This window comes from Mauremys mutica, chromosome 3, assembly GCF_020497125.1.
Source record: "Mauremys mutica isolate MM-2020 ecotype Southern chromosome 3, ASM2049712v1, whole genome shotgun sequence".
NCBI lineage: Eukaryota > Metazoa > Chordata > Testudines > Geoemydidae > Mauremys > Mauremys mutica.
In genome coordinates, this window is record NC_059074.1 from 183,299,357 (window position 1) to 183,442,751 (window position 143,395).

Genomic DNA, 143,395 nt, shown 5'->3' on the forward strand with positions numbered 1-143,395 from the left:
TTTTATCTTGAGGAAGTGAAAGATTCCACATACCTCAGATCACTTTAAGTCATCCAGATCAAAATGGGAAAAGTGACAAATGGAAACCCTTAGTCCCAAACCAAGCATTAGGATGAGCCTGACAATGAGTATAGTACTGAGAAGGTGATGCTGTTCAGGTGACACTATGTCAAGGTCTGTTCAACCCATCTCTGACTAATGTTCTGGTGGAAGTTAAAGAGCTTATGGCAGTTTTCATAGAATAAATTGGTGTAATGATTAATATCCTCTCTCTATAAAATAGATCAAAACAGCATCCACTTGAAAATCATACTTTCTGACAATTTTTTATTATACCATGCCAAGTAACACCTATTATTGGTATAACAGAGAAGTTAGCCAAAAAAGACTTTTTTCAGTTTACTTTGTTCTTTTTGAAAGCACTTTGTGTATTCACTTTTGTTGGTTTGTTGATTATTTGCACTTTCACGATGACATCACTCTCACTCTTTGTTCTGGGATAGAATCATAGAATATCAGCTGCAAGAGGGTTAACCACAGGCTGACCCAGGGGCTGCACATCAGAGCCCTCTTTCCTGAGCAAGGCATCTACCACCATATTTTCTTTCCCCCTTAAAAAGAAACAACCTGTTTCGTTACTTTTGTCACAGTATCAGACAGCATCCAAAATTTCTCTTAGCAACTTGTTACACACTTTTCACAGTGACATTATTGACCAGTGTATTATTAGATTTCAAACAATATAGTACATGTCACCTTTTAAATAAATATTATGACACCTGTGTGTGAGATGTAGTGAGTATGTCAGGCCTGATAAGATATGCTGACAGAGAGGGAACCACAAATGGGCTGTTGTGTCACACCTTCACTCCAGTTCCCATTGCTCCCTGGTCCATGAAAGGATCTAGTGAAGAAAGTACCAAACTCCCTAATCCCCAGCTGTGATATTATATGATTAAAATATGACCATGTATATCATTGTTGTTACCACTGTTATACAATTGCAACAAATTGTTGCAAGGTATGTCATGTAAGGTGTCAATGGAAAAGTTATGATTTGCTGAATATGATTATCTGTTAGTGTGCATGTATCATTTTCATATCAGAAGTTATGAATATTGACTGTATACCTATATTTCAAATGTGTTTGCTCCTGGGTAACACCCGCAGGGTAGTTTACATCCAGTCTAGCCAGAACGTTGTGAATCGACAATTCAAGTTGATGACCCATCAACAAACACAGTGGGTCATGGAAGAAGCTTATTCCCACCTGATGGACTTTACTGTGGATAGGCGGCAGGTTCGTATAATTTTTGGTGGGGCCCAAAATGGTCCCCCCCCCGCGCTCTCACCCTGTAAACTGATATAAAATGAAGCTACAATGCATCAGCACCACAAGATTACAAGGGTCAATTAAAAGTGGAAAGTCAGAAGCAGCACTTGTCTATTAATACCTAATATACGGTATTAAATTTTGATGCACCTGTTGTGACAAAGTGGGAATGTTCTTAATGTTTTCTCTGAATACTGTGTGGGTGCCTCAGTTTCCCCTGCAAAGTGCCAACTGACGGTGTTGGGGACAAAGAGATCAGGTGGCCTCCTTGTCCGGAAGAGACACAAAGGCCAGATGAGGGAGTGTCAGTTTGGAGCTGGCTGGGGAAATCGGGAGAGGCCCAGAACTTGGGTCTGGGCTCCCCACCCCCCAAGATGGACCTGACTGAGGGGTCCTGTTTTCTGTACATACAAGCTCTGTTTTAGACTGTATCCCTGTCATCTAATAAACCTTCTGTTTTACTGTCTGGCTGAGAGTCACATCTGACTGTGGAGTTGGGGTGCAGGGACCTCTGGTTGCCCCAGGACCTGCCTGGGCAGACTCGCTGCGGAAAGTGCACAGTGTGGAAGGGCATGCTGAATGCTCCGAGGTCAGACCCAGGAAGGTGTAAGCTTCTTGCCCTGGAGACAGTATGCTCAGAGAGGAGGCTCCCCCAGAGTCCTGACTGGCTTTGTATGGAGTTGTTCCAAAGCATCCCAGCATCCCCTTCCACACCATGCGCTTCCCAGAAGTCTGCACAGGCACTGACACTCCCTCCTCTGGCCTTTGTCTCTTTTCCAAGCATTAGGAGGCCACCTGATCTCCTTGTTCTCCAACACCTTCAGCTGGCACCTTGCAGGAGAGTGGCCCAGGCCATCAGTTGCCTGGAGACAGGGTGTCAGCCATTCTCTGTGCAGACAGCATCACACTGGCCCTCTAGGGCTTTACAACAATCACACCCCCTTATCCCACCATCTAGAGCCTTAAGAAATGCATTGGGGAAACTGAGGCACACAGACAGTATTCAGAGAAAACACCTGCATACGACCAGTTACATACTTTGAAGGGTGTAAAATAATCAAATATTGTGCTAAATACAATGATACTCCAAACTGACCACCAAATTTAAGTTGCATGTTTTTCCCCTCAGGTGAGGGTTCTGGGGTGGGGCTGGGGATGAGGGGTTCACAGTGCAGGAGCGTGCTCGGTGCTGGGGGTGCAGGCTTTGGGGTGAGGCAGGGCTGAGGATGAGGAACTTGGGGTGCAGACAGGCTGCCCCAGGGCTAGGGCCAGAGAGGACTCCCCATCACCACCACTGGCAGAAGCAAGCTCCAGGGGAGAGACCCCTCTTCTCCCCCCTGCCCCCCACAGCACACTCACTCTGCACCACAGTCACTGCATATGTTCCTTCCTAGGGCCCCTCAGGTCCAGAAAGCCCACTCACCTCCCCTGTGATGGGTACTAGGGGGTGGGGGTTGCCATCACAGGTGGCCTTCCATGTTGCTGCCCCTCACCATAACTTCACTGTGGATGGGGCTGCCCCTTGCCCAGCATGGGGCAGAAGTGAGGTCTGCATGGTGATGGCTATGGGGCAGGGGAGCAGGGTGTCATAAAATTCACCCAAGCCCCAGCTGCTCAGGTAGGTCTATGAATCCCCCTCCCCCATCTGCCCTGTGGTGGGTGGATGCTGGAGGGGAGGGGCACTGCCTTCACATATGGCTTCCTGCCTCCCTGACCCCTGCTGCAGCCTGCAGCCCCTCACCGTAGCTTCAGTGGGGGGGGGGGGACGGTGGGAGGGGATGGCATGGGGCTGCCCCTTCCCCAGCGTTGGGCAGGAGTGGGGGCTAGGGGGGAATCATAGGGTCAAACACTCACGGAAGCCCAGGACCTGTTCAGGTGGGTGAGGTCAGTCTCCAAGTCCTGGCCGGAAGTGCCCTTTGCATCTCCTCCAGGTAGGGGGAGGGGAGGGATGCCAAACATGGCATAGCCCCCTCCCCTCCCCTCCCCCGGCTGGTACTCCAGCAAGCAACAGCAGCCGGCAGCAGCAGAGGCAACAGGCAAGGCAAGGGAGAGAGACATGCCTGCGTTTAAGCCTCCAGCCTCCGGGGTGGGGCAGAGGAGAGGGCTGCCACCAGCACGGCGGGCCCCCCTCCCCCTCCACTCGGAGATGGTACAGTCAGCAATAGTCAGCAGCAGCTTGCACTCACTGCTGACTGCTGTTGCTGTTATGCTAGGCAGCTGAGCGGCAAGGAAGAGACTAAGACACGCAGACGCAGCTGCCTGCGTTCAGGCAGTTAAGCTCTCTGGGGCGGGGAGGGGAGGGGGGAAGCTCTCCAGCCCTGGCGGCGGCGGCGGCGGCGGCAGCGGGGGGGCGCTCCAAGCAGGGGAGAAAAAACATTGGTGGGGCAGAGCCCCTGCTTGGGATTTATTCCTGGGGCTAAAGCCCCAGAGCCCCATATAAGTCGGCGCCTATGTGCAGCTGTTACAGGAGGCACTATAGACAGCTGCAATCCACAGGGCCCTGGGCTGGAACCCAGAGTAGAGAGTGGGCCCAGGTTCCCCCCAAACCTCCCAACTCCTGATCAGACACAGGAGGAGTTGATCCACACTGTGGGTTCCACTAGAGGGGAAGATCACTGAGGTGAGCAAATCTGCCAATAAGCGCAGGACCCACCAAGGTAGAGGAGGAACTTTGTCACAATGGAAAGAAGGAAGTGAGGGCATGGCAGGTGCCTATATATCATGCCATGAGGGCGCCATTCCAGGGGGCACCACAGTCGATTCGATGGGTACCACTAGCGAAAAAACTTCTGGTGATGGTGCATGCAATGTGTGCCCATCTACATTGGAATGGATATGAGCAAGCACTTGAAGAAGAAAGAAGTTGAACATTACAGGAACATGATTTCAATGGAAGTGGATATGGTGGCAATAGTATATCCTCTTGCATGCTGAAAGGACTGGGTAAGTTGGTCAGAAAAAAGGAACATAGAAAAATAGGAATGACTGTAGTGAATTAGACAAGTGCTTCTGTGACACCCTGGCACCCTCTTATTCACCACTGTCATATAATTAGGATATGTTTTGCACAAAGTATGCTTTCTGAGGTATCATTCCAAAAATCTTGATCTGCTAGACATTAATATCTCATTGGATTGTATGTGCTATCATTGTATGTGAAGTTATGAAGTTTGGCTATGTATGTGTTACTAAAACATGTTGTGAGGTTCATAGAATCTCAGGGTTGGAAGGGACCTCAGGAGGTCATCTAGTCCAACCCCCTGCTCAAAGCAGGACCAAACCCAACTAGGTTGAAAACACCCACAAGCAGCCTTTCAGGTACAACCGTAAAAAGGACAAACAATGTTAATTGCTTATTGAGGAAATGCACACAAGCACAAGGACTACCCCAGGAACTGTGTACAATAGAAACCTCTCAGCGATAGATCTACACAATGGGAACTGTTTGACCCAGTCACAGCGAAAGAGCTTTCCAGCAAGTGAGAAGAAGATATAAAAGGGGGAAATGACATCATGATACCTCACTCTCCCTACAACACACGTGGAAACACCTGAGGAACAAAGACTGAACTGGGGGAAGTGATGGTCCCAGGCTCCAGGGATTTCTAGCCTATGTATGAAAACCCGGGAAACCCAAGCTGCAAAGCAAAGGCAGCTTGTGACTTAAGAATCTGCCAGCCTGTTTATTACTCAGGGTGAGAATTTGCTAATTCATATCCTACCTATCTAGTATATTAAGCTCAGTTTGCTTATTTACTAGGTAATATGCTTTGATCTGTTTGCTATCACTTATAATCACTTAAAATCTACCATTTTGTAGTTAATACACTTATTTTATGTTTTAATCCAAACCAGTGTGCGTTTGACTAAGGAGAAAATCTCAGCTTGGTTACCACACGTATACATGGTTTTCTTCACATTGAGGGAGAAGCGGACCAGGTGTTAAACCCATATATTGGCCAGATTTGACCAGGGCAGGACAGTACTGCTCTGGGTCCTAGGCTGGGAGGCTCGTGGTTAGAGAGCATCTAACTGCAGCTGGGTGTGTCCCTACCTGTGTGAATGCTGATGAAAGTACAAGGTTGGAGGACTTTGCAGCTTGTCACAGCAGCACAGTGTGAGAGGGAACCCTAGCGGTTGGGTCAGGGTGGCTCAGTGGTACTCCATTTCCAGGTGACACCCATCACAGCTCCATCTAGTTCAGTGACCAGCTGAATAGTGACCAATATTAGATGTTTCAGAGAAACGTACAAGATATTCTAATATGGTCAACATGCCCACAGGAGAAGTTTCTTCCTCGCTCCCATTAGTGAGGAACTACCTTATGCACTGAAGTTTGAAGGTGTATAAGTCATACAAATTGTTTTTTAATCCTAATGTAAGTGTGGATGTTTTTTATTATTCATATAAATGTCAAATCCTCTTTTGAATTCTGCTAAGCTCTTGGTCTCAGTAATATCTTATAGCAATGAGTTCCATAGTTGATTGTGAAAAGTGTAAAAAAATAAAAAAAAATTGTCTATATTTGCCACCTTTAGTTTCATTCAGCAGCCTCTTTCTCCTTGTATTTTAAGAAAAGTAAAAAAGTGGTTTACAAACTGGATGCTCCGACAGGTCCTTGCCTATTCATCTCCTCAGTAAACTAAACAATCACAGTCTTCAATGTCCCTTCATCTGGATGATTTTCCAGGCCTCTAATCAATTTTCTCAGCAGTCCTGAACCTCCTCTTCTTCTGCCATAGTGATGAGACGGTGTTCAGTCCAGGTTACCCTAAAGGGCAAACTTCTTTGCTGGTATAATTCCATTGTAGCCACTGGAGGAGCACTAGCAGCAAATTTAGTCCAATATGCCAGGTGATCTGTCTAATGGCATTATGTTTACTATTATGTATCCTAACATTTGTATATAGATATAATAGAATGAAATCTCACTTAACAACAATCAGGGGTTTTCTCATTATTGATGTCTGTTTTTTGTTGGGTTTTTTTTTGAGTAGTCACAGTTCATTTAGAACTGAGTAAGTGTGATACAGCATGGCCAGAGGGCAGCAGGAGAGGGTTAGAAGGGACCCTTATTCCCTGTAAGGGGAAGAAAGTTTGCTATAGATTAACTAGAGCACCTGACACCAATTAGAGCACCTGAAGCCAATTAGAGCAACTGCAGTCAGTCACATGATAAAAACCCATGCTTCAATCAGACAGTGTGGGAGTAGGAGCAGAAAGGATTGGTGTTGGAGCAGAGAACAGTTTGGATAAGTGCTGCGGTGGGCTAAGAAGTCCTAGACCCTAGGTAAGGAGCACCTGGCTTGTGCAGAGGGAGGGCAGGAAGCCCCCCACAAGCTGAAGGGCAGGAGAGGGAAGTAGCTCAGGGGAAGGAACCGTCAGTTCAAGTGGTTCACCACTATCCTCAGGGCCCCTGGTCTGGGACCTGGAGTAGAGGGCGGGCCCAGGTCCCTTCCTCTCCACTCCCCTCCTCTAGGACACTAGTGGGACAATTAATATTCCAATTTAGGGGCAAGAAATGGCACCCTGAACCCCCCCCTCCCCCAAAGAAGAGAAAGTGCGAGACCCATCATAATAGTGCTGGCAATTTGCCACATGTGGTGTCAGGGGTGGGATTTGCATGCTGGGGAGTTAAACCAGGGTTAGCCAAAACCCTCCCATCCTTAAGATGGACGATGTGGTCAAGGCCCTAATACAAGCCACCGCGGCCCAGCAGGAGGCTACCCGGGTCCAAGCAACCGCCCAACAGGAGGCGACTCGGATGCAGCAGGAGACTAATCGTCTGTTGATGAGTCAGGCTGCCCAGGACCGGGCCCTGCTGAAAGACCTGGTGAACCAGATGAAGGCCTTTATGGAACTGAACCGCAACTGTGAAGGGACCCAGACCATACGGGCCAGCCATTGCCTACAGAAAATGACATGGGAGGATGATGTGGAGGCATACCTCCTGGCTTTTGAAAGAGCAGCCCTGCGGGAGGCCTGGCCCCGAGATCAGTGGTCTGGTATCCTCGCCCCATTCCTGTGTGGGGAGGCCCAGAAGGTCTACTATGATATGGCCGCAGAGACTGCAGCAGATTACCCCCAGCTGAAGGCAGAGATCCTGGCCAGATCCGGAGTAACGATGGCATTGCGAGCCCAGAGGTTCCATGAGTGGCAGTATACAGAGAACAAGATACCCCGATCACAATTGTTTGACCTGATCCACCTGACCCGGAAATGGCTGCGCCCTGAGGCCCTCAGCTCTGAGAAGATGATGGAGGTCCTGGTACTGGACCGGTATATGAGGGGGCTACCACCAGGCCTCCGGCCTTGGGTTGGCCAGAATGACCCCTCCACCTATGATGAGTTGGTCTCCCTCGTGGAAAGACAGCTAGCAGCCCATGAACTGTTCCAGACCCCAGGCGAGGAAGCATGGCAATCCAGGAAGCCAACCCCAAACCCAAGGCCCCGGACTGTCGAGAACTACAGGAGAACTGTAACAGGGAGGAAAGACACCGAGGAATGGCCCTAGGCCAAGAAGGGACCTAGGGGTTTGGGAAGAGAGGTGGGGGGCCGGCCAAATAGCCCCAGGTAGAGGGTGACAACCGGAATAAGGGGGCGGTGTTATGAGTGTGGGGAATTGGGGTATATAGCAGCCCAATGCCCCAATAGGGAAGAACCTATGCAGTGTAATCTGGGGAATTACGGGGAGCAATGTGGCCTAATCGGCCTGGTAGGGGTCAAAATGACCTCACATGGGTATACAAGATCAGTACAAATGAATGTTATTAAGACCATAGCATTAATAGATTCTGGGAGTGCTGTCACGCTGGTCTCGGGGAAGTTGGTGGGGTGAGACCAATTAACCCGGGCCAAAAACACAGGGGTAACGTGCGTTCATGGCACCGTGAATTTCTACCCCACAATCCCGGTACGGATTGAGATCCAGGGGAATACTACCAGGGTGACTGCAGGGGTGGTCCCCAAGCTCCCTTAACCTGTCTTAATCGGTAGGGACTTCCCTGGGTTTGAGAGCTTACTTACCCCAATAGAGCCAGGGGAGGGTAGCAACCCCCAGGCTGAGACGGCGGCACCTACAGATAGCCTCACCCCAATGTTTGCCGAATTTGCTCTAGAGTTATTCTCATCCCCTGGGAAACCCCGAAAGTCTAGGCGGGAAAGGAGGGCAGATAAAAGATTAGGGACCAGGATTCTAGCAGAGAATCAAAAAACTTCCCTTGTGGGTAGGCGAACCCGTTCAGGAGGCCAGGAGATAATTCAGGCCAGGGAGGACTCGGAGGCGGTTCCTAGCCCAAGTAGGAGCAATCCAGGGGGAAGAGTAGAAATAGGCCCCCTAGAATTAGGTCAGATCAGTACCGCACGTGAGAATTTCGGGCAGGACCAGGCCAATGATCCGCTATATGCGAATGTGAGGGAGGAGGTAGTGGAAGTAAATGGCGTACCTGTGGAAGGAAAGATCAAAGGCCCAAGGCCATATTATGTGCTCAAACGCGATCTCTTGTACAGAATAGAGCAAATACGAGGGGAAGAAGTAGAGCAACTCTTAGTCCCACGGAAACACACAAGGGCAGTATTAGAGTTAGCTCACAACTCATCTATTTGGGGGACATCTAGGAGTAGACAAGACACTGGATAGAGTCCTAAGAAGGTTTTATTGACCAGGGATACGTGCAGAAGTCCAGCGCTATTGTGCCTCCTGCCCTGAATGCCAGTTGCATAGCCCCCAACCTTACTTGCGGGCCCCATTAGTACCTTTGCCTATTATTGAAGTACCTTTTGAGAGGATAGCCATGGACATAGTGGGCCCACTGGAAAGATCGGCACGGGGCCACCGAAACGTACTAGTCATCTTTGACTACGCCACGCGATATCCAGAAGCCATTCCTTTAAGAAACCCCACATCCAAGGCAATAGCAAAAGAACTACTACAGGTTTTTGCCAGAGTGGGCATCCCTAAGGAGATCCTGACAGACCAAGGAACCCCTTTCATGTCAAAATTAATGAAGGACTTATGTGCCCTACTCCGCATCCAGGCCATACGGACCTCAGTCTACCATCCACAAACAGATGGACTGGTCGAGCGGTTTAATTGTACCCTTAAAAGTATGATCCAGAAGGTGGTGGCACAGGATGGAAAAGACTGGGATACCCTTCTACCGTATCTAATGTTTGCTATACGGGAATTCCCCCAGGCGTCCACTGGTTTCTCTCCCTTTGAACTACTATACGGACGCCACCCACGCAGGATATTAGATATTGCCAAGGAAGATTGGGAAGAACAAGCCAACTCAGGAAAGAATGTCATTGAGCACGTGACACAGATGAGAGAGCGAATAACTCGAGTAACCCCTATAGTACGAGAACATTTGGAAAAGGCACAAGAGGCCCAGCGGACATATTACAACCGTCAGGTGAAAGTACGGACATTTCAGCTGGGGGAACGGGTGATGGTGCTAGTGCCAACAGTAGAAAGCAAACTGCTAGCCAGCTGGCATAGACCATATGAGATAGTGGAAGCCATTGGGGAGGTGGACTATAAGGTCAGACAACCAGACCGCCGAAAGTCAGAGCAAATCTACCACGTCAACTTACTGAAGCCCTGGCGTGACCGAGAGACGTGTCTGGTCATTCGAGAAGCTCCACCCCAGACAGACGACCCACAGGGGCAGGTAAAGATATCTCCTGAATTAACCCCAGAACAACGAACAGAGGTCATTGAGATGATCCACTGGAACCAGGACGTGTTCTGTACACAACCGGGCCGTACGACACTGGTCCAACATCATATTGTCACCAGCCCCGGAGTAAGGGTGACGATAAGACAGTACCGAATACTGGAAGCTAAAAGGGAAGAAATTAGGATGGAAGTGAAGAAGATGCTGGAACTCGGGGTTATTGAAGAATCCCACAGTCAGTGGTCCAGACCTATCGTCCTAGTCCCCAAGCCTGATGGAACCCGGAGGTTTTGCAATGACTTCCGGAAATTGAATGAAGTATCCCAATTCGATGCCTAGCCAATACCATGCATTGACGAGCTAGTTGATCAGTTAGGCAAGGCCCGATACCTAACCACTCTGGATCTGACCAAAGGATATTGGCAAATTCCCCTGGCCAAGAATGCCAAGGAAAAGACTGCTTTCTCTACACCCGATGGCCTGTTTCAATACACTGTCCTCCCTTTCGGACTCCATGGGGCCCCTGCAACATTCCAATGACTTATGGATAAGTTACTGCGACCCCATGCCAAGTATGCCGCCGCCTATCTAGACGACAGTCACCCATAGCCCTGACTGCGAAACGCACCTAGGAAAAGTAGAAGCAGTGCTAGACGCCCTGCGGAAGGCCGGCCTCACTGCAAACCCTCTCAAGTGCGTGATAGGACTAGCTGAGGCCAGGTACCTCGGGTATGTAGTAGGGAGAGGTTTGGTGAAACCCCAATGGAACAAAGTGGAGGCAATACAATGTTGGCCTCGACCAGTCCACAAAAAGCAAGTCAGAGCATTTCTAGGGATAGTAGGATACTATCAGAGATTCATCCCTCATTTCGCTACAAGAGCAGGGCCATTGACGGATCTGATAAAAGCTCGGGGCCCCGAGATAATAAAGTGGACTGATAAGACAGAAGAAGCATTTGCAGATTTAAGGACAGCCCTATGCTACCATCCAGTACTTATAGCCCCAGACTTCGAGAAGGAATTCATCCTACAAACAGACGCCTCGGAGGTAGGGCTAGGAGCCATCCTTTCACAGATGGTCGGGGAGGAGGAACACCCAATCTTGTACCTCAGCCGGAAACTCCTCCCCAGGGAACAAAAGTATGCTGTCGTTGAAAAGGAATGTCTAGCGGTAAAATGGGCTATGGAGACTCTCCGCTACTATCTGCTGGGGCGGCGGTTTACCCTCGTGACAGACCACGCCCCGCTCCAGTGGATGCACAGAAACAAGGAGAAGAACGCAAGAGTGACTAGGTGGTTCCTATCCCTGCAGCCCTTCCATTTCCGGGTACAGCATAGGGCTGGAAGCCAACATGGCAATGCTGATGGCCTATCACGACAACACTGCCTCTCGTCCCAAGTAGCCCAACCCCATGGTGTTGAGCGGGGGGGTAGGGGGAGGGATATGTGATACAGTATGGCCAGAGGGCAGCAGGAGAGGGTTAGAAGGGACCCTTATTCCCTGTAAGGGGAAGAAAGTTTGCTATAGATTAACTAGAGCACCTGACACCAATTAGAGCACCTGAAGCCAATTAGAGCAACTGCAGTCAGTCACATGATAAAAACCCATGCTTCAATCAGACAGTGTGGGAGTAGGAGCAGAAAGGATTGGTGCTGGAGCAGAGAACAGTTTGGAGGAGTTGGAGCAGAAAGAATTGGTGTTGGAGCAGAGAACAGTTTGGAGAAGTGCTGCGGTGGGCTAAGAAGTCCTAGACCCTAGGTAAGGGGCACCTGGCTTGTGCAAAGGGAAGGCAGGAAGCCCCCCACAAGCTGAAGCACAGGAGAGGGAAGTAGCTCAGGGGAAGGAACCGTCAGTTCAAGTGGTTCACCACTATCCTCAGGGCCCCTGGTCTGGGACCTGGAGTAGAGGGCGGGCCCAGGTCCCTTCCTCTCCACTCCCTTCCTCTAGGACACTAGTGGGGCAATTAATATTCCAATTTAGGGGCAAGAAATGGTGCCCTGACACCCCTCCCCCCCCCCCAAAGAAGAGAGAGCGCGAGACCCATCATAACAGTGCTGGCAATTTGCCACAGTAAGATATATTAGTTCAAATTATTTCTCTTGCTTTGCAATACTTTATTTTTCAAGCACTGAATTACACCTGCTAGTCTGTTGCCCATTTACATAGCTCCAATAGGCTTCTCACATTCCTTACAAATGTCTGTCTTAACTCATCTTAATAACTGTGCCTGCAACTTTTGCTACCTTACTGCTCACCCTTTTTCCATATCGTTAATGTATAACAATCATCTGAAGAAATGGGTTTTACCCACGAAAGCCCAAATAAATCTGTTAGTCTTTAAAGGTGCCACCAGACTCCTTGTTGTTTTAATGTATAACAAAGACATTGTTTCAAAGAGCTAAGGCTTTGGCTTTAATTGACAGATTTCTGCTCAGCTCTCATGTTCACTACTCCTAAGCCTTGATTTTATTTAAGAGCACTGGGTTTTGTGTCAGTCATAGCCTTGCTACAAACGAATTCTAAATGATACTGACAACATCCTGTTCCACAAATGTAAAGTGAACATTTCCAATGAAAAAGGACAATTTTTCCCACCCTGTGCCAGATCTCTTAAAGCTCACTGTATCTAGATTAATTTCAGTGGCAAGGATAATGCATGATATAATTAACTGAATTTGCAATGTTTCTAAAGGCATACTTTTAAGATTATGCTTTTTTTCCCTAGGAATTAAATTTCAATATAGACATTAGTATACAGGCTTGGGCATAACTGCAAAAGATAATGAGAAGAAAAAAGTTTACAATCATGCACATACTTCAACTTTCATTTTTTCCTGAAAAGGCTAGAAGTTTTTCCTCAAAATCTGACTTCTAATTTTGCAAAGTAGAAAATGCTTTTGATTGTTTCCCATTTCAAATTATTTTGTCTGTAGAAAATGTACCTGCTGCCAATCCTAGGGCTCCAGACTCAGGCCATGAAACAGCAAAATTGGTAAGAGAACATCCTTATTGTGCCATCCACTCAAATCACATAATAGTGAAGGTGCCAGCATTTGTCCCTAACTGCAGTGGCAGTTAGAAGAAGCCCCTGTGCCCCAACCCCGCTCCCCAGCAGAAGCTATGGGATGGGGGAAGCCCCAGGGCCCCCAACCCCATTCCTGGCAGAAGCTGTTGGGTGGCAGGAAAAGCCTCCGCACCCGGCCCTGCTCTCCAGCAGAAGGGCTGGGTGGGCACGGCAGGAGAAGCCCTGGTGCCCCAACCCTGGTCCCCCACAAGTGTGGGGTGGGGGGAAGCCCCAGCACCCAGATCCCTGGGACTGGAGGAGCTCTCACTCCCCGCTGTGGCCCCAGGCCCATGCAGCGAGAACAGAGCTTCTCTGATCTTGGGGCTGCCGTGGGGCCATGGAAAGGGGGGACTCTGGGTGGAACAGAGATGGGCCTGGAGAAGTGGCAGAAAGGGGTGGGGCCATGGGCGGAAGGGGCAGAATGGGAGTGGGAACACAGGCGGAAGGGGCGGGACTGCATGTGGAAGGGGCTCTGAATGCTGATTCATGGTGACAAACATCAGAAAGGAAGGAGATGAGAACAGGGACAAACTAATGGTGTTGCAAACCACTCGTTGTGGGTAAGCTGCTACTAAGTTCTTTGGTTTCCATTTGATGCATCAGTAATAGAGAGTATGATTATCAAATAAGCGGTGAAAAGTAAGCAGATTTCTCCAAAACAGTAATATTGCAAGCAGAATGCAGGAACTCCAGTGAAACTGCATACTGTCCTTGCCTCCTCTGACCCAATAAGATTCTGTTATTCCTTACCACTCCCCCAAATATTTCTGCATAGTTACAGCATGCTGTTTAACAACTAGAGACCCAAACAGAAAAAACCCAAAAATTATTTAGAGTTCTTCAAAAGAAAATCTCAATTTATTTTAATGAACAGTGTACGCAGAACAGTTAAAGATCAAATAAAATAAGTTTATCTCTATAATAGATTTTGAGCACCATTTAACTAAATGCACTGAATGATACTTGGGGATCTATAGCGCATAATTATATTATAGGCAGTTAAAATTGTTCTCTAAAGATTTAGCTATGTTAAAATTACATCAATTTATATTGCCACTTTCACTCATTAATCTTAAAATGTTTTGCAGTGTATTAAGCACCATTTTCATAAAATGGCAAACAAAAAAAATAGCAAAGCTCATCACTTAGCATACAGTTAGAACTATGAAGAGTTTAAAACACAACTGTTTTGCACATAATTTCCTCAACTGAGAGCAAACACTGATTCCTCGGTATACATTTAACTGTTTCCCCGCTTCTTTTCCCTTTTATTTTAATGTTCTCAAATACTCTAATTGGGGCAAATTTCCAAAGAGAGAGAGAACATCTGTCTTAACTGTGAACTCAGATCAAAGTAAAGATAAGAAACGAAACAAAACAAACAGGTTCAACACTTCTCTCTCATCCCAAGATCTAATGAACTCGGTTTTCATTTATAGATATTACACTAAACTTGGGATTTTAATTGTATTCAGTGTACATCTGAGAGTCAGACAGTATAAACTGCATACAGAAAGCAAGCATGATAGGAGAGAAATGCATTCATTGTGCTCCCCTTGTTAGAGATTCAGAGTTGTTGATACAGCTGAATGTTGATCTTCATAGCTTGGGCTGTAATAAAAAGGGAATTTGTTCTTTTTGCATTTACTTGCACTGAAAAAAAATTCGGACTTCTCAAGCTGAAAAAACCCAACAACCTATTTTGGTGAAATTACTGTATTTTTATGGTTGAATACTTGTTAAATTACAGATATCAAATCTAATATAGGGTACTACACATACAGTATACAATGTGAGAGTTTCTGAACAAAAGAGAAGGATGGGTTTTAGGTTCAGCAAATACTTCAAAATTGTAGCTATTGGTTGTAGAGAAAGCTGCAGTTAAAGTTACATTGAAGTTCCCATTTCTCGTCTACATTTATCACATGCTTATAACTTTTCCAAAAGTTCTTTTCTGGCTGAAATCTTCTGTCCCTGCTCTCCAAACGAAGATGGAGACCTTTTGGGGAGAGGGGAGCTTAGGCAAATTCCAGTGCATTTCTTTACTTTTGTGGGGGGAATTGGGGAAGGATGTCTTTGTACAGCAGGAGTACATGTCTCTTTTTTTTTTTTTTTTTTATGTACACATTTCTGTAGCAGATGAACTTTACAAGGAAAACTTTACATGTGGCTGGTTATTGTGGTTTCCAAATCAATTTGTAAAAGAAATTCCACAGTGCTGTGAAGTAATTTATACTAATTCTGGGGCTATGGAATAACATATACACATAGCATTGATATAAGATCTGGTTTTGCATTGCTGTTTCACTGTAGAGCTCCTTCATTTGGCAAGCTTTTGGCCCTACAATTGTGAATTAGAGGGAAAGCAGTAGAGAGAGAAAATAGTAGACTTCTTAACAATCTGGGAAATAAAATATTAAATCTTAACTTTAAGTGACATTAAGATCAGAGTTCTAAACACAAGGAATTGCAAAAGAGAAAGTTACTCACCCTGTGCAGTAACAGAGTCTTGGAGATGTGTCCCCCTATGGGTGCTCTACCTCATGTGTTGGTGTGTCCCTGCACCCTTGATCGGAGAATTTCAGCAGCAGTAGCCATCTGGGTCATGCATGTGTTGTCCCTAGTTTCGCAGCACCTTTGGTACCTCATCCAGGGCACAAGACCTGACACACGGCTGCCCCCAGTTCCTTCTGTTCTGTAGAGTCCATAAATTGAACTCTAAAATAGAGAGAAAGAGGGTGGGAAGTGGAGCACCCACAGGAACACACATCTCAAAGAACCTCAGTTACTGCACAGGGTGAGTAACCTTTTCTTCTTCGAGTGATGTCCTGGGAGTGCTCCACTTCAGGTGATTGTAGAGCAGTGCCCTCCTGAGGATGGAAGGAGCTTTGGATTTGTTTGAGTGATTGAAGAAAACATTGCGAGACCCAGTGATGCATCTTATCCCAAGCTGTGGACAATTGCATAATATTTTGTGAACATATGTTCAGAGGCCCAGGTGGCAGCTCTACATAGGTCTATGAGTGGGCCATTGTTCAGAAAGGCTACTGATGATGCTATTGATCTGGTAGAATGAGTTCTGATCCTCAATGGGGATTGCACGTTCTTTTGTTGGTAACAGAGGTGTATGCACCCTGAGATCCATTTTGATAATCACTGCTTGGAGATAGTGGAGCCTTTGGAACACTCGGTGCTGGAAAGAATAAGCTTCAGAGACATCTTGAAGAACTTGGTTCTGATGAGGTAGAATGCTATTGTGCATCTAATGTCCAGTATATGTAATATAGTATCTTATGCGCTCCCATGAGGTTTTGGAAAGAATGCAGAAAGATGGATCGGCTGGTTTATCTGGAAGGAAGAGGATATTTTAGGTACAAATTTTGGTTGAGTTCTCAAGGTGACTGTAGTGAGGCAGTGTGGCCTCCTGCCAACCCAGAGGAGGGACCACCCTCTGTGCCCAAATGCGCAGAGCCAGACCTACCTCGCCCCTCCCACCAGAAGTGGGTAAATGGAACAGGAAGTATAAAGGACAGAGCCTCCAGCTCAGTTGGAGTTGAGACACCAAGGGAGGTAGATGTATCTCACTCACTCCAGGCTGCTGACAAGCATAGCAATGCCCTGCTCACCAGGGAACCTGTGTCTGCCATGGAACTATCAGTATTGCCCAGAGACAGAGGATGCCTTAGTCCAGATACACCCCAAGGGAAGGAGAGGAAGTGGCCCAGGGACAGCAAACTTTAGTCTGGCTGTAGCACTGCCAGAAGGACAGTCGGTGTGTTGTGTCTGGATACTCCCCCACTGTTAAGGTCCTAGTTCAGTGCCCTCCCTGCCACCCCAGGGGTCAGGTGGCAGCTTCCCCTCTCCAGGTCAAAAAGCCTGCATTTGTCAACTGTCTGCCGAACTTAGGACATCCAACTACTGTGCCTGCTCTGCCCCTGATTAAGGGCTCAGAACTACTTGGCTCCTGGGTTTGCCCTGGCCTGGCTTAAGGGCTCAGAACTACTTAACTACGGTGTTTGCTCTTGTGATGGGTTGTCACCTGGGTACAGTCTGGGAGCTGTAGGAACCACTGTGCATCTCTAAGACACATACTAGGGTTGGGACCCAGCCAGCCTCACCCAGGCCCTGTTTTCACCCAACATGACAGCAGGTGGCACCACACACTCACACTGGGCTACTTGACTGTAAACAGCAGCTCCCCAGGCACAAACCCCCATCTGGAGTATAAACCCAAAATTATATCATCTGATACTGCACAGGGATCTGTACAGTGTAAGCTCATTAATATGTCCACTCCTCCCTTAATGGGGAGAGGAATATGTACACTTGTGGTAACCAAACAGATTTTCCCCCAGACATTTCACTTACAGGCACAGCAGTTTAGGTTAAAATATAAAACAAGTTTATTAACTCCAAGAGATTTTAAGTGATTATAAGTAATAGCAAACAGATCAAAGCAGATTACCTAGCAAATAAACAAAACTGCAAACGAAGCCTAAAATACAGAAAGATTAAATCTTAATTAGCATTTTCTTACCCTGATGATGCAAGCAGGCTTGTAATTTCTCAAGGCACAAGCTGCATTTACTTTGAAGCTTGTGATCCCCACCCCTGTTCCCAGTCCTTTTATTTCAGAACTCCTCTAAGGTGTTGAGATGTGGGGGAGTAAAGAACAGATGTCACTCCTTGCCTTATATAGCTTTAGCATAGGGCAGAAACCCTTTGTTTCAAAAACAGTTCCCATCCCAGTTTATGGAAAAATACAGGCCCCCAAAATGGAGTCCAGACTCATGTGGGCTGGTCACATGCCCTTGCAGTGTCAGAGCAGCCATTACTTACAAGCTGGTTGAAACATCCACAGGAAGGGTCACCAAAGGGGATAAGCTTCTCCTAAGATCTACTGTTTTCCCTAATGGCCCATTACCCTGAAGGGGCCTTCCCAACCAGCTATTTAGACTGGAAGCATCTTGCCTAATGGGTGTCACCCAGGTGCGACTACATGTGAAATACAGATACATAGTCAATATTCATAACTTCAGATACAAAAATGATACATGCACACAAATAGGATAATTATATTCAGCAAAGTATAACGTTTCCAATGACACCTTACATGACCCATCTTGTACAAAATGCATCATAACTATGCCGTAATCATATCATCTCTCTGAAGAATATGGGATGCAATGTCACAGCTCTGTCCCTGCCTATGGGCTCAGAGTTATTTGAGTACTGGGGTTGCTCTGCTCTTAGCTGATTGAATACTGTGGGTGCTCCGCCCCGCCTGAGTGCTCGGAGCTAAGTGACTACAGGGTTTGCTCTGCGCCCCTGCCTAAAGGGGCCATGGCTGACAAACTAGCATGTCTGCTCTGTGTCTGCCTAAGGGCCGGAGCCTGTTAACTATTTGGGGTTCAGCCCCATTAGACTGGTCAGGACACTAATGCCTTTTCGCTAATTCTCCCTCACACTAGGTAGTGATCCCGATGGCACAGTGAGGCAGTGGGGCCTCCTGCCAACCCAGAGGGGGAGGGACAACCGCCACACCACTACACTGACCTTATCCTTAAAAAAAATATGGTATTCAGTGGATGGGTTATGAGAGACCCTAGCTCACCTACACATTGGCCCAGCATAATAGCTACTAGGAATGCCACTTCCAGTGATAGGTCGCTAAAGGTTTAAATTGGGTCCTGGGGAGGCCTCAGAATACCAGATTTAAGTAGAGTACCCCATGAGTATAATTTCTAGGGCCCCCGGCAGCACACTTACCTCGCACCACTGTCACTGCACATGCTCCTAGGGCCCCTCTTAGATCCAGGAAGCCCACTTGCCTCCTCTGTGGTGGGTGCTGGGGGGGGGGTTCCATCACATGTGCGCCTCCTCCCCTGCTGCTGCCCCTCACCATAGCTTCACTGGGGGTAGAGGATGGGATTGCCCCTTGCCCTGCGTCGGGCAGGAGTGGTGACTGTGGGTGCGGGGAAGCCCCTGTGCTGGTGGAGGGTCCCACCAGAAAAGGGCAGGGTCAGCCTGCCCTGGCACTAGTGGATGTGGGGCGCTAGGATTCTGCATCTGCAGTTGATGCTGGGAGCCAGCAGACATTCCGAGGCCTGGGAGAGGTGCAGGAGGGAAGCAAGTGGGGACCGGGGGACACTCAGTGGAGGCAGGCAGGGCCAGGGGAGATACCCAGCCCCAAACATTGGTGGAGCTGGGCCCTGAATATTGCTGGAGCCCAGGCACCATCGACCCATATAACTTGCTGCCCCTGTGCCTCTCTGGTTGGCAGCATTGACAAGAAATAAATTTGGTGTCAGATGTGAGAAAAGGAATTCTGTACCTTTTAAGGGGACAGAATATTTTTGTCAGCCCTCTTACAGTGGGTGGTATGGTGGCTGGGGTTTGCCAGACTGTCTTAGCTGATTCCATTAGTGCATCATTAATTGAGTGCGCTATTTTGGAAACTGCTGATGGTTGTAGTATACCCAGCAGTTCACGTTAGGCCTCTGGTACCTTTTCAAGAGGTATTGTTAGTCCATCAGCCACACATTTAACCAGTTCTTGAAATTCTTTAAAATCATTGGTGGCTGTTGGTGGCAGAGGCATTATAGCCTCGTCCAGGGAAGAGGAGGAGTTGTTGGTGTTTGGTGTGGTGTCCTACTCTGTACTCTTCTCCTGGTCCTCGACAGTTCCCTCATGGGGTTCTGACGTTACAGTCACTGACGGTGGTGGAGGCAATCTAATTCCCTTCCTATAGCGACTGGGGGGCCTGCTATAATGCCTTCTGTAAGAGTGCCAAGGGTCACAGTAGGGCCATTGTGTAGGAAACGGCATGGGTGGGGCCATCTATGGATGCCCATATCAGGGCAGGACATCAACATGACCTCGACTGCAGAGGTTGGCACCGGTCAGATGGGAGAGGAATTGTGTGAGGGAAAAAACACCCTCTTCCTCTTCACTTGAGCATGGATTCAAAATATTTTGAATGTTTTTCTACATTTTTATATATATTGTATAGTGTACTAGTGAGATGGGGTACCCCAGCACCATGCACACAAGGGAAGCGTCAGTGCCAAAGAGTGGCGAATCCAGTGTTGGGGACACTAATAAATCCTTCTGAGGAAGGAAGTGGTGTAGTTTTGGCACTGAGGAGGTCGGTGCTGATGGCTTTATTGGCATACAGTAGAACCTCAGAGTTACAAGCACCTTGGGACTGGAGGTTGTTTGTAACTTGGAACAAAATGTTATATTTCTTTCAAAAGTTTACAACTGAACATTAAGTTAATACAGCTTTGAAACTTTACTATGCAGAAGAAAAATGCTGCTTTCCCTTTATTTTTTTAGTAGTTTAACACAGTACTGTACTGTATTTGGGTTTCTTTTTTTGTTTTGTTTTTTGGGGGTCTCTGCTGCTGCCTGATTGCATACTTCCGGTTCTTAAAATTGTAACTTCAGCATTACAGTGATAGCACTGCAGGGTAGATACTTTCCCTTACTGTCTGTTTGAAGAGTGCTTTGTACAATGGGGCCTCTTATTGCTACTGAAATAAATGAGACAACGTGGTTGTAAAATCACTTGCTCCCTGACTACCCTATGGTTTCCAGCACTAATGCATTACAGCTATGAAGTTCACTAGTATAAAAAAGGTAGAAACTCTCCACTATTTTACTGAACATTTTTCCATTCCCTTTTCTATATAAACCAATGCATTTAATCAGGTTACAAATAAATATTTCAGACTTAGTACAGATTATCTCTGGTTGAGTTCTGCTGTACTGGATGTTTTAATACCAGCCCCGTTACCAGCTACAGAACTATCTCAATTTGGAACCATTGGGATTATGAAAGATTTTGAGGAATTAGCAAAAATTAGGGCTGTCTATTAATCGCAGTTAACTCACACAATTTACTAAAAAAAGTTAATCGTGATTAAAAAAATTAATTGCAATTAATCACAGATTTAATCACTGTTAGACAATAGAATACCAATTGAAATTTATTAAATATTTTGAATGTTTTTCTACATTTTTATATATATTGTATAGTGTTGTAACTGAAACCAAAGTATTTTATTTTTATGACAAATATTTGCACTGCAAAAATGATAAACAAAATAAATAGTATTTTTCAATTCACCTCATTCAAGCACTTTGTTGTGAAAGTGCAATTTACAAATGTAGATTTTTTTGTTACATAACTGCACTCAAAAACAAAACAATGTAAAACTTTAGCGCCTACAAGTCCACTCAGTCCTACTTCTTGTTCAGCCAACTGCTAAGACAAACAAGTGTATGTACATTTACAGGAGATAATGTTGCCCTCTTCTTATCTACAATGTCACCAGAAAGTGAGAACTGGCATTTGCATGGCACTTTTGTAGCTGGCGTTGCAAAGTACTTACGTGCCAGATATGTTAAACATTTGTATGCCCCTTCATGCTTTGGCCACCATCCCAGAGGACATGCTTCCATGCTGGTGAGGCTCATTTAAAAAAAAAAAAGTTAATTAAATTTGTGACTGAACTCCTTGGAGGAGAATTGTATGTCCCCTGCTCTGTTTTACCCCCATTCTGCCATATATTTCATGTTATAGCAGTCTTGGATGATGACCCAGCACATCTTCCTTTTAAGAACACTTTCACTGCAGATTTCACAAAACGCAAAAAAGTACTAATGTGAGATTTTTAAAGATAGCTACAGTACTCAACCCAAGGTTTAAGAATCTGAAGTGCAACTACAGAACCTGAACCACCAAAAAAAAGAAAAACAACCTTCTGCTGGTGGCATCTGATTCAGATGAACATGCGTCGGTCTGTACTGCTTTGGACTGTTATCGAATCTTTAGCGCATCTGGCACGTAAATATCTTGCGATGTCGGCTACAACAGTGCCACAAGAACGCCTGTTCTCACTTTCAGGTGACCTTGTAAACAAGAAGTAGGACTGAGTGGACTTGCAGACTCTAAAATTTCACATTGTTTAATGTTTTTAATGCAGTTTTTTGGTACATAATTCTATATTTGAAAGTTCAACTTTCATTATAAAGTGAGTACTTACACTTTGTACTCTGTGTTGTAATTGAAATAAAAATATTTGAAAATGTAGAAAACATCCAAAACATTTAAATAAATGTTAGGCGATTAGGTTTTTTTTTTTAAATTGTGCGACTAGATTATTTTTAATTGTGCAACAGCCCTAGCAAAAATTATTATAAACACAAGTTAGGCAATAGGTTTAAGGTTTATACTTTGATTTAAATCAAGTAGTCAGATGGCATTTTATTTAATTTTTTTAAAGTAAATGCTGGACTATAGCCACTCAACTGGAAAATATTTGTATTGAAAACATGAAATAGTGACTGTATCTGCTGTTTTCCAAATGCAAGTACACCGTTATAGAACTGTCCCAAAATACTATAACGGTGCTCCTAACACAAAAACAATCTCTTGCAAACTTGCAGTACTTTTAAAGCACAAAACCAGTCTTTTGCAACATTCCATTATGTTAAGTGCACTTGTGTCAAGACCTGACATGGCCAATTTTAGATTTGTGATTTCAACTAACTATAAAAACACTTATATGTAAGGCAGGACTTGTACTATATACCCCTAACTAAATCTTGGGTGCTCTGGGGCAGGAGGCAGCCCAGGGCACTGTGGGTGCTCTGGGAGGGGGCCTGCCCAGAGGCATCGTGGGTGTCTGGGGGGATGGCAACAGTCCAGGACCCCCACTGCTGCTGGGGTGGGTGTGGGGGTGTGGCATGTGGTCTGGGACTTCCGCTGCTGGGGGGCAAGGAAGGGGTAGAGGTGGTGGCATGCAGCCCAGGAGCCCCACTGCTCCTGGGGGAAGCACACAGCCCGGGACTCCTCTCTGCTGCTGGAGAGAGGGAGTGTGGTGGTGGCCGAAGACTGCCGCTGCTGTTGGGGAGGGCAGGGGGGCGTAGCCACCCAAGACTTCTGCTGCTGCTGCTCGGGGGTGGGGTGCAGTGGCCAGAGACTGCCCCAGCAACAGCTAGTACAGCTGGTCCAGGGGCTGCCCAAGCTGCTGGGGCGGTCCGGGCTGTGAGCCAGCTGCACGGACCACTGCAGAAGTCATGGAAGTCCCAGAAAGTCACGGAAGCAGTGTCTTCTATGACAAACTCGCAGCCTTACTTATATGTAATACACTGTGGAAGAAGGATTTTTTTAAAAGCCTGTCAAACCATAAAGTGCTCCCAGGACTTCTCCTACTGATCGTAAACTGATAGTCTAGCAATAGATTTTATTTAACTTTGAATAGTTGAGAACTGCATTCACCTTTTCTGAACATTAATAATGGCTCAAACAGTGGTCCCCAAACTGTGGGGCACGCCCCCCAGTCCCGCTCTGCCCCCAGCTCCACTCCAGCCCCACTCCCAGCCTGGGCCTGGCCTCAGCACTCGTTCCCTACCATGGCTGTGCTCCCAGCTCTAGCCCTGCTCCTGACCACTGTTCTCAGGAGTGTGGTGGGGTTGGACAGATTCCATTACAGTTATGGGGCATGCGATGGAAAAAGTTTGGGACCACTGTTCTGAAATAAATTAATGTAAAAACTATTTCTGTTCCCTAATCATTTCTTTCCCAATACTATGCACAGACTGACTGTGCTTTGTTTGCCCAGTAATTTTCCAGAAGTATACCAGGATTTTAAACCCTCTGCTGCAAGACTGTTCAAAGATTGAGATTCCCTTCAACCATGTATTAGCATAGCACTGTGGAAATACAAGTGTTGAATTACAAGTTAGACAGTTATTTTACTTTTTGAAGTCCACTGTTTGAGATGTTCAAATGGTGAGTGAGGGCTGGTAAATACGGATGCACGTGTTAGTATAATTCAGATCTTTTATTCTGTGCAGCTATCTCCACTGGTTACCCACAGCTTCTCAATCCCAAATTCAATCAATACTTGGCTTTGTCTCCATGTAGTCACCAGAAGCAGTACTCGGTGCATTTTAAAACATCATTGAGACAACTGCTAGCATTTCCTGCTTTATTGTAATCAATTCTCAAACACAGTACCCCTTGCTCTGCTTTATGGCTCTATTACACCTCCCAGAACTTTACATCTGGCTTACATAACTTCTTTATCATATCAAACCCCAGCCCTGGACCTAGTTCTTGGAATACCACTCCCCAAAACGTTTTTGCTATTCTTATATTGTGGAGACTAGCTCACTCATGACTCTGTTGCCAGTTTATGGCAATCTGGGAATCACGTGGAATATTTTCCTGAAAATATGCAAGGCTTGAGTGCTCAAAATTTACCTGCCCATCTGAAAACATTTCTTCAGAAGGTTATTTTCCATCTTAGAGTTTGTCTGCACTGAAGCGTAAGTGCTACAATCTCATTCATAGTTCCATTCTACCATCCAGCTATTCCTTTGTGCAACACTCAGACCACTCCTGGTTTTGATTGTATGCTTAGCATTTAATTCACTCAACCAGATTCCTTTGCCAGGCTGCATATTAATAGAGTTGGAGGCAGCCCGATACAATAAAGACAATAGTTTTCTTAAGAGGCAGCGTCAGGGCTTCTTATAATCTAAGTCCAGACATCACCTGGTATGTGGGGAGACCTGTATCTTAGCTTTGCCATGATTTTAAGGGTTTGAGGGAATGGGATATATGATGCAGATCCATTGCTTCTCAGAAAAACACCTTCCAGAACATAACTAAGCAGGTAACCATACCATTTCAGCTTGTATGATGGAGTGTTACTGCATACAAACCTAAAATTTGTGGAGCAGAGATGAGCCAAAACCCCAATCTCATATCTCAACACTGCCAAAGCTTGAGATGTTCAAAATCCAGAGCTGATTTTTGCAGCTTAGGCCCATTACTAATGAAATATAACTGCTGTGTAAGCTCCTACTTGAACAGTATCAGCAATGGAGTGGATTTCTTTCCAAAAAAGTAAAAAATCATGTACCTTTTATTGCCTCTCCCAACTCCTTGCTTTATGAAAATGACTGAACACTCCTTTCCAACAGAATAGGAATCAAAAAGTAATTGAAATCCCATCAGAAGGAGATGATTTTTTAAAGACACTTCATCTCTCCCCTAGCTCTTCTTGCAGTTAAATGTTCACCAGCATGAATACACACATTAAATACCCACCCCTACCCCTTATCCCTTCCCCACACCATGAGATGGGCTTGTAGCATATCTAGCAGGATAATAAATCCAACTCTGACAGATTGATAGGAGCAGCATTCCAATGTTAAGGAAACTTGGTAGAAAGACCATGCCAGCAGCTCCCTCCTATAGAGAGAGAGAGGCAATTTCAGCCCAAGCACCTCAAGAGACAGCTAATAGACTATGGCACAGGAGGCTGGCTCTCAGGTAAGTAGGTCCCAAACCACTGGAAGACAGCAAAGATCCTGGACAGATAAAATACTTACCTTTTGTAACTGTTGTTCTTTGAGATGTGTTGCTCATTTCCATTCCATTGTAGGCAGGGGTGAAAGTAACTTAAAGGACTTACTGGTACACCGGAGTCCTGAGCAGGGGCAGGGCCTTTTCAGATTTAAAGGCCCTGTGGCTGGGAGCCCCAGGGCCTTTAAAGCACCCCAGAGCTACCAGCTGCAGAGGCGGCTGGGAGCCCCAGAGCATAGGGGCAGCAGGGCTCGGGTGGGGATTTAAAGGGCCCAGAGCTCCGGCTGTTGTGGGGAGCCTTCATAGAATCTCAGGGTTGGAAGGGACCTCAGGAGGTCATCTAGTCCAACCCCCTGCTCAAAGCAGAACCAAACCCAACTAAATCATCCCAGCCAGGGCTTTGTCAAGCCTGACCTTAAAAACCTCTAAGGAAGGAGATTCCACTACCTCCCTAGGTAACCCATTCCAGTGCTTCACCACCCTACTAGTGAAAAAGTTTTTCCTAATGTCCAACCTAAACCTCCCCCTCTGCAACTTGAGACCATTACTCCTTGTTCTGTCATCTTCTACCACTGAGAACAGTCTAGATCTATCTTTGGAACCCCCTTTCAGGTAGTTGAAAGCAGCTATCAAATCCCCCCTCATTCTTCTCTTCTGCAGACTAAACAATCCCAGTTCCCTCAGCCTCTCCTCATAAGTCATGTGCTCTGGCCCCCTAATCATTTTTGTTGCCCTCCGCTGGACTCTCTCCAATTTATCCACATCTTTCTTGTAGTGTGGGGCCCAAAACTAGACACAGTACTCCAAATGAGGCCTCACCAGTGCTGAGTAGAGGGGAATGATCACATCCCTTGATCTGCTGGAAATGCCCCTACTTATACAACCCAAAATGCCATTAGCCTTCTTGGCAACAAGGGCACACTGTTGACTCATATTCAGCTTTTCGTCCACCGTAACCCCTAGGTCCTTTTCTGCAGAACTGCTGCCCAGCCATTCGGTCCCTAGTCTGTAACAGTGCATGGGATTCTTCCGTCCTAAGTGCAGGACTCTGCACTTGTCCTTGTTGAACCTCATCATATTTCTTTTGGCCCAATCCTCTAATTTGTCTAGGTCCCTCTGTATCCTATCCCTACGCTCCAGTGTATCAACCACTCCTCCCAGTTTAGTGTCATCTGCAAACTTGCTAAGGGTGCAGTCCAAACCATCCTCCAGATCGTTAATGAAGATATTGAATAAAACCGGCCCCAGCACCGACCCTTGGGGCACTCCACTTGATACCAGCTGCCAACTAGACATGGAACCATTGATCACTACCCGTTGAGCCCGACCATCTAGCCAGTTTTCTATCCACCTTACCGTCCATTCATCCAGCCCAGACTTCTTTAACTTGCTGGCAAGAATACTGTGGGAGACTGTATCAAAAGCTTTGCTAAAGTCCAGAAATAGCACATCCACTGCTTTCCCCTCATCCACAGAGCCGGTTATCTCATCATAGAAGGCAATTAGGTTAGTCAGGCATGACTTGCCCTTGGTGAATCCATTCTGACTGTTCCTGATCACTTTCCCCTCCTTTAAGTGGTTCAGGATTGATTCCTTGAGGATCTGTTCCATGATTTTTCCAGGGACTGAGGTGAGACTGACTGGCCTGTAGTTCCCTGGATCTTCCTTCTTCCCCTTTTTAAAGATGGGCACTACATTAGCTTTTTTCCAGTCGTCCGGGACCTCCCCCGATCGCCATGATTTTTCAAAGATAATGGCCAATGGCTCTGCAATCTCATCGGCCAACTCCTTTAGCACCCTCGGATGCAGCGCATCTGGCCCCATGGACTTGTGCTCGTCCAGCTTTCCTAAATAGTCCCGAACTACTTCTTTCTCCACAGAGAGCTGGTCACCTCCTCCCCATACCGTGCTGCAGAGTGCAGCTGTCTGGGAGCTGACCTTGTCTGTGAAGACAGAGGCAAAAAAAGCATTGAGTACACTAGCTTTCTCCACATCCTCCGTCACTAGGTTCCCTCCCTCATTCAGCAAGGGGCCCACACTTTCCTTGACTTTCTTCCTGTTGCTAACATACCTAAAGAAACCCTTCTTGTTACTCCTAACATCTCTGGCTAGCTGCAACTCCAAGTGTGATTTGGCCTTCCTAATTTCACACCTGCATGCCTGAGCAATACTTTTATACTCCTCCCTGGTTATTTGTCCAATCTTCCACTTCTTGTAAGCTGTTTTTTTGTGTTTAAGACGAGCAAGGATTTCACTGTTAAGCCAAGCTGGTCGCCTGCCATATTTACTTTTCTTCCTACACATCGGGATGGTTTGTTCCTGCAACCTCAATAAGGTTTCTTTAAAATACAGCCAGCTTTCCTCGACTCCTTTCCCCGTCATGTTATTCTCCCAGGGGACCTTGCCCATCAGTTCCCTGAGGGAGTCAAAGTCTGCTTTTCTGAAGTCCAGGGTCTCTGTTCTACTGCTTTCCTTTTTTCCTTGTGTCAGGATCCTGAACTCGACCATCGCATGGTCACTGCCTCCCAGGTTCCCATCCACTATTGCTTCCTCTACTATTTCTTCCCTGTTCGTGAGCAGCAGGTCAAGAAGAGCTTTTCCCCTAGTTGGTTCCTCCAGCACTTGCACCAGGAAATTGTCCCCTATACTTTCCAGAAACTTCCTGGATTGTCTGTGCACCGCTGTATTGCTCTCCCAGCAGATATCAGGGTGATTAAAGTTACCCATGAGAACCAGGGCCTGTGATCTAGCAACTTCTGTTAGTTGCTGGAAGAAAGCCTCGTCCACCTCATCCCCCTGGTCTGGTGGTCTGTAGCAGACTCCCACCACGACATTACCCTTGTTGTTCATACTTCTAAATTTAATCCAGAGACTCTCAGGTTTTTCTGCAGTTTCATACTGGAGCTCTGAGCAGTCATACTGCTCTCTTACGTACAACGCAACTCCCCCACCTTTTCTGCCCTGCCTGTCCTTCCTGAACAGTTTATATCCATCCATGACAGTACTCCAATCATGTGAGTTATCCCACCAAGTCTCTGTTATTCCAATTACATCATAATTCCCTGACTGTGCCAGGACTTCTAGTTCTCCCTGCTTGTTCCCCAGGCTTCTTGCATTTGTGTATAGGCACTTAAGATAACTCGCTGATTGTCCCTTGCCCTTTAAAACGCAGCTGCAGCTCTGGCAGTGGGGCTCAGGCGGTGCTTTAAAGGGCCTGGGGCTCCCCGCAGGGGCCAGAGCTCCAGGCCCTTTAAATCTCCGCCCAAGCCTGGCTGCCAGAGCTCTGGCAGTAATTTAAAGGGCCCGGGGCTCCCCGCAGCAGCTGGAGCCCTGGGCCCTTTTATATCACTGCCAGATAAGCCGGTCCAGTCCAGCATGGTGTACTGGCTTAGTTTCACTCTGATTGTAGGTGTGTGTGTTCGCCACATGCACTGGTGCCAGAAATTTTTCCCTCAGTGGTATCCATAGGGGACCAGCTTTGGTGCCCTCTGGTGTGGTGTGCATATGTGCCAGTATAAGAGATGCTGCCGGCTCCCCCGTCCCTCAGTTCCTTCTTGCCAGAACTCCAACAGATGGGAAGGAGGATGGGTCATGGAATGGACATGAGCAACAACACATCTTGAAGAACAACAGTTATGAAAGGTAACCATCTTTTCTTCTTCAAGTGCTTGCTCATGTCCATTCCATTGTAGATGTTTCCAAAGCAGTACCACTGGAGGCGGGTGGGAGTTCATTGATGTGTCGATTGCAACACAGCTGTGCCAAAGCCAGCATCGTCTCTGACTTGCTGGGTGATGGCATAATGCGTCAAGAACGTGTGTACTGGAGACCACGTTGCCTCCCTGAGATAGTGCTTGGGGTGTGCTATAGACTGCTGGGATCTGTTTTTAATAAGTAAATACTAATGGGAATTGTGTGATCATGGGAGACTAACTTCCCAGATATAGACTGGAGGACAAGTGCTAGTAATAATAATAGGGCTCAGATTTTCCTAGATGCAATAGCTGATGGATTCCTTCACCAAGTAGTTGCTGAACCAACAAGAGGGGATGCCATTTTAGATTTGGTTTTGGTGAGTAGTGAGGACCTCATAGAAGATATGGTTGTAGGGGAAAACCTTGGTTCGAGCGATCATGAGCTAATTCAGTTTAAACTAAATGGAACGATAAACAAAAATATATCTGTGACTAGGGTTTATTTCAAAAGGTCTAACTTTAAAAAATTAAGGAAATTAGTTAGGGAAGTGGATTGGACTGAAGAACTTGGGGATCTAAAAGTGGAGGAAGCCTGGAATTACTTCAAGTGAAAGTTGCAGAAACTATCAGAAGCCTGCATCCCAAGAAAGGGGGAAAAATTCGTAGGCAGGAATTGTAGACCAAACTGGATGAGCAAACATCTCAGAGAGGTGATTAAGAAAAAGCAGAAAGCCTACAAAGAATGGAAGATAGGAGTGATCAGCAAGGAAAGCTACCTTATTGAGGTCAGAACATGTAGGGATAAAGTTAGAAAGGCCAAAAGCCATGTAGAGTTTTCCCTTGCAAAGGGAATTAAAACCAACAGTAAAAGGTTCTATAGCCATATAAATAAGAAAACAAAGAAAGAAGTGGGACTGCTAAACACTGAGGATGGAGTGGAGGTTAAGGATAATCTAGGCATGGCCCAATATCTAACCAAATACTTTGCCTCAGTCTTTAATGAGGCTAATGAGGAGCTTAGGGATAATGGTAGGATGAAAATAGGAATGAGGATAAGGAGATAGATATTACCACATCCGAGTTAGAAGCCAAACTCGAACAGCTTAATGAGACGAAATCAGGGGGCCCAGATAATCATAGAATCTCAGGGTTGGAAGGGACCTCAGGAGGTCATCTAGTCCAACCCCCATCCAATCTTCATCCAAGAATATTAAAGGAACTAGCACATGAAATTGCAAGCCCATTAGCAAGAATTTTTAATCAATCTGGAAACTCAGGGTTGTACCGTATGACTGGAGAATTGCTAACATAGTTCCTATCTTTAAGAAAGGGGGAAAAAGGTGATCCAGACAACTACAGGCCTGTAGGTTTGGCATCTGTAGTATGCAAGGTCTTGGAAAAAATTTTGAAGGAAAAAGTAGTCAAGGACATTGAGGTCAATGGTAATTGGGACAAAATACAACATGGTTTTACAAAAGGTAGATCGTGCCAAACCAACCTGATCTCATTCTTTGAGAAGGTAACAGATTTTTTAGACAAGGAAATGCAGTGGATCTAATTTACCTCGATTTCAGTAAGGCATTTGATATGGTTCCACACGGGGAATTATTAGCTAAATTGGAAAAGATGGGGATCAATATGAAAACTGAAAGGTGGATAAGGAACTGGTTAAAGGGGAGACTACAATAGGTCGTACTGAAAGGTGAACTGTCAGGCTGGAAGGAGGTTACTAGTGGAGTTCCTCAGGGATCAGTTTTGGGACCAATCTTTTTATTACTGATCTTGGCACAAAAAGTGGGAATGTGCTAATAAAGTTTGTGGATGACACAAAGCTGGGAGATATTGCCAATACAGAGAAGGACCAGGATATCATACAGGAAGATCTGGATGACCTTGTAAACTGTAGTAATAGTAATAGGATGAAATTTAATAGTGAAAAGTTCAAGGTCATGCATTTAGGGATTAATAACAAAAACTATTGTTATAAGCTGGGGAGGCATCAGTTGGAAGTAACAGAGGAGAACAACCTCGGAGTACTGGTTGATCTCAGGATGACTATGAGCCGCCAACGTGATATGGCTGTGAAAAAAGCTAATGTGGTCTTGGGATGCATCAGGCGAGGTATTGCCAGTAGAGATAAGGAGGTGTTAGTACCATTATACAAGGCACTGGTGAGACCTCATCTGGAATACTGTTTGCAGTTCTGGTCTCCCATGTTTAAGAAGGATGAGTTCAAACTGGAACAGGTTCAGAGAAGAGCTACTAGGATGATCCGAGGAATGGAAAACCTGTCTTATGAAAGGAGACTCAGAGCTTGGCTTGTTTAGCCTAACCAAAAGAAGGCTGAGGGGAGATAGGATTGCTCTCTATAAATATATCAGAGGAATAAATACCAGAGAGGGAGAGGAATTATTTAAGCTCAGTACCAATGTGGACACAAGAACAAATGGATATAAACTGGACACTAGGAAGTTTAGACTTGAAATTAGATGAAGGTTTCTAACCATCAGAGGAGTGAAGTTCTGGAACAGCCTTCCAAGGGGAGTAGTGGGGGCAAAAGACATATCTGGCTTCAAGACTAAGCTTGATAAGTTTATGGAAGGGATGATATAATGGGATAGCCTAGTTTTGGCAATTAATTGGTCTTTGACTATTAGCGATAAATATGCCCAATGGCTTGTGATGGGATGTTAGATGGGGTGGGATCTGAGTTACTACAGAGAATTATTTCCTGTGTGTCTGGCTGGTGAGTCTTGCCCACGTGCTCAGGGTTTTGCTGATCGCCATATTTGGGGTCGGGAAGGAATTTTCCTCCAGGGCAGATTGGCAGAAGCCCCTGGGGATTTTTCGCCTTCCTCTGCAGAGTGGGGCACAGGTCACTTGCTGGAACGTTCTCTGCACCTTGAAGTCTTTAAACCATGATTTGAGGACTTCAATGGCTCAGACACAGGTTTGATACAGGAGTGAGTGGCTGGGATTCTGTGGTCTGCATTGTGCAGGAGGTCAGACTAGATGATCATAATGGTCCCTTCTGATCTTAAAGTCTATGATTCTATGTCCTGGATAGGGACATGCCCCAGGAAGGCAGCCAAAGATGCCTGAGCCCTAGTCGAGTGGGCCTTCGCTATACGTGGAGGCACATCCTGTGCTAACTCATAACAAGTATGGATGAAGGTGGTTATCCAATTCGAAATCCTCTGAGGGGACACCAGAAGGCTCTTCATCCTGTCAGCTATTGTGATAAAGAGCTGGGCCGATCTGCGAAAGGGCTTGGTGTGCTCCAGGTAGAAAGCCAGGGCACACCTGACATCTAGAGTGTGCAGCCACCTCTCTTCATTGGTCGTGTGAGGCTTTGGACAGAACACCGTGAGCAAGATATCCTAGTTGTCAAGGAAGGGTGACACCACCTTTGGCAAGAAGGCCTGATGGGGCCACAGCTGGACCTTGTCCTTGTAGAATATTGTGTATGGGGGCGGGGGCTCCAAAGTGAGGTCTTTAATCTTGGAGACATGTCTTGCAAGGTAATAGCTACAAGGAATGCAATCTTCCACGAAGGTGGGAAATGGAACAAGAAGCCATAGGCCTGGAGAGGACCAGGTTGAGCTCCCATTGGGGAACTGGGTCCCGGATCAATGGAAAGAGTCTTTCAAGGACTTTCAGGAACCTGATCATCACCTCATGCGAGGATACCGATCTACCCTGGATGCGAGGATGGAAGGCCGATATGGCTGCCAGGTGCACCTTGATCGAAGAGAAGGTGAGGCCCTGGAGCTTTAAGTGAAGCAGGTAATCCAGGATGGACTACAGAGACGACTGGGTCAGGGACACTCCACTCCGACGCCCAGCTGGGAAGTGACCACAGTGCTGCTATGGCCAGGTCCATGAGCATGCCAAACCAATGCTGGGGTGATCATAATGAGCCGTGCCTTGTCCTTCTTGATTTTTTAGAGGACTTTGCTGATGAGTGGAATTGGTAGGAAGGCGTACATCAGGTCTCTTGACAACGACAGAGAAAGCCACTGGAAAGTGAGCCTCTGTCGAGGTCTTGCAGAGAGCAGAACTGATGCCACTTTCTGTTCTGTCTGGTGGAGAACAGGTCCACTCGGGGAGCACCCCACTTTTGGAAGAGCATTCTGACAACCTCCAAGTGAAGAGACCACACGTGGTGAGAGAAGAAGGACCTGCTGAGGCGATCCGCCAGCGTGTTCCAGACACTGGGGAGGTGAGAGGCTTCCAAGTGGATTGCATGCTGAATGCAGAAGCCCCATAGATGGAAGGCCTCCTTGCACAGAGCCAACAAAAGAGCTCCCTCCTCCTGTTGAACATGGAGGTCGTGTTGTGCGTCAACACCTGCACCACCCAACTGGACAGGTAGGGAAAGGAAGACACTGCAAGCCAGATAGATGACTCTGAGCTCCCTGATGTTTATATGTAACGTGAGCTCCTCTCAAGACCATAACCCCTGGGTCCACAGCATATCGAGATGCGCTCCCCAACTAAGGTCGGCCCACATCTGAAATCAGGGAGACCGTGGGTCGCAGGCTCATGAACGGCACACCTTCCAACACCAGAATCGGGTTGGACTACCACTGTAGGGAAGCAAGTATGCACGGTGGGATTGTGATGACCTTGTCTAGGTGATGTCTGGCCGGGGAGTAGACTGACGCCAGCTACATCTGGAGAGGACGCAGCCTGAGTCTCACATGTCAGACAACATACGTGCATGCTGCCATATGCTCCAGTAGTCTGAGAAAGACCTGGGCAGTGGTGAGCAGATGGGCAGTGATGCTGGCAATCAGATCTGACATTGCCCTGAACCTGGCCTCTAGCAGGAATGCTCTGTTTCAGGTAGAGTCAAGTACCACTCTGATAAACTCTATCCTTTGGACCGGGATAAACATTGATTTTTGTTCATTTATCAACGGGCCCAGAATTTGACAAGACACTGCACTGACTGGAGCAGCCTTTGATGAGCCAGTCGTTGAGGTACGGTAGATCTGGATACCCCGCCCGATGTCTAAGTAAGCTGCCACCACTGACATGCACTTCATAAACACCCTTTGCACTGTTGCTAGGGCAAAAGAGAGCACTGCAAATTGGTAGTGGGCAGTCTCAACTACGAAATGCAGGAAATGTCTGTGTTCATGAAACATTGATATGTGAAAGTAAGCATCTTTCAGGTCGCAGGCAGTGTACCAGGCTCCCGGATCCAGGGAAGGAATGATGGAGGCCAGGAAGACCATCTGGAACTTCAACTTCTTGAGATACTTGCTGAGGCTCAGCAGGTTGAGGATGGGGCGTAGAACAAAAAATAGCAGGAGTAAAACCCTGTCCCCTTCAAGGGCAGAGGGACTTCCTCCATGGCTCCCATCCACAGAAGGCCCTGCACCTCCTGAGTGAGCAGATGCTCATGAGAAGGGTCCCTGAAAAGGGATGGGGAGGGAGAAGGGACAGAAATAAACTGGAGGGTATACCCCTCTGCTACTGTGCTGAGGACTCACTGGTCCGATGTTATAGAGGCCCAGGCAGGGAGGAAGGGAGACAAGCAATTGGAAAAAAGCAGGGGCGCTTGATCCAAGACACACGTTGGAAGGTCACCCTCAAGCGCACCCTCAAAATGCCTGCTTATTACCCGGTTGGTTGAGGGTAGAGCTTGAGTGAGCTGAGGGGACCAGTTGTTGGCCTTGCCAGTGCTCGAGCCCTTGCCCTTTCTGCGGAAGGGCTCTATTCGGGAATGGCCCCCAAACCTGTGGGACTGCTGCGGCTTGAACCACTTTCTCATGGGTGCTGGCGTGTAAAGGTCCAGCAAGCGCAAAGTAGCCCTAGAGTCTTTCAGGCCATGCAACTTGCTTTGTCTATTCTGTGAACAGTACCAGGCCATCAAAGGGCAGGTCCTGGCTGGACTGCTGAACCTCCACCAACAGGCCAGACTGCAACCAGGTTCCTCATAGAAATGGCTGAGGCTATGGTCCAGGCCACAGAGTCTGCCACATCTGAGGCTGCTTGGAGGGCTGCCCTGGCCATATCTCTGCCCTCATCCAGAATAGCCAGGAACTCCTTCCTGGGTTCCTCTGGTAGTGAGTCCGCAACCTTGACCATGGACTGCCAAATGTTAAAATCGTAACAGCCAAGTAGGGCCTGGTGGTTGGCCACTCTTAACTGGAGGCTTGCCATAAAATAAATTTTTCTGACAAAGAGATTGAGCCTCTTCGCCTCCTGTGACCTGTACCGGGAAGACTGCTCTCGCTGCTGCACCTCCCGGGACCGGCAGCAGTGTTCAGTGGATTGGCGGCGGTATCCTAGCAATCGACGTCTCATGCTTTGAGAGTGGTGCTGCTCTGTGGACCAGGAGCAAGAGAATTGAAGTCTTGGCTCAAGAGAATATCAACATGCCCGTGGGGATCCATAGGGGCAAACTGGAAACCGGCATCTTTACCATCTAGAGCGGTACCCCAAATTTGGGGATCGACTCAAACGCTCCGGGGACCAGTGACAGGATTCTGGGGACTGGTGACGCGCCTCCACAGGTCTGCACCAGACAGCTGGCAATCAGCACTGGGATCCCGGGGAATGCTGCCTAGGGTGTGGAGAACAACGCCAGGCACTGACAGGTAAGCCAACCTGTATCTGGGATCTGGTGGCCCTGCTCAGGCGAGTGCTGGTGGGACATCCCCTGCATTGGAGAGTGGTGCCTTACTGATGGGGACTGCTGGAAAGGTCCCAGGGCGGGTTTATCCCTCAAATGGGGCACCTCGCTAGCCAGCATGGGGGGCAACAGAAGGGACAATATGTCCTTAGCAGCCTGAAAGGCCTCTAGTGTGGATGGCACCGCCAGGTGCCACGTGCCTCTGCTGCTTTCTGGGCGGATGTTGAATGGGGCTTGACAGCTCAACGGGTGCTGGAGCCTGGCTACTGTCCGGAGGGGAGGAGCTGCCCCATGTGGGTCTGTGCTCTCCTCTGGCTCTCTCCTTCCCTTTACGGGACATAGGATAATGCCCTCTCCCAGCCTTTCTTTGCTTTTTAGCTGGTACCAGGGATGGGATGGGGATCGGCGCCAGTCGGAGGCCAGTGCCGGCAGCGTGCCGTGGACCGATGCCTCAGTGCTTGGAGCAGAGTCTGATCTAGCCAGCTCTGAGGCCGGTGTGAGGGCCAACTCCACAAGGAACACTAAGTTGAATGCCCCGCTCCTTTATGGTTTGTGGCTTGAAACTTTTACAAATGCGAGACTTATTGCTCACATGGGTCTCCCCCAAACACTTCAGGCAGCTTTGATGGAGATCACTGACTGGCATACGTTTTTTGCAGTGTCACAAGGCTTGAAGCCCGGGGATTGGAGCATACTCCATCCCTAGGCTAAGTTCCATAGGGGACTAAATATTTCTAACTTATGCACTAAGGGAACTAAAACTATACAAAACTTTCTAAGAACGACATACAGAGAATTACAACTAGACAGTTGAGAAGGAAAGCTTGCCAAGGCAAGGAGACATTCCAGCACCATCACTGGCGGTAAGAAGGAACTAAGGGAGGGAAGAGCCGGTGGAAAAACTTCCGGCACCAATGCATGTGGCAAGCACACACACCTACAATGCAATGGACATGAGAAAGCACTCGAAGAACAATGGAACATGCTCCTGGCATGTTTATTGCTTATTGCACTGGCTGCCACATCCAGCACTCCAGTTTCAAAGTTGTCACCCCAGAGAGTGTATTACAGCAATTAAAGAGAGGTGACAAGAATATGCCTTTGTCACTAAGATTATTAGATCACAAATAAAAAGTTTGGGTGGCTTTTTAATAATGTGAAAGCAGTTTTTTATTAACTTCAATCTTCAATGCACTTTTTGATTAAACTTTCCAAAATCACCACCTTCTGGCAGAGATTAAGCTTAGGAAAGTTCAAAGGATCTTTTCACAAAGTTTTAAGAAAGTAGAAAGGATGTTTGAGTGTGACTATGCATGCAACATCCATTAAACATATGAGTGATAGTAAACACCATAAAACATAAATTTAATAATTTGATTTGGAGACCCAAAACAGGACAACTAAGGTGTCTCACTGCAAGACAGAAGCCTCCTGTACTGGTCACTTCAAGGGAGGAGAAGAGAAGCATACATTGCCTCTCAGTTCTACTCTATTTACAACATAAAAGGAGGAACAATTCAGAGCCAAGACAACATTGTATTTTTAGAAGTAATCTTGATGGAACATAGCTCTTCCTATGTGCTTGTCCCTGAGGGCTTTGCTATCCTTAAAACAGCTGCTAGTAAGAGGCAGTACACAGTCTAGACAGGTACACTCAAAAAAGGCACCTCAGCAATATTAAATTTGTGACTTGGATTTTTTTATTATTATTATTATGGACTCAGAATACACATTGACTTGGCTAACATTACAGAGTGAATCTTGCATTTAGGACAGATAAGTGCCATATTATCCATTATGGAATAGAAGTTCAATGTAAAACATTTAGCAACACTGATTTTTGTCAGACACTATGCTGTGGAAACCTGTGGTTAGAACTGGTCGGGAATTTGACAATGTTTTTTCACTGGGAAATGCCAATTCATCAAAACAGTTCATTGCTATTCTGGGTTTTGAGGTCTCAATCTTTCCTGCTCCACTTGGCATAAATAAATATTCATTAGAGCAGGGACTTGAACCCGATTCTCCCACTTGCCAAGTGGGAGCCATAATCACTGAGCTAGAGAGTCAGTGTCACTTTCTCTGGCCCAATGTTAATTCAAACTGGAAAAGCTCCAACAGGATAGAGATCAACCACATTCCAAAATAGCCAACTGCCTGGTGGGTTGGGAACTCATCTGGGATGTGGGAGACCCAGGTCCAAATCCTTGCTGTGCCTGATTTGGAGCAGAAACTTGAACCAGGTCTTCCCCTGCCCACATGAATGCACTAACAACTGGGTTGTTCTAGGATGTGGCTGGCCTCTCATTTATCAAAAGGTCTCAGCTTCATTTCAATGCTAACTCATGAAAATAGTTAAGGGATGGGAAAATCATTTCATGCCCACCTCTACCTATGGTATTAGACTGTGCTGAAAATCTTATGAGAGAGAAAGAGACTTACAGGCTTCCTAAATAAATTATAATGATGAGTAAACAAGTATTAAACAGGTATTTTTTTAAAAGTCAGTCCATTAGGGAAACTTCTTCATAATACCATAAAATGTTTTAACTGCTTTACAAATTCAGTGTTTAAGTCATCTATGAATTAATAACTTCTAGAGAGTAGTAGATCAACCTACCCTGTGTGCTGTTACATTGCTGAGACACAGGACTTCACAAAAAATATCTTTGTTCCTTTTCAACATTTTATGCTCACTTTTTGCTCTAGATTTTATGAGCAAATTTTTATATCAGCACATTTTAAAATACAAACAAAATTCCCCAACAAGTCTTTAATGTAGTTTCATGAGCATTTCTTGATTGAGCTACTTGTCCTCGAGTTCAAAACCCAAGCCCCCAAGTACGAGAAACTGAAGTTTCCAATATTGCATATACCCCAAACAAGACTGAGCCAGTTCACTTTAAATTTGATTTTATTAACATCAGCTTCCCTAAGCAACCATCCCTACTAATTCAGAAGATCTGAGAGCAGGAGGAAACAATAAATGTACACAAAATGCACGGCTTGCATGGCCAAAAACGTTACATTTTCAAATGAATCTGGAGACACTTTTTTTTAAGAACAGCAAAGAATGGAATGTATGAATGTTGGCTGTTTAAACATTTTATCCAGAAACACACTACCACACAGATACCAAGTTTAACCCATACTTGAATTTGAAAATGTACATAATCTTAGATTACATTAAAATCTAATTTCAAAAAGTGTACAGTAAAAACAACCTAAGGGAATTCCGATGAAAGTTAACCATGGAGTGAAAATTCTTTGTTTTAACTGCCAACATTAAATTGTGTCTGTTTTACTGGTTACAAGTTCTATATGTGTCAAATTCATATACAGCACCAAATGACTTATTACTAGGCCAAACCCACCTCTGTTTCCTTTTAAGAACTAGCCAAGAGGGTGACATTGAATTTTCAGCATCTGCAATTCTGTGTAGCAGGAGCAACATCTGAAAGACAGTTGATTGGCTGTAAACTATCGACTTTTGTTCTTTCTGGAATTTCCCTGTAGTGAAAAATAAACAATGCACGGGAGAACATAATTCATATGAAAATAACTTGTACGAACCACAAACAAGAGCAAATCTGATGCCTATACAGAAAAAAACATTACAAAAGAAAATGCAGCATAGGAGGAAAAAAGTCATTAAATTTCAAAATAAGAAAAAAAGAAAGCTTCTGTATTTACAACCTTGTGTATACTGTATAAATTCCCATTACACTTGTTATAACTGAGAGAAGAATGGATTACAGCTTTCATAGTCATCAAAACCACAAATATTTCATTCTAATTAAAAGCTAGAAGAAAGGCACTGGAATTGTGTCCACGTTCTCTGGATTACACCATCATTCAAATGCTGTGAAGGCAAGTGAGACTTTACCAGTAAATGGTACTTGTTTCTAATAAAACCATTACAAGATAATTGCCCAAAGGAATAATACTGGGAATTATTTTGTACCAATCTTTCTTAAGAAAACAGCCACCTTATCATATTTTAGCTTGTTTTAAACAGGATATTTACAGCACAGTCTGGAGAAGAGTTCTAAATTTATCATTTTCCATTAATAGGATGTCAGTAATTCAAAAATGCATGTCTATTTGCAGGAGTTCATTGTTTAATTGTTTTAAGCAGAACTGGTTAAATGTTGTCAGTGTTTGATGCTTTGTTATTTCTTGCTGCTTTGACTTCGCAAATTTGCAACTTTCACTTTGTCATGCTTCCATATTTAAAAGGGCCTCATTTTAAGTGAAATTGTGAAGTTGCTGCCTGAGGACCTAAGGTTATGGGGGGTGGGGGAGGGTATCCTTTACTTTTTAAATGTTTCAGACATTATTTCAATAAGCAATTTACACCATTTGTGCGGTGACTATTTTCCAGAGGGATTTTTTAACATTATGATATGGCACAAATAGTCTCCATCACAGGAGAGAGAACCAAAAGAGCATCCTTGCGCTTCTGTATTATGATGGTATCATGATTTCAGATCCTGATAAAGTTGTTAAAGGGACACTATTGTTACAATTTATATTTAAAACAGATTTACCTGTATCAACAGTGAGATCTTAGATAAATTAAAATAGCTTAAGTCCATTTTAGATCTGTTTTGTACTTTTTGCTCAGCAGACTATTTTTGTTTTAGATTGAAACTGATTAAATTTCACTTTCTGGTATTTAGACTACAGACCGGTCAGCCTCACCTCAGTCCCTGGAAAAATCATGGAGCAGGTCCTCAAGGAATCCATTTTGAAGCACTTGGAGGAGAGGAAGGTAATCAGAAACAGTCTACATGTATTCATCAAGGGCAAGTCATGCCTGACCAACCTGATTGCCTCCTATGATAATTGGCTCTGTGAATATGGGGAAAGCAGTGGACATGATATACCTTGACTTTAGCAAAGCTTTTGATAAGTCTCCCACAGTATTCTTGCCAGCAAGTTAAAGTAGTATGGATTGGATGAATGGACTATAAGGTGGATCGAAAATTGGCTAGATTGTCGGACTCTCTGGGCAGTGATCAATGGCTCAATGTCTACCTGGCAGCCAGTATCATGCAGAGTACCCCAGGGGTCGGTCCTAGGGCCAGTTTTGTTCAACATCTTCATTAATGATCTGGATGATAGGATGAATTGCACCCTCAGCAAGTTCACAGATGACACTAAGATGGGGGGAGAGGTAGATATGCTGGAGGGTAGGGATAGAGTCCAGAGTGACCTAGACAAATTGGAGGATTGGGCCAAAAAAAATCTGATGAGGTTCAACAAGGACAAATGCAGAATCCTGCACTTAGGACAGAAGAATCCCATGCACTGCTACAGGCTGTGGACTGACTGGCTAAGCGGCAGTTCTGCAGAAAAGGACCTGGGGATTACAGTGGACGAGAAGCTGAATGAGTCAACAGTGTTTCCTTGTTGGCAAGACCGCTAACTGCATATTGGGTTGCATTAGTAGGAGCATTGCCAGCAGATCGAGGGAAGTGATTATTCCCCTCTTGTCATAAACAGATAGTTAAGGGTTAAGGGCTCTTTTACCTGTAAAGGGTTAACATACAGTACCTGATGACCACCTGACCGAAGGACCAATCAGAGATAAGATTTTTTCAAATCTCTGTGGAGGGAAGCTTTTGTCTGTGTTTTCTTTGTTTGTCTCAGGTACTCTTTTGAATCTAAAAGAGACCAGTCATGTCTCCAAGTTCTCCTGGAGTAGTTTCTACTATGTAATAGTGAGTATTAATTAGAAAGGCGAATTAGTCTTTTGAGTTGCTTTCTCCATTTGCAATTGTGTGTTTGCTAAAGGAAATTCTTTATTCCTGTTTGCTGTTACTTTGCTTTCACTGAGAAAGAAAGGGGGAGAGGGGATTCTCTCCAGAGATTGATAAGGTTATACCCTATGAGTGTCCAGCTTGGGCTCATAGAGATTCTGTATTTTCTTTTTGTTCTCTTAATAAATTCTTTTCTTTTCTTTGGACTTGGTTAATTCCTTCTTCTGTGGAAATTCAGGGGAAGGTGAGGGGGGAAGAGACAGTTCCTCCTGGGTTTGATTCAAGCAGTTTAAATCAGGTATCTCTCTCCTAGGAAAAGGGAGGGGGGAGGAAGCAGGGGGAATGGTTTGTTTCTCCTGGGTGTAAGAACTCCATGGATTTGGGGCTCTTGGAATCCCCTAGGATTTTGGGGAAGGACTGTGTCTCAATCCACATTTCCTGATTGAGTGGTGGCAGCTTACTAGATCTAAACTAGGATTTTAGTTTAGAGGGAAACCAAGTCAGGTCCCCACATTGGAGCCCAACAGTTCCAAGTGGGGGTGAGACCTTTGACATGGTGGCATGCGGGTCCTCACCTTGAAACCCCCCAGTTTCAAGTGAGGGTAGACCCATGACATGGTGGCAGCGGAGTTTCGAACCCATTGTTAGAAGGCACTGGAGTATTGCGTCCAGTTTTGGGCCCCCCATTACAGAAAGGATGAGGACAAATTGGAGAGAGTCCAGCGGAGGGCAACAAAAATGATTAGCGGGCTGAGGCACATGATTTACAAGGAGAGGCTGAGGGAACTGGGTTTACTTAGTCTGCAGAAGAAGAGAAGAGTGAGGGGGTATTTGATAGCAGCCTTCAACTACTTGGGGGGAGGGTCCCAAGGACAATGAAGCTAGGCTATTCTCAGTGGTGGCAGATGACAGAACTAGAAGCAATGGTCTCAAGTTGGATATTAGGGAAAACTATTTCACTGGGCGGGGAAGGGGGGTGAAGCACTGGAATGGGTTACCTAGGGAGGTGGTGGAATTTCCATCCTTAGAGGTTTTGAAGGCCCGGCTTGATAAAGCCCTGGCTGGGATGATTTAGTTGGGGTTGGTCCTGCTTTGATGACCTCCTGAGGTCTCGTCCAACCCTAATCTTCTATGATTCTATGTGTGAAAACAAAAAACAAGAGCAGCTAACTTTTCAACTGGATTATTGGGATGAGAGAAAGAATAGCAGCTTCGAACACAATATATTGTAACTATGAAGGAGTGACTATAAAGAATATCCATGAATGAATGCTTATAGTGTGACTTATCTCCTCCTCCTTCCTGATCATCCCTCCATGTTCATTTAACAGTATGTTTTATTTTTAGGTAGCTGAAAAATGGTACTGTTCTTATAAGAAATCCCCTTTTAAAGCCTAATCTGGTGTGGGGAGGATGTAATAAGCTCCTTACAGTTAAGAGGGCAGGGAAAGACCTAGTTTATGACCACCAGTCATGTCCAGATTCCAAGTTAGGTTCTAAAACTCTCATTCACCTGGATCAGTAGGGATAGGGCTTCAGGTTTTCATGCCAAGTGGCTGAGAATAAAAACAAGCTAGTAACTTCACACTCTACTCGCTAACCCAGGCTACAGACTATGCCCAAAGTAAATACAACCTACCTTACTCATTTTTAGTGTATCAATTTCTTCCCTTTGTTTAGATAAGGTTTCATTCATGCTGCACAGATGGTCACTCATCATACTTAGCTGATCTTCATAGCTTCTTTTGGTGGTTGTCAACTCATCCTAAGGAGTGAATGAACAGTAGCTTTCAGCTCTGCCTAATACTACAGTAGCACATTGCTCATGCAGACGTGCAAGTTGTCCAACAAAGCTTCTAGGTTGACCAAACGTGTGCACTTAAGCAATTTCATTATGGAGAAAAGCAACTATGCAAAAATTTAAATGAAAAAGTCTCAGTAGTTTTCTTATATCTTTAAAACTTCATCCCTCCCTCTCCTCCACTATCACATCCCAAAACTTATTTTATTACCCTATTTTATAGATCATCATCTAACTAAGGGCTTAACAACATGGGACAAAAATCACTGAGGCTAAAACCCAGTTTTCAGCCCAGATGCAATTGTTTTTATTTATTAAGTTCTGTTTAACATTCAGGACTATGTGTTTAAAAATAACTGTGTGCCAGCCAGTATGCTTTAAAAAAAATTGTTATATAATTGTGGATGAATAGTTTGTGAGAGATTTTTTGGGGAGATATATGGATCTTTACAGATATGTACTGAGGGGGCACTGTTTTAGAAGGAATTCAATTTTATAATTATGCCTATTTGCCACCACCAGAAAAACTGTCAAATTTCATCATACAAGAACTTCACAATGAAAAGAGTTCAGAAAAACACTACATAAATCCTGGTCTTAAATATACCATGCATAGAAATCCTAATAAACTCAAATAGGTGATCCAAAACCTCCATTAAGAACATGGGTAGATAGAACTGAGCCCAAAAGGACAGTACTATTAAATATCTGTATATACAAAGTCTTCAGTATGGTATCTGAATACTTAAGAAAAGTAACAGTTAAAGATTAAGGGCTGCAGGATCAGATCCTTTCTCATGCCGAGTATGCTCACTGACTTCAAGGGAACTATTTGTATGGGAGTCTGGGCTGCACAATCATGTCACGTCATGAATACCTTGAAATCATACAGGGATTCATTAAGTCCCTGGAGAATTTGTGGATAATTTCGATAATGCTGGTCTTGTTTATGGAGGTTAAGCATAGTACTAGCAATTTTAAAAAGTTTTGCATCAGAAGTCAAGTACTTTAAGAGCTACTAATAAAAGTCTACCATTGTAATCATTACTCCAAGGGATGGCAAAATGGCAGTCCACTAGCCATATGTCAAAGAACACTAAATGGGCAGTTAGCTGACAAGATCAGCATGTTGTTTTCCTTTTATATGTGATGTGATCTTCAAGCAGTAGTGAATGAGGACTGCACTAAGTCAAACAGAACTTTATTTAAAAATCTTATCTTGTTGCAGTGAATGCCAAAGATCAATGTAAGGCTGTTTCAGATGTTAGTTTGACATCAATCTGAAATACACGAAAGATATTTTTATATTTCAGATGTGAGAGCAGAGGCATATAAAGTGACATTCAAAAAGCTAAAAGAAGGTTTTTTTCATGGGCGTCACTATCATAAAACTTGTGCAAAGTCACCTTTGCAAGTTTGAGAAAATAAGATGTGCTTTACCTATAGAACAAGGTGCATTTTAAAAAAATGTAGGCCATAGCAATATGACTTTAGGAACGTCAATATTAGGACCGGGAACAAGGTGCCATGAAGTATTTCCTAGGGTAACCACAAATGTTTGAGTAGAAGAACAGGCTCTCTAATTCAGCAATTTTCAGTACTGTCATCATTAACTGAAAGCCTCATAACAGCCACGTTGTGCTTATTAGTATTTTAAATCAGTTGCTCTCAATCTTTCCAAACTACTGAACCCCTTTCAGGAGTCTGAGTTGTCTTGTGGATCCCCAAGTTACACTCCACTTAAAAACTACTTGCTTATAACAAAATCAGACAAAAATACAAAAAAGCTTCACAGAACACATTGACAAATCGCTCACTTTCTCATTTTTTAATATGTAATTACAAAATAAATAAATTGGAATATAAATAGTGTATTTACATCTCAGTGTATAGTATATAGAGCAGTATAAACAAGTTATCGTCTGTATGAAATGTTAGTTTATACTGACTTTGCTAGTGATCTGTATGTAGCCTGTTGTAAAACTAGGCAAATATCTAGATGAGATGATATAGTTCTTGGAAGACCTCTGCGTACCCTCAGGGATATGCATACTCCTGGTTGAGAACCACTGTTTTAAGTGATCACTATTTACTGTGCCCTCAGTACAAATTCAATGGATGTAAAGAATTAAAATGTTTCATAGATAATTCATTTATCTTTAATACTAAGGCCTGGTCTACACGGGGGGGTGGTGTCGAACTAAGGTACGCAAGTTCAGCTACGCGAATAGCGTAGCTGAACTCGAACTACCTTAGTTCGAACTACTCACCCGTCCAGACGCCGCGGGATCGAAGTCTGCGGCTCCCCCATCAACTCCGCCACCGCCGTTTGCGGTGGTGGAGTTCCGGAGTCGACGGGAGCGCGTTCGGAGTTCGATATATCGCGTCTAGATGAGACGCGATATATTGAACTCCGAGAAGTCGAACGCTACCCGCCGACCCGCACGGGTAGTATAGACGTAGCCTTATATTGAAAAGCAGGCCATGTGGTTACATTGTTCAATGCAAAGGCCTCACATTGCACTGCTGAACAGATCCTGTCCATCTGAGTCATGAGTATGTGCTTCCTGTGTTTGGCAACCCTGACAAACTGTCACCCCCTTTCATGGTTCTGTATTACTACATGGACTCAATCACAAAGCTGCTTTTTAGTAAGACTGAGTTTACTGATGAAGTATCTAAAAAGGAAATTATGGGATTCATTTTACATTCCACATCTCAATTAAGATGCCTCCCACCTTACCCAATGATAAAGAGGACTATGATGATGTGAAGGAGAGATTACATGAGATGGTTCAAAACCAGAAGGAATACTATACTCTGGCAACTATAACTCATATGGAAAAATAGCTTCCTTCCTCTAAAAGTTTTCTAAGCCAAAAATGTTGGTTTGTTTAAAAAGTAAAGAATCATGTGCTCATTAGAGTTAGCACTGGTTTGAACTAACTGAATATAGAGGGGGGTCAGAAAGTTAAACCTCTCTAAGTTCCTGAGTACTTAAGTATTTACAATTTTCTCTTTTCTCATTCTCTTAATTATCTTTGCTCAGTTCTCTGGATTTTAAGTGCAAATGGTGCGCTGTGCATTTTTGCAGAGCAGTTTTTCAAGGAACTAAAACTGACATGTCCACAATTTGATAACCACAGTTAAAAATTACTTATTTGATTAAGTTGCCATGTGGTTTTTATAACACACCATTAGCCTTCCAGGGGGGAAAAAAAGCAGAGGCTGAAATAGTCTTAAAAATCCCAGCTGCTAGGGAGGATGTCCCAATGTACTTTTACGATTCTGGGTTTTACTGGGAAAGTGAATATGTAAGTGCATTTCACACAGTCTCTCTGCTAGCTAAGTTCTTATATGAAGTGAAATTGACTTTTCTATTTTAAAGTGCTCATTGAGCAAGAACTTTGTCAAGTTCTCCTCTTCAGCCAGCCTATTAAAATGAAGTGTGGCAAGAGGAGAGAAGGGACATTAGATGCATATACACTATAATGTTTTGCACCGAGCTAAGCGGCTGAGATTTAACCATAGTTTTGGAAGCAAAACACAAACCGGGATAATAAAGGGTAAAAGGGACAATATTTGCACAAGATATGTTTACATCAAAATGGTATCTCAGTTACTGTAAGCATTTTCTCAGTTTTTTAAAATAAGACATATCCCATTTAATACTCAATCTTCGATAATTTTAAACATGTGCATTAGTGGGTTTGGTCTGCAATTCCACTCACATGCCATAATAGTTTTCAGACTTAGCATGGGACGTACACTGGGTTTTATGTTTTTCCACCCACAACTATCCCATGGAGGGTGTCCTTCAAATTGCTTAGCTAACATTTCACTTGCCTGTAATCTACTGATGCTTTGACTAGCTAATTTCATCTCCTCCACTAGTGATTCCTTAGACTTCTCAGCTAATGATAATCTTTTGGCAAGGGCTCGGCACTATCAAAGAAAAAAAATCAGTTAGTGTCGGTAGAGTATTGTACATAGCAAATTATTTGAGGCAGAGTTTTTTTTAAATCTGAATGTTTGGGCCTTTCAAAATGCAAAGTTTTTGATTTACAGAAAGTGTATTACAGAAATATGCTTTTATACAGAACTTCACAAGCTAAACAGTGATTTAACATTATCAAACACTAAACTTTCAGGATTTATTTTATAGACGAGCACCTTACATTTTAGACACTATTGCTAGAAAATAATATCTGTGATCAGAAGGATCTATTAATTTTGTTTAAAGAAAATATAAAAAGAAACAAATGAGATCTCAAGATGCCAGGCACATGCACATATTGCTTAAAATGTCAGTGCAGAAGGATGGTTCTTTCACATGATCTCATTATCTGCCATACCAATAACAGTTGTATACATTAAAGCTGACAAAGCAAACCTAACCAAATAGGGGGCATGTTCTGCATGAGTTTCTGGCAAAAATTGCTCATCCTACTGAGGAGCATTTATGTGATTCTAAAATTAAATATAACAAATGTTTGAAAACAGTTCTCAGCTTGCAAGGGTCAAGCAAGACAAATTATACAACATTCTCCAATTTCTAGGTGAGAGGTTAGTTCTAGTACTTCATTATCAAATTGCTAAATTCTTTGAAATTACTGTAGTTTGTCACATTAAACCAGGAGAGTGGAACAGCATGGGGGGCTAGCACCCCTGCAATAGAAATATTATGTTAACTCAGATATGCCAAGGAGGAGGGTGTGTCAAAGCAGGAACCAGAGGGGCTAAAACTGTGGGGCCCAGATTGGGCTGGGGAGCAGGGAGCAGCTGCTGCAGTGCAGGGATTGGGTTGGGGAGTGGGACCCAGAGGGGCTGGATGAGGCCCAGGTAGGAACCCCAGGAACCTCCTTTCCAGCCTGGAGCCAGCTTCTCTCCCCTCCTGCCCAAGTCTCAGTATCTCCCCATGCCCCATCCGGCATTAAGCCAAGGACTTAAATTCAATTCTATACAGTTTGGTAGCTAAAGCCAGCAATAAAATAGGTGTATAAGAATAACCTATATCTAGGCCACTTAAAACCAATGTGCTTTCTTTTTACCAAATGTAACTGATTAACAAGGGAGGCTGAATATGCGATTATTCAAAATTAAGAAACTGATGCAACACACAGCAAGTACAGCCTTTTATGAATACTACCCCAAAACCAAGGAATAAACTGCAGGAACAAATTATCAGTTAGATTGTCCATGGTGTTTTGGTAGGAGCCTGTTGTTCATAACATTGATCTATAGAAAGTTCAGAAAAGCGTTACTGTTTTCAGTACAGGAGATTGACTGGATGCTCACCTCAGCATGAAAATGTACTGACTTGCTGTCAGCCAGCTGTAGAAGAGACGTAAGTTCTACTATCCTTGCCATATAGTGATTTTTTATCAAGTCTTCACGGGACTTAGCCTCTGGAGCCTGAAGAGTGAGAGCTCATGTGATCAAACAATTAAAAGGACTTTATCTTTACGAGAACTAAAGCCATAACTTAGCTCTTTATACAGAAAAGATTTTTTTTTTTAAGTGGCAAGTTGTCCAAATGGGATGGACTATTTATATAGCATGTAAAATTTGATTGAGCTTGGCACTTCTTAGAGCACACACATTTATAAAATAAAAGCAGTCTTATCAGATATCATACAACACTATTAACTTGAGTCTTCTGAAAAACAATGATAAAACTCAAGGTTATATTTTATGTAGAGAGTTGAGTAAGTAGTAGAATATAAAACAGTCACAATTTACATTAAAGGATTTCTGGCGAGGATGCAAATTCTTGAGGACGACCTACTGTCCCCTTCTCACCACACAATTGTTACCTTGGATTCTCCAGCAAAGACGGACTTCTCAAAGATGGCCACAACATTAGCAGCCCGTGGACATTAGGAGCCACATTTTCAAAACTGCATGTGCATTTTCGGAAGATTGATTAAAGAAATCTGACTTTAATTGCAGAAATGCCACACTTTTCTGTAGACGACAATGAATTACCAGCTTGGGGCAACTTTCATAATACATTTGCACCCTCTTAAATTTAAGTTTTGAGGTTCGCACTATACAGACTTATTTTAAAGAATTGTTATACAGCTAAGTCACATGGCTTAACACGTCTTTTATAAAGAAGCACTCAGTGCACTTAAACCCCATCTCATCTTCCAACAGCTTTTAGAGTAACCTTACCATTCATGTCAACAGAACTGCCCTCTGCAGGATCACAGAGAGGAGAAAACATTGCATCTTAGCCCAATGTTCATGCTGTGATAAGAAATGCTAACTTTACTTCTTTAGTACCACTAAAACATAACATTTGGTGTGACTGCCAGTCATGTTTTATTTGTTCTAATCACCTGTTTAAATAAAGAATAGTATATTTTTAGGGCACTTAAAATGCATACTAGAATAGTAAGGAAGAGGTTATCCAGGCAAATTCCCCATAAGTTGGAACTGAAAGACAAAGGAGATAGGAAAGGGAAGGAGTTAGGAAAGGCCTATAAATATGTGTTTTTTGCTGCTTCAACCCTCCTTTGATTATCAATCAATCAGAGGTTTGGAATCCAGATCATGTCACTGAAATACAAATACAGAGCTATACTTTCTAAAGCTACAGAGAACTTGATAATTTAAGAGAGCACAGCTCACATCTTGTTAAATTCCTTATCTGAACACATCTGTTGAATAAAATATATGAAGCAGAACTATAAGCTATTGTCAGAGTTAGATCAAATTGGAGAATGAAGTATGGATTATCATCAATAGGTAAGACTGCGAGACTGTTACGGAGGTCACGGATTCCATGACTTTCTGGGAACTCCATGACTTCTGCAGCCTGTTGCTGTGCCTGACCGCAGGGCCGCCTGAGCAGCTCGGGCCCCCCCAGTAACAGCAGTGGTCCCGGGCTGCCGTCCCCCACCACCAGCGTGAATTTTTGTTTATTGTCCATGACTTTTTAGTAAAAATACCCATCACTAAATCTTAGTCTCACCAATAGGAAATGATAAGTTTCAGATATTCTTAGGGAAAAGTTATTGCGCAAGAATTCATTCTTACCACATTGTACTAAATTACTCCAGGGGTCTCCAAGTAACTGACAGAGTAACTTAGTCATGCACAAGTTTTAGCACTTTCTGAATTATACGTAGTATAAATCTTTATTACATATAATGAATGATGTGTATCAAAAAGTCAAAGTACCTCTTTGTTGTCAGTAGTCATGGTCAACATTCCAATCTAGAACAAGGGAGAAAATAAACTCAGAACTGTAAAACAAGACTCCACTCCAACAGGTTACTTTGACACCTACTTATAAAGAAAAGCAATAAGGTGATTAAATTTTTTAAATTAAAAATCTCAGACTGTTACAAGTTATGAGGCTTTGCTCATATATGAGCTATTAGTGAGGGTGCAACACTAAACTAACTTTTTATAAATAAAATTTTCTAATTAAATTAGACCAGAGTATTAGATGCGCAGTGTTTACTAATATTTCACAGTGAGAATTTACAAATAGTTACAGTATCCAGGATACTTAAGGATTTTTCCCTTTCAGTATAGATAAAGGTTAAACCAAATACTTATGGAAACCTTGTGTAGAGTTATGAAGCTAGCTGCTGACTAGCCAAGGAACTAATTAATTTTTTTTATTTTTCTTTATACAGACCAAGGATCATGCAAAGAATGATCCCACCTAACATTAGCCAACACTACTAATCAGACTGATTATAGTATCTCTCTCAATTTATTGCAAGAAATAGACAAATTAAGTTCCACTGTACTAAGATACTTCCTCAGCGCCTTCTTTTGGTGCCAATGAAGTTCATCTTGAATTTCTTAGAACTCCTATTAAAATCTTTTTCTCTGTGATTTCTCTCATTCAAATAAACTGCCAATACAACTACACTGCATACAACAAATTGCAACTGTGTTGGAACCAAGATATTAGAGACACAAGGTAGGTGAAGTATCATCTTTTATTGGTCCAGCATCTCGTTTCATAATTACATCACCTTGGAAGTAGTTTCTCTTCTTCCTAGTCACTAAGTACTCCATATACAACCATTTTTAAACAAATATTAAACCAGGTTTTCCTCTGCAGCACACAAAGTTTTAGGTTTCCCTTTTCACTTCAGTCTGCTTCTGTGTTGTATCCATGACTGAGTCTGTCCACAACTGTAAAGTGGAAATTTGTTAAACATACTGCCACAGTTTGGACAGATGTATTTTGCTGTTAACAAGGCTGACACTCTGGATGAGACTGCTGTGGTAGGGTAGGTGGTAAAAATGAAATAAAGTACATTGATGAATATTTTCCAACCAATTATCAATTATTTCAATTATCAGCTACTGTTTCCTAGTGATGAGAGTTAAACATTACAAATTATATTTCTAAAATGTTCCCATCTGCTCACTGAGCTAAGCATTCAAAAGTTGGCATGAGCACAAATCTTCATAGGCTTATTCTAGGCTGCAAACACAATTTAGGAACATACTTTACACAGATGAGGCGGAAGGACACGGGAAATCAGTGAAATTTGTAGTCAGCTATGGAAAGGTAATGCAGAGCTTTTTCCATCTGGGCACAACACAGAGCATGCACCTGCTTAACTTTTTTTTAAGAGTAACTTAAGCCTACTTGTTTGTCCTCTCTTCTATTTTGCAGAGCCCTAGCATCTTGGAGGTTGTGCTCTTTTGGCTTTCCCCTTAGTTCTGTCCCAACAAAGATGCACCAGGCCTCCATGTCAGATTCCAGAGATGTTCCTAATTGTTACTTTCTGCTTTTAAACATCTTCTTTAACCCAGGTTAGCCCAGCTACGTAGGAAAGGTTCTTTCTGGCAAAGATAAAGATGGGACTTCTAGAGCTAATGACACACCTTTAAAGAAACTAGAAGGCTCACAGAAATGTTCCTAGAAGCTACAGGCCAAACAAAACTGTGCCTGGAATACATACATTTACTTATTTTGACATGTGATGTTGACAATGTTTGTTTTAAAGGTTATCAAGTTTTAACTTTGAACCTCAAACTCTGTTATTAAATAATTATTTTCCATCCCATTATGACCACCCCTCAATTTCCCACTGTGAAAATTTAAATTGATAAAAATTTAAAAAAAAATTTTTTTTTTAAATCAACTGATTTAGGGCGTCCCCCGGAAGCAGCATGCAACCACTTTGCCCAACAGTTGTGGAAAATGGAAAAAGGCTACTGTATTCTGGGCTCCTGAGGCTAAAGAAGTGAGTCCAAGATTTACATATGGCTTCTTTGGATGAGGGAAGAAGGAGCTGAGAAATCAAGAGAAGCTGAGACACTGAAAAGAAAGAGAGTGCACATTGCTTGTATCCAAAAGACAAAATGGAGAGGGTCGAAAGGAAGAGTGACCAGCTAATAAAAGTTAGAATAAATATTTAATGTTATATGTGGATATGTGCCACAGGTTGGTTTTACGATTGAGGACAAGGAGGAATTCCAGCTCAAGCTGGACCAAATAAGTGAAATACCACAAGCTGAGTACTTGATTATCGGAGCAGATCTCAACAGACATAGTGGAGAACATAGTGAAGGGTATGACAACTGTCACAGAGGACAAGTCTTTGGAACCACAAACAAAGCTGGTGAGGATACCTTAGGTTTAGCCAGAATCCATGGCCTGATTGTCAAGAGAGAGGGAGACTTAAGTACATACAAAAGCGGTGCCAACAAGTACCAGATCAATCACTTCCTGACCAGAGGAAGAGATCTTAAAAAAAGATTGTGAAGTGATCAAGCTTTACAAGCTGGTAAAGAAAACATCAAAAACAGTGGATGCAGAAGTTAAAGGTCAGGCATCGAAAGCCTTATACACAGACTACTAACAAAGGAAGGGGAAAAAGGATTAGCTAAGATTAAGCAAAGGTCTTAAACATAGGACTTGGGAGCCATGAAGCAAGTCAAAGATGAAAACAGAGTACTGGTGGAAGATAGTAAAATCATTAAGGAGGTAGCAGCGGTTTTATGTGAAGCTACTCAATGAAAAGAATACAAAAAACCCGTTGAGGGAAATATGAGCAAGCAACAACCTCTCAAGACCTATCACCATGGTGGAGACTCAGACATCGTGACACAATGAAATATGGGAAGGCAGTGGGACCGGACAGTGTATCCACTGAAGCACTTAAAGCATTCGGTCATGAGGGAGTTGTGGTGATGAACTTTTTCAACTTAATTCTCCATACTGGAAAAATGCCTGATGAGTATCATAGAATCTCAGGGTTGGAAGGGACCTCAGGAGGTCATCTAGTCCAACCCCCTGCTCAAAGCAGGATCAAACCCAACTAAATCATCCCAGCCAGGGCTTTCTCAAGCCTGACCTTAAAAACCTCTAAGGAAGGAGATTCCACCACCTCCCTAGGTAACCCATTCCAGTGCTTCACCACCCTACTAGTGAAAAAGTTTTTCCTAATGTCCAACCTAAACCTCCCCCTCTGCAACTTGAGACCATTACTCCTTGTTCTGTCATCTTCTACCACTGAGATCCGTCTAGATCCATCCTCTTTGGAACCCCCTTTCAGGTAGTTGAAAGCAGCTATCAAATCCCCCCTCATTCTTCTCTTCTGCAGGCTAAACAATCCCAGTTCCCTCAGCCTCTCCTCGTAAATCATGTGCTCCAGCCCCCTAATCATTTTTGTTGCCCTCCGCTGGACTCTCTCCAATTTATCCACATCCTTCTTGTAGTGTGGGGCCCAAAACTGGACACAGTACTCCAAATGAGGCCTCACCAGTGATGAATAGAGGGGAATGATCACATCCCTCGATCTGCTGGAAATGCCCCTACTTATACAACCCAAAATGCCATTAGCCTTCTTGGCAACAAGGGTACACTGTTGACTCATATTCAGCTTTTCGTCCACTGTAACCCCTAGGTCCCTTTCTGCAGAACTGCTGTCCCTAGTCTATAGCAGTGCATGGGATTCTTCAATCCTAAATGCAGGACTCTGCACTTGTCCTTGCTGAACCTCATCATATTTCTTTTGGCCCAATCCTCTAATTTGTCTAGGTCCCTCTGTATCCTATCCCTACCCTCCAGCGTATCAACCACTCCTCCCAGTTTAGTGTCATCTGCAAACTTGCTAAGGGTGCAGTCCACACCATCCTCCAGATCGTTAATGAAGATATTGAATAAAACCGGCCCCAGCACCGACCCTTGAGGCACTCCACTTGATACCAGCTGAGTAGAGGAAGCGCATATTGTTCCCTATCTTCAAGCCTAAGGGAGATGTGCAAGAATTTAGTAAATAAATTTGTTAGTCTTTAAGGTGCCACAAGTACTCCTGTTTTTTTTCAAGAATTTAGTAATTACTGAGCCACCAAGTTAACGAGTCACATGATTAAATGGCTGGAAAGAATTATTGGGAGGGACTGGAGCATAAAGTGACAACCAATTTGGGTTTATGCCAGGAAGGTAAATGATGGATGCAGTGTTTGCAGCCCAAATATTCAACGATGCTTAAGTAGTCTAAAAATATTGTCTACAAGAGAAATGTATTTCAGGCCAACTCTAAGTAAGTTACCTCTTGCAGGATACCAGCTCTCTATATACTTTTGATTCTGATTTTTAAAGTCAGTTCTTTACATCTCCTACCAATATGACTTTTGTGGACCTATAAGTAATATTAATGAAGCTGCAGAACAAAAGAGGTGTCTCTAAAAAAAACCAAAAATACAAAAAACAATCACTAAGGCCTGCATCCTGCAGGAGACATCAGCTGTCAACTTGATTTAGACTCAAAACTGCTTTAAATGTAATGTGGATGATGTCATAATTAAAACCTCCAATGATATTGTTCCATTGATCAAACAATATTACCAAAAAGTTGCTGTTTCCAAGTGTAAAAGATCTTTCCTCCAGCACACTGAGAAATAAAAGGATCTGAGGAAAAAGTCACTTACCAGACTCATTTTTTTAACAGGCTCCCTTGAAGTCTTTTTTATGGATACTTCTCTCTCTTGTTCGGCTGCATTAAGCAAAACAGAATTTTCTGGCATAGGCTCAATCAACTGTCCACTAAGTGAGCTCTTTAGCTTCTGGTTTTCTCTCTCTAACTTAATTTTGGCTAGCTGGGCCTCAAGCATCCAATGTTCCTTTTCCTGCTCCAGTTTTGCAATCTTCTCCAAACTTTGCTGGACCTTAGAAAGGAAAAGTTAACTGTGTTTGAATTGTAGAATGTGAAATGTTGGGAATTAAATTAAGAAATACCTGAAGACATACGGTCTAAGTAACTGAATGAGATTAGATGGTACAGCAGGTTAATGCCTAAAGGCCCAAAGTTCTAGGTTTAACATGCTTAGGTCACAAGTAGAATGTGTTTAATGGTTTCAATTGGTCCCTACTGCATATCTGCACATCACAACAGTCAGCACAATTGGCAATCTTCCATTAAGGGGGATCCAGGGCTAGAATATCAGAGTAGTAGTAGGTCAGGATTAGAAGAACTGTGTGTGGAAATTCAAACAGCAGCATGCCTGGCTCCAGCCAGCCATTTCACAGCTTTAAGTTTTGCGAGCTCATAACAAACATGCTGCAAAAATAAAGGAATAAACACAATACAAATTAAATTTATGGGCTGCAATACCTCAAGAGCCATAGAAAAATATTTAGTCTTGGAAAATTCCACATACATTTCATTTAAACTCCTCTTCCTTAGTACACGCTAAACAATGAGCTTTTAATAAATGGAAAAGATCTTAACAACCCACTGATTTCTCTGCACTGATCAGGTAGTTAATATCCAGAGCAAGTGTTCTCAAACTTCCTTGCACCATGACCCGCTTCTGACAACAAAAATTACTACAAGACCTCAGGAGGGGGGAACCGAAGCTGGAGGGATCCAAAGCCAAACCCCAAGGGCTTCAGCCCTGGGGAAGGGGGACTGTAACCTGAGCCCCACCCACCAGGGCTGAAACCAAACCCTGAGCCCTGCCACCCAGGGCTTCAGCCCCTGGCAGTGAGGTTCAGTCTTAGGCTTCAGCCCCGGCCCCAGCAAGTGTAACACCAACCGTGGCAACCTCATTAAAATGGAGTTGCACCCCACTTTGGGGTCCCAACCCACAGTTTGAGAACCGCTGATCTAGAGCGGTTAGCTCTGCTTTAGCTTTGCCCCAGTCTATCCAAACTAGCCGCCACCTAATCCCTAAAGTTTGACATATACTCAGCATACAGATCTCAAGAGAACAAATTAAAACTTTGTTGAGTTTTCTCTTGCCCCAGAGCTTCCAGAGAGCAACTCCAAAGCTTACAGATCCTCTATGACACTTCATAATTCATTTTTTTCTGCCAGTGACCATTTAAGATTAATAGAATGCATGTTTTAAATTCCAAGTAATCAAATAGATACATTTTAAATTAAAAATCCCTTCAGATAAATATACTTCTACATAATCTTACCTCCTGAGTGCAGGAATACAATAAGAATGGTAATGCCAAATCAAACACACCATACATCTGAGAATAAGAGCTAAACACACATTTGTGAACTGAAGGAGGACACAGTTGACTGGAAAGTAAAGTTATGAGAAATAGTACAAAGTTCAAGAGCTTATTTCTTTAAAAAACAGAGCAAGAAATGACCAAATTGAACAGGAAAAGCTAAATAATGCATACTAGACTAAACTGCATATATTTTGCATTTCTTGCCAAATTAAGTATTCTGTAAAAAATAATCTGATCTCATGTTTACAGTGGAAAATTAGCATAATGCTGCTGTTGAGAACTCCACTCTTTCAGGATACTATTGTTTGGCCATAATACAGAAAGCTACTGTTCACTGTAAACTGAACAAATGGGAAATCTACAATCTAATCTGAAGTCTCAAATTGAGGAGGGCCATTTGTTTTATAAAGTAAAAACCCCTCTGATAATTTCTTGTATAACAGTGCAGCATATCATTGTGAGGAATAAGATACTCATCCTGAATCAAAGTATTGTACAGCCCTTTATATGCTTTGTCAAACGGTTTCAGTTTTTGGTGGTGCAATGATAACATTCTAATTAAAAATGTAACTTCAGATGAGTGACAATTAATTAGGTCAAGGGTCGGCAACCTTTCAGAAGTGCTGTGCCGAGTCTCCATTTATTCACTCTAATTTAAGGTTTCGCATGCCGATAATACATTTTAACCTTTTTAGAAGGTCTCTTTCTATAAGTCTATAATATATAACTAAACTATTGTTGTATGTAAAGTAATTAAGGTTTCAGAATGTTTAAGAGGCTTCATTTAAAATTAAAAATTTTAAAATGCAGAGCCCCCTAGACTGGTGGCCAGGACCCGGGTAGTGTGAGTGCCACTGAAAATCAGCTCACGTGCCACCTTTGGCACCCATGCCATAGGTTGCCTACCCCTGAATTAGGTTGTCATATCAGTTCTTCCTTCTCAGACGTGCACGCAAACATCAGTTTAGTGACTGGGCAAAAGTTTCCATCTTTGTAGTCTGTGCTAGGCTCAAACCAAATCAAATTCCCTGTTCCATCCTACATCTATAATTCCAGAATGTGGACACAGTGTACTTAGATTTCCAGAAAGCCTTTGACAAGGTCCCTCACCAAAGGCTCTTACGTAAATTAAGTTGTCATGGGATAAAAGGGAAGGCCCTTTCATGGACTGAGAACTGGTTAAAAGATAGGGAACAAAGGGTAGGAATTAATAGTAAATTCTCAGAATGGAGAGGGGTAACTAGTGGTGTTCCCCAAGGGTCAGTCCTCAAACCAATCCCATTCAACTTATTCATAAATGATCTGGAGAAAGGGGTAAAAAGTGAGGTGGCAAAGTTTGCAGGTGATACTAAACTGCTCAAGATAGTTAAGACCAAAGCAGACTGTGATGAAGTTCAAAAAGATCTCACAAAACTAAGTGATTGGGCAACAAAATGGCAAACAAAATTTAATGTGGATAAATGTAAAGTAATGCACATTGGAAGAAAAAAACCCAACTACACATACAATATGATGGGGGCTAATTTAGCTACAACAAATCAGGAAAAAGATCTTGCAGTCATCGTGGATAGTTCTCTGAAGATGTCCACGCAGTGTGCAGAGGCGGTCAAAAAAGCAAACAGGATGTTAGGAATCATTAAAAGGGGGATAGAGAATAAGACTGAGAGTATATTATTGCCCTTATATAAATCCATGGTACGCCCACATCTCGAATACTGCGTACAAGTGTGGTCGCCTCATCTCAAAAAAATTATACTGGCACTAGAAAAAGTTCAGAAAAGGGCAACTAAAATGATTAGGGGTTTGGAGAGGGTCCCATATGAGGAGAGATTAAAGAGGCTAGGACTCGTCAGCTTGGAAAAGAGGAGACTAAGGGGGGGATACGAAAGAGGTATATAAAGTCAGGAGTGATGTGGATAAAGTGGATAAGGAAAAGTTATTTACTTATTCCCGTAATACAAGAACTAGAGGTCACCAAATGAAATTAATAGGCAGCAGGTTTAAAACAAATAAAAGGACGTTCTTCACGCAGCGCACAGTCAACTTGTGGAACTCCTTACCTGAGGAGGTTGTGAAGGCTAGGACTACAACAGTGTTATAAAGAAAACTGGATAAATTCATGGAGGTTATGTCCATTAATGGCTATTAGCCAGGATGGGTAAGGAATGGTGTCCCTAGCCTCTGTTTGTTTGTCAGAGGGTGGAGATGGATGGCAGGAGAGAGATCACTTGATCATTGCCTGTTAGGTTCACTCCCTCTGGGGCACTTGGCATTGGCCACTGTCGGTAGACAGGATACTGGGCTAGATGGACCTTTGGTCTGACCCAGTACGGCTGTTCTTATGTTCCAATTCTTTTTACTAAAAGGTTATGACTCTCTTCCTATTACAGAAATGTGAACTAGACATTCAAATGAAGAAGGCTCAAGACAAGTTCTCCCTAATAAGAACAGACTTTATAGATCATCTTGCAACTAATTATACTTGCTTTACCATTTCTATAATCTGTCAGTGTTTACAGATACAAAACTGAAATTGTAGATGTATTTATAACACATATTAATTTGAGTTAGTCTGTGACCTTTAGACATAGCACACTGTTTTTATTAGAAAAAAGTGTTAACACATATTTGTCAAAATATATACAAGAATACCTGTTGTGCAAGACCTTCTCTACTTTCTGTGGAACTCAGAAGAACTCTGCGATTGGCCAAAGCCTCTTCATAAGGCACTGAATCTGAATAGGGCTATAACCAAAGAAACAGCAAAGGCTTTCACAGTAAATCAGATTATATGTTGTCCTCCTCCCTGCATCCCCACTGTCCTTGCTAAAGCAAGGTGAAGAGTTCTGCTTTGCATGGTTAAAATTTCTTTCATTTTGTTTTCCTATCTATTAATACAAGCCAGTTGGGTCTCCAAGCAAGGCAAAATGATTAGTACAGTACACATGACACTTAGGACACGTTTGAAGTTTGCTTAACTGGGACATCCCCCAAGGAATCAATTCATTGATTCAATGAATTTGGGGAGATGTATTGGTGCTTGAATCTTTTGGTTTAGCAGGGTTCATTATTTGCAAAGTACTTTTTCATCCTTCTATACAAATTTTGTGTTTCCACTTTATGCTGTTTTTGTCAATTTGCCTCACTAACAGTTGCTAGTCACTTCAAAGAAATACAGTAAAGTTCACATTCCACACGTATGTACCTGGCTATTCTTATGGAAAGAACAAACCACATACACAGGTGGGCTACTTTTCTAGCAGCCTTGCAGCTGACCCTACTGGTGAAACTGGGCAAACAGTAAGATCAGAGCTTGCTCTCAACCCAGGGTCCTCTGCCACGCTCATCCCTCAGATAACAGCCTTACAGTAGAACCTCAGAGTTACGAACACGTTGGGAATGGAGCTTGTTCGTAACTCTGAACAAAACATTATGGTTATTCTTTCAAAAGTTTACAACTGAACATTGACTTAATACAGCTTTGAAACTTTACTATGCAGAAGAAAAATGCTTCCCCTTTATTTCATTTTTTAGCAGTTTACGTTTAACACAGTAGTGTATTGTATTCGCTTTATTATTTTTGGTCTCTGATGCTGCTCAATTGTGTACTTCCAGTTCCAAATGAGGTGTGTGGTTGGTCAGTCCATAAGGCTGGAGTTTACAACTCTGAGGTTCTACTGTACTATTAAAATGGTTCTGATAACCATTAATTCCTGTTTCATGGGGGAGGAAAGTCCATTCCATATGGCATCCTGATTAAGAGGATTCTATTGTCTAAGGTAACTGAATTAGATACAATCCTTTGCCTTCTCTACTTGAATGTAAATGTTAGCTGAACACACACCTTTTTTAAAGATTTCATGTAGGCAACTGCTTTCTTCTTGTACTGGAGCATACATTCAGCTGATAGAGGGCTGATGAACTCTGTCCCTCCCTTAGGCCCATAGCTCAATGAAGCCGTGAAGTGGTCTAAGTTGTTGCTAAAGAATGAGGCAATCTAGACAGGTCAAGAAAGATTTTTACTTTAAATAGAAAAAAGTGGCAGAAACAACAAAAAGAGCTACTTCAAAAGAGAAATAATAGTCATGGAACTGAAGTTCATAGCAAAATTGCAAGTACAAATTTATTAGGGGCTTTACAAAACTCACATATTGCACAGGCATGAACTAAACAAAGATCATTCACAATTGTACCTGCTCCCCTAATTAAGCATGCATCTTTGGCAGTACTGCGATGTATCACAACAGTAGCAAACTAATACGCAAATAGCTTTTTAAAAATGGATCTGGAAATCTTAGACTATAACAGATCTTTACTAGGGCTGTCAAGCAATTAAAATTAATTGCAATTAATCGCACCATTAAATAGAATACAATTTAATTATTTTTGGATGTTTTCTACATTTTCAAATATATTGATTTCAAATTGTAACACAGAATACAAAGTGTACAGCACTCACTTTATATTTATTTTTTATTACAAGTATTTGCACCTTAAAAAACCAAAAGAAATAGTACTTTTCAATTCAACTGATACCAGTACTGTAATGCAATCTCTATCATGAAAGCTGAACTTACAAATGTAGAATTATGTACAAAAAAACTACATTAAAAAATAAAACAATGTAAAATTTTAGACCCTGCAAGTTCACTCAGTCCTACTTCTTGTTCAGCCAATTGCTCAAACAAGTTTGTTTACATTTTCCGGAAATAATACTGCCCACTTCTTGTTTACAATGTCACCTGAAAGTGAGAACAGGTGTTCTCATGGCACTGTTGTAGTCGGCATCACAAGATATTTATATGCCAGATGCACTACAGAGTCATGTGTCTCTTCATCTTCAACTACTAGTCCACAGGACATGCTGATGATGGATTCTACTTGATAACAATCCAAAGTAATGTGGACCGACGTGTTCATTTTCATTATTTGAGTCAGATGCCACCAGCAGAAGGTTGATTTTCTTTTTTGGTGGTTCAGGTTCTGTAGTTTCTGCATCAGAATTTTTCTCTTTTAAGACTTCTGAAAGCATGTTCCACACCTCATCCCTCAGATTTTGGAAGGCATTTCAGATTCTTAAATTTTTGGTCAAGTGCTGTAGCTATCTTTCGAAATCTCACATTGGTACCTTCTTTGCGTTTTGTCAAATCTGCAGCAAAAGTGTTCTTAAAATGAACAACACATGCTGGATCATCATCCAAGACTGCTATAACATGAAATATATGGCAGAGTGGGGCTAAAGCAAAGCAGGGGACATACAGTTCTGCCCCAAGCAGTTCAGTCACCAATTCAATTAATGCTTTTTTTTTAATTTATTTATTTTTAAATCATTGAAGCATGTCCTCTGGAATGGTGGCTAGAGCATGAAGGGGCATACAAATGTTTAGCATATCTGGCACGTAAATACCTTGCAATGCCAGCCACAAAAGTGCCAAGCAAATGCCTGTTCTCTCTTTCTGGTGACATTGTAAATAAGAAGAGGGCAGCATTATCTCCTGTAAATGTAAACAAACTTGTTTGTCTCAGCAACTGGCTGAACAAGAAGTAGGACTGAGTGGACTTGTAGGCTCTGAAGTTTTACAATCTTATTTTTGAGTGCAGTTATGTAACAACAACAAAAAATCTACACTTGTAAGTTGCACTTTCACAACAAAGACTGCACTACAGTACTTGTATGAGGTGAATTGAAAAATACCATTTCTTTTGTTTTTCATTTTACAGTGCAAATATTTGTAATAAAAAATATACACTTTGATTTCAATTATAGTACAGAATACAATATCTATGAAAATGCAGAGAAAACATCCAAAATATTTAATAAATTTCTATAGCTAGTCTATTGTTTACAGTGCAATTAAAACTGATTAATTTTTGTAACTGAGATTAATCGACAGCCTTAATCTTAACATACTTTGTGGTATCCTGAGATCTTTATACATGAGTTAAATCTTTGAGAAAAGTGAGAGATTTTAAACTCTAATCTAGGTTGACACCATTAGATTTTGGCTAGGAAACAAATTACCTTGCCTGCTCCATTTGTTAAAGCCACTACTGAGGACAAGATGCAGTCATTTGTTGTTATAAGTTTCTGTGTGGCTGTTGGAAGCTCGTGTTCTAAGGCAGCTTTCTGACTGTAGTGCTTGGAAATTTCTAAATGAAAACAATTACATTGTGTTAATTGTCTACATACTACATTATAGTCTTTCCTATACCCACCCCCTTAATTGCTGTCAATTAAGAGCTAGTGAATGCTGGGCACTTCTGAAAATCTGACCCTAAATGAATTGCTCAAGGTTGCAGCAGCTCACAAGCACTAGAAAGAGGGATTGTTGTGACAAGTCTGTGCTATGAAAAAAAATACATGCTAGAAAAGACTCTTCCGACTGACATCTGGCTACTTTTTATGAACTATGATATGGAAAGTAGAAGAAACACAAAACATCTCAGCAGCTTTTTACCATCCTAATGGTGCAACAATTTCTCCTCCTCTTTGTGGTTATTTTTTTTCAGCAAATAATCTTCATGTTAGTCTCTTTCAATAACATATCCTCTGGTTCCCAGTAAACCTATTGTGTTTGTCATTGCTTCAATGATAATTTGTCCATTTTGTAAGGGTGTATTGAAAACAAAAATAAAATTAAAATTGAACTAATGATCTCCAGTAGAACCAACTTTTAAAAACATGAACCGCAATATGTAGTAATAAACTGCAGTAATATTGCTAACAGACTGAACAATGGAAATATCTCATTGACAATTACAGAATGTTAATATTTATACAGCTGACTAGAGTTACAGTATAAAAATAAGTCAACTAAATTTACCCTTCTTTCCTTCAGCATCAAAAATCTCAATAGTCTTGGTTCTAGAAAGAGTTCTAACAACGTTTAGCATTTTGTAAAGGCATTTTAAAATAATTTGAATTAATCCTCCCCCCCCCAAAATTAGTAACCAACTAGCACTAATAAAGTCAAATACAATACGGTTTGTTTGCACAATATAGCGATGTCTTCTATACATCATTAAATTATACCTTCTGTGAAAAAGTCAGGAGGGCAGTGTCAAAGTAGAGCAGCTCTCAAGTTTCTCATTTATTATACATATTCTAGTTCAGAGAAAATCCTCAGCCCCATCCCCTCCACGGAGAAAACTGTTAGGAAAATTCCAGTATCAGATGGTTGAGACTCTGCATCAGCTGTGATGTTTATGACGGTGGGCATGCACATACATTTCTTGACTTTAGTAAAGCTTTTCATATGGTCTCGCATGACTTTCTCATAAACAAACTAGGGAAATGCAACCTAGATGGAGCTACTATAAGGTGGATGCAAAACTGGTTGGAAAACTGTTCACAGAGAGTAGTTATCAGTGGTTCACAGTCATGCTGGAAGGGCATAACGAGTGGGGTCCCACAGGGATCAGTTCTGGGTCCGGTTCTGTTCAATATCTCATCCATGATTTAGATAATGGAATAGAGAGTACACTTATAAAGTTTGTGGATGATACCAAGCTGGGAGGGGTTGCAAGTGCTTTGGAGGATAGGATTAAAATTCAAAATGATCTGGACAAACTGGAGAAATGGTCTGAAGTAAATAGGATGAAATTCAATAAGGACTCCAGTACTCCATTTAGGAAGGAACAATTAGTTGCACACATACAAAATGGGAAATGACTGCCTAGGAAAGAGTACTGCAGAAAGGGATCTGGGGGTCATAGTGGACCACAAACTAAATATGAGTCAACAGTGTAACACTGTTGCAAAAAAAGCGAACTTCATTCTGGGATTTATTAGAAGAGCAACAAAAGTGATTAAAGGTGTAGAAAACAATCTATGAGGGAAGACTGAAAAAAATGGATTTGTTTAGTCTGGAACAGAGAAGACTAAGAAGGGACATAATAACAGGTTTCAAGTACATAAAAGCTTGTTACAAGGAGGAGGGAGAAGAATTGTTCTTAACCTCTGAGGATAGGACAAGAAGCAATGGGCTTAAATTGCAGCAGGGGAGGTTTAAGTTGGATATTAGGAAAACTTCCTGTCAAGGTGGTTAAGCACTGGAATAAATTGCCTAGGGAGGTTATGGAATCTCCATCATTGGAGATTTTTAAGAGAAAGTTAGACAAACACTTGCCAGAGATGGTCTAGATAATACTTAGTCCTTCCTTGAGTGCAGCGTACTAGATGACCTCTCAAGGTCCTTTCCAGTCCTATGATTATAGAATGTACATTTCATTGTCATTCCACTCTACATGTCAGTTTCATTAGAGTGAGCAGAGCACTGAAACCAGAAGAATCCTGCTCTCTGAAGCACCCAGAGCAGTATTATTGTCTATTTTAATACCCAGCCTACTCACAAGAATGAAGGTGACAGCCAGAACAGTGGAGGCACCACAATACGTATACACAGACCTGCAAACTAAAATTATGTTGGGTGGTCTAATTTTAGGTCTTTCAACGTTTAACATAATCCTTTACAAGCCAAATTACTGAATGTAGATATACTTAGCCTTACTTTCAAAACCAGGCATTCAATAATTAAGATATAGCCCATTTTAAATTGCTTACCCCTCATTTATTCTCACCTTTCATAACATTATGAAATCCATGAAGACCTGCAGCAATGTGTGTGAATACTGAACTGTAATTTGTCCGAAGCAGCCCTTCTGGTTTTATACCTAAAAACCATGCAAGAAAGTTGACAAATCTATATTCAATGATCAATTTAAAAAAAAATCAAACCCTGAAAGTTATCTGGTTTCTGAATGGTGGAAATATTTGCAGGTTTTATCTTTAGCACTGAGGAAGCAAGACTTGTTAACTGAACTTGACCCATAATTATTAATGAAATCTTTTTTTTTTAAAATTGAATTTTGCTAACACAAGCAAGTTCAGACTTCTAAACTTTTTAGATTTTGCTCAGACACTGCAATTACACCAGAGTATTTTGGTTTGGAAAAATCAATTCAACATGTAGTATGAAATCCACCCAGTTGTTGCAATATCCTTTACTATCCAAGATAATGGTTATTTTTACCAGGAGCCTTTCCCCCCTCCCCCCCCTCTAAATGTTAGGGTAAATGTTAGGATCAGTTACACCTCATTTGCTGCTTCTTTTACTTTGCCACTATATATTTCAATGTTTATTTTACAGCATTAAACTGATTTTAAGTGATTTTTTGTGTTTCACTTACATACTACTATAGTTAGAAAGATACCTTATAAATTTGTTTGGGTTGTATTTGTGTGAGGGACAGGGGGAAGTTGTTTGTTTTGGTGGTGATGAGGAAGTGCTAGAAGGTTCTGACCTAATAATTGAAGACTGAATACTCTCATACCGGCTTAAAAAGCCTACAGAAGATATAAAGGAACAAGTAATTGTTCCTACAAAAGCTAATGGCCCATTTCATCTTTTTTCTACAAACAGCATTTAACGTATAACACCTATCGCTTAGCCAGTGCATTATTATGTCCCCCTAAGACTTATTTTTGTGTTTCATATTTGCATATGGTTGATTCAAAACCAGGAAGCATTAGCATCCTTCATATTCTAACAGATTGGAGCCATAATGGACACTTACTTGGTAAGACAATAAGACTAATATATACGTGTAACTTCTCAAAGACTGCAGTAATCTTCTTCATATCATTGTGGAACTCCAGATTCCTGGCTCTTAAAGCAGCTGTGCAAAGAGAAGATTCACACTCTTCTTCCAAACTAGGAATATATGAATTTATTTTTAAAGTGAATATCTTGCCAAACAAATGCAAAATTTTCATAATCAACAGGATAAACATCTCTGCTGCTGTTTAAATTCTGAGTCAGAGAAGCAACAAGAAAAGGGGCTGATAATTTTATTTCTTTATAAGAACACAGAAAGGGCCATAGTGGGTCAGACCAATGGTCCATCTAGCCCAGTACCCTGTCTTCCAACAGCAGCCAATGCCACGTGCTTCAGAGGGAATGAACAGAATAGGGCACTTAAGTGATCCATCCCATCTCATCCAGTCCCAGCTTCTGGCAGTCAGAGGTTTAGGGACACCCACAGTCTGGGACTGCATCCCTGACCACCTTGGCTAACAACCATTGATGGATCTATCCTCCATGAACTTGTCTAATTCTTTTTGTGAATCCAGTTATACTTTTGGCCTTCACAACATTCTCTGGCAACAAGTTCCACAAGTTGACTGTGTGTTGTGTGAAGAAGTACTTCCTTGTGTTTGTTTTAAACCTGCTGCCTATTAATTTCATTGGGTGACCCCTGCCCCCAGTTCTTGTGTTACATAAAGAGGTAAATAACTCTTGCCTGTTCACTCTCTCCACACCATTCATGATTTTATAAAAACTTCCATCATATCCCCTTCTTAGTTGTCTCTTTTCTAAACTAACCATTCCAAGTCTTTTTAAATCTCTCCTCATATGGAATCTGTTCCATACCCTAATCATTTCTGTTCCCCTTCTCTAGATCTTTTCCAATTCTAATATATCTTTTTTGTGATGGGTTTACCAGAACTGTATGCAGTATTCAAGGCATAGGCAAACAGGGATTTATATAGTGTCATTATATTTTCTTATTATTGATACCGTTCTTAATGGTTCCTAACATTGTTAGTTTTGGGGGGGGGGGGGGGGGGGTTGATTGCTGCTGCATACTGAGCAGATGTTTTCTGACAAATATCCACAATGACTCCAAGTTCTCTTTCCTGATGGGGTCTAAATTAGTTGTTACCACTTATTTTGTACGCATAGCTGGGATTATGTTTTCCAATGTGCATTACTTTGGATTTCTCAACACTGAATTTCATCTGCCATTTTGTCAAATCTCTTTGTAACTCTTCGCAGTTAGCTTTGGAGTTAACTATCTGGAGTAATTTTGTATCATAAAATTTTGCCACCTGTCTGCTTACCCCCTTTTCCAAGTATCTTTATGAATATGTTGAATAGCACCGGTCCCAGTACAGATCCTTGGGGAAGCCCGCTATTTACCTCTCTCCATTGTGAAAACTGACCATTTATTTCTAACTCCTGTTTCTTATGTTTTAACAGTCACTGATCATTGAGATGACCTTTCCTCTTATCTCATGACTGCGTACTTTGCTCAAGAGCCTTTGGTATGGGACCTTATCAAAGCTTTCTGAAAGTTCAAGTACACCATATCAACTAGATCATTCCTGTCCACATTCTTGTTGACACCCTCAAAGAATCCTGATAGATTGATGAGGCATGATTTCACTTTACAAGGGCTGTGTTGATCTTCCGCAGCATGTGGCTCAACTAGGAGTACTTTAGACAATTTTAGATTATTCATAAACTACGAATAATGGAAAAAAGATGTTTTTCCACTTCCAATACCCACCATAATGGTGCTTCATTTTTGTTGTTGCTGTTAATGACTTATTTATTATTTGTAGTATCTTAGCATCTAGTAGCCTCAGGCATGGACCAGGACCCCATTGAGCTAGGCAATGTACAAACAGAATAGAGACAGTCCTGCCACAAAGGTCTTATAATCTAAGTATAAAATAAGAGACAACAGATGGATACAGACAGATGGGGGGAGTAGAATCATAGACTATTGGGGTTGGAAGAGACCTCAGGAGGTCATTGAGTCCAATACCCTGCTCAAAGCAGGACCAACACCAACTAAATCATCTCAGCCAAGGCTTCGTCACGCTGGGCCTTAAAAACCTCTAAGGATGGAGATTCCACCACCTCCCTAGGTAACCCATTCCAGTGCTTCACCACCCTCCTAGTGAAATAGTGTTTCCTAATATCCAGCCTAGACCTCCTGCACTGCAAGTTGGGACCATTGCTTCTTGTTGTCATCTGCCACCACCGAGAACAGCTTAGCTCCATCCTCTTTGGAACCCCCCTTCAGGTAGTTGAAGGCTGCTATCAAATCCCCCCTCACTCTTCTCTTTTTCAGACTAAATAACCCCAGTTCCCTCAGCCTCTCCTCATAAAGCATGTGCCCCAGCTCCCTGATCATTTTTGTTGCCCTCTGCGGGACTCTCCAATTTGTCCACATCCCTTCTGTAGTGGGGGGACCAAAACTGGACACAATACTCCAGGTGTGGCCTCACCAGTATCGAATAGAGGGGAATAATCACTTCCCTTGATCTCCTGGCAATGCTCCTACTAATACAGCCCAATATGCCGTTGGCCTTCTTGACAATGAGGGCACATTGCTGACTCATATCCAGCTTCTGGAGTACAAGGAAACAATGAAAAAATGCATTCTCAGGAAGACAAATTACAGAACTATCAGCAGGGAGAGGACTGTCCTATCAAGTTGAAGATAATCCATTTGTCCCTTCCCCATCCCACACAGTGATCAAGGATTTTTGGGGGGAGGGGATGGGGGTAGGACAAGACCTTTCTCTCCTTCCACACCTCCTAGCCTATACCTCAATTTTGGGTATTATTTTGAAGGCACAATCCATCTCCTTCCAACCCACCCAATGGGGCAGGAAATAGGATCTGCACAGGAATAAGGAGAGAAAGACGACAACCTGCAAAGGGGACAAGCATGTGGCTTTGTTTTACAGGTGCAAATTCGAAGATGCCATAAGCATTCCATGACAAATATCCAAGCCTGGGGCAGACCCAGGAAATCAATTATTTCAGTAAACAACCTCACTTAAAGTGATTCCACAGTTGCCAAATCTCATGGATTTATCACAAGATTCACAATATCTGTTATTTTTCTCAAACTCACAGTGACTGCGACCATGAGAACTTCAGCTTTCTTTTTTCAAATGTAAGTTTCTAGGCCTCGTGGTTGCAGGCAAAACCTGGCAAGTGTGTCCCAAATGCTGCCTACTGCCTCAAAAGCCAGAAAGCACAGAAAACCCTAAAATATTTTTTTTTAAAAATCTCGTGTTTAAACCAATTGCATGGTGTTTTGAAGGTGGGCTGATGACTTTTGAGGAGTTGGGGTTGGTAATACAAGCTAGAACTCTTAACAGATTTCAAGAGGAAAATACCTTTTTAACTGATAAGGAAGAATCTTCCTGAGAAAACATGTGTAGGAAGTTAAATGTTCAGAAAAGACCTTCAATTTCACAGTTGTTTCCTAAGAAAAAGATAACCAGATTTAAAAGCTATTTGCACAGTAATGATTTATTTTTCATCAGGAGAAAATATGATCAAAAATATTACCAGCACAGTCACAGTATCTTCTGTAATACTCTCAAACAAGTGAAGCATTCCTTCCTCCAGAGGGCGAACATAGGATGCATTTTCATGAAGATACTGTGAGAACTGAATACAAAGAGGTTTGAGTGGCACTTGCTAGTAAAGATTACAAACTGCTCAAAGCTGACAGATGAATATTTCACCTTAATATAGCACTTTTCATTGTGAAGGATCCCAAAGTGCTTCACAAAAGGTATACACCCCTACTGATGGGCAGCCATCTCTGAAAGGCACCAGACCCTGCACTATTTTGGGGAGGAAAAGACACTGAAAGCAAATTCTGGTCAGGGATACTGGAGCAAACCCCTCAGAAAAGGAAGATGGAATTTTTTATGGCTATGCACAGTAGTCAGAACCTCTATCTCCCTAAAGCTTACGTACAGAAAACTAATGAGCTGCCTTAAAAGTAAAGCTTCATTAAGAACCCTTTAAAAAAAGTGTTATAACTTTCTCTTCCAAAGAGGTCTACTTTAGAACAATAGTGCTTTTAAGATGTGCATTCTTATTAGGTTATGAACCCATGATGATGCATAAGAATAACACTGGCTTTCAACTGTAGTCACAACACAGAATTTTGAAGCAATTTATTCTACAAATTCTGACTGAAGCCATAATAATTCAAAGTAAACTCCCCCCCCTACCCCCCCCCAAAAAGGATTTGGCTTCATTTACCCACAGGTATTATTTATACTGCAGTAGCATCTAGAAGCCCCTACCAGATATATTGTAAGGACCCTACAAAAATAAAAGTGTGATGTGATGTAGTCTAATGTTAACAAAAAAGGATTAAACAAAGGGCAACTGGTAAATCTAAGGATGTTGAAGTACCACAAGCAGAATGTTCTCGAGTTGTATTGTCAGGACTTGGAGCTATCTGGTCTGATGCTGAATACACAAAGAAAAAAGTAATACTTGAACCTAGAACTATCCACATCTACTCTGAAAGTTTAGGAATAGCTTGAAAGTGCCAGACAAAACCTGGAGTTGGGGGACAATACATCAGTAAGAGCGTGCTAACCCACTTCATGACACTAACATTATGAGAACTCCATAGCACAGAGGGGGGACATTTTTAGACAATTCAGTAGAGAAACTGAGATCACACTTGTCAAGCAGATAGATAATAAAAGAAAGCTTCAGGAGAAGCTTTGACATGAGATACTGAACTGTTGGGAGAGCCACAGAGGAAGAACTGGAAACAAGAGTGTATTGCAACAATTAGACCACGAAAGGGTGAGAATAAGACCAGGTCACAGAAAAGGCTCAGAGGACAGAAAAAACCAAAAACAACAAACAAACAAAAAAAACCAAACACCTAAACTACTGGATCAGAGACTCTATTAGAAACTGAAGGCTCAAATAGCAGCAGTGATTTGAGTTATCAGTTTGTACCACGTGGAGGCACCTTTCCCTGCTAACAACAATTTCCAAAAGTGTTGATTAAGATGAATCTCTATCAAGAAGGGCCAACTCTTCACTAAGAAATCGGATTTTATTCATTTAAAAGTTTGCATTTGTGACTCGTGGCTAGAAAGGGTTAAACATCCTGCAAAATAAGTAACCCACAGAAGACATGTGGGGAGATAATGATTGTGTTTTTGTGTATTTATATATGTATGAGTAGGGTGGACAATGTAATCAACAGTCCCTGTCTATGCTGTATTCTGATAATTCAGAGGTCAAAAGAAGATCCTATCATTTAAATGAATTGTAAACACGGGATATCTTGGTATTCATCTCTCTTTGGAATGTACTGTGAATGGTGGAGGAACAAGCAAATGGCCTTATGTTAATTGCTATAGCTAAGTATCCTGATGGACATCATTCAGAGTCATCCTAATTACCTTGTGTTCCCTGAGGAACTCCCAACTTGCCAAAGAGGACATGAAATTGTATAAAAGATTCTTGGGTCCTGATTCTGGGTATGGCTACACTTACGGTTTGCAGCGCTGGTAGTTTGCAGTGCTGGTCATCCAGCTGTGCGGGGCCAACGCTGGTGTGTGGCCACACTCACAGCTACCAGCGCTGGTGTGTGGCCACATTTGCAGCGCTGTTGGGAGTGATGCATTATGGGCAGCTATCCCAGCGTTCAAGTGGCCGCAACATGCTTTTCAAAAGAGGGGGGTGGAGTGGGGTCTAGTGTGACAGGGAGCGGGGGGAGAGAGGGGGGTTTTTGGAGCCAACACTGTGTGTTTAGCTTCCTGCCTTGAAAAATCAGAACATGTTTCCGACCCCTTAGTCTGAACTCTTAATTGCAAACAGCCTGCAGCCAACACGACTCCCCGCTGTTTCATTCGCTCCCTGCCTGCCTCTCATTTGATTGTTTACAGCCAGGTACAGATGATCACAGCAAACAGGAGCTCTGTTTGTTTTTTAGATAAGCAGCAGCGGCAACGGAGCTCCGCGTGGAGCTCGTTCACAACAAAACAAAGAGAGGCTGCATAACAAAACAAAGAGTAATTTATAAAAGCATTCTGGGATACATCCTTATACCCTGGAGGCCAATCACAACGCTGGTGTGTGGCCACACTTGATGACCAGCGCTGCAGCACCAGCGCTGGAATCCTTATTCCCCATGCTGAGTGAGGTATACGGCCAGCGCTGCAGCCAGGGAGTTGCAGCGCTGGAAGTGCCCTGCAGGTGTGGCCACTTACTAATTGCAGCGCTGGTGGAGGCTTTCCAGCGCTGCAACTCATCAGTGTAGCCATACCCTCTGTCATCTCAGATCTGCTTACACTTCATCAGGGGAAGTTTGAGTCACAAGATTGAGGTCTCAAGTTATGCTGGTATGCCTGAATATGAGATTTGGACATTGGACTATAACCTATGAACTGAATTTTAAAGGAACTCTTTGCAACTATGAAACTCACCATCTCTGCTATGAATCTGAACCTCAATAGACTGAACTCATGTCTTTATGTATATTGATCTTTTAACCATACTCTCTCTCTCTCGTTTTTTAATAAATTTTAGTTTAGTTAATAAGAATTGGCTGTAGCGTGTATTTGGGTAAGATCTGAAACATTCATTAACCTGGGAGGTAATGTGTCCGATCCTTTGGGATTGGTAGAACCTGTTCTTTTATATGATGAAATAAGATTTACAGAAATTTTCATCATATTTGCTGTGGGTACCTGGATGGGAGCCTGAGGCTGGATCACTTTAAGGGAACTGTGTTGTTTGGACTTCTGAGTAACCAGTAAAGTAATAAAGAAGCTGTTTGTGCTGGTTTGGTGAATCTAAGTATTGGAATATCCACCAGCTTTTTGGGGATTGTCTGCCTCATTCTTTGCAGTTCACCCTAATTGAGTGACCACAGCTGGCTCCCCACTAGGACCCCGGTCACAGCATTGCAGTAGTACCCAGAGGTGCCAATTGTGAACAGTTTGAGATAGTTTACATCGCCATTGCCCACGCCATGTCTGTTGTGTGGATAAAATATAATATCAGGCTTCATAACTGTCCAGCTGGATACTTACACAACTACTAAATTCACTTAAATTGAATTATGCAGATCTGCTCTGCACAGCAATTTTAGACAAGGGGCTATTGCGAAATGCAATTTTGTGTTTCAATGATTTTCAAACCAAATGTGTTCAATTCACAAGTAAAAATGAGTTTCTTTTCCTATAGCCAGCTCTACAAATTCACTATGGACTCAGATTCAAGCTGGGTCATATCTGCCATCATACCACCACCAAGGAAAGTTCTGTGGGGCACTAAGCCCCCAAAGATACCGGTATAGTGTCTTGCTCTTCAATGTGTTTGCATAGGTGTAAGTGACTGGAATGTCAACAATTCTTGGGATGTAGAAGACCAAGTACAAACAGCTTACACACTCAGCTGTGTTGCCTCTGCAGTGCTATAAGGATTTGTAAAACGGAAGAATTTGTCATTTAAGTCAGTAGATATGGCACTGAACATACAAAGGGACCAGATCTATACAAGATTGTGCTATTACCGCACAGTCACTTTTCAGAGTACAACTGCACTTTGGAAGTTAAAATTAACACTGCACTGTACATAGAGGAATGCAAGTAAATCAGATGTTAAAAGTGTCTGACTTTTTAATTGATTTTCTGTTCTGCTCCTGAAATCTACCACAGAACCAATTACTAAAAAGTTAATTCTTGTAGCTCGACGTGCAGAGCTATTTAATTAATAGTACTAGCAACAGTATTAGCGAACTTGAGAGTGGAGAAGTTGATAACTTTTAGCTTAGTACCCAAGCTAAATAATTTGGAATATATTAGAAGTCCAAACCATTAGATAAGAAGGCTAAAGAATGGAAAAGCCTTCCACAATTACAGTAGCCAAAAGTAAACTGGGTTGTCCAACCATTTAAGTGCTATTCTGGGCACTGAAAGTCTAGATCCAACATCTCAGAGCAGTGACAGCTCTGGGTTACAGCAAAGTGTGGGTAGACAAAGTTCTTTTCTAAGCTTTGTCCCATAGAAAGAAACAGGCAATCACATGGAATACGCTCAACAACTCTGAACAATGTATTATGCTGTAGGAAAAGATTTCATTGCAGGTAGTATTAATTTTTTCTATACAACCCCTTCCACAGCTGCTTCCATCTAAGGGCTAGTCTGCCATGGCAGCGCTTTAACGTGGCTTGTGTGGTCATGGTTTAAAAAAAAACAAACAAAAACACCTCCATGAGGGGCACTGTCTACACTGGCACTTTACAACGCTGAAATTAGCTGTGCTCAGTGGGGTGTTTTTTCACACTCCTGCATGAGAAAGTTGCCGCGCTGTAAACTGCCAGTGTAGACAAGCCCTAAGAATAGCTCAAAGCACTGTACGGATAAAAAGCTTTATAATCCCTCTAGAACATTAAGGATGGTTAAACAGACAGATAGCCCAGGATCAGACAGTAAGACAATGAATAACTTGGGAACAGAGTTCAAAAGGTAATCGTATGTGACCCATAACATTTCCACCTTTAATATTCCCTTTTAGTTTCCCATTACAGAGATGTAAAGGTATACAGTTAACTAGGCCTTTCTCTGTTCCTCACATTCTTCTCATCCTCATGTTCCTCCATCTCTCAAAATATTCTAAAAGAAAGGACAGCTCTCAGACAGTGTAATACTTAGATATTTGAAGGTAATCTGCTGGCTCATTTAATAAACGCAAATGCAATTAGGTTGGCTTCTATGCTTCTAGCAGAGCCTTGTTTTGACTATTGTAATGCTCATGTAGTGAAGGCACATGGAGGGGGAAAAATAGGATTCTCTACAACCATCCCCTCTCCTGCACCCAAAGGATTCCTGTCACAGCAATGACCCTCCGAAGAAAGACTACTCCTTCAGAAATTATTAATGTTGCTCCAATAAGGGAAGAATAAGGTGTTTCCCATGAGGAACAGGCCAAAATATAAGGTAATCAAGTTTCTGTACAATATTAACTGAAAAAAATAAGTTTACCTTCTGATTTAATGGCGATATAGTATCAGTGGCAGAATCAATGGGAAAAATCTGGACTCTCTGTTCCATGTAAGTATGAAAGTTCAGAAGTGCTGTCACAAGATCCTGAACGAAAGCCAAAGCCTGACCAGCAATGTCCCGCAACTTCAGCTTTAACACAAACAGTTACTGTTGGTATATTTCAGTTACAAATACAATTTATTTAAATTGAGACCTTAAAACAACACTGCTTATAATTAGATGGGACAAGAACAGTTTTTATTATCTGTAACTCCTATCAAGTTTGATACCCTATTGTGAATTAGATCTTTCTGCCTGAAGGACAGGACAGGACTGTATCCAGAGATCAGCATATATGGTTTTAATGTTTACCATGTTTTAAAATGTGGGTTTTAATGTGTTGTGCGGTGGGACAACAAAAGCATCTGGAATTGCAGAATACCACTCTAAGAAAGATACAGAATGCTTTTATACCATGCAGCATTGCACCAGAATTTTGCTGTACCAATTTTCTGAATAGCTTAAGGAAGTCTTTAACTTAAGACAGTATATTCTTTTTCATGTAACCTAGCTTTCTGGTGGTGCTTTGCTGTAGATGTATCCTGTGACCCTACCTTCACAATTTATTACAACCACCCCATGTTTTTGTTTTTTTTCCTTATTCTGCCCTGTCTGGACAAAATTTGTTATAAATTTTCACTGTTTGTTACGTCTCCCCAGATATAATACCTCATACATTTCTTTTTATTGTCTATTTCCCTAACTTACCCAAACACTCCACTCTCCTCCTCCTATTTTGGTGTCCCCTGTGTATTTCAATCGGTGCAATTACAGTAGAACCTCATTAATGCAATAAAACTACAAGTGCAAAAATCTGCCCTGAAAACAGATTTTCAAGACTGTAGATTAGTGACCAACCAGTATGGGTCTGCTTCTGTACCAGAGGCAGGGTCAGATTGACAGACACCATATTCCCACAGCCCAAAAAGGGAGGTCACTTCAAGTACTGGTTCAGCCAGACCCTACCACTCAGCAATTGCCTGGAGCTAGACTATCTTCATCACAAAACAGGCCAGTGACAGCCATCCATTCACTCCCAGCTTGGCTACGTCCACAGAGACAGTGAGCCCATTCTCTTCAGAGAGGCTCCTGAAGAGCAGAGGGCAGTCATAGCAATCTTTCTAAAGGAATCCCTGCATGCTGTAATCAGGAACCTTCATACTACAGCCAGCAAAGAGTCCTGTGGCACTTTATAGACTAACAGATGTATTGGAGCATGAGCTTTTGTGGGTGAATACCCACTTCGTCAGATGCATGCATTCACACACGAAAGCTCATGCTCCAATACGTCATAGAATCATAGAATCTCAGGGTTGGAAGGGACCTCAGGGGGTCATCTAGTCCAACCCCCTGCTCAAAGCAGGATCAAACCCAACTAAATCATCCCAGCCAGGGCTTTGTCAAGTCTGACCTTAAAAACCTATAAGGAAGGGGATTCCACCACCTCCCTAGGTAACCCATTCCAGTGCTTCACCACCCTACTAGTGAAAAAGTTTTTCCTAATGTCCAACCTAAACCTCCCCCTCTGCAACTTGAGACCATTACTCCTTGTTCTGTCATCTTCTACCACTGAGAACAGTCTAGATCCATCCTCTTTGGAACCCCTTTTCAGGTAGTTGAAAGCAGCTATCAAATCCCCCCTCATTCTTCTCTTCTGCAGGCTAAACAATCTCAGTTCCCTCACCTTCTCCTCGTAAGTCATGTGCTCCAGCCCCTTAATCATTTTTGTTGCCCTCCGCTGGACTCTCTCCAATTTATCCACATCCTTCTTGTAGTGTGGGGCCCAAAACTGGACACAGTACTCCAAATGAGGCCTCACCAGTGCTGAATAGAGGGGAATGATCACATCCCTCGATCTGCTGGAAATGCCCCTACTTATACAACCCAAAATGCCATTAGCCTTCTTGGCAACAAGGGCACACTGTTGACTCATTCAGCTTTTCGTCCACTGTAACCCCTAGGTCCTTTTCTGCAGAACTGCTTCCTAGCCATTCGATCTCTAGTCTGCAACAGTGAATGGGATTCTTCCGTCCTAAATGCAGGACTCTGCACTTGTCCTTGTTGAACCTCATCAGGTTTCCTTTGGCTCAAACCTCTAACTTGTCTAGGTCCCTCTGTATCCTATCCCTACCCTCCAACGTATCTACCACTCCACCAAGTTTAGTGTCATCTGCAAACTTGCTGAGAGTGCAGTCCACGCCATCCTCCAGATCATTAATGAACATATTGAACAAAACCGGCCCCAGGACTTACCCTTGGGGCACTCCGCTTGAAACCGGCTGCCAACTAGACATGGAGCCGTTGATCACGACGATCTAGCCAGCTTTCTATCCACCTTACAGTCCATTCATCCAGCCCATACTTCTTTAACTTGCTGGCAAGAATACTGTGGGAGACCATATCAAAAGCTTTGCTAAAGTCAAGGAATAACACATCCACTGCTTTCCCCTCATCCACAGACCCAGTTATCTCCTCATAGAAGGCAATTAGGTTAGTCAGGCATGACTTGCCCTTGGTGAATCCATGCTGACTGCTCCTGATCACTTTTGTCTCCTCTAAGTGCTTCAGAATTGATTCCTTGAGGACCTGCTCTATGATTTTTCCAGGGACTGAAGTGAGGCTGACTGGCCTGTAGCTCCCCGGATCCTGCTCCTTACCTTTTTCAAGGATGGGTACTACATTAGCCTTTTTCCAGTCATCCGGGACCTCCCCGTTCACCATGAGTTTTCAAAGATAATGGCTAATGGCTCTGCAATCAAATCCGCCAACTCCTTTAGCACATCTTTTAGTCTATAAGGTGCCACAGGACTCTTTGCTACTTTTACAGATCCAGACTAACACAGCTACCCCTCTGATACTTAATACTACATCCAGTGACTCCTCTTCCCTTCCATGACCCTAGCAGAGCCATGGAAGCAGCGTCAGCCCACATCCTCAGCAAAAGCACCAGCAAAACACAATAGCGATATAACCACCAGTCAACTACAGGTGGACTTGCTCTGATCCAGAACTTTATGATACATGAAGGTGGGGCCTCTGGGCAACATAGCACTCCTTCAATTGGCCTGCCCAGAACACAGCAGTGGAACTTGAATGACCTGCGCTTTTGTAAAATAAAGAGGATTTGAGGAGGGAATTGCACTGAAGTGTAATAATAAAAGCAGTGCAGCCAAAACAGCCTGCTGGCTTATTGCTCAGTGTCAGGCTCAATAGGATATTTACATTTTTGTCTTGAACATTCACATTTCATTTATGTAAAAAAACAATAGACTTTTACAGTTATACAATTATATAATTGGAGATATACCTATCTCCTAGAACTGGAAGGGACCTTGAAGGGTCATTGAGTCCAGCCCCCTGCCTTCACTAGCAGGACCAAGTACTGATTTTTGCCTGAGATCCCTAAGTGGCCCCCTCAAGGGTTGAACTCACAACCCTGGGTTTAGCAGGCCAATGCTCAAACCACTGAGCTATCCCTCCCCCATAAGCCATGTAAGGTTATTACTTACCTGACATCTTCTATTGTGTAATGGTACATTAAGAGCATTATATTGACTAGATCCTACAAACCAAAAATTGACAGTTACACATACAAATAATGGAGTCGTGTTTTTACATTAAATTCTTGTGACAGTCTAACAATGAAATCTGCTAAATTTAATGTCTGCATTACCACAATGTCACTGAGTTTAAAATAAATTTTACAGATTTGACAAAAAAATTGTAGCTGATACTAAACAGTATATACCTGAACAAAAAATCATTTGACTTTAGAAATAGTCACAATGAATATCCCCACATTAGCATCATTACTGTGACCAAGTTGTGGCTGAAATGGTACTTCCAATCTAAATCTGGATTTTTAATGGTTTTTAACAGGGCTGTCGATTAATCACAATTAACTCATACGATTAACTCAAAAAAATTATCTGCACTGTTAAACAACAGAATCCCAACTGAAATGTACTAAATATTTTGGCTGATTTTACATTTTTATATATATATAGTATTCTGTGTTGTAATTCAAATCAAAGTGTACCGTATATACTCGATCATAAGCCGGTTCGTTTATAAGCTGATATCCATCTTGGGGGTGGGGGGGAGGGGGTAAGTAAAAATGGACAAATTTTATGACTCGTTCATAAGCCGACCCTATAATTCAGGGGTCGGCAAACTTTGGCTCCCAGGCTATCAGGATAAGCCGCTGGTGGGCTGAGATAGTTTACCTCCAGTGTCCACAGGCAAGGAGGTAAACCTAAGTAAACAAAAGTGTCCCGGTGCACCAGCTGCTTACCCTGACAGGCTGGGATAGCAAGTAGTGGGAAACTGTTTTGGGGGGTAGAAGCTGGGGGTCAAGGGAGTAACCCCTGCGACCACCCCCTACATGACCCCACCCCTAGCCCAGGACCCGGACACACTCCCCATGCCATCCCTTACCACCTTATCTGGGGAGGATGTCTCTGGCCTGGCTGGAGCTGCTGCGGCAGGCTGGGCAGAGTGACCGCAGCCAGACCGGGCAGTGCGGCCGCAACGTGTTCCGGAGGGCCGGTGTGACGACACAAAAAGCTCCCTCTCCCAGTTCCCTACTTTGGGTGCACTGAGCATGCTCACCCGAACTGAGCATGCCCAGTAACCTTCAAGTTTGTGTGGCAGAAACTGCAACTAGTTGCAAAAGTGGAAGGTTGCTGTTTGTGCCGCTACACCAGGTGGCACGGCCACAGCCCGCTCTGGGGGGCAGTGCCGAGTGGCACGACTGGGGGGAGAGCAGCCTAGCCAGAAGCGGAGAGACTCTGGCCCTGCTTCTTCCCTTCTGGCTCTGCTGCCCCTTCTTGCTCCCTCTGCTGGGGGGAGGGGCTGTGTCCCACCTCTCCCTCTCTATACCTATTCATAAGCCGACCCCCTACTCTGGTGCTTCCCTTTTTTACTAAAAAAATTCGACTTATGAACAAGTATATAAGGTATATTATTCTTGATTACAAATATTTGCACTGTGAAAGATAAACAAGAGAAATAGTATTTTTCAATTCACCTCATACAAGTACCGTGGTACAATCTCTGTGTTGTGAAAGTGCAACTTACAAATGTAGACTTTGTTACATAACTGCACTAAAAAACAAAACAATGTAAAACTTCAGAGCCTACAAGTTCACTCAGTGCTATTTCTTGTTCAGCCAATCGCTAAGACAAACACGTTTGTTTACATTTACAGGAGATAATGCTGCCCTCTTCTTATCTATGTCACCAGAAAGTGAGGCATTTGCATGGCACTTTTGTAGCCAGCATTGCAAGGAATTTACGTGCCAGATATGCTAAAATTCGTATGCTCCTTCATGCTTCAGCCACCATTCCAGAGGACATGCTTCCATGCTGATGACGCTCATTAAAAGAATAATGCATTAATTAAATTTGTGACTGAAATCCTTGGGGCAGAATTGTATATCCCCTGCTCTGTTTTATCCACATTCTGCCATGTATTTCATGTTATAGCAGTCTCGGATGATGACCCAGCACATTTTAAGAACACTTTCACTGCAGATTTAACAAAATGCAAAGAAGGTACCAATGTGAGATTTCGAAAGATGCTACAGTACTTGACCCAAGGTTTAAGAATATGAAGTGCCTTCCAAAATCTGAGAGGGACGAGCTGTAGAACATGCTTTCAGAAACCTTAAAAGAGCAACACTCTGATGAGGAAACTATAGAACCTGAACCACCAAAAGAGAAAATTAACCTTCTGCTGGTGGCAACTGACTCAGATAATGAAAATAAACATGCGTCGGTCCACACTGCTTTGGACTGTTATCAATCAGAACCCATCATCAGCATGGACGTATGTCCACTGGAATGGTGGTTGAAGCATGAAGGGACATATAAATCTTTAGCGCATCTGGCATATAAATATCTTGCAACGCCAGCTACAACAGTGCCATGAGAACGCCTGTTCTCATTTTCAGGTGACATTGTAAACAAGAAACGGGTAGCATTATCTCCTGAAAATGTAAACAAACTTGTTTGTCTGAGTGATTGACTGAACAAGAAGAAAGACTGAGTGGACTTGCAGGTTCTAAAGTTCTACATTGTTTTATTTTTGAATGCAGTTATTTTTTGTATATAATTCTACATTTGTAAGTTCAACTTTCATGATAAAGAGATTGCACTACAGTACTTGTATTAGGGGAATTGAAAAATACTATTCTTGTTTTTTTTACAGTGCAAATACTTGTAATAAAAAATAAATATAAAGTGAGTACTGCATACTTTGTATTCTGGGTTGTAATTGAAATCAATATATATGAAAATTTAATTGAAGAGATCCATACTTTAGGTCAATATGCACAGGAAGAGGAAAAAATGTATTTCAAAGCAACTTATGCACTGTCCTTTTTATATTATTTATACTTGACAAACTTGTTTATTTTTTGCTGGTGATAAATGTGAGGAACTGTCATGAAGGTCACATTTGTTTGTTCTGAAGAGCAAGAACTGGATCCAAGATTAATGAATCCTAATCTCACGAGAAAAGAGAAATTATGAGGGAAAACTCTAAGATCCCCTTGTAGGCTTAATGTCACATGTTGGCAGCCCAACCAGCAAAGATATCTCAGACCTCAGAAAGAAGAACATGTAGGTGTTAAAGAGAGAAACACATGGCAAACATATCTTGTGTCCAAACGTTAAAGGGAGCAAGAACTGATTTTAGCTTTGGCAACACTGATGTGGGAGAGCAAGGCCAGAACTGTTTTCGAAGAGCAGTGAGATGGTGAATAAGCAATAGACTGGGCAGGAAAGTGAATTTCACCTCTGAAAAAAAACTAAGGTTTTTGGGAAAAAATGGGTCCCCCAAATCAGGATAAAAGGCCAAAACCCTGCAAAAATTTTTGCAGGAAATGAATTTCTGTAATACATTTCATTACAGAAACACCAAAATGTCCCCACTGAGTGAATGTTTTGGTGTTTCCAAAACAAAATATGTTCCCTGGGAACTCTGGCTTCATGGCAACACACCAGACAAGCTACTGGGGATCATGGAAGCAAGGGCTCCCATCTCCTGGACATCCCACTAACCTGTGGCAGCCCACAAACACAGCTGTTGAGGAGCCAGGTCACCAGTTCCTCAGCAAATTTCCCACAAGGCTGCTGAGGAGCTAGAGAGCCTGGCAGTCTGTATAGCCTGACTTCAAGGTTTGGAGAGCTAACTTTGCTAAGCCCATTACTTGTTCCACTGTGGATGATGGCTCAAAGGACAGGTAAAAGCCCTTCAATGCAATTCTGTTACTACTGCTGCTGCTGCTTCTTCTCCTCACTCTCTTCAGGCTCTTCTGCACTAAGACCTCCTCTATAGGGAACAGAGGGTATCCTGTTGCCTGCCCAAGTAGCCCTTTGTGACCCAGACTGTACATTGCCTAGAATGGGATGAGAATCCTCCAAAACATTCTAGGACAATTCTGCCCTTCTCTGCTTGCCTGGGCTCTGTCCCTTCTGCTGGGGAGCCTGGCAAAGCATTCCAACTTTCCCTTAACATGAAGCTACAGGAGAGATGCAGAAGCTGAGCACTTTCTGACCCTGACCCTCTCCTTATTCTTTTTGGCCACTTTGCAGCAGATGGGGTCGGGAAAGGGAAGAGAAGGGGCAGGCTGACTCAGGTCAAATTCCATGTCAAAATCCCGAAGTATTTTTTCAGCAGACAGAGAGTTAGGCTGAATATCTGGACATGGAGGGATAAAAGCCATCTTAAAAAGTAAAAACAGAGGGCTGCTTCCTGCTATTTGCTCTACCGGGAAGCAGAGAATTGTGGGTAGTGTCAAGAGAGAAATGTAGTCCTAAACCTGCCCAGTCCCGGTTCATCGTCTTACCTGTCTCCACATTCCTAGGAGAAAGGAAGAAACCCACTGCTGGATATGCTAGAGAATCTGAGAAATTAGGACCTTACTTGGGATATGCAGAGTTCAGTTTAGATTTGCCTTTGTTGCTGGGCTTTAACCAAGCATTAAGTTTTCCCATGGGATCCTCAAGAAAGGCCATTATACATTTGAGAAACTGCCACTTGACATGGAGATTTTTTTCCAGATAGTACCCTCCTCCCATCTAAGCAATAACCTATGTTAACAACTGTACTCTCCTTGCCTGATAGAACCCTCTTGGATATGACCGCCTAAAGATCCATCCATGGAAGGGCCTTGATTAATTAACAGAATTACCCTCTCTTTTTATAATATTCTGTCCAAATTAAGTTGATCAGATGGTAGGTTATAGGAGAGTTTAAGACACCCTCTATAGAGCTTTAAGTTGTATTTATATATTTAGTGGTCTTTAAGTTAGAACAGAAGTGCCAACTAAACATTAAATATATCGAGCATCATTAATGCACCATTACAAGTAGCTGTAATGAGAGAGAGTTCAGTTTCCTGGGGGTTTTTGGGCCTAATATCTGTTTAATTCACAAGGTGGTCACTTTTTCCACAGGAATGCCCAAATTAAGACTGAATGTTTCTTTCTTTTTTAGGGGAGGGGGGAATCAATGAAATACCTACTTGTGTCATTGAAAGGTACTTTTTCATTGATTATGCATACAGAGTCATCCAATCGCCTACCCAAATCTGCATGAAGGTTCTTTAACTGCTGCTGGCTGGGTAGAAAAACAGGATAACATTACAAACCTTGTTTAAGTAAATCAATAACATCTCAGTTGTACCTTCAGCTGTGGTCCCATGTTCAAATACTGTCCACATTTTTCCAGAGTTTTTAAAAGAGTGAAACAGATCGCAATATGAGTAAAGAGACACAGGATAGGCACAGCAGGACTGACATTTATGGTGATCAGGATTTTCAAGTTCTTCATTTCCCCCTCTCAATACAATGAGAAGTGCACAGAAAGCCAGAGAGCTGAATAACCATGTTGCATTCCAAGAGTCAATTTATTGTCAAAGTAATCTTTACATTATTTCTAAACTGTATTACATATACTATATGAAAACTTAATTCAGTTCCAAAGTATGTCACATTTAGGATCCTTTTACTTCTCCAAGTCAGAAAACAACCTGTATTGTTTCACCCCACAGTGAGTGAGTGGTGGATAATTCAGGTAGCTACAAAGTATATTTATTTGTTGCATAATTGTTACAGAAGAGCCACAAGCATTTCAGAGTCCTATATTTAGTGCTGATAACCTAGTAGCCTAAGCTGCAAAGCAAAGAGCTCTGTAAAAATAATTATTCATATTTCTACTCACCTGTATTTTATTCGACTGAAATCTAATAGCTGTTATGAATTTTATAAAGACAAGTCTATGAGACAAACATTGATCATTGCTCATACTGTAGAGTAAAAGATTCTACTTAGACATTGTACACACATCAATAACTTACTTCTGTAAACAATTCCACAATTTTTCACAAGCTTTACAGTTTTTTACAACTACCTAGCATTCTTGCTGAAGAAAGAACACTGAACTAAAGAGCTCTGCGTAACAGGATTTTAACATGTGCAAAAGCTGCTTTCTTGTCAGATATAGAGGATGGATACAGAGATCTCTAGGAGAACACAGTAGCTGATCAACATGTAGATCAATTTCTTTCCTTTTCCTAGATAAAATCAAAGTGGCTGCGATACCCATGTACTACTGTTACTTGTGACATGAAACTAACAGAGCACTAAGTAACTCTCGGTTTTACCAGAATGAGTGTATATGGCTGTATTCAATTGCTGTAGCAATGCAGAGCAATCACTTCTCTGGTTGGTTTACTTTAAGAAAAATTAAAGAAAATTTATTTTTAACATAAGAACTTACCATTCTTCTGCTCGAAATCTACATTCCTTAGCTTCTCTTTCTAGTGTCTGAGACTTGATCTTTATGCAAAAAGAACAGAACCCCACAATGTAAGTACTATAACATTTTTGCATGTATTATTTGTAAAACTTTTTAGGCATTTTAGTAAGTACGATTGTAAAACTTACTTCTAAGTTGGTTTTATCATTCTGCAGTTTTTCTATAGTATCAATGTATTTCCGGGTTAAACTATCCACCACTGCTTGATGCTGGGCAGCATCTGTTTCCAAAACCTCAAGTCTATTTTTCAGCTCAGCTTCCAAACGTTTGTGCTGCTCATCTGCTTCAAAGAACTACAAATGAGAAAAGGAATTTTCTTATCTGAAATATTCCTTTTAATCCAATACTGTAAGTTATGTCAATTCATATGGACACCATAGACTCTTACTACTGAAGGCAGATTTTTACAAGCTATAGTTTCTTATGCTGCTTTACTCTGTGTAGTCACTTATGTGGCCCTCATCAACATATCATCAGACTGCCTCATGAGGACTATAAATCTTGGAACACTAAAGGAGCATTGTCCATAGTACTGTAATACACTATTCAGAATGTAGCAGCTTCAAAAAATAACCCTGGGGGAATTCTGCACCAAAAAATTAAAAATTCTGCACACAACATTTTAAAAAATTCTGCAAATTTTATTTGTCAAAATAACTACATAATCATACCAGTTTCAATTATTTTGGTAATTTATTTCAAAATACCTGTCAGCAAGTACAGCAACTCCTCACTTAAAGTCATCTCGGTTAATGTTGTTTCGTTGTTACATTGCTGATCAATTAAAGAACATGCTCGTTTGAAGTTGCGCAATGCTCCCTTATAATGTTGTTCGGCAGCTGCCTGCTTTGTCCACCGCTTGCAGAAAGAACAGCCCATTGCAGCTGGCTGGTGGGGGCTTGGAACCAGAGTAGACCAGCAGCCCCCCTATCAGCTCCCCATTCCCCTAAGTTCCCTGTGCGGCAGCCGCCCAGCAGGCTATCAATTGCTGGCAGTTCAGCTGTCCCTCCCCTCACTGCTATGTGCTGCTTCTGCCCTCTGCCTTGGAGCTGCTACCGAGAGCCTCCTGCTTGCTGGGAGGAAGAGTGGAAAGAGAGAAGAGAGGTGTTAATGTCAGGGCTTCCCCCTCCCGCCTGCTCCTGCTCCCCGCTTACCCCATCTCCATAGAGCAGGGTGGGGGGAGACACAACAGGGCTCAGGATGGAGGGAGCTTGCTAGCAGCAGCTGCTGTTTCAACTTACTGATCTACTTAAAAAGGCAATGTAGAGTGGCGTCAGAGTACTTAAAGGGGCAATGCGCATGTCTCTCTCTCTCACACACACACACACACACAGGGTGTGTCTCTCTGTCTGCCATACTGTCTCCCCTCTCTCCATTTGTGCTGCCTTGTAGAGTGTTAGGCTACATTGACAACAATGTATTAAACCTTGAGGGCTCAGCCGAGTGCTAGTTCATCATTCAGCACTAAGGCATTCCCTGAGAAATATTTCACCCTCTGACTCCACCACCTCAACCAAACTTCACAATCATCTTTTCTGTGTATAGTATTAAATTGTTTGTTTAAAATGTGTGTGTGTGTGTTTGTTTTTGATGGGGCAAGGCCAGACAGCTATAGAAAAGTAGTGGGAGACAGATATATTAGCTCCAGGCTAAACAAATCCCTGTTAACAGAATAAGTAAATGACGGCTACTCCCTGGGGCTAATTAAGATCTTTCCAGAAGGCAGGGAAGATAACTAAGTTGATTGGGACACCTGAAGCCAATTAGGGGCTGGCTGAAACTAGTTAAGAGCCTCCCAGTTAGTCAGTTGAGCATGTGTCAGGAGCAAGCCATGCTGTTGGAGGAACTAAGCAGTACAAACCATATCAGGCGCAAGGAAGGAGATCCTGAGGTAACAGTGAAGTAGATATTAAGGAAGTGGAGACTGCTGTGGGGAAGTGGCCCAGGGAATTGTACACGTCCTACTTCAAAAAAAAGTCAACTACCATAGCTGCTACTCTTAAGGTCCCTGGGCTGGAGCCTGGAGTAGAGGGCGGGCCCCGGCTCCCCCTCTCCCCTCCCCGATTAATCACTAAGACTGGGAGACAACAGAGACTGTGCGAGGGCAGGTTGCTTCTCCTCACCTCCCTTGCTGGCTTATGATGAAAATGGCTCAGTAGGCTGTGACCCTTGCCTCTAGAGAGTGAAGGGCTATGTGGAGGGTCAGAGTGAGCCTCTGAGGCTAGTGAAATCCGCCAGGAAGTGTGGGACCCACTGAGACAAGGACAGAGCTTTGTCATGATATATGTAAAAAATATACAGTCTTGTCTGGTGAAAAAAATTTCCCTGGAACCTACCCGAACTCCCCGCCCACCCCCCATTTATATTAATTCTTACAGGGAAATTGGATTCACTTAAATTTGCATTTTTCAGGAACATAACTACAATGTTAAGCGAGGAGTTACTGTATGTCTGTGACAATACAGAGAGACAAAAATCCCCCCAGGAGTAGAAAGTTAAAGAAACCCCTACTGACAACCCAGTTCCTGTTTGTATGTTGCCCCCCCCCCCCCCCGAGCCCAGCCAGGGGGACAGACAACCACAACCCCTCTCCCACCCAGATCCCAGCTGTGGCCCTCCACAGCCCACACACGAGCCTCCCTACCCCCCAGAGCCCAGACACCCACTCTCCTCCCCCCAACTACCCCTAGCCCAGGGATCCCGAGGGAGAAATAGTCTGATGCTCAGTCCCAGGCTTGTATGGAGTTTCCTGCACAGGGCCGCCCAGAGCATTCCGGGGGCCTGGGGTCTTCGGCGGTGGCGGGGGGCCCTTCCGTTCCGGGACCCGCCGCCGAAGTGCCCCGAAGACCCGCGGCGGGAGTCCCCCGCCGCTGAATTACCGCTGAAGTGGGACCCGCCGCCGAAGTGCAGCCCGGTCTTCGGCGGTAATTCGGCGGCGGCGGGGGGGTCCCTGCCGCGGGTCTTCAGGGCACTTCGGCGGCGGGTCCCGGAACAGAAGGGCCCCCCGCTGCCGAATTACTGCCGAAGACCGGGCAACACGTCGGCGGCGGGTCCCGCTTCAGCGGTAATTCGCCACTGGGGGGTCCTTCCGCTCCCGCCGGCGAAGACCAGGAGCGAAGAAGCTCCTGCGCCCTCTTGCCCCGCCCCCTCTGGGCGGCCCTGACCCTATCCACCCCCCCCCAGAACACCCACAATCCAAACCCCCCATTCCCTGCCCCCTGACCGCTTCCCCAACCTCTGCCCCCTCCCTGTGCCCTGACTGTCCCCAGGACTCCCTGCCCCTTAGCCAACCCCCCCCCGGCCCCAGCCTCTTACCCCCGGCTCCCTCCTCACCCGGAGTCTCAGCACCTCGCCCGACAGCCGCAGCGTGTCTCTGGCGGGGCCTGAACCGCGTGGTGAGGGGGCGGGGCTGGGAGCTCCAGCAGGGCCTGAGCTCCGTCCCGCTCAGAGCCGCGTGGTGAGGGGGCGGGGCTGTGAGCTCCACGCCGAGCGGAGGGAGCTGAGCTCAGCCTGGAGCTCCCAGCCCCGCCCCCTCACCACGCGGCTCTGAGCGGGGCGGGGCTCAGGGGCCCCGGCGGAGACACGCTGCGGCGCTGTCTGAGGACGCCACTTGATGCGCTAGGGCTCCAGGAGAGGGGCGAAGGCGGGAGCCTCAGCTGTTCTCTTGGGGGCCCCTGCGGAGCCCGGGGCAAATTGCCCCCTTTGCCCCCCCCTCTGGGCGGCCCTGTTCCTGCAGTGCGCACCTCGGTCTCTTTCCCTCAGAGCATGTGACGAACTGCAGCTGCTAGGAACACTCTACTCTTCCCTCTCACCCCCCACCCCCACCCTCAGTGTCTTCTATGTGTGACCTGGGCTCTGCCAGGTCCAGTGGCCCCTATTGGTGGCCAACAGCACTGCAGCCCATTTGGGGGGGGGGGTGCAGAATCTGTGCAAAAAACATTAATTTCTATAAAATTCTGCATTGCACAGTGGCGCAGAATTACCCCAGGAATAAAATAAACTGACACAGAAATTAAGTTTTTCTGACATTTTGCAATTCAAAGTGAATTTAAACACATGCACAGCAGTGCCAGTTAGTGTGGTCTGAGGCTTCAAAGGATCATTAAAAAACATCAATTTAATCCACTATTCTCACAAGCCACGTCTGAGATCTGAGCTACCAGAGTGGTTTTTGGATGCTTTACTACTAATTTTCTCCATTGCAGTTCACATATAACCAGCTTTCAAACCTCAGAAGAGAAATTCTTTGAGAATTACTCACTTGTATATGTAATCGTTCATTCTCCTCTATCTTCTTTTGAAGATCTTCATCAAAGACACTCTTCTGCTCTTGACTCAACTGAGATGAAGAGTCTCCACTTTTCTGATAAAAATTAAAAAAGTATTTCCATGTATTGCATGCAGATTTACAGGGCACCCATTCCCAATATGTAAGCATACTTTACACAGCTTAAAATTGGGTCTAGTCACATTTCCACAGTAATAGAAGCACAGACTATGATTAACCTCCCTAAAATACAGTTATTCCAAACATTTCTTACAACCTACATATATCACTTGTATTAAAACACAAGTTCAAAGACAGCACCAGATCTCTGAGCCTGGACAATTACAACTGCATGCACAAATTGCATTAAATATGTTATTTGTACACGTTAGAAGACAACGAGTTAGTCATTACTCAAAAAATTCAGTCACAACATTTGTAAACCTGTATAGGCCTAATCTGGTGAAATGGCATACTTGGACAAAGTTTCAAGTAATAGTTTCTTAACACTAAATGATTGCTTCTTGGAATAACTAGAGCAGACAAGGAGAGGCTACTCTTGACACAGAAGCTAATCCAAATAGTGACAGTAGCTCAGCTATTGAGTAACAGTGACTATGGGTATGTCTACACTACAAAATTAGAATTTATAGAAGTCAGTTCCTTATAAATCGTTTTTATACAGTCGATTGCGTGTGTCCCCACACAAAATGCTCTAAGTACATTAACTCGGCGGACTGCGTTCACAGTACCGAGGCTAGCGTCGACTTCCGGAGCATTGCACTGTAGGTAGCTATCCCACAGTTCCCGCAGTCTCCGCCGCCCATTGGAATTCTGGGTTGAGATCCCAATGCCTGATGGGGCAAAAACAGTGTTGCAGGTGGTTCTGGGTATGTCGTCAGGCCCCCCTCTGCCTCCCTCCCTCTCTCCCTCCGTGAAAGCAACGGCAGACAATTGTTTCGTGCCTTTTTTCCTGAGTTACCTGTGCAGACGCCATACCACAGCAAGCATGGAGCCCGCTCAGCTCACCATCACCGTACGTCTCCTGGGTGCTGGCAGACGTGGGACTGCATTGCTACAGAGTAGCAGCTCATTGCCTTTTGGCAGCAGACAGTGCATTATGACTGGTAGCCGTCGTACTCCTGGGTGCTCTTTTAGCCAACCTTGGTGAGGTCGGTCAGGGGCGCCTGGGCAGACATGGGAGTGGCTCAGCCAGGTCATTCCCCAGTTGTACTGCACCATCTTCCGGCAAGCACCCAGGAGATGACTATGGTTAGCAATCGTAATGCAGCATCTTCTGCCGAGCACCCAGGAGATGATGATGGCTAGCAGTCGTACTGCACCGTCTGCTGCCAGCCTAAGATGTATAAGATAGATGGAGTGGATCAAAACAAGAAACAGACCAGATTTGTTTTGTATTCATTTGTTCCCCCCTCCCTCCATGAAATCAACGGCCTGCTAAACCCATACTTTTGAGTTCAATCCTTGAGGGGGCCATTATGTGTGACAGTTGTTTGTGTTTCTCCTTGATGCAAAGCCACCCCTTTTGTTGATTTTAATTCCCTGTAAGCCATGTCATCAGTCGCCCCTCTTTCCGTCAGAGCAATGGCAGACAATCGTTTCGCGCCTTTTTCAGCGCAGATGCCATAGCACTGGGAACATGGAGCCCGCTCAGATCACTACGGCAATTATGAGCAATGTAAACACCAGGCAAATTATCCTGCAGTATATGCAGAACCAGAACCTGCAAAAGCGAAACCAGGCGAGGAGGCGACGGCAGCGTGGTGACAAGAGTGATGAGGACATAGACAATGTGCACATCATGGTGTTAATGGGGCAGGTTCATGCCCTGGAATGCCGATTCTGGGTCCAGGAAACAAGCACAGACTGGTGGAACTGCATAGTTTTGCGGGTCTGGGATGATTCCCAGTGGCTGCAAAACTTTCACATGCGTAAGGACACTTTCATGGAACTTTGTGACTTGCTTTCCCCTGCCCTGAAGTGCCAGAATACCAAGACGAGAGCAGCCCTCACAGCTGAGAAGTGAGTGGCAATAGCCCTCTGGAAGCTTGCAACGCCAGACAAGCTACCTGTCAGTTGGGCATCAATTTGGAGTCGGCAAATCTACTGTGGGGGCTGCTGTGATCCAAGTAGCCAACGCAATCAAAGAGCTGCTGCTATCAAGGGTAGTGACTGTGGGAAATGTGCATGCCATAGTGGATGGCTTTGCTGCAATGGGATTCCCTAACTGTGGTGGGGCGATAGACGGAACCCATATCCCGGCACCGGAGCACCAAGCCAGCAGGTACATAAACCGAAAGGGGTACTTTTCAATGGTGCTGCAAGCACTGGTGGATCACAAGGGACGTTTCACCAACATCAACGTGGGATGGCCGGGAAAGGTACATGATGCAGCATCTTCAGGAACTCTGGTCTGTTTCAAAAGCTGCAGGAAGGGACTTTCTTCCCAGACCAGAAAATAACCATTGGGGATGTTGAAATGCTTATAGTTATTCTTGAGGACCCAGCCTACCCTTTAATGGCATGGCTCATGAAGCCATACACAGGCACTCTGGACAGTAATCAGGAGTTGTTCAGCTGTAGGCTAAGCAAGTGCAGAATGGTGGTAGAATGTGCATTTGGACGTTTAAAAGTGCATTGGCGCTGTTTACTGACTCAGACAGACCTCAGAGAAACCAATACTCCCATCGTTATTACTGCTTGCTGTGCACTCCACAAAATCTGAGAGAGTAAGGGGGAGACATTTATGGCAGGGTGGGAGGTTGAGGAAAATCGCCTGTCTGCTGATTACATGCAGCCAGACACCAGGGTGGTTAGAAGAGTCCAGGAGGGTGTGGTGCGCATCAGAGAAGCTTTGAAAACCAGTTTCCATGACTGGCCAGGCTATGGTGTGAAAGTTCTGTTTGTTTCTCCTTGATGAACCCCCTGCTTGGTTCATTCTGCTTCCCTGTAAGCTAACCACCCTCCTCTCCCCACTTCAATCACCGCTTGCAGAGGCAATAAAGTCATTGTTGCTTCACATTCATGCATCCTTTATTAATTCATCACACAAAGAGAGGGATAACTGCCAAGGTAGCCCAGGAGGGGTGGGGGAGGAAGGAAGGACAAGGCCACACTGCACTTTAAAACTTATTGAAGGCCAGCCTTCTGTTGCTTGGGCAATCCTCTGGGGTAGAGTGGCTGGGTGGCCGGAGGCCCCCACACCACGTTCGTGGGCATCTGGGTGAGGAGGCTATGGAACTTGGGGAGGACGGTTGGTTACACAGGGGCTGTAGTGGCGGTCTGTGCTCCTACTGCCTTTCCTGCAGCTCAACCATACGCTGGAGCATATGAGTTTGATGCTCCAACAGCCTGAGCATTGACTCCTGCCTTCTGTCACCACCTATCACCTTCAGCCCGCCACTTACTCTCTTTAGCCCGCCACCTCTCCTCGTGTTCATATTGCGCTTTCCTGTACTCTGACACTGTCTGCCTCCACACATTCTGCTGTGCTCTGTCAGTGTGGGAGGACAGCATGAGCTCAGAGAACATTTCATCCCGAGTGCATTTTTATCACCTTCTAATCTTTGCTAGCTTCTGGGAAGGAGAAACATATGCAGCTGGTGGAGGAAAAAAAAAAGGGAGAGTGGAAGTTAAAAAGACAAATTTTATAGAACAACAGGTAAACTTTCACGGTAAACCTTGCTATTAATATTACATAGCACATGTGCTTTCATTACAAGGTTGCATTGTGATGGATTCACCCCTCCCCCCACCACATAGCTAACAGTGGGGAACATTTCTGTTCAGCCACAGGCAAACAGCCCAGCAGGAACGGGCACCTCTGAATGTCCGCTGAATGTCCGCTTAATAAAACCACCCTATTTCCACCAGGTGACCATGAATGATATCACTCTCCTGAGGATAACACAGAGAGAAAGAACGGATGTTGTTTAAATGCCAGCAAACACCGGGACCATATGCTGCAATACTTTGTTCTGCAATGATTCCTGACTATGTGCTACTGGCCTGGTAAAGTGTCCTACCATGGAGGACGGAATAAGGCTGCCCTCCCCAGAAACCTTTTGCAAAGGCTTTTGGAGTACATCCAGCAGAGCTTTATGGAGATGTCCCTGGAGGATTTCTGCTCCATCCCCAGACACGTTAACAGACTTTTCCAGTAGCTGTACTGGCCACAAATGCCAGGGCAAATTAATCAAACACGCTTGCTTTTAAACCATGTCTAATATTTACAAAGATACACTCACCAGAGGTCCCTTCTCTGCCTACAGGGTCCAGGAGCCCACCTTGGATGGGTTCAGGAGTTACTGGCTCCAGGTCCAGGGTGAGAAACAGATCCTGGCTGTTGGGGAAACCTGTTTCTCCGCTCCCTTGCTGTGAGCTATCTTCCTCGTCCCCAAAACCCACTTCTGTGTTGCGTCCTACTCCACTAACGGAGTCAAAGCACAGGGTTGGGGTACTGGTGGCTGCACCCCCTAGAATGGCATGCAGCTCATCACAGAAGCTGCATGTTTGGGGCTGTGACCCGGAGCGATCATTTGCCTCTCTGTTTTTTTGGTAGGCTTGCCTGAGCTCCTTAATTTTCATGCAGCACTGCTGCGAGTCCCTGTTATAGCCTCTGTCTTTCATGCCCTTGGAGACTTTTTCAAATGCTTTGGCATTTCATTTACTGGATTCGTCTCCCCATACAGCGATCAGGTCCCATACCTCCCCTTCAGTCCATGCTGGAGCTCTTTTGCTATTCTGGGACTTCATTGTCACCTCTGCTGATGAGCTCTGCATAGTCACCTGTGCTGATCAGCTCACAACGCTGGCCAAGCAGGAAATGAAATTCAAAAGTTTGCGGGACTTTACCTGTCTACCTGGCCAGTGCATCTGAGTTGCGAGCGCTGTCCAGAGCAGTCACAATGGAGCACTCTGGGATAGCTCCCGGAGACCAATACTGTCGAATTTATAGAAGTCCACACTACTCCAAATTCGACCAGGCAAGGCCGATTTCAGCGCTAATCCCCTCAGAAGTGAAGTAAAGAAATTGAATTTAAGAGCCCTTTAAGTCGAAAAAAGGGCTTCATCGTGTGGACGGGTGCAGGATTAAATCGAGGTAATGCTGCTAAATTAGACCTAAAATTATAGTGTAGACCAGGCCTACAACACAATTAAATGCTATATCCTGGGGCAGGCAGGTTACCAAAAAGTGACAATGACACTGAACTTTGAAAGGAAGATTTCAATAAAATATAGTTAGTCAAAATGGCTTTAAAAGTAAGGGAAGTAAAAACCTTAAGAAGTGGTATGGATGCTACTTAACTAAACAATAATGGAGTGTCATAATACATTCCGGTTGTTGAACAAAATGGGAACCTCGAAGGCAATGTAAATGGTAAGGTCTGAGAGGCTATTAGAAGCAAACTGCAATCCTTCAAAATTTGGAAGTCTGAACTGATGGAAGCCATAAATCACAGCTGGCAATAAGTAAAAGGGAAATTAGAAGGGCCAAAATGTATTTTGAGGAACAAATAACAAAAGATGTAAAAACAGATTTAAGTATATCAGAAACATAAAGCTTGTGAAAGAATGGGTGTGTGTGTTGAATCACCGGAGCTAAATGGAGCAATTATGGACGATAAGCACACTAATGAGAAGCTAAGTGATTTCTCTGTATCAGATTTCACCACTGAGAAAACACCTACCCCAGACCTGCTCTTTTCTCATAACGAAGATCAGCTACTCTCAGAAATTCAGGTTTCAGAAGAGGTGGTACTGCAGCAAAATAATAATGTGAAAGGTGATAAGCCAACAGGCATAGATTGTATACATCCAAAAGATAAGGCGGCACTTAAGGATGAAATGGCTAAGCTCCTATTAAACAGCCACTGTTCCAGAGGACTGGAGGATAGGAAAGGTTGTACCTATATTTTTAAAAGGCTCTTGGAGTGATCTGAGGAACTAGAGGCCAGTAAAGCCTTACATATGTACCTGACCAATTGGTTGAAATGATAATTATAAGCAGAACAGAACATCTGGAAGATTATGGTATGATAGGTCTAAGCAATATGGTCTTAGCAAAGGAAAAATCATGTCTCACTAAACTTTTAGACTTCACTGAAGGTGTCAATAAAGTAATAGATGAAGGAAAACTAGCTGATGTAGTTCATTTAGACTTTAAAAGGCCTTTGACGAGGTTCCATACAACACAGGGTGGATAAAAATCAATGTTTTTTAAAACTGATAGCATAAGGTAAAGCCTAAATTTATTATAATGTATTAAGATTATGTAAATTAAATACAAAAAAAAATACTAAGCAATGTTTGCTGTGAATTGTTACCAGAAGTCAACCACTAAACTGGTGGGCTACGCACCTGGAAACAGAGTTTGTTGATTTGCTAAACCAACTTTTGAAATAGCCTCTTCTGCAAGTGCAGAGAAAATATTTTCTTCATTTGAGTTTATTTAACTAGTTCAGCTCAAATGACTAGTTCAGTCAGCGTTAAGAAATCAGTTGAAAAAGCAGAAAAGCTTGTTTTACTCTTTCAATCTTGTGAGAGGGTGAGCTCTACAATCTGTAAAATCTTGAAGAACATGTTGACCAGAAACAATCACTTCAATTCATTAGCTACAGATATTTCCTTTGTTTAAAAAGGTTAATTTTAAATGCAAAGCATGTTTTTAAAAAATTCTTATGTTTTCAGCACTTAAGAAGTTTTATTCAATACAAAAATTAAAACGCTGGTTTTGTGCATTTGTAATTGAATCTGAATTTTCATCCAAACAGGCTTTGACACAAGTCCCGAGTCAAACAAGAATCATCTAGTAAATAAGAAATGCATCATTCACCATTTAAAAAAATGTAACTGTTAACACTCTGAATAAGTTAAATTAAGCTATACAATTGCTTAAATAAATTTGCATAATATAGTGTATCCTGTTTAGTAAAAAGAATTCACTAAATTTAGTGAAAAGGCTATACTCAGGTGCAAATCAACATGTTTTAATGGTTACCAACTAATGAGAATTAACTTTTGTTTAAAAATAAACTAAAAAAAGTACAAATACAAAACAGATGATTTAAGTCAGTTCATCCTGGCAGAAGAGGCTACCAAAGAATCTAAATAGTCATGGGGTGAGAGTCAAAGTACTGTTTTCAATCAAACTGGCTAGGAGACAGAAAGATATAAATAGGAATAAAAGGTCAGTTGTCATGCAAAAGATTCAGAGTGGGGTGACTCAAGGTTCTGTACTAGGTTCCATGTTGTTTAATATACTTATTAAAGATGTGGAAAGGAAATAAGTAAGTGAAATTCAGTGTTGATAAATGTACACTAATGCACACTGGAGGGGGAAAAATTAAATATTCATACACCTTACATAATTCTAAGTAAACTGTATCAACTCAAGATATCAACTTGAATATTCTTGATTCCCATACAGAATTATCAATTGATGATTAAAATTTTGGAAAGGATATTTACCTCATGCTTCAGGGATTAAGTAAATCTACTAAAAACCAGTCAGAAATTTAATCTGCAGAGGGGGCAGATTCCCACGCCATGTATCTATTTCAGGGTTCTTACACTTTTTTCTGAAGCATCTGGTATTGGCCACTGTCAAAGACAGGATACTGGACCAGATGGACTCAGTTTGATCCAGTATAAATTCCTATATTCCTACTCATCAAATCATAGGAAACCATGGTCTACACCAGGGGTCGGCAACCTTTCAGAAGTGGTGTGCCAAGTCTTCATTTATTCACTCTGATTTAAGGTTTTGCGTGCCAGTAATACATTTTAACGTTTTTAGAAGGTCTCTTTCTATGTCTATAACATATAACTAAACTATTGTTGTATGTAAAGTAAATAAGGTTTTTAAAATGTTTAAGAAGCTTCATTTGAAATTAAATTAAAATGCAGAGGCCCCTGGACTGGCGGCCAGGACCTGGGCAGTGAGTGCCACTGAAAAATCAGCTGGCAGCACACGTGCCATAGGTTGCCTACCCCAGTCCACACAGTTTACAGATTTGCATAGAATCACGGGGTTAGAAGGGACCACAAAAGTGTGTGGTACAAGTCGATAGACAAAAGTCTAAGTTTATATAGTTAAACATTAGGTTTGTATTGTATACACACTAAATTCGGGGCATTCCCTATTGCTTGTTTTACAACGTATGTTCATTTATTTTAAATTAAATTTCTTTATTATTAGATACTATCAAGTGGTGAAGCAATGCTCTACCAATTTGTTACTGCTAGAAAGTTTCCATACAGTATATATGGCACAAAAATATACATGGGGATAGAAATGCAGAAAAGAAGAAGTGAAGGACATTGTTTTATGTCTCTTACTAAGATGCTGATAAAAACAAGACCAGTGATGGAAAGCCAGGACATTTTTCTTTAAGTAAATTGTTTTAATTTGAAGCCTACCTTGTTCTTCTTGCCCTTGGCTTCACTGAAAGCAAGTTCATCCTGAAGCAGTTCCACCCTCTTTGCAAGCTGTTGATTTCGAAATGTCAAACTGTCCATTTCTTGTTGCAGTTTTCTCAATGATTGGTCCTTCATCTTCAGTTGTTCCTTAATTAGCATAAAAGTTTCATCAATCCACTACAATTTCAGCACAAGCATTATAAAAAAAGTGACTAATATTAAAAAAAAATCACAAAGGAATAATAGTAATTATACAAAATCTAAAAAAATTCAACACAAATGGCTTTGTTCATTTGTAGACAACCTAAACGCACATATGGATTGTTTTTAGCAAAAGAGTTTAGATTCCTTAAGTCTACACAAAGCATGCTGCGAGTGCGTAATTCTTCCTTTTACACAGTCAGATGAACACTTCCTGGTGACTGTATTGTAAATGCCCACCATACCGCATCAGGAACAGAATAGTTGCAGATGGGAAATTCTTACTGAATCAATCCTTTGTTACAATTAGCTACATCCACTTAACCACAAAGCAGATCTGCAAAACTTCACCATCTGATCATACAGTTTGACAAGAGTGCAATTAAATAGAAGACTTTTTAACTTGTACCTTCAGAGAAGCAGAATTTGCTTGCTCATCCACGACACCTTTTTTCAGCACCTGATTCTGAGCTCGAAGCTGAAAACAAGGTGCAAATTATTAATCCAGCCAGGAATCAACAAACACTCAAAGTATTCATTAACAACCTGCAAGAGTACATATCTTTGTTTAGGAAAATAGGAAATATGTGCATTTTTAATCAGGCCGTATTAGTTCTGTTACAGATATACTGTTGTAGTAATATTGAAAAAAGTATAAGACCAGCATAACCCAATTCCATTGTTTTAGATTTTGGAAAACAAGTCATTTTACCTTCTATGAACTTCACTCTCAACCAAACTGTTCTTAAACAAGAAATATACTGTGATGTTGCACTCTATATGATTTTATGAAAGTATGCTGATGAGTATGAATATAATGCAACTGGAATATGCTTCATGCAAAAGGTCTCTTGTAAGGTATCATTGCAAAGCTTATAATCTACTGAGTGTGGTGGTCATCCTATTTGTATAAATTATCACTCTTGTATCTGAAACTAGAAATATAAAATATAACTCTGAGGGCCTATTGTAATTTATGCAAAGTGTGGGCCATTAATGGTGGTTCGGAATCTTGATGGCTCCCATTAACCAGGACAATTGTCTGTGGATGGCTCTGTTTTACTTGTAAGTCTTCCTGTGTCTTATAGTGACATGTGATCATGTCACCTGAACTGAAATCCATCTTTAACCAGGTGTCTTTTCATTGAGAAGAAGGGGGTGGAAACCCAGAGAGCGACAAAAGATTCCCGCCTTATGCAAAAGATATATAAAGGGGTGGAACAGAACAAAGATGGGAAAGGAGCCATCATGAAGAATCCCCTAGCTACCACCTGAGCTGGAACAAGAGCTATACCAGGGGAAAGAATTGTGCCCAGGCCTGGAAGGTGTCCAGTCTGAGGAAAAAACTTACTGAAGCATCTCTAAGGGTGAGATTTATCTGTATTCAGTTTGATTAGACATAGATTTGCGCCTTTTATTACTGACAAAATGAGTATTCACCCACAAAAGCTTATGCGCCAATACTCTGTTAGTCTATAAGGTGACACAGGACTCTGTTGCTTTTTACAGATCCAGACTAACACGGCTACCCCTCTGATACTTCTTATTTTTGTTCACACTACAGAACCAACACAGCTAACAGAGTCAGCAGGATTCTATGCCGCCTCATGTTTCCACAGAATTGTTAACTACATTCTGATTACAAAACTTATGCTTCATTACCAGTGTCACAAGCCAGAGAGAACACAGCTTGAATTAACATCTCAGGATGAGTTTGCAGACTGCCAAAAAACTCCCATCTTTTTACTATGATTTTGGCTAGTTTGAGCCATTGAGACAAAGATGGAGCTCCAAAATGACATTCTTCTATTCACTTTTCAGAGTATCACCGCTAGAGCATTAATAATAAAGGCATTGATCGTTCCATCTTCCCATTCCTTGATAATGGCTCTGATTCAGGTTTCTTCACCAATAGTTTGTATTAATTTGACGTGGCTGAGTCCAGCACAATTAAAATAGTTTGCACTGCACTGGGGAATGCCACTGGCCAAAGCACAAAGCGGGTGAATTCACGTAAAGCAATACTGATGTCTAAACTTTTGTCTGACAGCCGAACATTTCAAAAGATCAAGAGACAACAAGTAATACTGTGGGCCTATTATGCTCCCTTTGAATTGCGTAGGGGGCCAAAAGGGAGGGGAAGCCACCTGCAAGTTGCCTACTGGGAACTTCCCAAGGACAGGGAGTCCCAGCAGGTGTAGGGCCAATATAACAGGTTCCTATGCCTCCCTTCTCACAGCTACTGGCACAGGGAGCATGTCTACTATCCTTAACTGGCATATGATCCACTAGGGTCTGCTGCCAGCTGATAGAAGCTGTGCTTTAGTCAAATATAAGTTATAGGGCTCAATACAGGGGTAACCTGGTGAAATTTAAGGAGCTGTGATATATTGGAGCCCAAATTAGATGATCTACTGGAGTGTTCTGGCCTTATACATTCTGAAGTTAGAGAAGCCTAGGTAGCTGTAGACAGAAGTTAGCGCAAAATTGCCCCAGGAGTAATATACAGAAGTTTCAAAATAGACAGACACCAAACTAAGAAGGGAGAATCATATTTCATAGACACCAGAAATCAAGCTCATTTCATCTATTAGCTTTACGCTAATGAGCTTGAGCTTTGTTTAGAAAATACCCAAGTGACAAGAGCTTGTATTTCTCTTCCTAAAGTTTCAAATCAGGACAAGCAACAGACCATTGGTTTCCCAAGCATAAAGTCATTTGAGTAGAATTAATCCAGAAAGCCAAAGCCTATTTCCCCTCACAGTGCTCGGCAAATAATTCGGTTTGAGTTGAACCAATTCTGAAAGCTACAAAAAAAATTTAGTGAATTGAAGAAATCCATTTCTGCTTGAATTAAAATGTTCTACCCAAAATGTTATCTCCAGCATTTTTAATTGGTCACTAGAGTCACAAAACAGCTGTAGATAGTAGTCTCTTTATAATCTTTCGCCCAGTGATTAGGGCACTCACCTGGGATGTGGGAACTGTGCATTCAATTCCCTCTTCTGCCAGATGTGGAGAATGGATTGGAACTTGAGTCTCTGACATTTTCAGGCAATACCCTAGCCACTGGTCTATTGGATATTCTGGAGCTTGTCTTCATTACGGGCTAAATCGGTGCTGCTTCGAGGTGTACAAACTACAAAGCTCCTTCCACCAACAAAAAAACTCTCCTGCTTTGTCCACTAAATAAAACCACCTTGACAAGAGGCGTAGAGCTTTTTGTGGCGAAGTCGTATTGACAAAGTGTCAGTGTAGACACTGTGCTTGGTTAGGTCACTGTAAATGGCCTCTAAGAGGTGTCCCACAATGCTCATCTGACGGTTTTGGTCAGTGGTTTGAACTCCACTACCCTGCATCCAGGTACATAGGCATCCACCCCTCCCCCTTAAAAGACCTGGGAATTTTTGAAAATCCACTTCCTGTTTGCTTAGTGTGGACAGCTCATATCTTCCCAGCTGATCACAGGAGCTCCACACAGCAAATGCTCTCCTGCTTGGAACACACCTGAGTTGTTGGATCTGCTGGCACTGTAGGGAGAGGAGGCTGTGCAGTTTCAGCTCCGCTCCAGGCATAGGAACTTCAGTATCTATGGTCATATTTCTCATGGCATGTTGGGTAAGGGCTACGAATAGGACACACACCAGTGCCGTGCAAAGATAGAGGAACTGAGTTAAAGGAGTTGAGATAAAGGAGCAGAAGGCAAGCGAGTCAGACCGTCGCTCTGGTGCTGCATCAAAGACCTGCCACTTCTATAAGTAGCTGAATGCCATCCTCCGTGGCGAACCCACCTTCACTGCCAAGAGCCCCGTAGATACTTCGGTGGGGCTGGAGACAGTGGTCTCAACACAGAGGACAAAGTCGTGGATGAGAAGATCGAGTTGGAGGATGACGTGGAGCACACGGCAGGGTCGTCTGGTGGCATGGCGAGTCAAGACATCTTTTCTACTCTAGTGGGTTCTAGCCAATTCCAGCAGTTCATCTCTGGAGTGCATGATGCAGGAGAGGAGAGCTCCAGTAAATGTTCTTTTTCAGTTCATGCTGCTTGGTTATATGAGGTAGAGCTGTCCTTTTTGTATATTCTAGCAGAAGGAATAGACATGTACAAAACTAGCTGTGTTTGGGTATGCTTCACATTCTCCTATGCAGCTACACAGTGGGGGCCCTGTAGAACAATGTGTTAATGCACACCGAGATTTCACAGGAATCCTCCAGAGAAATCTCTAGGAAACTTTTCTGGAGGTACTCGCCAATCCTATGCTGAAGGTTTGTTGGCGAGAGGTGCTTTGTTCCTTCCCTCATTGTAGGAAAGTTTCCTGTGCCAATCTGCAATCACTTGTACAGGGACCAAAGCAGCACACAGGTGAGCAGCATAGGTAACCAGTCTGAAGCCACACATATGCAGAAGATGCACCCTTGCTTTTAATCTGCCAATGGCACATTCTATGGTCATCCAGCACCTGCTCAGCCTATTGTTGAATCACTCCTTGCTTCTGTCCAGGTTTCCCATATAAGGCTTCATGAACCATGGGAGTAAGGGGTACACTGGGTCTCCCAGGATTGCTATGGACCTTTCAACACCCCGCCCCCTATTAGAATCTTCTGGTCTGGAAAGCAAGTTACTGCTGGCAGCATTCTGTACAGGCCAGTGTTCCTGAAGATGTGTGCATCATGCATCTTCCTGGATGACCCTGCATTGATATCAGTGAAACGCAGGGTCGTCCGGGAAGATGCATGATGCACACATCTTCAGGAACACTGGCCTGTACAGAATGCTGCAAGCAGTAACTTTCTATGAATTGCCACTATGAATGGCAATGAATAGTCACTGGGCCTGGTAAGGTTAGAAAGGTTATAAAGGAGGGCACCTCCTTCTCCTACCGTCATTTTATGACTGGTATTTAAGTCTCAAAGAAAAAAAAAGGCCAAAACTATTTGGAAATTTGACACAAATTTGCTGAATAGTTTCTGTTGACCCAATACTGCATGTTTTTTGCAAATAAACTATTACTCCAAAACCAAAAAACTTTCACCCTACTCTAGTCATAACCACTCCAGTGTAGCTGGAATGTTTTGTTCCCCTCCTTTTTTTTGACATTCAGCTCATCAGGTTCTTTCACAAAACAAACTAGAACCTAAAAAATTGAGGCTCAAAGTAGCAAAATTCCCTACAATATCTCCTTGAGCAATTTTTAATTTCTAAGATACAATAGGACAGCAGTGGAAGGTGATAAGACTAAAATCCCTCTGCAAGGGGTACAATTCTGATGCTAACTTCAGCTTGCAGCACTTCTGGAACAGAGCTTCGTAAGGAAATAAGTTCCCTATAAGGTGTGTGGCCACGCAGCAGGCTATTTAGGTCCCCCAGCCCAGGTCCACCGTAGCTGCCAGGGAGAGGTGCCCCTCCCCCGGCCCCAAGCTGCTGCAGTGAGAGAGTGATGGGGGAAGTCCTCTCTCCCCACCACAGCCCCAGAACAGCCTAAACCTCAAACCCCTCATCCCTCGCCTCACCTCAGAGCCTACACTCCAATCCTCTGCCCCCTCCTGCACCCCGAATTCCTCATCTCCAGCCCCACCCCAGAACCTTCACCCCTAGCCAGAGCCCTCACCTCCTGCACCCAACCCTCTTCCTCCCATCCCCACCCTGCCACCCATCACCTCAATATTGTGCACATAAAATTAATTCCGCACGTGGATGTAAAAAATTAGAGGGAACATTGTCTGTGACTGTTTTAGACTCTTTGCAGCTCATGGTTGCTGACAGCAGCCACTAAAGCTGTGTACTTTCAGGAGGACAGTAGCAATAGAATCTAGGGACAAACCATCAAACCTGGTCAGAATATGTTGCCAAAAGCTTCTATTGCTAAGAAGTACAATATCTGAGCACTGCCTCTTCCTATATAGATGTTCTCAGAACCTGCACGTGAACTGCAGCATTCACTTTCCCCCTGATTGTCCTTTCTTAAACAGAATGGAGGCTCAGTGTTGTTAATCCAATACGGGATTTTTCATCTAACTGGAGGATCAGCATGCACTTAGAAAATGAGTACCATTCCCCCCTAGGATGTCTAAAAGAGCTCCCTAGAGTTCCTTCAGGTTAGCAGCAACAATGGCAGTGAGAAGGTGAAAAGAGGTAACAGGGAGTAGCCACTTGGGCAGCTGTAAGACAGAAGAAAACACTAAGGGTACCCTATATCCACCTTGGAGTAGATGTGGGATCAAGTAAAGTTACCTCCAAAGTACTTCAAAAAGGCGGGGAAGAACAAATGCTAGTGGTGAACGCCCACCACTGCCAGCCTGAGCAGAAAGGAAGCAAACCCTCAGTCCATCCAACCAGGGGTAAATATGGGGGGGAGGAATTGAAGACAAGCACACCCCCATCAAATAAATACCTATGACAGGTGAATGGGTGGGGAACGGAGAAGCAAGGAGTGCTACAACCAGTTTCATTGCCATTGATAATCAGCAGCCTGGGCTTTGCTCTACCATTCCCTTCTGCTGCAGGCAAGTCTCCCTAGCTTCTCTCTCCTGAAAGCAGGTCAGCCCTTTAAGAAATTGTAGGAATTGAGAAAACAGGGACAGTGTCTTCCCAGCCCTCTAAAGCTTTTCCTCTCCTTCAAGGAAGGCAAACTCATAGATGCTAAACAAGAAACATCCATATCACAGCAATACATTTTTCAATCTCTGACTGAAGTGTTACTTTCCCTCATGCTCCAAGGCATCAGGAAGGGCCAAGAAGATAAGTGGGCCAGTGATGGAGCACAAGCCGCAGTATCAATACTAGAAAATGTGACAATCTAATATGGAGCTCTCGCATAGCACTTTCAGATCAGCACTTTACAACAGCAATGGTGTAGTGTGAGAAATGGCTATCTTTAGGAATTTGCTACTTAGGGTGCACTGAGTATGCTCAGTAACATCTGCTGAAGCCACTGGCCTTCACCCTACTCTTACTTGGCATAGGAGTCTGCAGACTGCTTTTTAAAAGGGGCAAAGGGGGCAAATCGGAGGAGACGGGTAGCCAAGGTCTGAGCAGGGGGCGGAAATTGACTGGTAAGGGGGGTCAAGCAGCTGCAGGTAGGGTTAGGATAGGGGCTGAAGGGGAAAATCAGGGATGGGGAGAGAGAAGGAGCCAGGGTTAAGCCTAGAGGTGAGGCGCTGCCAGAGGGCAAAACCCCAGCACAGGGGGTAACAGTTACCCTGGTGGACTGAGACACCAGTGTTTGCAAAAAATGGGGCGGGGGGGGCGGGCTTTATTTCGCCTCCCACAGACAGTACCTGTTAGCATGGGCTTCCCAGGGCTGGGTTCTTACAAGCACAGGCATCCCAATGGCTTTTCTTAAAGGCACAGGCAATGCCTAGTCACTGCAGCTGCTCAGTCTAATGTAACCTACTGAAGTGCTGCAGGAGACTTAATTCAGTGAAACATTTTACATATACCCTCGGAAACAAAGAATCCCTGATCGGTGTATCTGATTGCATAAAGTCTCATCAAAGTTCACAAATTTGTCTTATCTGCTGCTGGGATTCCCTGAATTACTCTTAGCACTTCATCATTTAGCTTTGTTATTGTGCAGATGCATGTCACTGGGCTATTAAATTTATATTTTAACAAATACTTATTGAAAATATGTATAAGTAAGTACTTGCTAGTAGTTTTAGCAATGACATCTGTGTTTCTATTATTGTACTATGTTTTTTACTGTGATTTCTAATTTTCAATTTTTAAGTCTAACTTTTTCTTCTTATTTTTAAGAGTTGTTTATTCTGTTGGATCATCTGACTTCCAGTCTGACTGAATTTCTGGCCTGGTCTCAAAACTTTGTTTTCATTTAATTCACAGTGATGGGTTGGATCACAGAAACCCCCCTGGGACCTGCCAACCGATGTCCCAAGACTACCTCTGCTCCTGTTTTCCCTGCCAGCTCAGGACTCCAGCACCCTGTCTTGCTGAGCCAGACACTCCCGTCTGCTCCAACAAAGACCCAGGGTCTGAATTACTTGCCCCAAAACTGCAGGTTTACCTGAAAGCAGCTAACAGAAGTGTGCTTGTCTTTAATACTCAGATGCCCAACTCCCAATGGGGTCTAAACCCAAATAAATCCATTTTACCCTGTATAAACCTTATGCAGGGTAAACTCATAAATTGTTCGCCCTCTATAACACTGATAGAGAGAGATACACGGCTGTTTGCTCCCCCAGGTATTAATACATACTCTGGGACAATTAATAAGTAAATAGTGATTTTATTAAATACAGAAAGTAGGATTTAAGTGGTTCCAAGTAGTAACAGACATAAAGTAAATCACCAAGCAAAATAAAATAAAATGTGCAAATCTATGTCTAATCAAACTGAATACAGATAATCTCACCCTTAGAGAGGCTTCAGTAAGATTTTTCCTCAGACTGGACACCTTCCAGGCCTGGAAACAATACTTTCCCCTGGTACAGCTCTTGTTCCAGCTCAGGTGGTAGCTAGGGGATTCTTCACGATGGCTCCTCTCCCATCTTTGTTCTGTTCCACCCCTTTATACATCTTTTGCATAAGGCAGGAATCCTTTGTCCCTCTCTGGGTTTCCATCCCCTCCTTCTCAATGGAAAGACACCAGGTTAAAGATGGATTCCAGTTCAGGTGACAGGATCACATATCACTGTAAGGCCTTGGCTACACTTGAGAGTTACAGCACTGTTGGTGGCTTTATAGCACTGTAACTCACTCCCCGTCCACACTGGCAAGGCACATACAGCGCTGTATCTCCGTGGCTACAGCGCTGCTTGTACTCCACCTCGACGAGAGGAATAAAGAGTATAGCGCTGCTGCTGCAGCGCTGGGGCGCCAGTGTAAACAGGGAATAATCTTAGTACGCTGTAACTGACCTCTGGAAGCTTCCCATAATCCTTTTAAGTAAAGGTCCCACTCTTTGTTTTGTTGTGAACTCCGGGCTCCCGGAGCTGCTTATCAAAAAAACAAATACAGCTACTGTTTGCTGTGAACGAGCAGAGGCAGGGGGGCTCCCTTTGGAATGCCCACAGCTAGTGTTTGCTTGAAGAGAGGGGGAGGGAGGGGACTTGAAGAGAGAAGCAGCGCGGCGGAAGGGAGAAAGGGGGGGTCAGTTTCGGCAGCGGCTGCTTATCTGGTCTCTGAGGAAACAAACAGCTGCTGTTTGCTTTCAGTGAGTGAGAGAGGGGTGCGGGAGGGGGTCGGAACTTGCAAGGCAGGGTGCTGACAGTGTCGGCTCCAAAAATCCACACTCTCTCTCCCTCACACTCCCTGTCACACTCCACCCCACCCCCTTTTGAAAAGCACATTGCAGCCACTTGAATGCTGGGATAGCTGCTCATAATGCACCACACCCAATGCCGCTGCAGATACTGCAAATGTGGCCACGACAGTGCGCTGGTAGCTGTCAGTGTGGCCAGACTGCAGCGCTTTCCCTACTCAGCTGTACGAAGACAGGTTTAACTCCCAGCGCTGTACAGCTGCAAGTGTAGCCATACCCAAAGACTTCACTACTCACTTGCCAGCACACAGGTATACAGGAAGACTCACAAGTAAACAGAGCCATCCACAGAAAATTGTCCTGGTTAATGGGAGCCATCAAGATTCCGAACCACCATCAATTCTGAAGCACTTAGAGGAGAGGAAAAAGTGATCAGGAACAGTCAGCATGGATTCACCAAGGGCAAGTCATGCCTGACTAACCTAATTGCCTTCTATTAGGAGATAACTGGCTCTGTGGATGAGGGGAAAGCAGTGGATGTGTTATTCCTTGACTTTAGCAAAGCTTTTAATACGGTCTCCCACAGTATTCTTGCCGGCAAGTTAAAGAAGTATGGGCTGGATGAATGGACTATAAGGTGGATAGCAAGCTGGCTAGATCGTCGGGCTCAACGGGTAGTGATCAATGGCTCCATGCCTAGTTGGCAGACGGTTTCAAGCAGAGTTCCCCAAGGGTTGGTCCTGGGGCCGGTTTTGTTCAATATCTTCATTAATGATCTGGAGAATGGCATGGACTGCACGTTCAGCAAGTTTGCAGATGACACTAAACTTGGAGGAGTGGTAGATACGCTGGAGGGTAGGGATAGGATACAGAGGGACCTAGACAAATTAGAGGACTGGGCCAAAAGAAACCTGATGAGGTTCAACAAGGACAAGTGCAGAGTCCTGCACTTAGGACGGAAGAATCCCATTCACTGTTACAGACTAGGGACCGAATGGCTAGGAAGCAGTTGTGCAGAAAAGAACCTAGGGGTTACAGTGGACGAGAAGCTGGATATGAGTCAGTGTGCCCTTGTTGCCAAGAAGGCTAACAGCATTTTGGGCTGTATAAGTAGGGGCATTGCCAGCAGATCGAGGGATGTGATCGTTCCCCTCTATTCGACACTGGTGTCCAGTTTTGGGCCCCACACTACAAGAAGGATGTGGAAAAATTGGAAAGAGTCCAGCGGAGGGCAACAAAAATGATTAGGGGCCTGGAACACATGACTTATGAGGAGAGGCTGAGGGAACTGGGAGTCTGCAGAAGAGAAGAATGAGGGGGGATTTGATAGCTGCTTTCAACTGCCTGAAAGGGGGTTCCAAAAAGGATGGCTCTAGACTGTTCTCAGTGGTACCTGATGACAGAACAAGGAGTAATGGTCTCAAGTTGCAGTGGGGGAGGTTTAGGTTGGATATTTTAGGAAAAACTTTTTCTCTCAGAGAGTGGTGAAGGGGGTTGGACTAGATGACCTCCTGAGGTCCCTTCAAACCCTGATATTCTATGATTAATGGTCCACACTTTGCATCAATTACAATAAGCCCTCAGAGTTATATTTTATATTTCTAGTTTCAAATACAAGAGTGATAATTTATACAAATAGGATGACCACACTCAGTAGATTATAAGATTTGTAATGATACCTTACAAGAGACCTTTTGCATGAAGCATATTTCAGTTACATTATATTCATACTCACCAGCATACTTCCATAAAATCATATAGAGTGCAACATCACATCCACCAATGATGATTGCCTTTTGTAACTGTTATTTTGGCTTTAAATCCAGCTGTTAGCGTTTTTCTGCATGCCATTGCTTGTGTGTAGAACTTGATTCTCAAATATTCAATAAAGGCAGTATGCTATCTCATGTAACATCTTTCTCAAAGACAAAAATCTATTGTAATTTTTGCTGTACATTAGAAATGCCATAGTGGATCAGACCAATGGTCCGTCTCGTTCAGTATCCTGTCTTCTGACAGCAACCAGTGCCAGGTGCTTCAGAGGGAACAGGCAATCACTGAGTGAACTATCCCATTGTCCACTCCCAGCACCTGGCAGTCAGAGGTTTAGGGACACCCAGAGCATGGGGATGCATCCCTGATTATCTCAGCTAATAGCTGATCCACCTATCCTGAGGAACTGATCTAATTCTTTGTTGAACCCATTTATAATTTTGGCCTTCAAAATATAATGAACACACATCTACAACCCCAAGACAGCTTGACAACCACAAGAATTCTAAAAACATGAGTTATACACCCTGACGTCAAAATTTTTTAATAAATACATGATATTTTGTTCTTATGTGCCACTTTGTTTCTGAGCTTTTAGAGTGCAATAAGGCCAGTTCCACAAAAGCTGGAGCCTAAACATCTGAATGAATCTTGGTCTACTCTCATACTTAGGAATTTCTTGTTACCTGTCCCAAACATTTCATATACCTAAGGCCATATCTACACTACAAGGGTATGTTAACTCAAGTTATGTCAGCACAGAGTTGCTACGGTTACTTGTGCACATGCCTACGGGACTCCTAGGGTATGGCTACACTGGCGATTTGCAGCGCTGGAAAGCCTCCACCAGCGCTGCAATTAGTAAGTGGCCACACCTGCAGGGCACTTCCAGCGCTGCAACTCCCTGGCTGCAGCGCTGGCAGTACACCTCGCTCAGATGGGGAATAAGGATTCCAGCGCTGGTGCTACAGCGCTGGTCATCAAGTGTGGCCACACACCAGCGCTGTGATTGGCCTCCAGGGTATAAGGATGTATCCCAGAATGCTTTTAACTAAATTACTCTTTGTTTTGTTATGCAGCCTCTCTTTGTTTTGTTGTGAACGAGCTCCGCGCGGAGCGCCGTTGCTGCTGCTGCTTATCTAAAAAACAAACAGAGCTCCTGTTTGCTGTGATCATCTGTACCTGGCTGTAAACAATCAAATGAGATTGCAGGCAGGGAGTGAAACGAAACAGCAGGGAGTCGTGTTGGCTGCAGGCTGTTTGCAATTAAGAGTTAAGACTAAGGGGTTGAAAACATGTTCTGATTTTTCAAGGCAGGAAGCTAAACACAGTGTTGGCTCCAAAAATCCACTCTCTCTCTCTCCCCCCGCTCCCTGTCACACTAGACCCCACTCCACCCCCCTTTTGAAAAGCACGTTGCGGCCACTTGAATGCTGGGATAGCTGCCCATAATGCATCACTCCCAACAGCGCTGCTAATGCTGCAAATGTGGCCACACACCAGCGCTGGTAGCTGTGAGTGTGGCCACACACCAGCGCTGCTCCTACACAGCTGGATGACCAGCGCTGCAAACTACCAGCGCTGCAAACCGTAAGTGTAGCCATACCCCTAGTCTTGGCAGTGAGGGTACTCACCAGAAGCACTTGTATCAATTCAGAGTGTGGTGCATCATGAATAGATATCCCACTGTGCAACTCATCACTGTCCACCGCACTGTATTTTGGAAAGCTTTGGTTTGGCATTGTATGCTGAGGCCCAAACAGGTTGCACAGGGGTGACTGTGATCATGAGATCAACTTCCCATAAGCATTTGTGACGAGATCACCAGGGTGCAGCCTGGGACTATGGGACTGCTGTGCCCCAGGAACTCTCTCTAGCGTGGGCTGTCTCTCACAATGCCTTGTTAGTGACCAGAGGCAAACCCCTCCAGGTGCTGTTATCACTCAGCACAACCACATGTGGCACTCCCCCACCCAGCTAGATTGCATAAATGCTCCCAAAGCCACTCATGAATCACACAGGGAGAGGCACCAGCCAGATCCCCCCAGCTCCCAGCACTGTACTCATGAATATACCATCTTGCAGTGATCAAGAGGAGCAGTGCAAATTTATTAACTGGTTTACCACTTCATCAATGGAAAGTGGATTTACACCAGCCTTTGCAAACCTGGCCAGTTTTGCCAGATACTTCATACAAACTCACTGGTAAAGATAAACAGCAAAACAAATGTATTGACTACAAAAGATAGATTAAGTGATAGGCAAAAAGTCAGAGTTAGTTACCAAAAGAAATAAAATAAGCACACAGTCTAAACTCTCAACTCTATTAGGCTGGGCAACAACTAGACTAAGCAGTTTTTCCTCACCCCACTGGATATTGCAGTCCTTAATATACAGATTTCACCCTTGAAATCTGGGCCAGTCCCCTCAGTTGGAGTCTTCAGAGTGTTGCTTGCAACATAGGTGGGTGAAGGAGAAAGTGGCCACATGCTGGGCCTGTGTCTGTTTTATACTCTCAGTCCTACGTGCTTGGGGAGCACCAGTCCAGGGCATGTCTGGGGGCATTGCTGAGTCTCCAGACAAGGCTGAGCTATTCCCCTGGTATGGCCTCATGCAGGTGAGTCACTGAATTGTAGCTCCCTTGCTGGACAATGGTTGTTGATGGGTTCCTTGACACCCTACCCGGGTGTTGGTTACTTTCCTTGCTGTTGCCTCTAGGGAGCTAATATCTGGCTGATTGTCACTAAAACATGCTGTAAACTGGGGAACCATATAACACAATTCTCATAACTTCATATGCATTAATGATATACATATATGGATAGAGAAATGACTCAGCAGATCAGAAATCTTTCCCCGGATACATATAAAGCATGTCTTGTAAGGTAAGATCAAGATTATATACAAATGAGGAATATGGGGGTTCCATGATGCTCCCCCAAGATATAGAATGTCACAGCATTGTTAAATTTATCCCCTGATTTTATATGTATCCCATACATAAACTGATACATAACCGTTATACAAGGCACTGGTGAGACCTCATCTGGAATACTGTGTGCAGTTCTGATCTCCCATGTTTAAGAAGGATGAATTCAAACTGGAACAGGTTCAGAGAAAGGCTACTAGGATGATCCGAGGAATGGAAAACCTGTCTTATGAAAAGAGACTCAAAGAGCTTGGCTTGTTTAGCCTAACCAAAAGAAGGCTGAGGGGAGATAATGATTGCTCTCTCTAAATACATCAGAGGAATAAATACCAGAGAGGGAGAGGAATTATTTAAGCTCAGTACCAATGTGGACACAAGAACAAATGGATATAAACTGGCTATCAGGAAGTTTAGACTTGAAATTAGACAAAGTTTCTAGCCATCAGAGGAGTGAAGTTCTGGAACGGCCTTCCAAGGGGAGTAGTGGGGGCAAAAGACATATCTGGCTTCAAGACTAAGCTTGATAAATTTGTTGAGGGGGTGGTATAATGGGATAGCCTAATTTTGGCAATTAATTCCTCTTTGACTATTAGTGGTAAATATGCCGGCTCAGACACAGGTTTAATACAGGAGAGGATAGGTGAGATTCTGTGGCCTGCATTGTGCAGGAGGTCAGACTAGATGATCATAATGGTCCCTTCTGACCTTAAAGTCTATGACTGCACCGTTTTTTCTATACCCAAAAACCTGCTTGGCCCTCCTGACTGTCTGCCATCTCACACAGAAGCATGGAGCCTGCATGGCTCTGCACTATTGTCATGAGCTTTGCAAGGCCAAGGTGCACGATCCTGTAGTATTTGCAGAGCCGCAAGCATAGAAGTGAGGGACATCATGATTCTATGCAAAACTGATTGCTGTGGGACATAGCGACAATCAATTCAAACTTGTTGGTGGCATTCACGGTTTTGGGATGATGAGCATTGGCTGCACAACTTTTGGATGTACAAGGCCACATTCCTTGATCTGTGTGCTGAACTTGCCAAAATGACAGCTGCATTGACAATGGAGAAGCAAATACAGATTTCACTGAGAAACTTGCAACAGATTGTTACCTCTTACTCAAAAGTATCTCAACAGTATTGTGGCACTCCGGAATTAAGCAGTACCCTCCCCCTCCCATTCACCCCATCATATAATTATGATATATTTCATACAAAGAATGCCATGTCACATATAATATGAAAGATCAAGATCTGCTGAAACCCATTGATCTGTCGAAGTATGTATATTGTTAGTGCATATGAAGCTATGAAATTTTGTTGCATGGCTGTTACTGAAATATGTTGTTAATTTGGGAGTTGCACAATGTTAGCTCTCTAGTGACAACAAAAGAGAATGAACAGCTGGAGGGCACTGAATAATCATCACCAGCCATTACTCGGCAATGGGAGTTATAATCAATGGATTTCCAATTCAATGACAGACCATACATGGGGTATTTCTGAACAAATTCACTCTGCAAAGCCCATTATCACCTCTCTGAGCAACTATTTTCCAGGTACATGGACTCAAGTTATAAAATAAAGGCAACATGCATTTGCCTCAAAATCTTCACCAACCTATGCTGGAAGCAACCTGTACACTGGGAAGACAAATACTTCAGCTCAGGATACTGAGCAGGAGAGGGATCTGACATTATCAACCACTGAACAGTATATGTTATGTCTACATTAGTAGTGAGGAAAAGGCCTATGTCTGCATAAACAGGGTGGATAAAAATCAAGGATTTAAAAAAAAAACAACTTTTTTTTATTTAAATCAGATTTTTTTGATAAAATGCTTTTTGAGGAGAAAACCTATCTAAAGATAGTTTTAATTAAGATATCTTTGAGCTATAATGTATCTCATCATGGAATAGGAATTATAAATTGTAATTCTATAGTATGAAACAATATATTCATGTAATGTTTAAGAAAAGTTTTCTAAATGAGTTCCAAATAGTTCATGGATTAGGGACCCAATTCTATGGGATTCCAGAGGCTTCCGTATAGATTATTTAGGTTAATCTTTCGATCTACCCAATGGGATTCAGTGCTCAGTCTAGAAGATACCATCAGAGATGCTTAGTTTTGCAGTTCTCAGACTGTGGATTTGTGTCTCCAGAGATAACATGCTTGTTAACAGCAAAAATGTTTTAAAATAAATAAATAGAGGTGAGAAATAACAGACCTCAAACCTATTGTCCCTCTGAAAATTTGTATACACAGAGTCAATCCCTTACCTCTCTCTAAAAAGGGCAAAGATTCAAAAAGTTCCATGAATAGACAATTGTTGGGGGAGGAATAGATCTGGACAAGGAGAAGAAGTCTGAAGATAAACGTGAGAAGGGAGGGACAGGGAGTAGAAACAGAAGTGAAACTGTTTGAGAAGCATACTCCAGAAGTCTTGAGGTCTTTCTGAGTGTAGCTTTCATTGATTTGAGCTCTACCATACCATTCTCTCACTGGAAGGTAAAATCTATAATGGCAGCAGGCCATAAAAGAGACCCAGTTTGGGAATAAGAACCATTCAAGAAATATATGTTTGTTGATGATGTTTTAAAGAAAGTCACACCAGTGAACTGGTGGAAGTGACTTAAGCACTTGGATTCAGAGACTGTTGAAGTGATAATCTCACTTTTAATGGCAGTAGCTTCTTCTGCCAGTGTAGAAAGAATATTTTCTTCCTTTGGACTAATTCATTCCAAAATCGAGAAATCATTTGGGACCTGAAAAAGCAGGAAAGCTTGTTTTTCTTTTCCAGATTATGAACAAACAGGAAAATGAAGGTGAAGACGACTGAGTTAGCTGCAAAAGCCAATATGTTTCTCATGTTGACTTGGCTGACAGTCAATTTAAATTTTTTTTTTTTTAATATTTCATTTCACGCTTAAAAACAATTTTAACAAAAACAAACCTGATTTTAAAAAATTTGAATGTTTAACTAAATTCAAAAATTCATATGCTTGTTTTGTTAAAATATTATATGTTTGCTGTTGAAGAAAAAAATCCAGAACATGGTTGTTTTAGTTAAATAAAACAATTTAAATGTCTGTTTGGTGATGTTCTCCTCCTAATACAGCAGGGGTCTCAAACTCAAATGACCATGAGGGCCACATGAGGACTAGTGCATTGACCCGATGGCCGCATCACCGACACACACCCCTCGCTGTCTCTGGCCCCGCCCCCACTCCACCCCTTCCATTTGGCCCTCCTCTTCCCACCCCTTCCCCGCCCCATTCCAACCCCTTCCCCAAAGTCCCCACCCCAACACTGCCCCGGGGGGGGGTGCAGAAAGGGTGCAGGGTGTGGCGGGGCCTCAGGGCAGGGAGTTGAGGTGCAGGAGTGTGCAGGGTGTGGCAGGGGGCTCAGGGCAGGGAGTTAGTGTGTGCGGTGCAAGCGGGTGAGGGGTGCAGCACGGGGTCAGGGTGCAGGGTGCAGCAGGTGGCTCAGGGCAGGGAGTGCAGGAGGGGTGCGGGATGCAGCAGGGTGCTCAGGGCAGGGAGTTGGGGTGCAGCAGGGGTGTGAGCTCCAGCCTGGCGCCGCTTACCTAGAGTGGCTCCGGGGTGGCAGCGGCGCACACCGGGGCCAGGGCAGGCTCCCTGCCTGCCTGCCCTGGCCCCGAGCCACTCCGTTCCAGGAAGCAGCTGGAACCATGTCCCTGCAGCCCCGGGGGGAGAGAGAGGGGCTCAGGGTTCCGTGCGTCTGCTGCTCTTGCCGCTCCTCCAGGTACCTCCCACAAAGCACCCATTGGCCGCAGCTCCCTGTTCCCAGCCAATGGGAGCTGCGGGGGGCAGTGCCTAGAAGGAGGCAATGCAGGAGTCCTCTGCCTCCTTCCCCCTTCCCTCCCGGACTGAAGGGGCGTGCTGCCAGCTGCTTCAGAGAGCAGCGCGGGGCTCGCAGCGCCACAGGGGGCAATCCCTGTAGGCAGAGGGGCCGGGGAGGGGCACGGGGAGCTTGGCAGGCCACACACAAGAGCCTCGCAGGCCGCTGCATGTTTGAGACTCCTGTAATACAGCATGGCAAGAAAATCCTCCAAATATTAATGATTAACCTGTTGAACTGGAGATATTTATGAAGTCACTGGGAGGTGAACTATCTACTTCATTTACCTTTGGTAAATGAAATAACCAACCAACCAATCATTCATTTCCTGATATAGCTGTAAAACTAATCTGAAAAGTTATCAACATAACTCACTTTAAAAATGTATAGTATGTACCGTCTAAAAATGAAACCTACATCTATCTGAGTTGTGAAGAATATGTATTAAGGTTAATACAACCAACAAGAATGTACTTTTATGTAGAAATCCATGATTAAATTGAGTCTTCCTGACTAGTGATTTAAATCATGATTTAAATCAAATCCACCCTGCTGCTAAAAAAACCTGATTTTTTTTTTTAAATCGCCTCGCAGTAATAAGGGTGATTGAGCTGTTGAAAAGTGACAACACAATCAAGACAAGACAAATTAAGTTTTAACAGTGAGGGTAAAGGCTCAAGAAAATGTCTCAAAAATTAAATCAGAGAGCAATAAAGTGACGTGAGCACCATGGTTCTGAGTGTAATTTTTGTGGTGGTACCTTGTTGCTTGATATACGTAACAGTGACAAAAGTGGAAGTCTGTATAAAGCACAATGGTAGATTTTCTGCCTATGAGCTTGCTTTCAAAAGGAATTCATAGGTATTTAAAATACTATTTATAATGCTCTGCACTACTCTCAATGTTGTGTGTGCATTTAATGTTTCTTTACTAGTAGACCGTATGACCGTCTATGCAGTGTAAAGGGACTAATAAAGGTTTTTAAATGCTTAGACTTTCATTAGGGGTTTTTCATACTATAGCCCTAAAATTCAACTTGTAAAATGCTTTTTAAACAGTCCTGTAAAGACAGGAATGTAGGCTTGGTCCTCTCTACTCCAAAAATGTGTTTGGTATCGAGTGTTATCTAATAGGTACTGTGAGGATGTTGCCTAAGCATTTGTCATACAGCTGAAGTGTCACTTGTGATTTCTTGAGCACTGGGGCCACCAGGAGCACTGGGGAATGAGGGTTTCCCTCACTAGTACAGAATAGGTGTAGCAGAAAACACAAGAGGAGAATGTCACAGGAGTGTAATCTGGACCAGTGATCTGCCAGACCTCTCCAATCCTTGATTCTGGGAGCCAGCCTTATCGCGCTGTGCGAACCCCCACTCCTAGGCTGTTCGCACACAGCCTCTGGCATGTAAGCTGCTCCCAGCTACTTGCAAGCAAATGACAGTAGCCAATATCTCCGGTCCCAGACACAACCCTGGGAACCTCCATCTTGCAGTGCCCAGTTATGCCCGCTGGACACTGCAAGCTTCTATAAATTCGTCAATTTAACAAAGAAATTGATATGTACCAGCCTTGTTCTCCAAGGAGAGTCTCTGACACACCGCAAACAAAATGCACTGTTGCAGGTAGAATAAACAAACAAATTTATTAACTATAAAGGTAGATTTAAGTGATTATAAGTCAAAGTATAACAAGTCAGATTTGGTCAAATGAAATAAAAGCAAAATGCATTCTAAGCTGATCTTAACACTTTCAATGCCCTTAAAAACTTAAATGCTTTTCAGTCAGACTCTCCCCTTTGATCAGCGTTTCAGTCCCTTGGTGGTGGAGGTGTCTGTAGATGTAGATGGGAGAGAGAGAGCGCGCGAGCGCATGGCAAAGTGTCTCTCTCTTTTATCTTGTCCTTTCTTTCCTCTTGGCTTTGCCCCCCTGTCCTTCAGAGTCAGGTGAGCATTACCTCATTGCAGTCCCAAACTGCCCAATGGAAAGGGGTGACTCCCTGGAGAGTATAACAGATTCTTTTGTTGCTGCCTAAGCCAGTGTCCATTGTTCCTGTGAGGCTGGGCTGGGCTTGTCCCATCCATGCCCTGACAAGGTGTGAACTGCCTCCCTGTTCTTGGAGAGTTTTTCAATAGGCTTCCTTTAAGCCATGAGGATACATTTTCATCCTCATAACTATATACATCAAATTATAACCTATATTATTACTATAACAATCACTACAACAACAATGCTCGGTGCATCATGAGCCTTCCGAAGACATCCAACATGACAAACTTTGCATTGGATACCGTACAATCATTTTATAAAGATGAAAATGGGGGTGTAGGGTGTCCACCTGCGGTAGAGAGCATCACAACTCCACAGTTCATGGCTCCTCTGGGGTGCTCGGTATAACTGGCAGTGCCTTCTGCCCCTATCCGTTTGCCATCAGGATATTTTGGCAGCAACAACAGTATGGCTTCCACATACATGGGAGTGTGGGCTGGGGGAGGGAAAGGACTTCTTGGCCCTCTTCTCACCTTCACCACTACTAATGCCTCTGTTGATGGCAGCCATATTTTGACCTTGTAATAAATAGATAGGAACTGCTTCTGCCAGGAAAAATTTCAGGTGAGCATAGATGGCCCTCATTAAGGGAAACAGGAAATCCGAAATACTTCTCTCTCCTTTCTACCCAGTCCCCAGAGAGTAAAATATACCAGAATGGAGACAAACCCATCTGGCTTATCTTTACACTACAAACTCCATTATCTCTTTTTGAATAAGTCCTTTCATCTCCAACCTATTACTCCAGGAGCTTCCTGGAATCTACACTCCCTTTGATCAGAAACCTTTCTCAGTCAAGGCAACAGGACAAGTGCATTGCTGCCTGTGCCTGTCTGCTAAGTTGATGAACTGTAACGGTCAGAGATCACACCAGCATAGAAGTATATTGACACAAACCCTAAGGAAATTAAGAGTTTAAATTCTCCTCCACATGTCCTACATCCCACTAAAATGAATAGAACCCACAGGTCACTTGGGCACAAGTATCAGTGTCAGAATGCTACATTATCAGCACAGTACATGAAGCTGCAAAATAAATGATGTTTAAATGACCTCACTATTTTTTACAATCCTCTATTAAGAGGTAATTGATATGTACACCAGGCAGGGTCATTTGGAAGCTAAAGACTTTATGCTTCCATCCCACTCTACTGTCAAGTTTTAGCAAATTAGGACAAGTCAGCAAATAATCACCTTAGGTATCAGTAACTGCTCATGGTAACAATTAGCGGCTACTGGCAGCAAATTACATCAGATAGGGTTTTTTTTAACAATCCCTTACACATGAATAACTGCTACAGGTAGCAAATTCCTACAGGTATCACTTTCTCGCACTACAGTCCCAGTATCGGGATCGGTGCTGGTAACTGGAAAGTACCGCGATACAGGAAGAGTATCGGCATCATGGCGTCTCACGCCAGGTACCTTCGAATACTCCTGAGCCAGTTTCTGGTACTTCCCCTGCAGCTCCGCGCCAGCCGCCGCCATCGCCCCACCGCTCCTCGGTAGGTACCGCTGTCCCCGTCGGAGAACCCACTGCCCGGGGCCGCCGCGGCTCAATCCAACCACGCCCCGTCCCTGCCGACACACTTCCGCTTTCGGGGTGGGAACGCGCTAATGTCACCGCGCAATCTCACACTAGGCTACGGAGTGGGTCGACTTCACTCTTCAGCGCCATCATCTTGACGCAAAATCCAAGATGGCAGAGCGAGGGCGGGTCACAAACTAGCCTCTCCGCCCGCACCTTGGGCGTAACCGACAAAAGCGGGAGTGCGGGTCACGTGACACGGGAAGGCGCGAGCGCGCCGTTGTTACCATGGCAACAGCCTCACAAGCGCTCCAGGAGTGGCCCTGCGTAACGCGCAACGTGGCTACGGAGCCCGGCCAAGGCCAATAAACTACGGAGTTGCGGGGGATTCTCACCCGTATCTAGACGCCCTGCTTTAAAATCTTTGAGGGGCGGGCGCCGGGTATAGTCTAGCTCCGCCGCCCCCAACCCGTAATGAACGGGCCTGTGAGCAGCGCCTCAGTTGCGTGTGCACAATCCCCGTGATCTGGGCAGCAACATTGTCTCAGCCACCGCAGGGAGGGGGCCAAATGTACCGGGTTGAGGAGAGGCGGGGGCAATTGTTTCAGGGCACTAAGTTGAGAAGAGCCCAGGTTTGTCACACGGTGAAATTGGAGGCGTGGGGCCTGCTAACTAGACTCTACTTTAAAACGTCCAAAATCAGGATGGGTAGGCCGGGCTCATTCTCTTACCTGGCATATGGCCACAGTTGGAACCAAGGGCTCCTGGCTGTCCCCAGGTGGTCCTAGCTGGGGAGCATTAAAAGCTGCTCCTGGCCTGCAGAGAGCCAGCCCTGCCTTACCGCAAATGTACGTGGGGAGAAAGAAGAAAACCTTTTTGACAGGCGGGGTCTTTGAAAAAATCAAGCATTTGTTTAAATGATCCTTAGGGATTAGATGTGAAAATAAGTCTCAGGTGAGAAGACTCAGTGGGGAGGGTGCATATGAGACCATCACTGCCACAACATAAATTCAGTTATGATATGGGTGCAGAAATAAAGGAATTTAACCCATGGATATTGTCACCATGTGAAATAAATATATATTTATAGGGAACACATCACACCGTCATTTGGAAAATATTTGATATGAACAAATTAGATGTGTATTTTTAACACTAAATATGTGTTTAATTACAAAGAGCTGTGTGTGGCGGTTTCAGTCACAGAGACCCCCCTTAGGACTGTCACCTGCTGAGCTGAAACTACCTCGGAGACCATTTTCCCTGTCAGCTTGGGACTCCAGAACCCTGTCTTGCTGACTCCTTCTTAGTCTGGGCCCAGTCCTTTCCCTGGTACAGTTCTTGTTAGTTCTAGCTCTGGTGGTAACTAGGGGATTTCTCATGACTGCTGCCCCCTTTGTTCTGTTCCACCCCCTTTTATAGCTTTGGCACAAGGTGGGAATCCTTTGTCTCTCTCTGGGTTCCCACCCTTCCTTCTAATGGAAAAGAACCAGGTTTAAGATGGATTCCAGTATCAGGTAACATGGTCATATGTCACTGTAAGACCCTATTATTCATTACCCACAGGCTGTCCCCCATGTCCACAAGAAGGCTTGCAGGTAAATAAACCATCTACAGCCGATTGTCCTAGTCAATGGGTGCCAGCAAGATTCTAAACTCCCATTAATTGCACACACTTTACATAATTACAATAGGACCTCAGAGTTAACTTCATATTTCTAGTTTTAGATACACCTCTACCCCGATATAACGCGAATTCAGATATAACACGGTAAAGCAGCGCTCCGGGGGACAGTGCTGCTTTACTGCATTATATCCGAATTCGTGTTATCACAAACGGTTCCTCTGCACCCGCCCATTACTTGTTGCGCCCCTCCCTCTCCCCCCTGCCCCAGCTCACCTCTCCTCTGCCTCCTCCCACAAGCGCGCTGCAGCTCTGCTTCTCCTCCCCCCCAGGCTTGCGGAGGTGAGCTGGGGTAGGGGGGGCAGGGAGGGCAGCAGCGACCACAGAGGAACCACTCCCCACTCCAGCTCATCTCCGCCACCTCCCCTGAGCGCACCGCTTCTCCCCCCTCTCCAGGCTTGCCACGCCAAACAGCTGATTGGCAGGGCAAGCCTGGGAGGGAGGGAGAAGCGGAGCACCAGTGGTGCACTCAGAGAGGAAGCGGAGGTGAGCTGGGGCAGGGAGCTGTTTCTCTCCCTACCCCAATATAGCACCGTCTCACCTATAACAGTGAGATTTTTTGGCTCCCGAGGACTGCATTATATCGGGGTACAGGTGTACAAGAATGATACAAATAGGATGAATACACTCAGTAAATTATCAGCTTTGTAATGATACCTTATAAGAGACCTTTTGCATAAAGCATATTCCAGTTACATTATATTCACATTCCAAGTATATTTTCATAAAGCATATGGAGTGCAACGTCACACTATGTATTCCATTAAGTCTCACTGGAACTTTTGCCTCAATAAAATTAATTTACTATGTAAAACCTTAGTCAAAATCTACAGCAAGGCATAAAAAGGAAAAAACTCTAATTTAAACATGCATTTTGTCCTATAAATTGTACAAGCTGCTTTTAGCATTAACACACTAGGGGGAGCCTTTTACCCAAGTCTGGCAATTTGATTTTCAGAACAGGAGGAGAAAATGTACAAGCACTTTAATAGGTAATTGGTTCAACCTGTTGGTAGCAACAGTAGCTATTTACAAAGATCGTGGGTGAGCTCATTTTACTATACTCAGGTCTCTAGATTTGAGACAAAGTAGATAATGCAAGTTAATAATTATGGAAAACTACTTTCTCATTGAGGTGGTCAGTGCTTTCACAAAGCTTAGATTTAGGTTTCAGCACTGCTTTCCCTGAGCAACCTGCTAGTCTATGATGTCAGTTGCATATATGTGGTAGTTTTCCTATAATATAATTAATAATAATAAATAGGGCTGTCGATTAACTCAAAAATATTAATTGTGATTATTCAGTTTTAATCACACTGTTAAACAATATAATACCAATTGAAACATTAAATATTTTTGGATATTTTTCTACATTTTAAAATATATTGATTTCAATTACTAACACAGAATACAAAGTGTACAGTACTCATTTTATATTATCATTTTTATTACAAATATTTGCACTATAAAAATGATAAAAAAGAAATAGTATTTTTCAATTCAGCTCATACAAGTACTGTAGTGCAATCTCTATCGTGAAAGTGCAACTTACAAATGTAGATTTTTTTGCTACATAACTGTACTCAAAACCAAAACAATGTAAAACTTTAGAGCCTACAAGTCCACTCAGTCCTACTTCTTGTTAAGCCAATCGCTAAGACAAACAAGTTTGTTTCCATTTACAGGAGCTAATGCTGTCCTCGTCTTATTTACATCACCAGAAAGTGAGAACAGGCATTTGCGTGGCACTTTTGTTGCCAGCATTCCAATGTATTTGCATGCCAGATATGCTAAACATCTGTATGCCCCTTCATGATTTGGCCACCAATCCAGAGGGCATACTTCTATGCTGATGATGCTTGTTAAAAAAAAATGCATTAATTAAATTTGTGACTGATGTCTTCAGGGGGAGAATTGTATGTCTCCTGCTCTGCTTTATCCTCATTCTGCCATATATTTAAAGTTATAGCAGTCTCGGATGATGACCCGGCACGTGTTGTTTGTTTTAAGAACACTTTCACAGTAGATTTGACAAAACACAAAGAAGGTACCAATGTGAGATTTCTAAAGATAGCTACAGCACTTGACCCAAGGTTTAAGAATCTGAAGTGCCTTCCAGAATCTGAGAAGGATGAGATGTGGAGCATGCTTTCAGAAGTCTTAAAAGAGCAACACTCCAATGCAGAAACTACAGAACCCAAACCACAAAAAAGAAAATCAACTGTCTGCTGGTGGCATCTGACTCAGATGATGAAAACGAACATCTGTCAGTCTGCACTGCTTTGGATTGTTATCGAGCAGAACCCGTCATCAGCATGGATACACGTCTTCTGGAGCGGTAGTCAAAGCATGAAGGGACATATGAATCTTTACCGCATCTGGCACACAAATATCTTGCGACACCGGCTACAGCAATACCATGTGAATGCCTGTTCTCACTTTCAGGTAAACTAGAAGCGGGCAACATTTATCTCCTGCAAATGTAAACCAACTTTGTCTGAGTGATTGGCTGAAGAAGAAGTAGGATTGAGTGGACTTGTAGGCTCTAAAGTTTTACATTGCTTTATTTTTGAATGCAGTTATTTTTTGTACATAATTCTACATGTGTAAATTCAACTTTCATGATAAAGAGATTAACTACAGTACTTGTATTAGGTGAATTGAAAAATACTATTTCTTTTGTTTTTTACAGTGCAGATATTTGTAATAAAAACAAATATAAAGTGAGTGCTGTACACTTTGTATTCTGTGTTGTAATTGAAATCAATATATTTGAAAATGTAGAAAACATCCAAAAATATTTAAATAAATGGTATTCTATTATTCTTTAACAGTATGATTAATTGCATGATTAATTGCAATTTTTTTAATCACGTGATTAATCGTGAATAATGTTTTTAATCATTTGACAGCCCTAATAATATTTAACATTTTATATTTTCAAAACAGTGTACAAACATTGGCTTTAGGAGTAGATTTAAGTCTATTATTGCAATTGTATAGCTAGAGAAATGAATCATAGAGCAATTAAGATATTTTCCCAAGGTCCACAACAGGTCAATGTCAGAGCTGGGATTAATAGTCAGGAGTATTAATGCTCCCGGTACCATACTCAATCGATTACATTATACTGCATTGCCTCTCCATCATGATCATGTCAGAAGATGTCAAGGGTGTAATGAGCTTAATCATATAGGCCTTTAATGCACAGGGCTGCCCAGAGGTTTCAGGGAGCCTGGGGCAAAGCAATTTCAGGGGCCCCTTCCATAAAAAAAGTTGCAATACTATAGAATACTATATTCTCATGGGGGGCCCTGTGGGGCCCAGGGCAAGTAGCCCCACTTGCTCTCCCCTTCCCCCCCCCCCCCCCCCGGGGAAGCCCTGGGAAAAATAAACATTTAAAAACCTTCCACATCTCGGCACAAACCCAGTTTTGAAAAAACTTCTTTTCATGTCACCTTTACAAGGTATCACTGGTTCTCAGCATCAGCTAGTGCTAAAAGGCACTAAAGCTCATTAAAAGGGTTGGACAAATATTTTCTGTCAAAACTTTTTTTGGATCGAAAACTAGGGGTTTTTAAAAAGCAGAAAAAAATCACGGACAATGTCTGCTTTCCTTCAAAATTTGTTGTGGTTTTTTTAATTGAAAAGCTGAAATTAGTCTGCCAAAACCTGAATATGGGGTTTCAGAAGTGTGTGGCCAAATATTTGCTGCTTGCTGTGTTTGTTTAAAGAAACAATAAAAAAATTCTGCTTAAAAAAAAATCCAAAACTTTTGAACCACCTCAGCTTGTGACCAAAACCCTGAGCCCATCCAGTCAGAGATTTTTCCAGGTTTCTGATACTCTGCTGGTTTCCTTGACTCATATCTGTCTCCATAACTTTGGGTTTATTTAGCTTAGAACATAAGAACATAAGAATGGCCATACTGGGTCAGACCAAAGGTCCATCCAGCCCAGTATCCTGTCTACTGACAGTGGCCAATGCCAAGTGCCCCAGAGGGAGTGAACCTAACAGGTAATGATCAAGTGATCTCTCTCCTGCCATCCATCTCCACCCTCTGACAAACAGAGGCTAGGGACACCATTCCTTACCCATCCTGGCTAATAGCCATTAATGGACTTAACCTCCATGAATGTATCTGTTTCCTAGAGACGGGCTCCACGGGGTCCCTCACAAACTGGAGACAGTTACTGTGGGTTTGTCTTTAGTATAGCTTATGTACATACTCACGAACTGAGCATTTGAGCTTGTTCCAGAATCTGGGATGAGCCTATGTTGAGAAAACTGAAATGCTCAAAATAGCACATGCATGTGAATGGACACAGGGTGCTAAAATTAAATTAACCCAGGGGTTCTCAAACTGGGGGTCAGGACCCCTCAGGGGGTCGCAAGGTTATTACTGGGGGTCGCAAGCTGTCACCCTCCACCTCAAACCCCGCTTTGCCTCCAGCATTTATAATAGTGTTAAATATATAACAAAGTGGTTTTAATTTATAAGGGGGGTCACACTCAGAGATTTGCTATGTGAAAGGGGTCACCAGTATAAAAGTTTGAGAACCACTGAATTAACCCCTTTGGAGCCTTGGGGAATGCAGGGGAGGGGGGTCTCCCTTAGTAGGGTTGGGAAGGAGGTAGGTGGTGTAGAATATTGCTCTTCTCATGTGATCCCTCCCCCATGGAAAAGATAACAGCTTGGCTCTTTATGTTAAATAGCTGTCTGCAAGCCTCAAACTGCTGAATGAGCTTTAGGGTAGGGAAGGCTGTGCCTCCCCAAACAGCTTGGCCTTGCCCCCTATCCGACCCCCACCCACTTCCTGCCCCCCGACTGTCCCCCTCAGAATCCCTGACCCATCCTGCTCCTTGTCCCCTCACTGCCCCTCCAAAGCCCCCTTCCCAACCACCACCCTGGGACCCCACCCCCGACCAACCCCCCGATCCCTGTCCCCTGACTGCCCCAACACCTGTCCCCCCGCGAGTCCTGACAGACCCCCAGAATGCCCACGATCCAACCCCCGTTCCCCATCCCCTGACCAACCCCCCAGAACCTCTGCCTCCTCCCTGTGCCCTGACTGTCCCCGGGACTCCCTGCCCCTTATCCAACCCCCTCCCTGCCCAGCCCCGGCCCCCTGCCATGCTGCTTACCCCCACCTCCCCCGTCTCCCAGAGCCTCAGTGCACTGCGTCCAGGAGCGGCCCTGGACAGCGCTGCAGCGGTGTGACTCCAGCGGGGCCCCGGAGCTTGCAGCCCAGTCCCCTTACCACACGGCTCCGAGCGGGGCGGAGCTCAGGCCCCGCTAAAGGCACGCCGCTTTGTCCAGGGCCGCTCCTGTATGCGGCGAGCTGAGGCGCCGGGGGATGGGGAAAGGCAGGGCCAGAGCATTCTCTTGGGGGCCCCTGCAGGGCCTGGGCCTTGGGCAAATTGCCCCACTTGCACCCCCCTCTGGGCGGCCCTGTTAATGCAAGTGGGCCCAAACGTGCTTTATTAGCTTTACTAATTCATTGTATAATAACCTATGACCCCAATCCTGCAATCAGAAAAACTTCAGATTCTATGTGTGACGGTATCCCTGGGGTGCAGCCTGGGACTGTGGGACCACTGTGCCCCCTCAACTCTCCAGACTTGGCTGTCTCTCACAATGCTTTGCTAGTGATAAGCAGAAAACCCCTCCGGGTGCTGCCATCACTCAGCACAACTGCATGTGGAGCCTCACACACAGCTAGATTGCATGAATGTTCCCAGAGCCACTCATGAAACAACACAGAGAAAGGCATCCGCCAAATCCCCTCAGCTCCCAGCCTTGCACCTCAGGAATATACCATCTTGCACTGTTCAAGACCCTTTCTTGAGCAATGCAAGTTTATTAATTAGTTCACCACTTCATCAATGGAAAGTGAACATACACCAGCCTTTTATAACATGAGCAGATTTATCAAGCACTTCAGGCAAACTGACTAGTAAAGATAAACAGTAAAACAAATTTATAGATTACAAAAGATAGATTATAAGTGATAGGCAAAAAGTCAGAATGGTTTAAAATATAATCACACAGTCTAAACCGTAGCCCTTATCACACTAGACAGTATTTAGGTCAAGCAATGTTCTCACCTCACTGGATCTTACAGTCCTTAATATATGTTTGTCTCTTAAACCTGGGCCAGTCTCCTCTGTTGAAATCATCAGTCTTCTGAGTGTCCTTATTGCTTGCAGGCGGGGGTAGAGGAAAAGGCAAAAGCATAGGGCCATTGTGTTCTGTTTTTACCCTTAGTCCATGTGCTTGGAGAACACAAATCCAGGCATGTCTGGTGGGCATTGCTGAGTCACCAGGCAAGGTTGAGCAATCCCCCTGGTGTGGCCTTGTGCAAGTGAGTCATTGAATTGTAACTCCATTGCTGGACAATGGCTGTTGATGGTTGTTCGACACCCACCCGGGCATTGGTTACCTCCCTTGTTATTGTCTTTGGGGGAGCTAGTATCTGGGGGTTTCCCAAACCCATAGCATATTTTAGTGACAACTATACAACACAATTCTCATAACTTCATGTGCATTAATTATATACATATTTAGCTGGAACAGTGGGTTTCAGCAGATCATAACCTTTCCCATGATACCTTATATGTCAGTTATATACAAATGATGAATATGGGGGTCACAGGGTGCTCCCTGGGGGTATAGAGTGTCACACTATGTATATGAATCATAATTTGCACCACTGAATTGAAGCCACTTTAGAGTTAAACTCAACTTGTTTGGGATCATACTGCATGCAGTTGAAAAACTATGTGTGCAGGATTAAATTCGGTGTGGGGTTAAATCTGGGTATTTTGCCATGGGACAATACAGCAGGGAAGGATTGGGCTGGTGCTGATACTCCTTGTAGAATGCTTCGGCAGCAGAACTGCTAAGAACAGCAGCACCAGAGGGAAACTGACATGGCTGGACCTAGAAGTCCTGTGTGGGAAAGTGAAATTTACTAGACTCACATCAGTTTCACTTATCAAGACTAATTCTGGGGAATGGAAAGCAAAGGACAGACAATGGAAAAAAGATTAATACAAATAATGACTACTAATAGTAAAGGGGAATAAAAATCGAAGGATAGAAGTAAGGCTCAAAATAAATCCCAGGATGGGGGAAGAGGGACAAAAATCTGAATAAAAAAAGAGAAAAAAAGATAACCTAATTTTAATAGATGCTAAATTTTAAGGCAAATATTGTATTTGAATAGTTTTGGTTACCAATTTAAAGATGATAATTGGATTGACATGTTTCACATCCATCTCCATATTCCTCCCCCTGGTTCCCCCCCAAAAAACAAAAAAATCAATGCTTCCCCCATAGCAAATTAATTAGGACACACAGATAGACATGTATAGTGAGTGTATAGACACAGATATAGACATAAATGAAAATTACACTCTGAATCATTTGGCAGGTTTTTCATGCTGTGGAAAAACAAGCTTCACTGTCCTCATTTAGACCATCAAGAATATTTTACAACAATAGGTTTTCTAAGAACTAGAAAAATTCCAGAAATGATTGGAAACATACCATCTTCAGTGATCAGACTATGATAAGAAAATGCACAAGCCACATCCTCAGATGCAGCAAACACCCTAAACTTATGTTTTGTTTCTTTTATCTTAGCAACAGCAAGTTTGAACAGCAGGATATGTGCTCTCTCATGATGAATCTATAACAAATCTTTCGTTGAGTAATGCCTTTTACGTCTTTCTCAATCTGATCATTCTGTTTTTATAAAATCAAACCAAGTGCTTTAAAAAATATAAGCATGATGCACACATACATTCACACTTTATAAATACTTTGCTTCTTCCTTTCTTCCCAGCCTGTAGGAGAAATACCTTGATTCATTCATATAGAGTGTTGGTATGTATGTGACTGGGTGAGTTGTGTCTGTGTGTAAAGAAGCAGCAAAGAATCTTGTGGCACCTTATAGACTAACAGACGTTTTGCAGCATGAGCTTTCGTGGGTGAATACCCACTTCTTCGGATCCATATCTTCCGAAGAAGTGGGTATTCACCCACGAAAGCTCATGCTGCAAAACGTCTGTTAGTCTATAAGGTGCCACAAGATTCTTTGCTGCTTCTACAGAACCAGACTAACACGGCTACCCCTCTGATACTTGTGTGTAAAGAAATTACCAGGGAAAGACAAGATGAACAAATGACTTTTGCATTCAATTCTGATCATGAAGCTGCCCATAGTGATTTGTATCTGATTTCACAGCTCATTTGAAAGTATTTTTTGTCCAGCACTTAGGACTCATCTCCATTGAACAGTTTCATAATTCCACTAGAATGCATGGGTTGTGATGCAGAGGGGGCAATTGAGATCTTGATACACCAAAAAAAATTGTAACAGTTGCAGAAGTCAGTGTTTCCCAAACTTGTGAAAGCTAAGCTGACTCCACTGCCCCCGATCTCCTTTCAGGAAATTGAAACCAGTCATGTGCCTCTAGCCTCACCCTGCTTTGTAGCCCCACCATGTTCTGTTAAAGGTCTACCAATCTCTATTTATACATATTCTGCACCCCCCTGCTAGTCTCTCATGCCTTTCCCCTTGAAGGGTACATCCATACTTTGGGAAACACATACTAGTGATGCCAGTTGCACTCAAAATCTCCAGCTCATTAGCTTTGTTGCCCATAGGAAAAGAGGTACAACAATCCTACATGACTTTTTTTATTTTCAGTGAGACAAGTCACCCAGTTTCATAGGGCGTGGTAAAAACAAAAAGGAGAAATGTTATAAAAATTGATGTCTCCAATTTTGAAATGTTCTCTGATAAAGGGGGAAAATCTCATTGAAAACCAATATGGTTTTGCTAATAGAAGATTCTTTTAACTGGTGCCAGCTATGGACCCCATTCTGCAAACTCCTATGTGAGTAATCTTTACTACCCTGGGTTATTTAGTTATGTCTTTTTGATAGCATTCACAACATGATAGGGTTTTCTAAGCAGGAAAGTAGACATTTTATCTGCTCCAAGTTACTCACCATCCAAAGAGACAAATAAGCAAACACTGAGAGGGGAGGAGCAAAGGGTATAACAGATCTACAGTTGCATTAACAAAAAATATATATGTATTTTAAACAGCACATGTAAACTGTTCCGAGATTACTCTAGTTTGTCATTGTTAGCAAGTTTTCCATAGACACTCCCATGGTTTTCAAGTCGGGACTTGAATATGGAAAGGGTTGGGGCCTTTTGGAGGAGCTCAAAGAGAGTGTTCCATAGAGCCTAATGTGTAAAAACAGAGATGTTTGCATGAGAAGGATGAGGCTTGTTTCATTAAAGGAACATGGGACAGGAACAACATGGAATCAGAAAAGAGCAGATAAGTAAGGAGAGACAGAGTTATGTAGAACTTTGAAATCAGTAACAAGAAATATTAACTTGATGCAATAGAAGAAGGGAAGCCAGTGCGGAGATTGAAGGGGGCAAGGGTAGCATTGCAATCCAGGGGGTTAAATAGGTAAGTATGCTTTTGTAGCTACAGGCTCAGTATCATGGGAAACATGGCATCAAAAGCAATGCAGTGTTGGGTTTGAGTCCTCACAACAGTAGTCTCAAAGCTGAGAAAATACTATTTTAAATACTTTTTAAGCAAACAGTTCAATCTCCATTAATTCCTTTGTGTATTTTTAAAGAAACAACTTCTGTATTTTTTAAGAGTCCACAGCAATATGTATCTGATATTAAAGCTCATGACCATAGTTTTGGCACTGACCTCCAAAAGCTACATTACTTGAGCTTATGAACCAAAAGAGTGCACCTACATTTAGGTATGGAATAATTGGCCCAGAGAAAATAAGATTAGTCATATTTGGGAGGTATTTTTCTCTGTTAAATGAAGGCCACCTCCAAGGGGCAGTTTTGTATTAATGTGAATAGGCCCTCCAAGGAGCAGTTTTGTATTAAGGCCACCTCCAAGGGGCAATTTTGTATTAATGTGAAAATACATTAAAGTTAACAAACTTGGGTGAAATAAAGGAATGCTTATTGAGAGTTAGTGGGACAATTCCATCTTTTTTTTTTTTGAGTAATTGAGCAAATACAGTGAGTATTAATTACAGCCTACCGATAATTACAATTACCCAGAATACAAAACTATATTTAAAATTTTCACTTGAATGATTTTAGATAAGAAGAGACTATTTAATCTTTAGCTTATTTGTACTAAAATTAATTTAGGATTGAGAAGACACAATAACAATACTTAGAAATAATTAAATGTTAATTTTATTATCAATGACCATTATTGATACCTAGTCATTGTTTTTAAAAATGTGATTCCTTAGAAATTGTGCTTCTGACCATTGGTGCAATGACAATAAAGAAGACAGGCAGGTTGCATAGTAAGATTTTGTCTTCTATTTGTAGGTATAAATTTATTATTAAGGAAGTTGAAATTCCATACCAAAATCCATTTGGTAGTTTTTTTTAGAATACTTCCTAATGAGATGCTTAAAATTATTAATTGAAGAGCAATTCTACCAGAACTGGAGTTTGTTTCTACATATGGAATTCTTAGGACTCCCTCTAAAAGAACCAACCAGCAGAGATTAACAACCACATCAGAAATAATTTGCCCTGACAGTTCTAGGGTTAAATGCTTTAGAATTAGATCTTGCTGAAAGCTGAATCTTGTTGCCCAGCAACTGCTGCATGGGATGTTGCTGTCACTCACTGGATACTTCTCTGGGGAGTTACCATTATGTTCAGAGAAAACAGGTTATGATTGGGTTGAGGTGACGTCATGCTGCACAATGGAATCCTGATTTTTTTTAAGGCAGCACTTTATATAACAGAAATCAATGCCAAGATTGTGATATTTGTAGGTATAAGGAAATAATCTTTTCTCTTCCTTTTTTTTATTATTATTTTTTTTTAATTTAAAGCATCACCCAAGCATTGCCTGCTTTTGGAAAGGGCTAACACTAAGAGAGGAGGCTGGGGCAAAATATTAGAAAGAGTGGGTCATTTTGCAACTCTTCCACAGCCATCCTTAATAACTCAAGGGGTATTTTTAATCTTTTCAGTTTACCCATAACATAGCCAATAAAAGGTGTGTTTCTTACTCTTTGAGGTAGATTTCCAACGTGTTAGGAGGCTGCAACTTTCTGACTAGCAGTCAGAAGATCCATAGATGGAGATACAGAATCCAGATAGTTGAAACCTATTGCTGTTGGAAATAATGCTGTTGGTGCAGATTTGAGGATGTAAAGCTATTAGGAGCCCATTGACACCTTTTACTAATAAGAAACACAAATTGAAGCTTTAATTTATTTTAATCCCTTTAAAAATTATGCTAAGCACTTAGGGTGAGATTTTAAAGCTATTTATACACTCAAAGGTACAGATAAGCATCTAGTTGGATTTAAAAAAGCAGCCATGTGCCTAAATACCTTTAAAACTCTGGCCCTTAGTGTTTTCCCAAAACATGTTTACTTGGTATCAGCTTTTTATGAATGGATACATTTGTTTTATGTATGTGATTTAACCTAGTATGTTGCTTATTTGATCTTTTGTCACAGTACTAGAGTATAAGTGCCAGATCATGCAAATATTTATGCATATGTTTAACTCTAAGCATGGAAGCAGTCCCACTGAATGAGTGAGTGAGCTCAGATTACTCATGTCCTTAAAATTAAGCACATTTGTAAGTGTTTGCAGGGTTGAGGTCTAAAACAGTATGAGGAAGTTACCTTGTGCAGTAAAATGGTTCTTTGAGATGTATGTCCCTATGGGTGCTCCACTGTAGTTGTATCTGCGCCTCTATGCCTTTAATTGGAGATTTTATGTAGCAGGTTCCGTTCAGCCCACACATGTGCTCTCCCCTCCCTCATGGTCTGCCTCAAGGCTATCTAGTGCTGTGTGAGCACACCGGTCTCAGTTCCTTCTCTACCGCAGAGCCCCATATTGAGAACTACGAAGTAGAGGGTAGAAGGGCAGGTCACAGAGCACCCATAGGGACACACATGTTGAAGAACCATTGTTACTGCACAAGGTGAGTAACATCCTCTTCTTCGAGTAGTGTCGCTATGGGTGCTTCAGTGTAGGTGACTCCACAGCAGTATCCCCCATGGGGGATGGAGCTTTGGAGTACAGTTTGTTATTACAGAGAGTACTGTGGAGCCTAAGATGGCATCAGAGGCCTAGTCTCTGGTTATCACCTAGTGTTCTGCAAAAGTATAGGCAGAGGCCCTACTCGCTGTTCTGCAAGTTTTGGAGATAGGGACTTCTTTAAGGAATGTGATTGAGGTAAAGATTGACTTTGTGGAGTGTGTACAGACTGCAGATGGAAGCAACAGGCTGCGCCCCTGGTAACAGTGTTTAATGCAACCAGAGACCCATTCGGATAATCTTTGAGCCGATGTTGTGGAACATTTGGATCTTTCCTCAAATGAAAGGAAGAGTTTAGGAGACTTCCTAAAGTTTACTTGGACAGGACTTGCAAGCGCTCTTCTAATGTCTAGCATATACAGAATTGCTTCCCTGTTGTCATGATGTGGTTTTGGGGAAAAAACAGGAAGGTGATTTGTTGGCAGTCTAGTCAAGGCTCTGAGAACTAGATTAACATCTCACATTAGAGTGGGTCTTCTCACATGCAGGAAGAGATTTTCAATGCCCTTAAGGTATCCATGCATCAGTAGTTGAGCAAACACCAAGTATTCATCTACAGGACAATGAAAGGCCATTATAGCTGCAAGATGTACCTTAAGAGAGCTCAGAGAGAGTTTTGACTTTTTAAGGCTAAAATGAGAGGGAGAGAGGACAATGTTGGGTTTATGTGGTTAGAATGACAGCAAATTTGGAATTGCTTCCATTTCTGCAGGTAAATATGCTGAATAGTCAATTTTCGGCTGTCTAGCAACACATCTTTCACCTTGTCAAAGCATTCTTCCTCTAAGTCTTGGAACCAAGAAGGAGCCAAGCCTGAAGGTGGAGGACCTGCATGTTAGGGTGAAGAGAGAAGGTGAGGAATGGGGCTGAAGAGGAACCATTGACTTAGTGCCATCTGTGCCAGGTAAGGAAACCAAACTTGCCTTGGCCAGGAGGGGGCTATCAGAATAACTCTCGCTTTGTCTCCTATTTTTGACATGACTTTGGATAGTGGAGGAATCAGGGGGAAGGTGTATTAAAGGTCCCTATCCCATGGGAGGTAAGTGCATTCCCCAGGGACTGTTTCCTCAGGCCTGTGTTGTCAGAGTGGTACCGGTGTGGTGCTGCTTTCTCCTTGTTGATATCACTCGGCTGCGTGCGTTTGTTCCCTCTGTGTGCTGCCCCAGCTCTGCGCAGATAGCTGACACAGCAGACCCGACGAGAACCCCCAATAACCACAGAGTCCAGTAAGATGCAAAGTCACATCGACTAGGTTTATTGCAACCTCAGACACAATGGCAGTTCCCCGTAGATTACTTAGTCTACCGGGCATACTACGAGAAAGTGCCTCTTGGCAATGGACCCGGCTCAGTCAGTGGCGGGACTTTCCACTGCCCCCTCGGCCAGACAAAGACACCGCCCCAGGGGTACATTCTTATACACAGGTACAAACAAGTTACACATCACTCCTGACGTATTGAGGGGCCACCCCTCTACGCAGCAAGGTTCAACCTTTCTACGTATTTAGGTGCTGCCTTCTACTTTGTACATGTTGGTTCGATCAAAACAACTCTATCCATCATTTGACCCTTTTGCCCCTGTCATTGGGATGGGTCGGCCTGTCCTTTTGTTATCTATGGAATATTTCAGTATAGTGTGTTCTAATGCTGTGTTTATACTTCGGTATGCTAGGTGAATATATGTTTATGCAGCATCAGCCTTTTTCCTGCCAGCTTCTGTGAACTGAGCCAGCCTTCAGCTCACAGCCTCACTTTGCTTTTTAGCTAAGTCTTGTTCATTACTTCAGTTCAGGCCTCAGGCCTCATACTGGGCCTTTATCAGGGCCTTCACTTACTACAGCCTGCTCTGGAGCAACAGCAAGAACATTTCTTGTTCTGGTATGTAGCAAAGAGATCTATAGTCAGGGTTCCCCAAAGGTCGCAAAGCACCTCTGAGTTCAGTTCCCATTTGTGGTTATGAGAAAAGTTCTGACAGACTGTCTGTCACATTCTGTATCTCAGGTAGGTAGACAGCTGAGATGAGCATGTTTTGTTGGATGCAGTAATTCCAAAGTTTTAGTGCTTCTGTGCAGAGGGAGGCAGATCTGGTGCCCCCCGATGATTGACGTAAAACATAAAAGTTATTTTGTCCATCATGACCTTTGTGTTCTTGATGAATAGGAGAAAGTGTGCACTGGCGTTCCTGTCAGCTCTTAACTCCAACAGATTGATATGGAGGGCTGCTTCTGGGGGAGACCGCTTGCCCTGAACCTTGACGTCTTGTAGATGAGCTACCCAGCCTATTAGGGAGGCATCTATCATTAGAGTCAGCATGAATGGAACACATGCTCAGACATTAGATCAGAGAGTTCTTTACAGTGGAAGGTAATGATAGTGGTTTGCTTAGCCTGTCCTTGTTCAGGGAATAGACAGATCTGAGCTACATCTGTAGACACCTAATGAACAACTGGGTGTGTGGGGTGATGGAGGTGGATGCTGCCATATGCTGAGCAGCTGTAGGCAGGCCCTGGCCAATGTTTGTGGGCTGTCCTGGACTGTCTCTAGACTTATGAGGGTGATAAATCTGTGCAGCAGGAGGAATGCTCTTGCTCGCTTTGAGTCAAGTTCGGCTCCAATGAACTCCAGTCTCTGTACTGTATTGAGTGTTGATTTCTGGGTACCGAGCTGTAGGCCCAGTTGCGTAAACGTATGCCTGGTCATAGGGTGGTCACTATGGTGTCCTGGAATGTGAGCGCCTTGTGGAGGCAGTCATCTAGGTTTGGGTAGACAATGCCTAATGTTTTCATGTGTGCTGCTATGCTGGAGATAACCTTGGAGGATACCTTGGGTGTGGACGAGAAGCCAAATATGAGCATCCTGTACTGATAATGGTCCTGCCCAAAGGTAAATCCTAAGAATCTCCTGTGTGACAGTCATATTGAGATGTGGAAGTAGGCATCTTGTAGGTTTAGGTCCGAAAACCAATCTCATAGAATCATAGAATATCAGGGTTGGAAGGGACCTCAGGAGGTCATCTAGTTCAACCCCCTGCTCAACGCAGGACCAATCCCCAACTAAATCACCCCAGCCAGGGCTTTGTCAAGCCTGACCTTAAAAACCTCTAAGGAAGGAGATTCCACCACCTCCCTAGGTAACCCATTCCAGTGCTTCACCACCCTCCTAGTGAAAAAGTTTTTCCTAATATCCAACCTAAACCTCCCCCACTGCAACTTGAGACCATTACTCCTTGTTCTATCATGTGGTACCACTGAGAACAGTCTAGATCCATCCTCTTTGGAACCCCTTTTCAGGTAATTGAAAGCAGCTGTCAAATACCCCCTCATTCTTCTCTTCTGCAGACTAAACAATCCCAGTTCCTTCAGCCTCTCCTCATAAGTCATGTGCTCCAGCCCCCTAATCATTTTTGTTGCCCTCCACTGGACTCTTTCCAATTTTTCCACATCCTTCTTGTAGTATGAGGCCCAAAACTGGACATAGTACTCCAGATGAGGCCTCACCAATGTCAAATAGAGGGGAATGATCACGTCCCTCGACCTGCTGGCAATGCCCCTACTTATACAGCCCAAAATGCCGTTAGCCTTCTTGGCAACAAAGGCACACTGTCGACTCATATCCAGCTTCTTGTCCACTGTAACCCCTAGGTTCTTTTCTGCAGAACTGCTGCCTAGCCATTCGGTCCCTAGTCTGTAGCAGTGCATGGGATTCTTCCGTCCTAATTGCAGGACTCTGCACTTGTCCTTGTTGAACCTCATCAGATTTCTTTGGGCCCAATCCTCTACTTTGTCTAGGTCCCTCTGTATCCTATCCCTACCCTTCAGCGTATCTACCACTCCTCCTAGTTTAGTGTCATCTGCAAACTTGCTGAGAGTGCAGTCCACGCCATCCTCCAGATCATTAATGAAGATATTGAACAAAACTGGCCCCAGGACCAACCCTTGGGGCACTCCGCTTGATACCATCTGCCAACTAGACATGGAGCCATTGATCACTACCCGTTGAGCCTGACAATCTAGCCACCTTTCTATCCACCTTATAGTCCATTCATCCAGCTCATACTTCTTTAATTTGCTGGAAAGAATACTGTTGGAGACCATATCAAAAGCTTTGCTAAAGTCAAGGAATAACACATCCACTGCTTTCCCCTCATCCACAGACCCAGCTATCTCATCATAGAAGGCAATTAGGTTAGTCAGGCATGACTTGCCCTTGGTGAATAGATACAGACCAAGGGGTTAGCTTGGGTCTGTCTGTTCCTGATCACTTTCCTCTCCTCTAAGTGCTTCAGAATTGATTCCTTGAGGACCTGCTCCATGATTTTTCCAGGGACTTGTCTGTTACAGCTCCATTTTGTTTCTTAAAGCTGTCCCCTTACTCCATTTTGTTCTTGTTCTCCTCTGTGGCCGCCCCTCCCTGGCTGTTAAGTTGTTTACCAGGGCCTCTGCCCTTCTCAAAGGGAGGGCCCCTTAAGTTGTTTAACAAAAGCCATTGCCCTTCTCAAAGGGATGGCCACTTGTGCTAAGTGGGACCACTGCTCTGTTCAAAGGGTTAGTCCTGTTATCACCTTGTTAAAACCTGGGCTTGGTGTAGGGTAGGCTCTGTCCAGAGCTGCAAGACCTATTGTGTTTTTAAGATCCTGAGCATGAGTCATACCTCTGGGCTCAGGACTAGTCCAAACATGTCTTGGTGGCTGCCTGCAGGTTTTTTTTTTCTCTGCCTTCTCTCCTACCTGTAAGAGGGGGAGCCAATCAGAGTTACTGGCGGGAAGCTGCCAGGGTTTGCCTTTATAAACAGACATTTTTTGAACAGACTTCAGAAAGGTTCTTGCATTGCTGCCTGGTCTGATCAGCCAGGGGTTCTGGGGGTCCTTTCTCTGCTCTTGTTTTATTTTTGAGCGAACCCCCGTTTTTGAACCCCCCCCCCCACAAAGAATGAATTGCTGCCTGAGAGATCTCCTGATTATCAAGACTGTACCGAGCCTTCTGATGTTCTTGCTGCTTCTGCCTCTGCTGCTGCCTTGTGGGATGGTAAGAATCCCTCTGTGAAACTTTCTATACTTTTATTTTATTATTTTAGCTGCTGGCTCTGTCTCCCCAGCACACAGACTCAAGCTAAACCTTGGTCTGTGTCTTAAAAACCTCTCTTACCACCCTCCCCCCTTGTCCTGGCTGCTGGTTCTGTTTCCCCAACAGACAGACCCAAGCTAACCCCTTGGTCTGTATCTGTAATCTGTTTCTAGTTCTGCAGTGCCTTTGCTGCTAGAAATAAGCCTGCTTGCAGTCACACCCCACTGCTACAGTCACCACCACCCCTCTTTGGAGCTGTGTCCTGGACACACACCACTCAGCCCTCTGGAACTATCCTTAGTATAAGGTGCACCCATTAAGTTAAGTTTAGCATTATACTTTGTAAGTTAGGCTTAGAGAATTGTTGCATTGTGTTTTAATTTGTGTAGTCTTGGTTAAGTTAGCTCATAGATAAGATTTTTGCTGTGTTCTGTATAATTGTAATTGTCTGTCTTCCCACTGCAAACACCTCCCCCAGCTTCTCTGTGCTCCTACTGCCAAACCTCGATTATATTGCTGAAGTCCTTGCTGCTTAAACTTACAGCCTGCTTGTTCTCTGTGTCTTCCTAGCCTGCTTGTTCTCTGTGTGTCTGTGCTCCTACTGCCAAACCTTGATTGTATTGCTAAAGTCCTTGCTGCTTAAACTTACAGCCTGCTTGTTCTCTGTGTGTCTGTGTCTCTGTGCTCCTACTGCCAAACCTCAATTGTATTGCTGAAGTCTAGCACAAAACCCCATTGGTTACTTTTTTCTCTCTGATACCCCTCACATTCTACATTTACACCACTATGACACATTTTTACCTAAAATTGTTTGTTATTTAACACATTTTATCCATAACTGTTAGTTGGTTATATGCTGCTGTGACACACCTTTTTACATAGAAATCGCTAGCTACCTGTTACATTTATACCTCAGTGTTAACTGATTACCCACTGTATTGTATCCTACTGTGTTGTACCCCACTGTTGAAACCCCCTTACTGTTCACCAAAAAAGAAACCCCTCCCCAATTGTCTACCTTAACAACCCCATACCCCTCACTATTGAATTTTCCCTGTTTTTGTATTTGCTTAATAAAGTTTATTTTGCACCCCACCCGTGTGGTAATTGCTCCCCAAGATCCCATATACCTGCTGGCAGGGACAGGACTGAGATGAGGCTGACTGGCCTATAGTTTCCCGGATCCTCCTTCTTCCCTTTTTTAAAGATGGGCACTACATTAGCCTTTTTCCAGTCATCCAGGACCTCCCCCGATCACCATGAGTTTTCAAAGATACTGGCCAATGGCTCTGCAATCACATCCGCCAACTCCTTTAGCAGCCTCGGATGCATCACATCCAGCCCCATGGATTTATGCTCATCCAGCTTTTCTAAATAGTCCTGAACCACTTCTTTCTCCACAGAGGGCTGGTCACCTCCTCTCCATACTGTGCTGCCCAGTGCAGCAGTCTGGGAGCTGACCTTGTTCATGAAGACAGAGGCAAAAAAAGCACAGAGTACATAAGCTTTTTGCACATCCTCGATCACTAGGCTGCCACCCTCATTCAGTAAGGGGCCCACACTTTCCTTGACTTTCTTCTTGTTGCTAACATACCTGAAGAAACCCTTCTTGTTACTATTAACATCTCTTGCTAGCTGCAACTCCAAGTGTGATTTGGCCTTCCTGATTTCACTCCTGCATGCCTGAGCAATATTTTTATACTCCTCTGTGGTCATTTGTCCAATCTTCCACTTCTTGTAAGCTTCTTTTTTGTGTTTAAGATCAGCCAGGATTTCACTGTTAAGCCAAGCTGCCATATTTACTATTCTTTCTACACATCGGGATGGTTTGTTTCTGCATCCTCAATAAGGATTCTATAAAATACAGCCCGCTCTCCTGGACTACTTTACCCCTCATGTTATTCTCCCAGGGGATCCTGCCATCAGTTTCCTGAGGGAGTCAGTCTGCTTTTCTGAAGTCCAGGGTCCATATTCTGCTGCTTTCCTTTCTTCCTTGTGTCAGGATCCTGAACTCAACCATCTCATGGTCACTGCCTCCCAAGTTCCCATCCACTTTTGCTTCCCCTACTAATTCTTCCCGGTTTGTGTGCAGCAGGTCAAGAAGAGCTCTGCCCCTAGTTGGTTCCTCCTTGCTCTAGAACTGGAATATTGGCAGCTAGCATGACTATCTTGAACTTCTGTGCCTTCACGTATCTGTTTAATGCCCGTAGATCTAGAATGGGCCTCCAACCTCCCTTTGCACTGGGGATCAGGAAATAATGGGAGTAAAACCTCTTGTTCCTGAATTGCAACAGGACCTGTTCTGTGGCATAACAGGTGATCTATTTTCTGGCAAAATAGAGAAAGGTCCCTAAAGAGGGACGGGGAAGGAGAGTGTGAATGGGAGAGGGATGTGAATTGAATGGCGTGACCCTCCAAAATAATCTCTAAGACTCATCTGTCAGAGGTGATGTTCTGCCAACTGCTGTGAAAGAGGCACAGGCAATTGCCAAAGGGACATGGCAGGTGCGTAGATGGTAGCTGATGATGCAAAGAATAGCTCTTGGGCCCTCCACCAACCCATCAAAAGTGCTTAGAAGAGGCGGTAGGAGAGGTCACAAATTGGGATGCTGACTGCTTCCACTTTTGTACCCTGGACCTCTTACGCTACAGCTCATAGTAGCACTGTGACAGTGTGTACTGAGGAGGTCATGACCTGTGCTGTGGTTGAGAGCCATATCTTCTTTTTTTGTCCCACAGTAGATTCCTAGGGAGATAATGTGGCCCAGGAATTGTTATTGGGAGGGCGATTTTGGATGAGGAGGCAATGTGGAGAATATCACCAGCTTGTGATGTGTGTCTGCTACCTTTTGTAGGGGAATTTGCAGCTAATCCACCGCCCTCTTAGTAAGATCTTGAAAGTTTTAAAAATCACCAGCTAATGATGGGGGGGGGGGGCATTAAATCCTCGTCTGGTGATAATGAGGAGTTTGGTGGAGGGTAACCTCCCTTTTGAGCCTTTCTTCCTCTCCTTCAAAAATTTCCTCCTCCTCCGGTTCAGGGGCTCTAGATAGTGAAACTGTAGGAGAATGTATGGTTGACTCTGTGAGAGACATTGGACGCCCATAGAATGTGTGATCTGATCACCCAGGATCCCAATATGGCCACTGGGGAGGGAAGGGCCTGGGCGGTGAGGGTACCAAAGTAGGCCTATACCTAGATTGAGGGTTGGCATGAGGGTGGAGCTGTGGTATTCCCTGGTACTGTGACCACAGTGAGAAGCCAGGGAAAAAACATCCTCCTGGTCACTGTCAGACATATCAGTCTGTAAAGGTGGAGCTGACCAGGGTGTTTGTAGTAAATGACCCGGTGCCATGGGTGATTCCGGGCTTAGGGATCTGCTTGGTACTGGGGCCCCGGGACCAAGTAACGGGGATTTTGATCACCAGGTCCCGGAACTGTTGCAGCACCGTCGACTCACTCAGTACCGTGGAGGACTGTCAGTGTTCAGTGGGACTGCCAGTTGCTTATATGATGAATGCTCTGGTGTGAGGAGCTTTGCTGCACTCGGTACTGATGATTTCACCAGTGCTGGTCTTTCTGTGGCGATGTGGTCTTTATCCTTTTCTCTAGAAGGTGGCACCGCTGCCTTGGAGCCTGAGCCCCTGGTGTCCTTAGGCGTTGTGGCAGAGCTTATAGTGGACGAACTCTGATGCTTCTGGGTACCGCGCTTCGGAGCCAGCAGTGCGATTGCTATTGAAGTGGCTGAGTGCACTGGGGAACCCTCTGACTGGCCAAAGACTCTGGTGGTTTGGGGACCTTTTTCTTGAGCCTTTATGGGGGGAATCTGCTGATTTTTTTCGTGATGCTACGCCCTTGGAAATTGAAGGATCTGGGGATGATGTGCATCCTGGAGAAAGTTCAGCACGATTGTCAGCTGGTGGCTGAAATGCACTCTCCATCAGGAATTTTAACTTCAGCTCCTGTTTTTTCCCCCAGACCTTGTCTTCAGCTGCTGGCAGAGGGTGCACTCTTGTGGGATGTGTGTCTCTCCCAGGCATCGGACACAGTGAGAATGTGTGTCTTCTACAGGAATTGCTTCCTTGCAGGAGAGGCACCTCGTGAAACCGGGGGAGTCAGGCATGCCCCTGGTGAGGCTATCAACTTCCAAAAGCGAGCAATACAAAATAAAACTTCACTTTTCTTTTTTGTCTTCTTTCCTATTTATTTTTTTTAAACAGAGGAGACGAAAGTCTGGACTAGCTAGCATCCCTGTGAGGGTGATTCTCCCCCCCTCCCTGAAAGGGCAGGAAACATATACGAAAAGTTATTTTTACCTTATTTTTATTCCCAATAGGGGAAACGGAAATTCTAATTATTAAACTAAAAGACTGCAAATAACGACTACTTTTGCGAATGATGCAGATAAGGGACAACTGCTCACACCATTCAAGACCAAAGGTGGTCGAGACGGAACTGGGGATGGTGTGCCCACGCAGCGCTAGATAGCCTCAAGGCAGACCACAAAGGAGGGAGAGCACATGTGGGCCAAACAGACACTACTACCTAAAATCTCTGCTTAGAGGTGCAGAAAAACCTACAGTGGAGCACCCTAGGAACACTACTCAAAGTACTAGATTCCAGGTTTGGATTCATTGTGTTAAGAAACTAATAAATCATCTAAGTGTTCCCTTTTCATGATAAATATTCAAAATCACACCTTGTATAATGGTTAAAAAGTTATGACTATTTAGACTTGGGCATAATCCACAGCTAAACCCAAGGAAAAAGACCCTGGGAAATTTAAGAGTGAAGTTAAGGTTCTTTTCTACAATAGCATTGAATGACAATTAGACACACACCACTAAAACTTCATATATAATTGTTGTTTCACCTAAGCTAATTAGACAA

General features: G+C 43.5%; 1 protein-coding gene across 2 annotated transcripts; it reads right to left on the minus strand.

Moving 5' to 3' along the window:
* Window positions 1-38,698: 38,698 nt before the first annotated feature.
* Window positions 38,699-119,849, minus strand: PPP1R21 (protein phosphatase 1 regulatory subunit 21). 2 transcript variants are annotated; one of them, XM_045010122.1, is made up of 22 exons: window positions 119,505-119,849; window positions 98,658-98,726; window positions 98,048-98,194; window positions 89,600-89,701; window positions 85,467-85,631; window positions 85,300-85,358; window positions 84,044-84,138; window positions 79,022-79,074; window positions 75,453-75,602; window positions 69,985-70,086; window positions 69,810-69,898; window positions 66,404-66,540; window positions 65,408-65,500; window positions 62,850-62,977; window positions 60,672-60,824; window positions 59,480-59,572; window positions 55,288-55,524; window positions 50,557-50,592; window positions 48,667-48,783; window positions 47,215-47,313; window positions 43,207-43,332; window positions 38,699-39,312 (listed from the first exon to the last, which is right to left on the minus strand). In XM_045010122.1, exons 1-22 carry the CDS (start codon window positions 119,565-119,567, stop codon window positions 39,283-39,285), a joined length of 2,343 nt encoding a protein of 780 aa, XP_044866057.1. In that variant the 5' UTR covers window positions 119,568-119,849; the 3' UTR covers window positions 38,699-39,282. The 2 variants fall into 2 exon arrangements, with proteins under 2 accessions (XP_044866057.1, XP_044866058.1); XM_045010123.1 differs by having other exon boundaries at window positions 119,717-119,811.
* Between the last annotated feature and the right edge of the window lie 23,546 nt (window positions 119,850-143,395).

What these genes read in the sequence shown, in the direction of transcription:
- PPP1R21 (XM_045010122.1), bottom strand. Translation starts at nt 119,567, where the DNA reads ATGGCGGCGGCTGGCGCGGAGCTGCAGGGGAAGTACCAGAAACTGGCT. An exon ending in TGGCTCAGGAGTATTCGAAG is followed by an intron (nt 98,727 to 119,504) that starts GTACCTGGCGTG and finishes CCTTGTTTTCAG; the next exon opens with CTTCGAGCTCAGAATCAGGT. An exon ending in AGATTTCGAGCAGAAGAATG is followed by an intron (nt 84,139 to 85,299) that starts GTAAGTTCTTAT and finishes TTTTCTACCCAG; the next exon opens with CCAGCAGCAGTTAAAGAACC.